Genomic DNA, 141014 nt, shown 5'->3' on the forward strand with positions numbered 1-141014 from the left:
TAGCGCTGCACATGAGCTCAGCAAGCGTCTACAAGGCCAATCTCTCAGTAACACCCCCAGCGGCAAGATTCTAGCCGCAAAACCACGACGTTTATCAACACCCCCAGCGTTTGCAGCTTGAGGAGGAACGATGTGTCCTTATCACATGTCAGAGGACCCCAGTTCTCTGGGTGGAGAGGTAGGAGGGAGGCTCTTGCAGAGGAAGGGGCTGGCCCTGCCTGGCCCGCCTCCTTTCCCGTTGCCCTTCCCTGCGGGAGCGGTGTCTGGTGTGAACGGCGTTGTTGTAGCTGCGGGGTGCTGCCCTTAAACTAACCCAGAGAGCGCTCAAAGTGCGGGGACTGTAGGTGTTTCGAAAGCTAGGTGTGCCTAATAGAGTGTCTATAGTAGCTGTGAAGCTTTTAAAGCACCTTTAGAGCTGCCTTGTATGCACGCAGTCCTGAATTGCTTTAGGGAAAATTCTTAAGCCTGCTTGCCTTAATGAGTAAAAGGTAAGCTCTGGCTCATTTTAGCTGGAAACCACCCAGCCATGTTCCACTTGTATATTGTTTGGTTTTTTAATGTTATGTGAATATTGCTTGCTTATTTTGCTTCTTCATCAATGTGTGTAGGGGATAGCTATGTAGTAGCTGTGACAGTTGTATTTACTTATCATTATAGATCAGTCTGTAACTTTCAGTTCTTTATAGAGTTTAAAGTTTGCAGGGTTGCAGCCTTAAAGATTCTGTGCAGAGCAGGTGCCCAATGGAAAGTTAAATAATTAACTGAACAGGGCAAAATCCTTGCCTCTTGTTCATTCTGGTTGGGATATATGGAAAAAAGACAAAATTACCATGTTCCTTTGTAAGATTGCTCATGCTTCTAAAAGTAAAACATGTCTCTGGTAGGGAGTGAATGTGTAACAAGCTTTAAAATTAAGCTGCAATCTTGTACCAACTTCTGCCTTCAGGAAGAAGTTACTAAAAGCTGTGGTTGGGTTTTGTGGTGCTTTTATTATTTCTATAGTTTTTTGACTTTTTTTTCTTAACTGCACCAGAAGATAATTAAAATAATTATTTAATATGAAACTGCCTGAGCTCTGTGGAAGTAGATGTCTGCCAAAGCAAAGGAAGATGCAGGGTCGCTGCTTCATTCCAGCTCATGCACTTCAGCTGATGTGTAGGGTCTCATGGGCTGAGCTTGGGGAACAGTGTAAAACCTGTGCTTGAGGTAAAGAACACTCTTAGAAATTTTAGTTTCTTTTTTGGTGTGTGTACTGTTTCTTCTTTCAGACAAACTTCCTGTGATCCTGGATTTGATAAAGGTTAATGCTGTTAGATGCAAGTCGGATAGGAGAGGTTCCAATGTAATGTAGGTTGTCTTCCTATTAGAAAGCCAGTGGCAGTTTTACTCGGGCTTGCTCACTCTAACAGAAGGACTGGCTGTGAGGTAAATACCTACACTTGAGCTGTTATAAAACCTGATTTTGGAACAGGCAAGCCTTGAAGTTCTCTTTGGATGTTTCCTGAGTAGAAAGACCAAGAGGCTGAGGTGTGTATGTTTTGTCATCTTGGGGGATATGGGAGTGTGTTTGTATTTGAAAAGTAATAAGTTATTGTGAATGTGAATACTACTTGTTTTCTGCTCTTGCTCAATCCAACTGTTGTGATTATGACCACATTTAAATGAGCAGAAGCTAACCCAAGCTCTTCCTCTGAAGTTGAAGGGGAGGTGACTCTTGAACAGCAAGGCAGCTCACTTTTGCTTTGTAAGAGTGTATTTCTGAAGAGACATGGCACAATCCTGTTAATACACCTTATTCTCCTTTAGATGGCTTTTTACTTTTCTGCTTGCCCTCTTGACTGATGGTGGGTCCAAGAAAGCTTCTGGCCATTACAGTTTTTGGTGATTTGAATTGGCAGTATGTTTGCCTTTTCCCTCTTCTCATCTCTTCCTCTCTGAAACTCGCTTTAGATTTCATACTCTGCAGCTAAGGTCTGTGATTTCTGTGAGGAGGTTCTGAGTTTGTGTGAACATTGTGCTCTTGAAGAATTAGGCTACCAGGGCTGAGACCTGCAGGGACTGAAGGAGTGTTTTCATCACAGGAGGGAGTAACTAGCTGCTCTCCTCTCCTCTTCTGTTAATTAGAGAGTTGTATTGTAAATGATTTTAAGTATACAGTTCTCTCTTTCCCTCCCTGCACCCCAAGAGAGGCATGTTTGAAACCCTGTTAGGATTACATGTGATGATGGAGTTTGTTAGAACAAACTTGTTTTGAAGTTTTCTTTTCTGCCAGTGGGTGTGAGTTTTGTATTATATTGAAGATTAAAGTAGGGAGGGTGAGGAGGGGAATAACAAATTTACAGTCATGTGTCAAACTAATGAGTATTGAAGTATTTTTCCATTCCAAATCAAGGTATGGAACAGCAGTTTGAATAACTGCCTGATACTGTGAAACAGTGTGGTGTGCCCTGGTAGCTCTATCTATAGGATATGGAAAGGACGACTGCATCCGATACTGTCTCTAGTTGTATATAACATTGAAAACTCTGTTTATAGTACAAGACTAAAATCACAATCTATGTGATTGTGTTCTGACTATGGAGTATGCTCTGTAGCACATCTTACGACTTCAGGACATTTAGTGCTGCATGCTACTCTGGTGCAGCTGGCACGCAGGCAGAATAGAGGAAGGAGATGATGGGTACTCTCAGGTCCTTGGTTAACATAAGCATTTCAGTGAAGTCCATTTATATTGGATCAAAGTGCAGAAATCCTTAAACTCCCTGTTGTTCTTCGAGGCAGTTCAAACCATAGTAAGTTAACAAAAATATTGGAGAGCTGCCAGCTGAAAACTGCTTTGGGAATTAGCTTTTATATTTAACATTGTTATCCTTCAGTCCTGAAGTCAGTGATTCCTCTTCCTCTCTAGTACAGGCAACTGGACTCTCTGCTAATTCATAGGCTGTCACCAATGAGTTGTATTTTAAAGGGTTATAAATAAGCCACTACAGCCAAAGCTGCTTAATACAACTTGCAAGCAAAATCTGTCAAGAGGGACAAACCTACAACTTATCATAAGTTCTAGTGGAAACACACAGTGTTTTCAAATGCTGTAGGTAATGGCAGGCTGTTCCACAGCTTACACACCTCAAAACCGGAGTTAACATAGATTCTCATTCTGAATCTTAGCTTTAATGGGAATACTTGGTGATTTAAGGTTCTGTTGCAGTTTGTCATGTTCTTATCTAGAAAAGATGATCTTGCACAGGTCTGCTGATTCATCATGACATTAATCAAACCCCTTTTTGTTCCGGGTTGTACTTCTGGGTGTAGTTGTGAGATTTAGTTGTGTTCTCTGCTTTTCCTACAAAGGTGAATATCAGAAAACAGTGGCATATTCTGCAGTTTAGTGTATGTTCATTTTATTACAAACCTGGATTCTTTTACCTCTGTGTGTAATTCTTAGAATGTTAAAGCTACTTGCTCCTCTAATTCTCAGTAACTGTTCTGCATTGTGGTATCGTATATATAACGTATGTGCTAAATGTCTCAAAACGCAGTCACTCCTGATCACACCACTTGGAGTGAAGTTATGTTATCACGGCTATAGAACTCCAAAGAGAAAAGAGGAAACCATATAATCTTACAGAAGGAGGTGACTGTTTTACATAGGGGTGATTTGCTGCTTGCCAGTGGCTGCCTTTGTGGTGTGTGTTTTTGTTTTCTTGGGGTCTTTTCTTGGTTGGGTTTTTGTTTCTTTTTGTCTGTTTAGCAAAGCAGATGCTCTATTGGCTGAGGATGAATATAAATGCTCTTCAGGCCGAGTACAAAGATACCTTTTGTCCCTTCTCAGAATTGCTTGTTGCTGGTTCATTAGTTTAACTAAAAACCACTTCTTTAAGTGTCTTTTCAAATAATGTTCATTTCTGAAGTCCTAATGCTATCTGCTCAGCATTCTAGACTCACTGTTTCCTTCTGGCCAGCCTGTCACATTCACGAGGCATCGCATACTGTTTCATGCTCCTGTGACAGGTCCTTTCTTAGAGCTAAAGGAGACATATTAACCTGCTATATGAGGAAGTTCTGCACATCTCTTGGATTTCCCCTCTTCTTTCCTTCCTGTGTGTTCTGGTTTTGTCCTTGTTTTCCTTGCTTGTTGTGGTTGGTTTGAGGGTTGTTTTGAAGAGGTCTTGCCTGAAGGCTGAGGGTTTGTGTGCATGTTGTGAAAGTGGTAAGGAGACACAGTGAGATCCTAGGGGCAGCAGATGAGTGGATGCAAACTTCTATTTTTGACTGTTCCAAACAACAATTTTAAATATGAAGTTCTACTGTGTTATAAAAGGGTTTCAATGTGGTATTTGAGTTAAAGTGGAAGTAAGGAATAATTTCTTAAAGCTTGACATTGTCTAGCATGTTGGCTTATTGTACTGCTTTGTTTCCAGTAACGCTTCAGGAGATGTTTTCTTAAAAATACAAAATGAATCTTTAATCACAGAGTGATTGGTGTTATAGGGGGCTTCTCATCTTCCCTCTGTCTCTTTTGCTTTGTAAGTGGAGAACAGAGAGCGCCACGACATATTTCCATATTAAGCGAGGAAAGACTTCCCAAAGCAACTGAATATGTGTTGTTTGAGGAAGGCTAAATTTGAATCTGGAAATTACTATTCTTTACAGGATGTAGCCCTCATTGTTGGAGGTACATAGAGAAGATGGCTCTGATATAGTTAACCCTATTTAAAAAACAAATGTTTCTAAATTCCTCTTCAATACAGTAGTTCCAGATTTTGGCCTTTTTCATTCTTTTCATCTCTGCTTCTTCCTTCTCTTCTGCCATTTTTTGTCAGTTGAGTCTGCCAAAGAGTGTTTCTTGTTTCCTTTCAAATCCCTACCCCATCCTCTGCTACTTAAACTAGAGCACCAACCTACACTCTTCTTCTTGCCTCTGCAGTATGCAGCCTCATCTCTTCTGGCCGCATCTGGGTTTGAAGATTTCACTGGGAGATGTAAAAGCTGTTTTAATTCCACCATTGTACTGAACCACAGTTTTTAGCTCTCTGTTGGCTTCCTGAACAAATCATGTTGATGGAGCCTTGTGGCAGTTTGGGGAAGTATTTGTGCTAGAAGGAAAGGCTTATTTTAACTAGCAGTTAATGATATTATCATGATGTTATCTTGAGTATTTGGGTGGAGGAGTTGAGGTTGGAGCGTGGTTTGTTGTTTGTTTTTTTTTTTTTAGTTCCTGAAATGTGACTGTTCAATCCCTCCTCCCCTCTGATTCTCTTCTGTTTACTGATGTAAAGTTGCTGAGGAACTATTTTGTTGAAGGACAAATTTAGCATTGCCCTGGGTATTGTGGGGTTTTAGCACTGAATGTAGGAGAAGTTTGGAAAAGTTAATATTGATGACTCTTGGACAGTGTGTAAGACTAATGACATGCGTTGTCTTCATCTGTCTGCCTTTTAGGTGTCAACAGTTCAGTCTGGAACACCTCTGTGCCTTTCTTATCTTCATGTCCATGTGTGCTCTGTCAGTAAACTTTGTAACTTGATACTTCTTATCCCTTGGTGCAAAATGGGCCTGGCTCTTCCAGAAGGCAGACATACTTGCCTTGTATATATTCCACTAGAGCTGATAACCTGCTTCTTGTACCTAAGGATGGAGAGGAAGTTTATCTCTGCTCTTCTGGCCTTCTGGATATGCAAACACTTCTTGTTGTTGGTTAAGGTGTTCTGTGAACAATACAACTGTAAACCTTGCATGGTGCTGACTAACAAAATAATTACCACAGTTCTATAGGAAACGGTATTGTGGCAGGGCAAAATATTGTATGATGGATGCTGGGGTTAGTGTTCATATAACTGTTTTAAGCTCTTTGGTCCTACTACCCCACATGTTTTTCATGCATACTGCTCCCTTATTCGGAGTGTTACAAGCAATGGTATTTTTTGTCTAATTGTCTGGAGGGCCACTATCCAAAAGAAAGAAAAGTCTTGTGCATGCCTGTAGCAAATGTACCCATCTGTATAGAATCAGTGGGGTTGGAAAAGACCTTTATTTAAGCTCATCCAGTCCAAGCGCTCCCAGCACTGCCAAGGCCACCACTAACCCATGGCACTGAGGCCTCGTCTCCACGGTGTGTGAACACTTGCAGGGACAGTGACTCCAGCCCTGCCCTGGGCAGCCTGTTCCAACGCCTGAGCACCCTGTGGGGAAGGAATTGTTCCTCAGCTCCATCTAAACCTGCCCTGGTGCAGCTTGAGGCCGTTTCCTCTTGTCCCATCCCTTGTTCCTTGGGAGCAGAGCCCAGCCCCTCCTGGTTCCATCCTCCTGTCAGGCAGTTGTAGGGAGCGATAAGGTCCCCCCTGAGCCTTCTCTTCTCCAGACTGAACCCCCCAGGTCCCTCAGCTGTTCCCCATCACACTTGGCTCCAGGCCCTGCACCAGCTCCATTGCCCTTCTCTGGCCCTGTTCCAGTACCTCAGTGTCTCTTTGTCTAAGTTTTTATACCAAATTCCCACTCTTGCACGTGTAAAATGTACTTCTGGTGTTGACAGCTTTAGTTTCCCTGCAGAAAGAGGAACTTGTTATCCGGGAATTATTTGTCATATATGACGATTAGACATGAGTTGTGGAAACAAAGGGCAGTCTATCATGATGTGTAATTTGGAACTATGATTAATAAAAGAGTGGGCTTGATATCAGCTGTGTAGTTCCTCAGTACTTTGGACATTTATACAGCAATGAAACATTTTAAGATCCATCCGTTCTGTGCAGATATTCAAGGGACTTGGATTATTTTTTGCTTTGAGAGGGAAGAATGGGAGAGGTATAAGCAAAGGAAATTTGAGAAGTTGTGTCAGAATGCATTGAGAGAAATAATTCACCCAGTGGATGGAGGGACCCATCTACTACCTGTACCCTTGATGGCCTGAAACATCCTATCTGTGGGCATCGCTGCAAAGTCTGGCAGTTATCAGAAACACATTAATGTGCAGCTGGGGATGGTGTCTTCTCATGCATGCTTTTTAAAACTTATTTTTAAATTGTAGTGTTCAACTGACTCATTTGAAGGTGAGCAGTGACCTGTAATGTACGTGTGTATTGTATTTAATTGCCTCTAACTCTTTACTTTCTGTAGATGGAGCTGCCTGGCCTTGCTTTTGCTCTTTGGATGCTTATTTGTTTCTATGCATCTGTGGGTGGCTATCCAAATGGAAAAGTTAGAGAAGCCTGCACCAGCATGATACCCTGTCATGGTACCTCTCCACAACTGTCACCTGAGCACACCATTACAGTGAATGGGACTGAATTTAAACCAGGGGACAGCATAGAAGGTATGTGTCAGTTACAGTTGAATAGTTTAACGGACTGTTTCATTGTGTAGCTTGTCTTTACTCAGTTATACTAGATCTGTCTAAGCAGTTGAATCTTGCTTAGGTGATCCATTCAACAGTCATTCAACGCTTGTACTTGTTCAATAGCTTGCTTCTGGTGGTTGAAATATTTCATTCTTTCTCTGGAGAATATTTCTGGTTAATTTTTCTTCGGGTTTCAGTTCATCTGTCTGGACCAGTTTTTGAAGGCTTCTTCATCCAAGCCCGGGATGCAGAGCACCTGGAGAGCCCTGCACTTGGTTCTTTTATGTTAGCTGACCGAAGAGTGTCTCAGCTCCTGACATGTGGCCGTACCAAGGTATGGTTTAATGTTTTGAAGTGGGACATCAGGCACTGAGGTGTTTGTACCAGACCCTGTGCAGTCTTCTTTGAGTTCAGTGACATCCAATTAATGCATTAATCAGTGCTGTTAAGCCATGGAGGTGTCTGGGTTGTGCCCTTTGTGCTCCAAGGACTTAGTTCAGTGCTATGTCTGATCTGTTTATCTTGTGCAAATAACTGTCTGATCCCAAGTCTACTTTTGGGGCTTGTCCTCTAGGATACTAGTTCTGTTCTCTGTACAGTCATTGCACTGTCCCTTTATGCTCTTACTATCAAAACCATGGAACATTATCTTACTGTCAAAAAAATTTAGTGTTATCACACCATTACAGCATAAATGCTGCAGGGTCTCTCATCACAGAATCATAGAATGGTTTGGGTTGGAAAGGGCCTTAAGATCGTCTAGTTCCAGCCCCCTGCCATGGGCAGGGGCACCTGTCACTAGACCAGGTTGCTCCAAGTCCCATCCAGCCTGGCCTTGAACACTGCCACTGAAGTCTTCTGTATTGAAAGACCTCTAGTTGTTCCTTTTAGCCTCACAGTTTATTAGTATGTATAAGTTTCAGTGGCAGACTTAAACTGACTCAAGAGAAGCTGGTTGCAGTGGCTGTATGCAGTGTAACAGTGCAGTGTCAGTTTAGGATTTAGTTATAGCCTGCGAAATCTCCTTCCTGCATATCCACTATGTGTGTCTTGATATGTGTGTGTTTTCAGAATTCAGCTGTCAGTCACACAAGTAAAGCAAAAAAGAAGCACATCAAAGTTTATTGGATTGCTCCTGGCGATGCACCAAAACGGGTACAGTTTCTGTAAGTAAATGTAGTGTTAGTTCTAGCTGATTAAAATGCAAGTAAGTAAACCTGTGCCATTGTTGCGTCAAGTATTGGCCAGTAACTAAGTATCCTTGGACTGATGGCCTGAAAAGTGGACGCATCTTGCTTGCTGCAGAGTCTGCATTAATGCAGAGATTTGTGCTTTAGGGAATACTTGGAAAGGGATTTGGAGACCCATTTCTTTACTATTTCTACTTAACCGCTCATTTCTCATGTCTGTAGCGCACAGCGTTAAGATTTTTTTTTCTGTGCTGGTGCTTAATGAAATGGTATGTACACCGTCCTACTAGGTTTCGGGGAACTAATGGATAAAAGCTATACAACTCTCTCCGAGACTGAAACATTCATGTGTGTGGCAGAGATCACTTATATCTGACAGAGCATGCTGTCGTATATTTTAGTATTATTTTTCCACTGAGATTTCAGATATTTTCCTACCTTAATCCTTAATATGGTAGAGGCCTGCCTAAAGATGGAGGTTTTACAATAAGTTGTACAAACTATAGCTTTTCCTTTTTCCCTTTTTTTTTTTTCTCTAAGTAACAACCAGTTTTTGATGTACACTATGAGCGTGTGTGTGGTTTGTTTTTAAGAGCCACAGTTGTGAAGAAATACAAGACTTTCTGGGTGAAGATTCCTGGTCCCATTGTTTCTCAGCCTAGTGCACTGTCCCCAACAACACCTTTGCATACAATATCAGAGGCTATATCAACTTCACACCCTGTTTCCTACTTATCAAAGCCAGTAAGTAATTATAAACCTAAATAATGCTATTTTTAATGCTTGTGATGAATGTTTAATGTTTGTTTTATGAAACCACTTTGATAAATCCCATTGACAGAAAGGGAGAGGTGATGGATGAGTAACAGGTATCAGAGACTAAGGACATAGACAGCTCTTCTCTTGTGTTAGCGGAGTAGCCTGAACTTGTGTAGGTTAAATGCCATGCCACACAAGGCTCAGAAGGCTGATAGAGCACTTAGAGCTTAATGGTCAGAAAATCCTGTTCATACCTGGGGGGAGAAATGGGAAAGAGGCTTAGTCTGGTTTTGACTAGTAACTTCCTATTTAGTAACTGCAGGCTCAGAAACTTCCTTCTGTGAGTTTAGCTGTGTTACTCGCTTCTGATACGGATTTCCGTTACAGATTCTTGACTGAATTGAGCAAGCATCACTGTTTGATCCAGAATAAATGTGACTTTTAATCCATATGTTTTCTTCTGGTGTATCAGTGGAGTTCCTACTTTAAAAAGGAAACAAAAAGCTGGTCTTCCCTTTGTTTCTCCCTCATCTGCAGCTGCTGTTACCTCTTTAAAAACTAAACTGAAGGAAATTTCCCTTTCTTTTCTTGAGTCAAAGTACAGCTTGGAACCCACCAGTGTTTCACCTAATAGTACTGGGGTAATTTTAGGGGGGGTTAAGAGATTGGTATGTAGACGTAGATGGCATTTTATTGCTATTCCTCATATGCTTTCTTCTAGAATGGTGTAAAAAGGGAAGAAGAAGAGGGGAAACTCTCATTGCTTATGACTTGTTTGTTTAATTATCTAGTTTAATGCATCCGGTTGTGGAAGGACCAAGTTCTGCATTAGGAACCCTTCAAACTGTGATCCTGAAAGTGCTTCCTGTTTTTTTCTATCCTTCCAACAAGAGAGGAGCTCAGTATTTATTGAAATGAGTGGTCCAAGTGAAGGATATTTAGCATTTGCATTGTCCCATGACCAGTGGATGGTGAGTATCCTGTTCTGCTTTAGTTGCTTTTTGTGGTTTCAGTAAAGTTGGAATGGTACTTTAGCAAAACATGCATATAGAAAACTGAAATGCTGCTAGACACAAGAGTGACTTCTCTTTCATAGTGCTGAAGTGCAGGTTGCCTCTTTTGGATGGATGTTCAGTTGTAGCTATCTGAAGTAGAATCTCCCTGTGGAGATCTGTCTTGGCAGAATCCAACCTGTATGACTGCACCATAGCTAACTGGGATTCCTGGTTGGATCAGTGTTTCTTTGTAACCTTGCCAAAACCCCTTACCTGTCAGAAGCTGAGTTGCTATGCTTTCTGAAACCCATTTGCATTTCAGCACTGTTTGTACAGGAGAGATTCCATTCAGTCTTAAACAGTGTTTAGAGATCCTTTTTTATATTTGGTGTTGAAGTCAAGGGATTATGCTTTTGACAAATGCATAGTCCATAAACCAACTGTTGCACAAAGAAGATACTGTTTATATTCATGCCCCTAGTGCAGGAACACTTGGTTCTTAGCTGTAAAGGCAAAACTTTAACTGAAGAGAGTTTTTTAAAGTAGCATCAGTGTCCACCTCTGCCTTGTCTGCTTAATTTAGTGAACTATAAATAATTAAAGTTTTGATAATATGGTTGTTACCCTGGTGTGTGTGGGGAATAAGAGTCTGTATCGTAATGTGCCTGTGTCATCTGTTTGACTTAATATGATTCTTCTTTAAAACTGAAGTGTTTGAAAGCTGGAAGTAGTGGCTTGACAGCTAGAGAAATGTGTCTTGGGTCTTGTTGCATATGTTAAAGAGTTATTTGAGACTGCCAGTAGTTGTTTTTATTGGACTATAAATACCTTTCTCCTTTAATCTCTCCAGGGTGATGATGATGCATATCTGTGTGTTGGTGAGGACCATGGCATTCACACCATCGCTGCCTATTTGAAGGGGAGAAGTCCTCCTGTTTTGGATTCAGAGGTACATTTGGAAACAATTGAGACACTTTCACCAATGTAGGTTTGAAGTAATGAATGATGGGCTGCTGCTTTGTGCTTTTATCTTGTACAGCAGCTATTTATAGTAAAGTGGATCCATAATTCTTTAAGGTGGGATTGGTTGGGCACTTGTTTCCTAGGAAATGTTACCTTTCGAAGTAAAAATAGGTGTGTGTGGGCTTACTCTACTGAGGAACTTTGTGCCTTATTCCTCTGTCCCTTTGCTAAGACTGTAGTTGCAGTTGGTGGTAATTAAGTCCAACACTTATGTTGCTGTTTTGACCTACTGACATACCTTCTGAGTAGGTATGCAAGAGATTTTTACACACACCCCTCCACCGCAATCATTAGTGTTCTTTCTTGGTGCCTTGCTTGTCTTTTGGTTGCTTTTTGAGTCACTTACTCTGACATTCTGAAAAGACCGGGTATTGAATGTCTCCTGTTTCACAGAATGCCCTTGAGGATGTGTCATGGAGGCTTGCAGGTGGTCTTCTTCAATGTTCTTTCAGAAGAAGTATTTGTCTCCCTGCTCACAAAGGGAGGTTCAATCTGAATGCCAGTTACTACATCTTTCTGGCAGATGGAGAAGCTAGTGAAGGTAAATTTGACTTAGGTATGCTTGCCTCTCTTTGAACAGCTATACATGAGTTAGTAACCCTTATGTAAGGTGTGGTGTAGCTGAGAGTTAGTATCTGAAGTAAGGTTTCCAAGTTTGAGGCACTTAGTCCAGTCATCTTTACTGGATCATGGGTTTGCTTTTGGAAGTTACATTAAACTTTTATATATATATATATAATATATATGTTATCTGTCCACTTGATGGCTTCTTGAGCGCTGGCCACATACTGTTAAAATGGAGATTAGCATCTAAAATGGGGACAGCATCAAAGGGAATTATTCTTCATGTGCCTGTAGTGGAGAAAGCTGTTAGCTATAGAGGGGTGAGCTGGTTCTTGTGCATTAAATGTGCAAGACAGCTCAGATGACATCTTCGATTCTTACTGTTTTGTGTGTCAGAAATGTAGTTTGTATGATTATGCTCAGTGGTAACAACAGGACTTGCATTCATAAATAAAGAGTGGGCATGTTTACAAGTGCAGTGGCTTTCATCAGCCATAAATAAACCACTTTATGCTACTACTTAGGTGGAGTAATACACAAACATCATCATCAGCCTCTGATCACCAACGAAATGTACAACGTCACAGGAAGGCCTCAGGATATTGGAGGTTCCCGGTCTCCACGACTTATCAAGGCTCATGGTAAGATGCAACTTCTAGTTTTGTCTTCCAGTTCCAGACTTGCTGAGGCTGGAGAGTTGTTTTCCTCATTATTGCAGAGTAGGTATTTCCTTGTTTTTATGAGACTCATGTTTATCTATACTGTTGGCTGGCAAGATGTGAGGCTGTGAAGACAAAGTTATTAATAGTCTTTCTTTTCAAGAACAGCACTATAAGATTCTTACGGCCCAGGAAAATGAACTTGTATTTGCCTTTTCTCTTAAATTTATAATCTTAGCATCACAGGATCTTTAGTGTTGGCAGGGCCCTCTGGAGATCATGTGGTCTAACACCCTGCCAATGCAAGACCACCCAGAGCAGGGCACACAGAAACATGTCCAGGCAGGTTTGGAATGGCTCCAGAGAGAGAGACTCCACAACCCCCCTGGTCAGCCTGTGCCAGGGCTCTGACACCCCCCGTAAAGAAGTTCTTCCTCATGTTGAGGTGATATTTGGTGTTTGTTAGTTTATAGCCATTGCTCCTTGTCCTGTCACTGGGCACCACTGGGAAGAGTCTGGCACCATCCTCCTGGCACCCTCCTTCGAGCTATTGATCTACGTTGATGAGATCCGCTCTCAGTCAGTCTTCTCTAGGCTAAACTGGCCCAGCTCCCAACTCCTCAGTCTCTCCTCATCAGAGAGATTTCTGTTTACCTTTTTCTCTTTGGTTTATTTTTTCCTAGTTACATTATTGGCTTAATTCATTTGAAATGAAAAACCCCTCAACTGACTGTCCAGAGCCGTCGAAGTTAATGAGAATATTTTGTGTCACAGTACTGGACTTTAAAGCAGACCCATGGGAGAACTGTCACTCATTGCTTGTCAAACAAACTGTAAGATCGTTTGAAAACATTCATTCCCTGATGTCCAAGTTGGTGACAGAACAGGCATCTCTCACCACTATGTACTGACCGTACTGGTGCATACGAAACATGCAATAGCCAGAGCTGCTCTGTTGTGCTGTGTGGGCATAATTTGGTTATCTTCCCTATGGATGTTTCTTCCCTTTAGCAAGATAACTGCTACAAAGCTGTAGTCCGAACCAGGTGATTAAAACTTATTACTTGTAAATTCTCACCATATACGTACAGACTAAACTGTTACACAGTCTTTACAGCTAATTTACTCACCTTTCCCTTGTTTTCCATTTTCAGGAGCACTGATGTTCATTGCTTGGATTACCACAGTTAGTATTGGTGTCATTGTTGCACGATTCTTCAAACCTGTCTGGTCTCATTCATTTCTGTTTGGAAAGGAGATGTGGTTTCAGGTGGGCAAAACCTCCTCCTATCTCTTGCTGTATTTTCTAGCTGTATTTTAAGCAGAACTATAAACCTAGTGGATCCAAGAAATAAATGATTAAACTTGATGTGATTTTTATCTTTTTCTAATCCTACAAAATGGAACAATTACAAAGAAGAAGTTCACCTACTTTACTAATTAAAAGCAAAGTCTACAGAGGCCACTAAGAACATCTTTAACTGTAGATGTTAAGCGTACTTTAATGGTATATTAAGAAAGCTGTAAAGTTTCTAAAAGCTAACTTAACTTTTCTAGGTGCATCGTATGCTTATGTTGACCACAGTCATGCTCACAAGCATTTCTTTTGTGTTACCTTTTATATACCGAGGAGGTTGGAGCCAAGTAAGTGTGTGCTTTTGTTTTGTTTGTTAACTCAAATATAAAGGGTGGACCAAATGAATGAGAAAGAGGTTCACTGATGACTGACGTTACTTGAATTTGGGAGGGGAGAGAGAATGGGATGGCTAACTAACTAACATGGCAAACCTGCTGGGAGTAAGTGTTGTGATGGACTTTATGGCTTGATGTAGCTCTATCCAGTGATTAAGCTTGGTCTGGAAAACTTGATAGAGATTGTGTACCTGTTGCTGGCATCTGTACAATATTTTGTGTGAGGTGATATCAGAAATTGGAAAGCATAGAGAGTATCTGAGTTAAAGGTGCGAGAATGTGGACACAGGTATGAGCTAGAGCTAGTGAAACTGAATACAGTGGTTAGGGTTAAGGTCAGAATGGACAGGGTGAGAGGAGAGATGAGTGGTGGGAGGAATGATGAGATAGGGTTCTCCTGAAGGCACAGGGTTGAGGATCAAGAGCTTGGAGCATAGCTTCTACAGTCATCTTGCTCTCTGCTCTTCAAATGGTAGAAGTTCTCAATACACAACAGTGGAGAAACCCTGGGACAAATGGTAGAACTTCTCAATACACAAAACAGTGGGACAAAGCCAGTGTCTCATGCTGCCAAGGAGTACAATCTCTATCCTGGTGCAGGACACCTTGCTGTGTTCTACACCTCTACCAGTTTAAACACTGTGCTGCTCCACCACTGTAACTTACTAATACTAGCATAAATAAAATGATCAACTTTTTGGTGTGTTCTATATATCTTTATATAGATATGTTATTAAAGACAAGTGTCCTGTGTTTAGCAAGCAGGTTTTCACCCCTATCTCGGCTGTACCGTGATGGCACTGGCAATATTTCAACCGCTTATGGCAGGTTTCAGACCATCTCGTCATGCAGCAAGGTACTCACAACTAGCTCTTTAAGTTACAGCCATAGAAATTAAATGTGCTTGTTTCGTTAAACATCATTTTTACATTGAAAAGATGTCTTTAAAGTCTTTTTACCCCTGCCCCAGCTATGTAATCAATAAACTGCTTTTCATTGCGTTGTAGGAGGCAATTGTTTAACTGGTTTCACTGGAGTACTGGTACAGCAGCTAGAATACTAGCTGGTGAGTAGGAGTAATACTTGTAACTACTTTTTAAGTGATTTAAAGGAATTTTGTTCATTGCCTGGACTGTTGCTCATGTAAAATCCCTACGGACAACCATTCGAGGCATCTCTGAAGATTCCTTTTCTTGCTAGCCGTCTTCTGTGTGAGTTTGAAGTGGCCATCAGGTACAGCTTTAGGGAGAAGTGACTGTAAAACCAAAGAGATTCCAAAAGACTCTGATATCTCTGTAATGAGGACCTGCTCTTGAGTGATTTCTTTTTGCCTTGGAAGACTTGGGGATAGTGTCCTTACGGAAATGTAGTTTAACATTATGTAATGGGAGAAGGGAAACTTGCAGGACCGGAAGCTGAGCTTAATTCTGTTAATAGTGACAAGTTTCCGCAGGTAGTTTAAGCACAAACGTTGTGGTGACTGTAGTCTTGGTAGAGTCATGAATGCTAGTGTTTGTTTAACTGTAATGTGATAGGGCACTGAGCAGGATGAAAAGTATCTTTGCTTTCTCCTTTCCTCCCTGCCTTCCCCCTCACTGCCAGAAAAATAAAAGCTTTTAGATACATGAGTGACATGGATTCCTTTAACATCATTACCCAAGCAGTTTCAGGCAGTTTGTGGGAAATCTGTTGCCAAAGGTGTTGAGAACACAGCATGTTTAGTGTCTCTACCTTGTTTTTACTGCCTAGTGGTGACTATGTTCTTGGGAATGAACCTAACAGCACTTGATCTGCCTGACCCTTGGGACACCTACACAATGATTGCTTTTGTAACTTGGCATGTCGGCATTGAGGTTCTCCTGGAAATACACAGCTACTGTCTCATACGTAAAGGTAAAAACCAAGTGAAACTCCTGGTGTTATCTTGGGTGCTGAGGATTGATTGAATTTCAGATGTTCTTTGGCCTCTAACATGGAAGCTGGAAGGGCATAACCTCAAGTTATGGTGGCATATCTTCTGTATAAACAGATATGGGAGTAAACCAGGTTTCATGACCAAAGTGTTCCAGAAAAGTTAGTTTTGTTCCATTTTAAATAGCAGCCTCTTATTTCTCAAACCACAGCTGATAGGGGCAGACTGAAATGCATAAGTATTTTCCAAGAGTCTATTACTGTTTGCCATGGTTTTGATCCCAGGTGAGTAGCTAAAGTCCAGGTTAGGTCATGCAAATGTGGTTTGTGTTTTATTGTGACAAACTGCTGGTATGAATAGCTCTATTGCATGAGCAAAATTATCAGAAACCTGAGCACAAATGCTTGCAATTTTGAGTGAGCAAGGGAATGAAGGTGAAAACCTGACCCCAATAAACCAGTCTCATGAAGAGACTGAAAGTAACTTCATTGGGAATTCTTAGCTTCAGTGGCTGGTGTCACTAAGAGGAGGTAACTATGCACATGTAAATACCCTGTGTCTTGAACAGGGATGAGACATCTGCAGAACTGAAGAGCATGATTAGTTAAGAGGCTGCGTAAGGTGCCAGGTAGAGGAGGAGTGATTATAAAAGATGTGAATTTAAGTTCAACTGCAGTAATTACTTCCTAGAAATAGAGAAATGAACCTGAAATGTTTGAACATTTGTTTGAAGGTTCTCATGTTGCCTAATAGAAAATACTTCTTAATGAAATCTAGTTGTGTTCAATTGAAAAGGAAAAGGGTTTAGAGCAAACAAGTATCTTGTTCAGCTCAAAACTTGGTGTTTTGATGATTCACTCTAGCAGAAGAGGCAAAATGTTTTGCCATTTCTATGTCCAGAAGTTATTTTTTGTAGGTCAGCTCCAGAACAATTTTTCACTTGTGCTGTGAGCATGATGTTGCAGGTCATGAAATGAAAAATGAGCCCCCTCCTTCCTCTGAAGAGCAAACTTTGTTTTTCTTCCCACTAACAGTTGAAGTGATAGAGTATGACAGAGTGCAGATACTGCAGTCACTCACATCCGCAGAAGCAGAGGTGAGTCACAATTTTATAAATAACTACTACAAAATGGGATTTTTTTTTTGTTGAAAACTATAAAAAGACTGACGCTTCTGTGTTCTGGGTTTCCCTTCTCTTGCAGGGTCGTCTGTTTAAACAGATTGTGTTAACCATCTATGTCTGTGGAAATATAGTATTCCTCATTGCCTTTCTGGCAGCAATCAACCAAATCTGAAAGAAATCATTGAGAATTTTGTGATGAAATCTTGTGCAGTTGAATTTAAACCTGCAAGGAATGCTTTCTGTTATAACTTCTCCCTCAACATCTCCTTGAAGATGCAATTGAAGAGTAACAGCATGTGTGTCATGCTCAGTGTCAGGAAGAACTTGAATTCCAATCTATAGAAGGACGCTGCAGTCCTACAAAGCTGGGTTCTGATGGGACTTTTAATGGGAGGCTTTGCCTGAGTAAGGAATGAAGTCTCTGTTTTTTAAGTGCAGTAACTGAACTTGATTGAAGCTTGTAGGTTAAGACAACTGAGAAGATGCTGAAAATGCTGTTTTGATACAGTTCCCTAAACCTTTTGTGAATATCATTGGGAAAACTGAAAAGATTGATCTGAACTCTGTCATAACTGTTCACTTTACTGTGTACTAATGGCATGTGATGTGGAGGCTTCCTGCTCATGACAGTATTGTGCATTAAAAAACAAACCAACCAAACCACCAGCTTACTGGAAAACTCTCAAATGCAGACGATGCATGAACTAAATGCTGTTGTCTGTCTTTGCAGTAAAATGCAAAGAACATTCTCTCTGCTCTAAGAGCAGCACACTTACACAAGCATATGAGTTTGGGAACTTTAGTCCTTTAGTAGAAGCACCATTTGCCTCATTCAAGATACTGTTTGTCCCATCCTCTCAGTGATTCCAAACCATAAAGAGAAAACGTGCCTGCAGTTTACATGCATCAAACCCAGTTGTGCTTACCCAAAACTCAAACAGTATTAGGCTTCTTCAGGCTAGGGCTGCTAAGCTACCTGGGAATGAAGGTATTGGAATATTGGACAGAACAGTGAGACCTGGAGTAGCATAGCAACATCTCTCTATTACCTGGTGGCCAGCTCTTAAAATATTCATTCTTTGTTTACTAAACTTTTTATTTCTGTCTTCCTCCATCTCCCCACATCCACAGTGTAGCCTGCTGCAGGAATGAGTCCTACTCAGAAAGCTACAAGTTGTTTTGTAGTCGGTGATCTTTTTGGCTGCTTAAGTAACTAGCTGGTTTAACCGTGAGGGCATTTATAGAGCTGGGACTGATCTGTTGGCAGCAGACTGCAGGTGAGTGTGAGTTGAATCGTCTCCCTTCCTCCCGGAAGCTGGCTGTGTGCAGCTTGGGAAAGGGGGATTATGAAGAAACATAGCAAACCCCAGGCTGAAGGACAAAAAGTATATGGCTAATTGTGTGGTTTGTGTCTTCTTTTAATTTGCAGGGAACTCTGATCTCAAAATCTGGGAATCACAGGCCCATCCTGTGCTCAAGTTTGGGGGGACTTTTGTTTTTGTATACTATGAGTTTATAGATGAAAATCTCTCAAACAAGCGTGATTCATAGCTTTTTAATTAAAGGCAATGCTGGATTCTTTGTGTAATACAATACCTGTGCTGCGTGTTGTTTTCATTTGCGTGTGACAATGAGTGTGGGGTTTTTAAAGCATGAATGTAAATATCTTAAAGTTTTTGTCCCTTTCAGTAACGTGAAAAAAACTGTCAAATAGAAACTAGGAAAGAATAATCCTGCCTAGCAGCAAAGTGGATTGTCTGTTTTCTTTAGAGATGTTTTATAAATTAAAGCAATCTAAATACTTCCTGGAAAAACTTGTATTGAAACTGAATGTTCAAGTAGTTTTGCCTTGTAATGCAGAGTTTATCTTCCTCAGGAAGACAAAAAATTCCCTTTACCACATCTAATTCAGCTTTAAAGTTCGCAAAATGGGCGGTTGCTCTGAATAACTTGTTCCTTCCCAGGGCTAGCAATACTGTGTGGTGTTGCAACTAATTTGATGGGAAGACTTGTGTAATGTCTGTTCACAGCACCAGCACTGCCCTCCTCCTGCATGACTACCAAGAGGAAGCAGAGTGTCAGCATATTCTAGTGACTCCCAGACTTTCTGCTATACTCCTTTGGATAAACAAAAAAAAAAGGAAGAAGTCTATGGAAGTGTTTGATATCAGCAGGAACAGGGTGACAGGCCGTTTGGTTCTAGAGATGCTGGTGGCTGCTGTATTTTACTCCATTTTCTCCAATGATACTGTATAAAAGAAATTCCAGTGCCTTGCTTATAAAAGAATCCCGCTGAAGTCAAGAAAATTTCTTCACAAGAAGAGCTGAGAAGGTTTCGGTGTTCTCTCACTCTCACCTTAAACTTGTGATGACAAATCAACATTAGCATGTTTCTCTTTGGGTTCCTCTAGCCAGGCAAACACTCCCAGTCAAGTACAAACTTGCGCTCAGGCTCACAAGTGGTTTACAGTTTTGACTGAGTTGTTAGATGCAGCCTCCAAATACTGGCCATCTAAGCTTGACTTAACTACAAATGATGTTTCTTGCATGTGTTTTGAGTGAAAACGGATGTAAATAGCTCTATTTCAATGGAATTCACTGCTACTTTGACTGACTTAAAATGGTATGTTGCTAGCTGACATGAGGGCTGCAGAAGGACATAAGGTGTGCTTTGTTTCTCCTCCTTACACTGAAATCTACACTGTTCCCTGTTTTTGTCAAAACCCATGGGATAGAGGCTTCATTTTCAGTGTAGTAATGCCTGCGTTTTTGCTTCAGCCAGGTTTAGGACGCCTGGGAGCGATTGCCTGCCTGTTTTCCATCACTGTCTGTGACACTGTGTGGCGCTCTTGGTCAGATAACAGCGTCTGTATTCTGGTTGCTTTCTTTAATCTGGCAGGGAGAGATTGAGACACGTAAAGGATGTCTGAAACAGGAGGTATTCCTGCATGAACTAGTTGGGAAAATTCCGAAGCTTTATTAAGTAACTCAGTCTTTAAATTCAAGCCGGTTCATACAGGTAGATATGATGAAATGGGTGTTTGCTTGATCTCTATGCTTCAGCTTTTGTTTGAGCAGCGTGTCTTCCTTTGTGATGTGTGTAAACTCTGCTCTAAGTGAATACATCCCTTTCCAAAAAGCTAAGACGAATGCCAGTCATTAAGGAAAAACTGCAGGGTTCTGCACTTCAGTACAGAAGTTAACATCTTGGTGAATTTTACACCTTTGGTGCAGGCTGAAGTACAAAAGGCTCCAAGTGAATAGAAGGACGGTTAACAGGAATGATCTGCCAGTAATTCTGAGGAATTCTTTGCTTACATCAGTCTGGTTACAGGGGTATGTGTGAAGGGCAGTGCTGTTGCAATCACTTACCTGAGGAAGTGGCAATGCAGAATGGGCGCAGGAAAAATGCCTCCGAACACCTGCTACCATCAGTTTTTGTTATACCTGAGGTAATTCAACTACTCTATAGCTTCTGGTCATCTTTGCGCTGTGCAAAAGTGACTTCATGTGTTGTAAACCACAAAAGCTGAACGTTTGTATCCCACTGAACCAGGTATCTATGACACTCATCCTGGACAAATGATACTGCCGTAAGAAGGACTCCAGGGTTGGCTTTGTTTCAGACACTTTTGTCTTGCTGGACCATAAAAATCACGTGGCTTTAGTGATGAATTGGAATTTTGCATGGCATCCATAGAGATGTGTTTGGTTGGTTTGCCTTTTTGTAAATCTGTTCTTGTCTTCTAATACAAAGCTTCACAAGCAAGGAAAGCTCTGGGGCTGCAGCACTCAGATGATGAGCATCTCTGCTTCCCAGAAGCACACAGCTCTTGACTGCTCCATTTTGTGTGTCTATTCCTTCAAACGGATGATCTGCTATCCATGCTGCTATGTAGCTGGGGTATTAGTGTGGAACAGCTCGGGTTCGTCTGGCACAAACTGAATAGCTTTAATGTACTTGACATCAGAATTGCCCTTTGGCAAAGCAGGGATCTCCTAAGCCCTATATTGACTCCACCAGTGGTAGGAATGAGTGCTTAGGGCAAGAAATGTAACAAGACTGCAGTGATATTTTCTATTCTCTTCCCAGCCAGGTCTCCTTGCCACTTGCTAGAATCTATGCAAGGATGTCCTACACTAGAAACTACAGCTGGACCGTGAGCTTCTGTGGTGGTTGGATTTTATCTATGAAGTGTGCAATGAATTATTATTAAAAAAACTATTAATGTTTTTTGCCCCCTCCATTGCGAGACAGTGCTTGGGTTTGGTTTAAGCCTGCTTCTTCATATCCTCATTTAATGCTCTCTATATTGTTTTTACCTTCCTGCCTTTATCACGTTTCTCTAGGTGTCTCATGTCTGTGCCTTACTGTCTCTCTCCCTGTATGACTGTTGCTGTATTTAGCCATTTTGCATTTCTGATAATCTTCATTATCCTTCTTTATTTGTCTCTTCAGAGATAGGGTGGCTAAACTCTACTCAAATTGTAAATATGAAGTACTGCCGTTGTGTTTTGATTTGTTTTCCAGGCCTTCCCTAATGAGACCTCTTCATTTTCATGGCTTCTGAGCATGGAGTTGGTATTTTCTGAGGGCTATCTAAAATAATGCCCAGGTACTTTGCTTTCCAGCCAAGGGGTCTGTAGCACCAACTTAATTCCTTGTGCTGTGGAGGGTTTGGGTTGGTTCTGTTTGTTTTACATTACTTTTCATGTATTTTTAGTAAATTTCACCTCTGGATTTACTATGTATTCTCTATTTTTAAGTTTCTCTTCAGTCTCCTCTCTTTTAAGCTACTTTGAATAATACTATGTTGGCAGCAGCAGTTTTGTCCCCTTTGCCAGGTCATTTAAGTTTTATAGCACAGATCACTGGGGAAGGCAGGGGATGAGTATCTATAACCACTGTTACAAAACCTGCTTGTAACTACTTGGTATCAGTCTCCTAGTCTCTCACTTTTGAGTATATGCTGTTAAGAACCTCTTGAGAAGATGTAAACAAAATAACAGAAGAAACATGAGGGAAAATAATTTACTATAACAGAAACCCACCAGGATAGACACAGAGAAAGTGCGATACAGTTATATTTATTTGGTTTATCTACTATTCCACTCTTCAGGTAACCATCTCTGACAAGTCCTAAGATTGAAGATTTTTACCCACTTCAGACTGGGAGCCACCAAGAACTCAGAGGCTACACATCAGCTGATTCCTACCATCCTGCCTCAGTGTGAGGTAGTAGCTTTAGTTTCCTGCTTTGAAACGAGGAAGGCCAGCAAAAAACTTGTGGTCTTTTGGTTTCTTTGCTGGTGCATAATTTGAGTCAGCTATAGTAGAATAACACAACCTGAGCTTTAGCTGTTCAGTGATTCAAACCAGGCTAAGACCTATCATACTGATTTGAGTAGAAGGATGCAGTGCTAGGAGGCACTTTTTCTCACCCCCAAGAACTATGTACTGGAAAAATACAACTTGCATGTATTTTTCTAGGGGTAACTGTACCTTATGGCTGCTTTCAGTGCCCTCGGCTCCTCCCTCACATGGAAAGAATTAACCTGCTCACTGATTGGAGCCTTGAGCTGCAGTGCCTGGCAGTGGCTGTATCTCTAACAGACTTTCTCTTGATGCTGCAGGACAAGCCACTGGCAACTCCAGTGTTTCTGTTGGGATGCCTGCACTGCCTGGCCAGGCACTGTCTGTCTGGAAACCAGTTTCCGGGAAAAGCAGGGGTTTCTAAGCAACCTATAAAGGGAAACAGTGCTTGGAAGGTCAGGCTGTTCATGGTGTTGAAGGGAGCAGGGGCTGAGGATGGCTGTGTGGTCATATGTAAAACAGAAGGATGGCTGGACTGTGGAGATCTAGAAGGCAGCTAAAGATTTAAACTGACTTCTTTATTGGTTTAGTTTCTTTTGGTGTCACTTAAAAAGGAATGCTTTAAATTTTGGCCAAGGTGGCATGCTTGGAAGCCAGGTTTTATATTTCTCCCTGCTCCTATCTCTCATGCTTAGTTTTTTATTAACCAATGCTCTAACCAGCAAAACGGCGTTTTCAATCACAATTGGGTAGATCAAACTTGGAAATGAAACAGTGTCCTGTGAAGTTCTTTGGAGATGGGTGTTTATCTGTTCTATGTGTATAGCAACAGCATATTCCTGACTGTGGGAGCAGGTATGCACATGTCTTCATACTTGGATATATACTGTGTTTATGGTCTTAGGTAACTCTCTACTACTTACAGAGAAATCCAGGGTGTGATTTGTGTCTATGTGGCAGTTGGTCAAATCTAAAAGTCTGTTCAAGTCCATTGGGTTATGCAGAGGGCAAAATAACCCAGGTGCATAAAAGAGAGGAGCAAAGCAAGCATTCTGATCCAAAAAAGGTGTGCTGCAGAAATTCTTCTTAGCTTTATGCTGTTTTGAGTAGCAAACTTTACTTCCATGTCATTACAGCTGTTAAATCACCTTTTTCCCCAGCTTTGCCATTCTCATCCTCAGAGCTGAAAAAAGAAAACAAAGCCATTGCATTTTCAGACTAACTTCTTCTTTCTGACACTAAATCTTCATATAAAGAAATGAAGAATTACACGTACCTCCGGTGATTAATCCAGCAGAATAAGCATTGGTTTAGTATTATAGAAAGAAATCAGTAGAAAGCATTAGTTCTGATAATTTTGCAAGAAAGAGATATATTAAGAAATATTAAGAAATGGCTCCAGTATTACTATTTGAAGATTAGCACAGTTTACCTAACTGTTCCCTTCCCGAATGCATTGCAGACAGCTGGTATTGTCCTTGAACGATTCAAAGGATGCATGATAATTAAACAAACTCTGTGTTTAATCTAAACTCCTCAGTGGGAGCTGTAACTGTTTGGAAGCCTTTTTTCCTTTGTGTTCATGTTCACAGACAACTCTCCTGTCTTCCCGGTGTAGTGAGTCAGTGTTATTCCTATAATTTCAGTCCGACAGAGTGACTTACAATCTGTATGAACATCAGTGTGGCTATTGTCTGTAATGGGGGATAGTGTGGGTTAGTTTGAAAGTGACAGTGGAGGGCAGAAGATTAAATGTTAAGGTTATTTTAAGAACAGCAATAGAAGGCTGCTCTTTGATATGTAAGAGCTCCCCCCACCACGTAGTTGATCTACGAATCCTCTCCAGTCCTCTGACCTCTTAGTTTGAAGAGTCACCCAAAATAGCATCTCTCGTCCCTTCTTCCTGCACATGTCCCTGTACTGAGAGACAGGCATCAAAGCAGCTGTTTACTTGATTTATGCATGTCAGCAAATGCCCAACTGGAGCAATGTTTTGAATGCTGAAGTTATTGCAAATCGTAGAAGCATCTGAGTGTAACTTTATATCGTAGGGCCACTGATGTTAAGCTTAGCTCTTACAAAGACCCTGTGTACTGTTTGCAGACTAGGGAGGTCTGAAGGCTTCAAGTCCTGCTTGTGGTTTGAGAGAACAATCAGTCTGACGCTTTACTGAGAGCCATTAGTCCCTTTTTCCCTTGCTCCATACTTTAAAGAAACATGGTGTGCATGAATCTTCCTCAATGAGAAAGCTTTTTTGTCCGTTATTCTTTGACACAAACATGCGAGTTTGAAGGTTGCACAGCTTACAGTGGTAAGAATTAAAAATAGCTCATCTAGACCCGCCAAAAGCCTTGGACCTTCATGCCCCACGAGAGCTTGTTCCGCACTGTTAGTAGGTTTTACTGCCTGTTCAGCTTCAATTTTTCTTGCCTTATTCATTCCACTATGTCTAGCCTTTGTTTCCTCCAAGGAATTTTAATTTCCTTAATGAATATTTAATCTTCAAAACATTTGCACACTGACTGAAATTTAAAGAGGAAAATAGGCTCTAATAATGCAAACCACTGGTGCCCTAATTATAGCATTGTCATCCTTCTCTCGGTATGGTTTTTCTGAGGGCACGTACTTGGAGATATTGGTCCTGCAACAAGCCTTCAATATGGAAGGAGATATGTCCTAGTTTCTATCAGTTTGGGGGCATGCTTGAAAGCTCCTTGTTTAATCTGACATTTCCTTATATAGATTGGCACATGGAACGATTCATTTGCCTTGTAGTTGTCCTCGGCCATCACTACCTTGTTCAGTGACTTGCTCTGAAGGTTCATTTCTTCGCTAAAGCAAAATTGCTACATAAGGGATCATCTCCCTGACGTGTCCTGTGCTTCCTTCCTTTCCATTCCCTTAATGCCTGTTTAATGTTCAAATGCTGCAATTGTTTCCTGAAGCTTTCATTTCAGAGAGTTATTTTTGCTGTTGTTTTAGTAATGAATGGTGAGGTACCAATCCCAATTTTAACTCCCTCTTTTCACTGGTGGTAGTTAAGGTGAACCTTCTGGGCTGGACTAGTGGCTGCCTTTGAAAACAATTTATTTCCCTAAGAAACAACCCTGTGTAATACATTGTTGTAGATTTCAGAGGCTTTCCTTGTTTTGTTTCCTTTTTAGACGTCGCATTAGGATTGAAGAACTGCTGGGGAAAAACTGAGTCACTTCCTGGCTTTTTTTCACAGAGCAAAATGTCCCAGGGAATGACAATAAATAGGTGGAGAGGTAAAGAGGCATATGGCTTAGTTCCAAATTCTCCTGGGCACTTAAGAACACTCACTTGGAAGCAGTGCTAACTGTTGGGGTGCCTTTTTCAGGCAGTTGCCAAACCTTTTAATTTGCTTTTCATTTAATTGGGACCATTTTTTTCCTAACGGGCTATTTTTCCCATGGTAGAATAGTTGTAATGAAATGGGTAAGACGCAATACAGATTCTCAAATGCCTTTGCTAGATTTACACTTATCTCCATCCCCTGAAAGTCAGTGTTTGTGTTCTATTAACTGCAGAAGAGGGAGAACCCGGATTGTTTAGAGGGTGCCTATGAGGGGCAGGGGAAAATGAAGGTATTTCAGATGCCTCTTTCAGGAGATAAAAATAAGCAAAGATTGTTAGATGTGAATGGGTGAGTGCTGCTTCTCCATTATACACATATACATATATGATGGGGGAATTAGGGGACTATTCCCAAAATATAATTGGCTGGAACAGCTGCTGGAGTGGTTTATCTTGCCTGTGCCGGCTACTCCTGCTTTCAGCTGCTGACAGCAGCCTTTGGTCCTGGCGAACACAGGGAAGTGCACAGATGGCAGAATTGGTGCTTGAGGGAAGCAAAGATCCTCTCAAGTGGTAGAACAGTGCAGTGGCCTCATTGATCAGAAAGGCTGGGAAGCACTACTGGGATATTTCTGGCTGTTGTGTGCATGGTTGCACAAGGCTGATACTCCTCTAAACTGAGAGTGCTCCTTACTGAACAGCTCTTCCTAATCAGTGCATACTGATGTAGAAATTCTTGATACCCCTTAGGTAATGCAGTGACCACCATCCCTCCTGGCTTTACCTGTACTTAAAGAAATGCTGGGCTGCCAAAGGAGCTTTAGGCAGGACCCAAACTTACTTTTCTGCTGCCAAAATGCAAAATAATTCAGAATATAGTCTGGAGAGGAGTAGGGAGAGAATGTAGGTTCAGGACCCCTGATCTTCCTGTAATTCAAGCACAGTTTTCATTCTGTGAAGCAGAATGTGACTATGGTCTGAAATCTGCTGCTCTATAAATGTATTTTAAGTGCTGTTCAGTTGTGTAAGTTGAAGTGCAACATAATCCTAAGGATGAACTTTCTGTGTTTCTGGAAGGTCTTGCTGTTGTTATGTCAAATTTTTATTATAAAACTCTATAGTAAGAAATAGACACCTTCAATATCAATAGAATATAAAAAGTGTTAAAAAAAAAACCAAAAACAAACAAAAGCACTATGGACCATGTGGACTAACCACAAGTAATGAAAACTCTTTCAGAGGCTATAAAAATGCTTAACTCAGATTAACAAAAGATGCTAAAACTTGTATAAACATTGTCAAGGCAAGATTGGGAATGCTGATTCCAGAGAAATGCCATGTAAAACTCATTATTAAACAGTCTTTCTGATTTAAGGAGCAATTTGGGAGCAATTTAAGGAGCAAATATCTCTGAACTGGTTAGAATGCAGATAGGCACAAGAAACATTCCAGTGAGGAGACAGCGTTAAGAAGCAATGCTGCTAGTTACCTGGTAGAAATGAAAACTAATTCTGCTAATTGGAGTAGCATCAATGGAGCTTTTAATTGTCACTTGAAAGAGAACTACTTTGCATCTCTGAAGGTTACAGAAATGGCTTTTCTGAGAGAGTTTAGTTTCCGAATTTTGAGCCGGTAACTAGTGCATTGCTGAAGATGAAATAATTCACCAGTACCAAACTGCACATTGGCATTTGTTAATAAACAAGAGCAAAGAAATGATTAGTAATTGCATATTAGCCCATGGAACGATCAAAATCAAGTGAAACAGTTGCTAGTGGAGAACAGCAGTATCAGTTTGCTACATGAGCGAACAGCAGTGACAAGATTTTCCTTTCCTGTTACCTGTTAGTGAGGGATCTTCGGTGCCGTCTCCGCATCCCTGGCCATGAAGATGAGCATGGTGTGTCGGAGAGCTTAAGCGTTCCTCTTGTTCTCGTAGGGAGATGGAGTTTTTGTGGGGTACCTTGTTCAGACTTGTGCCCAGACTGCTCACAGGGTTCATCTGTGGGACTTCTGTGGGCTTCCTGCTCGGCGGCTGATAAACCTGACTATAGTGGCCTATGGGATGATATGCTGGTTTCTCAGATTTGCTATCCTCTTCGTCATCATCATCAATGATAACTAACTCTGCGCGGATAACCCCATCGTATTGCGATAACTTTTGGTTTGCCTCTGCATCGTCATCATCAATGCGCTGATAACCCATGAAAATCATAGTTACCGGTTCAGAATCATCCACGTAACATGGCACAGCTTGGACAACGCTGTAGCGAGTATCTTCCTCATCTTGGGGTGCAGGGGATGTTTCATTAGGATGGCAGGGACTTAAAAACCTTGTCTCATTATGTCTTTCTCTGGTATTCTGGGAAGGTTTTAATTCCTCATGTGCAGCTTTTCGTCCTTCATTATGTATCATCCTGTTCTCAGGATTAGTGTGCACATTCTTCTCTGAGTGGGGAAGGACTGGAGAGGGTGACTTTGGCTGTATTACCTTTGGAAGATCAAGACCATTCTCTTTATGTTGCTGCATAAAGGGCTCTGGTTTTGAGAAGAATTCTGTCTGATGATTGCTAAATCCATTCATCTCTCTTCTATGAGTGTCTTCCAGTTTTGGTCCAGGAACTAATTTGTCTTTCTGAGGGGTAACTGGCCTGCAAAACTTGTTTGCATACACAGGCTCATGGTACTCTGTGGGAGACTGGGAATTCTTTTCAGTTGCCTGCCGTAGCAGGTCCTCCACCTCAACAGGAGCAAGTTCATCCACCCCATTTTGTGTTGTGCTGCCGTTTGAGGACACTGCATAGACCGACTTCCTGCCATCATCATAGACTTTAATTCCTGTCTCTTTAAACTCCTTTGAGGGAAGAGGTATTGTTGACAACACTGTGTTTTCTCCTGTCTTCATGTCTTTTTCAACTTTAATTTCCATGGCAAACAGTGCTGTGGAAAGAAACAAGTGTTTAAACTGATAATGCAGCAGCTGCACAGTGTATTATAAAGAGTTCTGATAGTGATAGAGAATGAATGTCAGAATTATCAAACACATGAAAGTATCACAAACATAACCAATATATTGGATCCTCATTTTGAATGTCCCCTTTCATCCTGTCAAAACTTGAAGTTGTGAAAAGAAAAACATTTTTGTTTGGATCCAATTCTGTGTGGAAAAACATACTGTTGAGGAGCCAGTTTTCATAACCTGGCTGAGAAAGCCAGGTTTAACAGTGGGCCATGGTGCTGTGCTGGGCAGCAGCAGTTGAAAGAGCTCAATGTGATACAAGACTGAAGAGTCTTGAGTACTTGGAAGGGTTAGGAGCCTTTGTGGGAGGTGGGAAATAACCAGACTACTGCCCAGTAGGTGTAAGTGCGGATAGAAAATGAAAAGTATCTGATATGAAAGGAGGAACTACTGTTTGTAATGTTTATCCTTCCCTTAAATTGTGTTAGATTCAATTGATAGGAATATCCTATGTGAGCAGCAGATAAAAGGAGGTGATCCTGCCTCTCCACTCTGCTCTTGTGAGACCCCACTTGCAGCACTGTGTGCAGCTCTCGTGTCCTCAATATAAGAAGGGCATGGAACTGTGAGAACAAGTCCAGAGGAGGCCATGAGGATGAGCAGGGGCTGGAGCAGCTCCTGTATGGAGACAGGCTGAGAACGTCGGGGCTGTTTGGCCTGGAGAAGCTGTGTGAGACCTCAGAGCAGCTTCCAGTGTCTGAAGGGGCTACAGGGATGCAGCGGAGGGACTCTGCATCAGGGACTGTAGTGATGGGACAAGGGGTGATGGGATCAAACTGAACCAGGGGCAGTTTAGGTTAGATCTAAGGCAGAAGCTCTTCCTTGTGAGGGTGCTGAGGCGCTGGCACAGGGTGCCCAGAGAAGCTGTGGCTGCCCCATCCCTGGCAGTGCTCAAGGAAAGGTTGGATGGAGTCTTGGGTGACATGGTTTAGCGTGAGGTGTCCCTGCCCGTGGCAGGGGTTGGAACAGGATGAGCTTAAGGTCCTTTCCAACCCAAACCATTTTATGATTCTATATTGGCAGCCTTTGAAGTTACTGATAAGCAGTACCTTTCCTCTTCTCTTCGTCATCAGTGGCAGCATGTGCTGGACTTCTCAGTGTGGAGGGCCTGAAATGCTTGGGCAGGTCAGGTATGCTGGCATATATGTAGTCTGCCTCTGAATAAAGGAGATGCACAAAGCATGAGTATGCTTTCACTGACTTCTGCAGGAACCTTTTGGAAATATTTTTTTAGGCTAAACATACCTTTTTCAACTCCTGCTTTTTCAGCCTTCACAGACTAGGAAAGAGAACCATTAACAATAAATGCAATTAGTTAGTTTTAAGATGTTAACTAGATAGTGCATTGCTTTACCTGCTAGTTTTAACTTTCTCTGGGCACAGCTTCATAGTGAGAAGGGCTAAAAGTGGAACCTGCTCTGTGGGAGCATGGCAAGGGAGAAGGGGACATTTTTGAGGCCTCTTTTGCCAGTGTGATTCCAAGTCACACAGGGGAAGGCGGGACATAAAAAACTAGTCACCCAGCCTCACGCTGTGGCCCAAGCTGATTGCCTTCAAAGGTTTCACTTCAAAGTTCTACTTTGGCTTTCCTGTTGTACTTATCTCCCTGCATATCTTTTAGAGAAAGCATCTGTGTGCATGAACAACTGTAGAACTATAAATTTCAGTTTCATCACTATATTATTTGAGATTATTTAAGATGGTTTTTAAATATTGGAATGACATTTTGACAAAGACTAATGACTAATATTAAGTCATGTTTCACTATACCCTCTCTCAGGGACTTGGAGTAAAAAGCATAATGCAGTTTAACCAGCCACATCACCTGGAGGGGTATGAATAGATCAATCTCTGCATTCACTTGGTACCTCTTAAATCTTTCCCTGGCTGAGATGCAAAGTTGCTGGTTGGTGGCAGTGCTATGGATAAGGGATGATAGGAATTGCTCTCCCACCCCCATAAACTAGCAAATGGAGACGTTTGGGCACTTGAACAGTATAATATCTCAACTCCTCTTGTATTTGAACTTCTGTCACTTCAGACAATAGCTCATGACTGCTTGCAGTGCTCATGTCTACTTGCACTACTCATGACTACTAGCAGAACCAGCAAGTTCCACTTTCCCTGGTTATTATGATAAATGAGTAATGAATTCTACTTCTGGAGTAATATGGCACTAACCTTTATTATGTCTTCTGTTGTTTTCTCAACAGACTTAAGTTTCTTTAAAATTGCTTCTTCCTTAGCTGAGACTTCCATTTCTTCTCTTTCCAGGGCCTCAATTTCCTTCTCCAATCTGCAATCACAATTCCTTTTGATTTGATACTAGGCAGAGAACAACATTGCAGATATTATGCACTGTGATTGTGCACATTAGTGGGGCTGATTCTACTTACCCAGTTGGATTCTGCTGGAATATGAGATTGGCTTATCACTTTGCATGCATCAGGAAATGCTGTGAAACTGTATTCTTTTAAAGCAAAAATGAATCTGCCATAGATTCCTTCTGGTTCTACTTTTCCATGAATATGTAGGATTAAGTTCAGATTTAACTCTGAACTGGGACTTGAACTGGATGTCTCGCTATAGAATCATAGAATCAACTGGGTTGGAAAAGACTTTTAAGATCAAGTCCAACCTTTACCCAACTGCTGCTAAGTCCACTACTAAACCATGTCACTACGAGTATAGCACCCACTTATAGGTGCTATATAAGTGAGTTCTGGTTTATCTACCTTTTCCTTTTGGGGATTGTTTTTGGAAGAATTTCTTTTAACTTGAAGGGAAAACCAAGCAAATTTTAAAACCTTCTGCATTGGAGTAAAATACATCTTCCATTGGTTTTGAGTCCGTCAGAAACCAATGGCTGTAGACTTAAGGCAACTGCAGCTGATACCACTGGTTGCCGAGATCAGTCGGAAGAGTTACAAGTAAATGATCTGAGCCAGTTGCAAATAGAGTAATGATGTCCTATAACCCTGATAGAGACAACTGTTTGATGTTTTGACTTATTCTTTATTGTGTTTTAGGATGCACGATATTGCACCAAAGTCAATGGTAAGAATAGAAGCCTGTCATCCTTTTAAGCAGACCAGACAAGTTGAATGCAGGCTGACAGAAACACATTATTTGTTTCTTTGTGTGTGACTGCTTAAGGAGGCTGAATTAACACTGTGGCCCTTGCCTTATTTAAACTCAGATTTGTAGACCTATAATAATAGGATACTACATGGACTGTTATCTGCAGTGAGAATATCCTCTTTTTTGAAACACAAAGATATCACAGACCTCAGAACTGAGATGTGAGGAAAAAAGGCATTAAGGATGAAAGTAAAAGCTAAAAAAAAAAAAAAGGTAAAAATTAAAAGCTGATCCCACTTTGGACCTAAGCTTTGCAAGAAGCTTAGGGTGCCCTTAGGACCCTGCTCAAAGGTACTGGTTATAAGTGCTAAAACTATATGAATACTCTTGGAGGGCTATATAAGTAAACCAATGACCATGTGCCATGTTTCTGCATTTCTTACAGATTAGTATTACCTTAAGACATTGAAATGTTTTTTTACATGAGGCTTGATGGCAGTATTATCATAATATGGAAATTAATCATTGAAAGCTCACAGAAGCATAATGAACTGAAGACTCATCTGCTTTTACTACGGATTTATTTCAGTCTGGACTCTAAACGCTCCTGGTGACAGGTGGAAGAAGAGGAGGAAAAATCCTGGAAATGTTTTAAAGAGGGAGTGGGGAGCGGAAAAAGAGAAGAGACAACCCCAAATAAATCAAAGGTTATAAACCCTATATGGTTATCTGGGAGATCAGGAGAAGTATTATTAAAGTTTATGTATGCTGTCACACCCATACCAACACCCACTGTGTATGGTAATTAACATGACTGATTCACTGCTCAGTGTGCAGTTAGGGAAAAATTCTCATACCCCTGTAATGGGAATTGCATCTACACCTTAAGTATCTGTTTTTGCATTCATACTTGCATATAGACATAGATTTTAGGATTAATTTTCAGAGGATGCTGGGAGTGTGCACATGGGAATTTGTTGAAAGGAGCCTTTTAAAAGATACAATCTGTAGAGCTCAGACTGACTCTGAACCCAGAGCTCTGACTTGGTGCAGTTGAGAAGTTAGGCTGCGATCTTTCTGATGTGTTTAAGTCTTTAGAAACATCCAAATAAATGGCATTTTATGAAGTTACATCACAGTTTGTATATGAATATGAAAGGGTCTAGCAGCTACACTAGCAATGATAAGAAACTATCGATGGTGCTGCTGTGCGTTGTAGAGAAATGGGAGTATGATATAGCTGTTTTATTAAACCCTTTGGAGATTTATCCTCTCCTTGAGTAGTGCTCATTATTTGAGAGGGGAAATAAGTAGTGTGGAGGTGTGGATGGAAGATGGAACTTTAGAAGCTGAGATACTAAATTGGAGGTTTCTCTCCAAAGCAACAGCTGAATGAAGACATTCCGCAGAGTATGCCTGACTGCTGCTGGCCACTAGCTATCTGCTGGGGTTGGCACCACTGCCACCCCAGAAGAAAAATAAACAGCTTAAGGATGAAAAGCAGATAGGAGGATACCACCCTGGCACATACAAGACTGAAAGGAGAAGGCAGTTTAGCAAGTCCTCCCATGTTTTGAGGTGAGTCACAATCTTTAGCAGGTCTTGAGTCTATACAGCCTTAGCCTACCTTCATTTATCACATTAGAAAACACCCATCAGAATCATAGAATGGTTTGGGTTGGGAAGGACCTTAAGATCATCCAGTTCCAACCCTCTGCCATGGGCAGGGACACCTCTCTTAGTTACCATGATGTTGTTTGTGCATTTTTGAGTGCTATTAGCTGAAGATTAAATGAGAAAATGGGGCTCCTCATTCTTCATTCAGCTTGTACCCTAACCAAGGACATTCTCCCTTGGCTCACTAACTTCTAACATGTAAAGGGGGTGAATAGGACAGATAACATAAATGCTATTTTTGGTCTATAACCAGAACATTCAGCTATTTGCCTGCAAGGTGGTTCAAGGCACTTGCTCTTCACTGGTTTGTTGTTGATACAAAGAATGGAGCTCTCTTTTTTTTACCAAAAAATGCTCAAATCCAAACTGATAAGCTCTTTTTGACATCCCAGTAAAGAATATTTTAAAACAGAGGCCCCATTTAGAAGGGTGATGGAAAAGCCCATCCATGCCACTACTGTAAATAATCTGCCTGCAATTGTTATTGTCCTCTCAGCAGAAAGAAACAAAGACTGGTCTAAGGGTATTCAAAAAATCTTTAAAGTGATTCAGATGTTTCAACTAAAGGTAAAAGCCACCCAGAATAATCAGCAGAGTGCAAAGAATTTGTCTGAATCAAGTGAAGTTTAATAGATGCTCAGAAGAAAGAACTCTACTGAGCTTCTCAGTAATATAAGTTACTGCTGCTGCATGACAAGTGTCTACATGATCGGTTTAGCAATCTTTGATTTACAGGGCAGGTTAAAGGTATGACTTCACATCTATGTAGTCAAACAAGCTTTTGTTAGCTTGGGTGATATGTATAGATTAGCAGAAGCACTACGCAAGTACTGTATGGTGCATTTTTTGTGCTTTTCAGTGGACTTCATTCATACTGAGCTCTGTGTTACTGGGTTTCTGTATTGCTGCTGGCAGGTTTGAAACCGGGCTGGGTATGTCTAAACAGAATGTAATGATATTTGGAAGGCAGCATGGATGTTTTTCTAGAGGCCTTTGCTAGACAGCTATTGAAGAAGAGTGGTAAGAAGTATGGTTTATAACAAAAGATGCTCTATGTGAATAAATCTGCTTTAATTCCTAGTTCAGAATGAAGGTCCTACTTGACTCCAAGTATGTTCTTCTGCCTCCATTCTCCATCTGTAAAATCAGGTGTCCTTGTATGAGTCCTCTGTGTATCGTGAAGATAAAAGCTGCTAAAGACATTAAGGTGTGTAGATTGTGTGGTTATGAGAGTATCTCAGTAATGAAAATGTCTTTTGGTATCAAGGCCTTAAAAACCTCTAAGAACTTCATCAGTTTTAAATTAAGTCCTCTTAGTTCAGGGTGGCTCAGAAATGTAAGTAGGAGCATTTCTGTACTGACTTTCATTTCTAGAATGCATTAGACCTGTGAAGTTGTAAGAGTGAAGGCAGTGTCATTTTGTGTTGTATTTTCTTTGTCAGTTCATCTTTTCATCTTATCCTGATGCAATTTGATGCATTTCACTACAAAGAAATCTGAAGTATTTCAGATGTACATCAAGAAATAGGAATCGTTTTAAGGAAGAAACAATTTGGTGGAGCTTCCCAGGAGAAATTCATAGGCAAGAAAAGTTAGTTGGTAACACTAGTGGTAACAACAAATGGCTGTGAAAATACTTATTCTGCCATGAAAAAAGAACAAATTGCCACGAAAAAAGCAGTGCATGTATATATGTATATATATGTGTGTATCTATATATATATATATATACACATAAAATAAGGGGAACTATTTACAGGTTTCATTAAACAAGTGTAGTAAAACAAATTGCCTTATAATCCTGGAAAAAAGTATAGTATATTTTTATAAGAGAAGAAAGTCCAGAAACTACAAACATTTACTGCACTTCTTTCCACTGTAGTGCTTACGGTTTCAAGTAAACTTATTTAATTTCATTATCAGCAGCATTTAAATGGCTGGTTTATGGTCTGAATATCAGCCATCTAGACAGGCAAGCATTACTTGTACTTGTCATTAACTGAATCTATGTGGGAAAAGAATTCCTACCTAACACATTTCTCCTAAGTGCAGGCATATAAAAGGACACTATTGGGAAAGAACCCAAACAAAATAACCCAAACCAAATAAACCCCAACAAAAATCAAAAATGCAAATCACAAACCAGAACCAACACAACAGATGAGACCTCTCATCCCTGCATCCCACCTGCATGGGAAAGGAATTCTAAATTTTTTTTTTTTTTTGTATATGCTGAATGTTAATCAAGTCTCTGGCAAAAAATTCCATTGGGAAGGTTGCAGGCACATGTCTATAGTGAGGCTGTTACAGTCTCAGACATACATCAAGTGTACAAGCTGAGGAGCCTCAGCCCTGTTTGGTGCAATGCTCTTGGTTGTGTGATGTGGTACTAAATGTGCAGTCTTCTCATTCACAATGTGTCTGCATCTGCTCCCTGTAATTACCAAAACTAGAGACAGGCTGAGATGTTACTCCAGGATTCATGTTGTGATTTCAGAAAGCAACTGGGGACAAATGATGGGTTTGGCACCTTAATTTCTCTCTCCTTAAAGCAAAGATCCATTTAGAAATCTTCCTTTAAATGCCTGTGGGTGTCCTTTAAAAGACCTGGAAACTTCTAATTCAGATAAACTTTAAAATTTGTAATCCTTTGTCAGATTTTGGATCCAATCTAGAGTTAAAGCAGAAGGAATATTCCTTTGTGATGCTGATTCACATCCATGAATTAGAGTTCTCCAGGTTTGAAGCTTCAGCTGGATTACTGTTTGATTATTTGAAATAGAAATAAATTCTAGTAACGCTGAAAGGAAAAGTTGATATGGATAGGAGGAGTAAAGCTCACTACATGTGCTCAGTTTTGGTCTCTGAGGAAACAGAAATTAAGGCCACTGACCTGACAACAGATTGGGGACAGTCATTACAAAAACAGTATCAAAAGACTCTACAGCTGTAGATACAAACTCAGGATCCTGGGAGACATGGGAATGAAACAATCAACCCTATTTGTTGAAGTCTCTGAATTGGTATTGTAGGAGGAGTTTTAATTCTTAATCCTGAGTTCTAGGTCTTCCCAGAGATAGGGCAGGAGGGATCTGCTGCCAGCATTACTGTGAGAGCTCAATTACAGTGACTGAGGTGCAAAGAGCCCTGAAAGTGTGTTATGAGGGGACAGACTAGATTTAGATGCTGGAGATGCAGTATGCTTCTTGCTAAAAGATTTTGCTGGTTTTAAGGCAGGCAGGATGTCAGGAGTTCAGTAGCTTTCCTTTTTAGTGGCACAGACATTGACAGATCTCCACTACAAGAGCATTGCTTGTTCTTCGCCTGGATGTTGTCAAAAGAATTTGGAACAGTGTAAATGTAGGTTATGTCAGAACAAAAGCATCCTTCTTCCAACAGCCACACACCAAACCGAGTTTTTGACTTGGTAGCTTTAAAAGCTCAAAGTCAGTAGGAATTTGAAAGTCCAATCTGTCCTCCCAGTGCTTGAAGCGGGGCTGAACTTCCAGGGGGCTGGTGGGGAGCTGCTTCCTCATTGCTCCTGAGCCAGTCACACAGCTTCCCCACACAGCTCTTTCCTAGTGATCACACAGTCATAGGGTGTGCACTCTTCCCTGTCTTCATTATCACAACCTGCTGCGATGTTCTTAGAGCTCCTGCCACTGCAGTCAATTCTACTGATGTGTGTGAAAAGCTGTTTTGTTGAGAAAAGATGCTTTCAAGTAAGAAGTCACCATAATTATAGGAGCAGCTAGCATTGGGATGCTGCCTGTCGGAGAGATGGATTATGGAGGTGGGTTGGAGATAATTAGGCTTTGCCAGGAGAGTGTGTGTGGGAAGATAGTGGAGGAAGAGCATGGAGGAAGTTGCTATTGAACTGAAATAGGGGAAGAAGCCTCAAAAAGTGATGATGAAGCTTTCCAGAATCTAAAGAAACAGGAGCGCTTCACCATTTCTGTAGGTGCTACTTCGTAGTACCAGTCAGTATGCCTGGACCCAGGGAAGGAGCTGATTGCGTATGGAGCCCTGTGGCATTTGAGAAAGGCTAAGTGTAGTAATAAGCACCTAGAATCATGTCCACAGTAAGTAAAGGAGCTGTATATGAGACTGTCTGTGCAGTTTAATGTTAGCCCCATGTGACAGGCAGACCCTAGGCAATGAGATTTGTAGGAACATCTCTAATAAAAGGTAGAAAAAGGCCTTTGCTAGGCTCCCAGGAATGAACTGAGGACAAAACAGCATGGGAAATAAGTGAAAATCAGGCAAAGGATACTGACAGGGCTTGTACTGTTCTGAAGTGTGGTAATGGTAGAAATCAGGTGTTAAAGGCTTTGCAGGACCTAGTAAAACTGAAGAACTTCTAAAACTGCTTACTGTTGTTTTGAAATTCTGGTCCAACCACTGCTAACTCAGAGCAAAACGCAGGGATGGGTGATCTATGATGTGTGAGTATAGCATGGGAGGGATAGCTGGGATTAGAGATACGAGTATTCTTCAAGATACTCATTGTGCGTAAAATTCACAGTATGGGAGTTTGCATTGTGCATTCCCTAATTTTATCAGACTAAAAAATATAACAAAGCTGCTTTCCTTTGTGTATCAAACTGCCTATACTTAGCCTTACTGATGTCTTTTTACAAAATGAAGTAGGACTTTAAGAAGGGACCATTTAAACCAGAGAGAAGGGCTGGGGTATTACCCTACCTGAAGATGTCTCGTTCTAGCTCATGAGTTTGTTGTTGGTCCTCCTGATTCTGCTTTTGCATTTCTTCTTGCTCTTTTGGGGTGATAGAACTAAGGCCATCCAAGAGCCACTTTTCTCGCAAGGCCTTTTTCTGATGGGGAAAAACACAGACAAGTTAATGTACTTGAAAAGTTAGGCTCTTCAAACATTTACTGTATTTGTGTTGACGCCGTAGGTGTGATCTGCATTCCTGTGCTGTATCTAGCAGAAAGCAACTTGACAGCAGTGAGCGCCACTGAAAGAGAAATATTGAGGAACATTTGTGTTTTGAGACTGACTTAAACCCAAACTGGTTAAGAACAGTGTCCCATTAATCCACCCAATAAATACCTAGAGGATGCAACTAATCAGTTAGTACCTGTAACAGATTTATACCTGTTAGTGGATCCAGCGGTGTGCTTGTCCTCAATACAGCAAAACAGTTGTATCAAAGCACACATATGAGACGCATGCAAAAGGCTCCAGTTAGAAGTGTACAGTTCTATTTCAATAGCCCTGATTCCTGGGGTCATGGCATTGTGTAACTTCTGGGAGGAGGTATAAGACGTGAAAATTTCAGTAGGTAAGGCTGTAGGGGGAAGAGATCTCTAGGGAGTGAGTAATGCAGTGGTATCTCTGGAGTTTATAAGGTAACTTATATAGATGGGGATTGGGACTGGACGGAAAGGCAGAGCATGGGTAGCTGATGTCTGGTTCATGTCTCGGCAGATGTGCTACGTGTTTAGAACCCCTCTTGTAGGGGCAATCCAGGGCTTACGTGTTTAAGTTCTGAACCGTTTAGTGCCTGTGGAGTGATGTCTGGGCAGTAGAGGCTTATAACTGGGTGTGTTACATGTGTTCAGGTGAGTAAACCTCTCAGCTGTGCTTTCAGATAGTGAAAAATAAGACTGTATCCACTGGTTTTCTATAGCTGCTTTACAATAGGAAAGGTGGCAGCTGAAAATCAACAGAGGTTTCCAAAGTATTCCTAATGTAAGAAAATATTCATGGAGATGAGTTCCTATTTGCAGTTAGAGGTTGTAAACCATGCAACCTTCATTGTGCTCTTTTTACTCCCTTCAGACTAACTCAGGAATAGAAATTCAGTTGCTGCCTTGGGGAAGAAGTGGGAGTCAGGGCTCCTTAGGAAAACTCTTTCAACAGGGGAGGAAAAGGATGCGTAGAAGGCTTTTCATCAACCATGACTTTTCCATTTGTAATTTAGGTTCCTTGAGCTGCCTGACTTCCATGCATGGGTTTTTGGGTTTGTTTTTTTCCTCTATCTAGTTTGATTAATTGTAGGATGTAGATGAAGGTTAAATTGGATTTTGGCTGCTTTGAGGCAGAGCTGTGCCCAGCGCTGATGAGAAGGCTGCATTAACCTTAGTGCCTGTTGGAAGCCCTGCCTGCATCCTGTGTGTTGAGTCACTTAAACCATTGCTTCCTCCACTTTTCTGTTTACTGTACACTTTACATGATGTTACTATTGACACCCAGCTGATGAGGAGGATGCACGTAGGAGCAGATTGCAGTTAAAGGCTATTTTCAGCTTGCTTCATGGCTGATACACATGATGTGATAGAAACTGTAACTAAAACAGGGATGTTGGGAATTCTGTACCACTCCATGGTACTGGAGTGTTTCCAGTTGTTTTAGCCTTGTGGGATAGTATTCTTTATCTCAGTATTGGATCCTAGGACATCTCTGGGCAACAAGGGCTGCTCCAGACTGATGTCTTGAGCCTTGACCCTGTAGGATCACTTAGCAGCACTTCCTGGCAGTTTTGTCTTAGGGTTAAATGAAATAAATGCAGACTTTAATAGGATGGTTTTACCTGATCTGGTAGGTGAATGTAGGCTGGTGTTGGCACAACTCTTGCTGACCACAAAACCCTGTTTTCTTCAGTTGCAGGGAATAGGGTTCTTAATTCCCTTTTCAATCAAGCTAATGAGATCTTACTGATAAGTAGAGCTCCTAGAAAAGTGGAAGTTTTTTTTGAATTCTGGCTTGAACAGAATTATTGTAGCATTGCTGTCTCCAAAAGTCTCAATTGTAGACCTCAGAAACTGATAACACCCATTGCAATCACCAAAAGTTTCATGTATGTATAGGGTTAGGCCCAAGAAAACAAACTCCTTCAATACCGGCAAAACACAATAGTGTTATTTTTGCCCTTTCCTCCAATAGTTTGGTGCTGCTCCCAACTCAATGCCATGTGATCTTTTAAATTTAATGAGACACTTTTAAAAGAGTGGCACATTGCGCAGTTTGGAAACAGCCTCTGAGCAAGACAGTTTCAGGGCTGCTCCGCTGAGGCATAGGCACAAGCCAGTGCAGGAGCAGTTGCTCTGAGGGGGATGTGGGGCTCTTTCTGCTGCCCAGCATTTCCTTCTGCTGTGAAGTTCAGTACTAGGTGGTGCATGTTACAGGATTACATGAAAGCATTTCATTTTGCATTAGGCTGAGTATGTTAAGGGAAAGGGATACTTCTACACTGATGTGATAAGACCCTGGAATGACAAGGGTGATGTAAAGTCATCACTTTTGTAGTTCACGGTCACATCAGGAGTACTGCCATAATATTCTGCATAGTCTATGAATAATGTCCTACACATGCTCCAGGCACAACTCCACTGTGATCCTTAACAAGGCTAGACTAACAATCCAAGCTTCCTCCTTTGCTAGAAGGCGCAGGTGTGTTGGATTTGTGGGTCTTGCTTTACCATAGTATGGCAGTTCACCTTATGGTATGTTGGGGGAGGCATAAATCATCTTTACAGCTTTTACAGATGATGTAGTTGAGTGCTCTTAACTCCTGGAATAAAAAGGTGTGTAACCAACGCCTACAAGGTAGTAGCCGTGGAGTTCTGGGATGTCAGAAGCCAAAAACTTAATCAGTAAACTAAAAAAGCTCTTGGAAAGCACATGTGAATCAGTGTTGATTATGCTTTTCAAGCAACTCTGGTCCTTTCCCTTGTTGCCTCAGTGAGAAGGATCCCAATTAAGAGGAAGAATTAGTTGTTAGTGCATCTAGAATGACCTGAGGATGAAATTTCCCTTGTACCCTCACCGGTAGCCTCCGTTACTGCTTGCAGTTCCCATGGACCCCTAACCACACAGGTTGCGTGTATTTGCTTGCATGTCCTCTGCTTCATGTGGTTAAAGTGCGCATGTGCGGTATAAATATTCCTTCTCCAGTATAGTTCCACCAGATAAATAAGACCTGTTATGATACCCCAGCTGTCTCTTTCTAGTAAGAATTTAGCCTGGGGACAGCAAAGTCCTTGGGAAGCTGAAGCAGAGATTCCTATTTATGAAAAGGAAGTTTAAATGACCAAACCCTCCCCACCCTCCTCCAAACAACAACCTTTTAATAAACCTGTCACTAAGGGTTATAAATAGGAATAAAGACAAAATGAGGAACAGGATAGTGATATCCCGCGAACAGGAACATCCGTATGACAGTGAGATTTACTAACCTGCAATAGTTTCCTAAGGGACAGGTGTGAGTTAATGTCAAATAGGTCATGGAGCTCTAGATTTCACCATGCACAACTAGTAGGAGTATAAATGAGTGAAGTCAACTGGACTCGCTAGGGAAATGAGCCTCAGAAATAAAATCTACTGAAGTGCCTAAACATTTTAGTGTTCTAAATCCAGTTTAAGGCAATTTCTCCTCTAGATTCTTGTGTTGTTTGACTCCATTGAAATACCTGAGTTAATCTGAAGCATAAATGGGTTTGCTAAAGGACAAGGCTTCTAGGGCATCAACAGCGGATGTTCATATAATAATGTTACATTTGCTATTAGGTGCCTTAGTACTCAGTTGGAAAAAGTAGTCTCCATTTTGGGTTCTTAATCCCTCTTTGCCTAGTGAATCATTTCCTCTATAGATCCTTGATTTGCCTCATGCAATCCGACTGATTTTAATTTAAAAACCTTTCTGTATGATAAGTGTACAATTTTTTTTCATAGAACAAGCAAACAAATCCCATCCTCTGTCCTCTCTCAAAGGAAGAGCATGTCAGTAGTGTTTTTCCAGGGATGTTTTAGCTTCTGCAAAATTCCATGACTGAGTGCAAGGTGGCTTTAGCTTTTTGTTTTCTTAACTTTTTAACTCCATTGTACCTATTAGTGTTGGCTGAAGACATGTAGTAAATCAGTAAGGAAGCTGCCCTAGGGCTTGATCTGTAGTAGCAGTAAGGATTAGCTGGTTGTCTAGAATAGATCAGTTTATCCTTTATAAAAGAAGGGCAAAAGAGTCATTCTGAAGTTACAGGCATGGAAACTTGGAACGTAAATTACAGTGCTCCACGTAACCATGTACTAAGTTGGAGGAAGAGTCACATTTACCGCTCATTAGTTCCAGGACTTGGAAAAGTTATTCTCCTCTTTTAGGTAAGATTACGGTCGCCTTCCAATAAATCCTAAGCATGAGTGACTTTTGCCTTGGCTTTCCTGGCCCAGTGAGCTAGTTGATCACAACTTCTCGTTTTTTTGGCTTGACTCAAAAGAAGAGGGTGGATGAAACCCAGGATTAAGTCCCTATTTCGAAGAGGAGTCTGTTTTAAATATGCTTTTCCCACATTTGCTCAAGTACACGTGCCACATTCCTGGCATCGGATTCAATGTTTCTTTCTTGAAACTGTTTATCCACTCACATGATTAAAAGGGTATGTAAAATACCAAGTCCTGCATATTTCTAGAAGCATAGATTTCTGTCTCATCTCCCTAAATGACATGTAGTGCATGTTGCATTAGACATTTGTGTAAAAATCGCTGCAATTTCAAGGGTCTACAGACATGGATCTTTTGGTTTCTTAGTCATTTGGCCCTTGTAATCCTGAGTTTGCCACCAGGCCATAATATACAAAGGAACATCATTATTTCAGCACAGAGTCATTGCACAAGCTGACAAAACCAAATTAGAATAGGCTATTACAAATAAAAATAGGCTACTAATGGTTGGACTTGATGATCTTAAAGGTCTTTTCCAGCCTGGTGGATTCTGTGATTCTGTATTTCTACTTTTTTGATTTCCCAGGAAAACAAGTGCAATGAGAGCTCATGGCTGTGCTGCACCCTGTACCGAGGGAGGCTGCTGTAGTGGAATTAAGGAATGAACACACCCAGTCTGAAATGGGAGACTTAATTTTCAGCTGTGAGTTATTCCTGGTTATGATCTCATTTTATACCATGAAAGTGATCAAATAACATTAGCTCCTGAGTGTAGGTTTGTTTTTTTTCAAAGAGTGATGCTTATTAAAGTCAAATGGAGTTGTGGCAAGACTCCAGAAAGCTGTGAAAATTTGATAGTAAAAGCACAACTTAAATGCATGAAGATTTGCATTCCCAAATCCCAAACATTTATTCATGCTGCACGACTCGAGGCTATCTTTAGCGACATAAATCCAACACTCACCTTTAAATGTTGGTGTTTCATTTTTTCCTCTTCCACTTTTAGACGTTTCTGCGTAATTTCTTCTTGCAGTTTCCTTTTGTCCTACAGATTAAGGGAACAATAAAACTTTGTTTAGAGAAATTCCTTCTTGTTTAAAAACAACTTGGTGGTGTTCAGCAGGGAGAAATCAATCCATGCAAATAAAGCCTTATTTTAAAGCTTACATGGCACTTGGTGCAGAATTCTTAGCAGCACCAGCTTATGTATCTTACGCAGGTATGGTTTCTATTACTCCTTCTCTGAAGGACATCTAAACATGTTAATGACTGCAAAGCAGTGAGCTGAATTAAAAATCGTTTACTTTTGTCAAGGGTAAGGGAAGAAAATAGGAAGAAATACCCCTTGAACACAATTGTGCATGCAAAATGAAGCTAGAAATGAGTCCAGACCAAAATTCCTAAGGCAGCCCACATGCCATTTAGGAGAGGAAAGAGTCTGCATGGTCTGCATTGTGATACATTGCTAAGTGAAATGGGCTATTAGTGAATCCAGCTCTGATATCTGGCTGATATTGTGGCTGATATCCGAAATAAATAGGGATAAACAAAGACTTAGAAATATATTTCACTAGTCAAATAGTGGTAAAGATGAACACAGAGAAACTTAGTATGCTTCATATATGTTGTTTTCTCTCAAAGATGTTTGTCTTTGCAAAGGCTGCTGAACTAGAGAAGGCAAAACCCAAAATAATATTGATCTATAATAGTGCCACCTTCATCCTTTTTGCTACAGATTATAGGAAAAAGGTGATGGGTGAACAGTCTGAATGCTGGAAACACCTGAGCCTCTTGTGGTTCTGGATAGCTGCTGTCACATGAAGTGTCCCTGTGGCTCCTGTATATGAGGCCAAATGCTGATTTAGTACTTTGTGTCCTCAGCAGCCACTGGGAAAGAAATGATGCCAAAGGAAGATGACTTTTACAAGCTGTATTTATAGGCTCTTGGTCAACCCTAATGCTGCACAATCCTGTTACTGGACATGGCAGCTTTTGGACTTGTTTCTTGGTATGCTTTAGGGAGGTAAATGAAATAGTCTTGTCTTGTGCTGAAGTATTTGCTGACTGGAGGTTAATCCCCCTTTCCTTTCAGTTGGAACAGATTACTGATGGGTTCTGTTCACAGAGTCTGCTTTCAAACAGGTGTGGTTTAGGAAGGAGTTAAGTCACAAACATAGGAAGAGACTTGTTGTTTTGGCCCACCCAAGGAACCAGCAGCGTGTAAGGAGTGTGGAAAGTTGGTAAGGAAGTGTTGGGCATAAGGCTGAGAGTTGTTCTCCACTGTTTCCCTAGGATCTGGGATGTGGAAACAGGAAGAGCTGTAGTGTACATGGCTGAATCACTTCACTGTTACTGGAAATCAGAAATTAGCAGTGGGACCACAGGCTATAGGGATGCTTTGTCAAAGAATAGGAAGGAGAAGAAACCACCTAGCCTTGTAGAGATCGAGGGCAGGACTATAGGCTGTCCAAGCATAACTGATGGTATGCTGGGGTTTGGCAGGTGAATGAGTGTCAGTGATCTCTTCTGTCATGCAGTCTCTAATGGTTAGTAGCCATCTGTAAACACCATCTGTACTTCACAGTTTCAGAGTTAGTCCGCCTCTTTAACACACCAAATGAGGCAAGATACATACTTGCTCTAAGATACATGCTGCCTTCACCCCTGTAGTGGTTCTGAGTTTTGCCAATGTTCTTTAATACATGCTTTAGGATCACTACAATATGTAATTTTTCTGCGCTGTCCCTTTTTGAAGACTCTCCAAGAGCTGCTGTGCTGGAGTTTACTCAACCTGTCCTGAGTTTGGTGACATAGCATCTGGTCTTTGACCTTCACACCTTTCCTTAATTAGGAAATATTCCTGATCTCCTTGTATAAACGGGCTTTAACTAACCCATCATTAGATGAGTGCGACAAGCTTGTGTATGCAGACTGTTACAATTCTGAAGAAACCTGCTTTTTCTCTTTACTAAGGTTCTGGGTAAGATTCTGAGCCAGAGAACGACTTTTACTTGGTATATACTATGAAAAACATTTTAAGTCAATTTAAATATTCCTTTTGCACAAATGGAGATGTATAATGAGAATTTGGGTAGTCTGAAATGAGAAGTGGCACACACAAATACTGCACAAAAGAAATCGGAGTGTAAAGGCACAAATAACTTGATTTGAAGTTAAACGTGTAATAAGGAACCTGTTCAGTAATGAAACTTTTGCCTGTTTCTTTTGTTATGTTTCTTTTGAATCCAGTATTTTTTTCACTTCAAGGTTTCTGCTTATATCCTTTGGTGTTCTAGCATGTTTTAATTTCACTGGTTGGTAATAAACATCCATTATACAATTATCCAGATGTAATAGGTTAAAATAGTTGGTCTTTTATATATTAAAGCTGTAGGTCTAATGCCAGAAGCTAAATTCAAGTGAGATGTATGAGGAGCCTCTTTGAACCTTGTGTTGCCAGCATAACTTCTGAAACCTGTTAGGACGCTTCCTGCAATGTGTTCTGCTGTGCTTTGTCTGTGAATCCTGTCTTGCTGAGCAAAGCTTTGACGGCACATCTGATGGTATCATTTCTTATTCCTAGATAGCTAGCTAAGGGACCTATACTTCTACTAAACTTCATACTCTGCTCCTCTAGGTAATCAGGTTGCTGGCAGAAATCCTCTAATCCTTTCTTACTATGCTCTTGTTAGTGTGGCAAGGTTTGGTTTTTACAAAAGAGCACCTTCATCGGTTCCTCTCTGTGCAATGCAAGGGAAGACTTGAGCCTTGGTGCTAATTTTCATTCCTATTAAAAGATGCAGACATCTTTCCTGGCTTTTGAGCAAAGAACAGTGTTCTAAGCTGGATCTGTCTGAAAGGAAGGGAAATGCATGCATGGAGCAGTGTCTTGCTAGGTATCTTGCCTACCAAGTCCATTATTTTCTGTCAGTGTTCCACAGTGGTACCAATATTGGTCTGCTTGATCCATGGCAGATGCCATGCACTGACAAAGCCAATGGGGCAGCTAATGTTTTAGCTGATGTATTTTTGGTTTCGTATACTTTTCCAAAGGTAATGCTTTGTTATTGAGGGCTCTTGTCTAAAGCTATGAACACTTGAGCCTGATGGCATGAGACTGCAGAAATATTTAATCACAGTTTACATCTTCTATCAGATTTTCTTCTAGAACGGAGGATCTGACGATGAAGGACTAAGCCTAAGGTTCCTCTTTGACTGTTCCACCTCAGTGTTGCCCACAGCAAATGCTAGAGCTGTTGTATTTAAGACACAACAGCCTCTCTAACAAAATGGATGCATATGATTTTTTTCATACTTGTTCTATTGTCCGTATACCACCAGCAGATGGAAGCTACACAACAGAGAAAAATGGTTACTTTCAGAGCTGTGGGAGCACCAAAATAATAAAAGTACCAGTAATAAGGCTTTCCTTTTTTAATTTGCTACATAGAGAAGACATGAAAATTAATTTGAAAGCCCCTAATGGCTCTCTCAGGGCCAGATGCTGTAAAGGAGCCAAGCATTAGATAACAGAAACCAATCAGTTTGTAGTGCAAGTGTAGCTGTTCTAGGTGCCCCTTGCTATCCTCTGTTAGATCCTTTACAACACACATTTGGTAGGTATGAAATTTCAGGTATGTTGTGTGGGACAAACCTTCCCACAGTCACCAAGTAACTTGCAATTGTAATTGCAGTGTGTTGTTTTCTTAGACACCCCTTACTGCAGATTTTTAAACCTGGTGGTAACTTCACCTTATTTAGGCTCCTTAATTTCTGCAGTGCATGACAAATACGCTGAGTGTTGCAATTAAATGCTCTCAAGTGATGAAAGAGGAGAGGAAATAGTTGCTTTACGCAGCAAGTGTAATAAATGAAGTCATAGCCAGAACCCAAATGTGATTTCCTGTAATGCAAGACACTGGAAGCTGTCACAGTTTCTTCAGACAATACTTCTCCACTATTTGTCTGGAGGTGAAGATGCAGCCAGAGGACATCAACCCTAGTATGTTCAAAGGAGCCCTCATCAGCAAGTCTGCTGCCCCATTCCTCCTACTGGATACCAGGAAGTGCAAAACATTACAAGGCCTGGAATTCCCGGGAGTGCCAAAACATTTCTTACCTTTAGAGCCCATACGCTAGAGGCAAAGTCCAGGTTTGCCTCTGGTTCAAACACCACTGCAGTTAAACTCTAAATCATTCCAAACTGTGGGTTTGAGCCAGGTCTCAGATAAAGCCTATTGGCTCTTATCAAGTGTCATAATTAAACCCCAACCTATTCAAGCCCTGCAGATTTTCAGTTCTGCCCTCTCCCATGTATTTGGTTCCAGTAAGGTATTATTCAGGCAGCAGTGTTTGTTTCACAACTAATCTGTCATGCTAAGAGTGTGAGAAATACCTTTGTTCCCATAATTTGTTTTCAAGATTGCCTGTGTCAGTCAGTGATCCTCCTGCAGTTTTCCTTTCCTTCCAAAGGGCCAACTTTTGTTTCAGTTTCATTCTTTTGTAACCGAATAGATTTCAGGGGAGATCAAATCAGAGGAGAATTTGGCTTCAGCCATTTTTGTTGCATTAGCTTGAGTGTCTCCTTTAAAACAGAATAAGTCCTTTGAAGCAGATTTCCCATTAGATGAGAAACAGAATATTTTCCAATATTTCCAGCCCAAACTGCACCTAGTCTTTTTTTTTTTTGTTTGTTTTTCCTTTCCTTTGCGAACTGACAGGTAGGAATTTGCTTAATCCTTTTTTACTTTCCAGACAGCAGTATTTACCACAGATCATCAATAATTCAGAAACTGCATTGAATTCCACAGTGCAAACCTAAAAATCTTTCATGCTGTGACATGGAAAAATTGATTTGTTCTGGAATTCTCTAGCTGCCTTTTGACCTGCTGTCCTTCAGGCAAACATTCACTTGGGATGACGATGATATGGATTTTAAACTGGCCAGCAGTGATTTGCACACATACTTTCACTGCTTTGAGCTGAATTCACAATACAACCTGTAACGAAGTCAGCACAGGCAACTTTGCTGTCTTAAAGCAATAGCTATGCACCAGAATTAACAAGCAACAATTTCAAGCAGTCATAAGTCTCTTCCTGTCCTGGGATAAATCATTCTCAGAAAACAGGCAGTAGCTCATTAACACAATACTCCTTCTAAGCATTTTGATTTTAATACAGTGATTTATAACTGGAAGCACTTACTGTTATGGCCTGGAATCTTTCTTTCAGCAGTTCGGCTTCCTCCATTCTAGAAATCAAAAACAGACAAGCAGTGAAGGAAAACAGGCTGAGACCATAAGCAAAAGCCTCCTGGTGGGGCTATGAAGAAGCTGAGGTGATTTGATCCAATTCCAGAGCTGAGAGCAGGCAGAATTTTTCACTTGTCAGGAGAGTCCCTGCACAGATGAGCAGATCAGACCAGACAGACACATGCAATGAGGGTGTGTAGAAGAGGCAGACGTGGAGAGTGCTGGCATGAGCTGACTGACAAGTTGGAACAGTGGAGCACAAGCCCTTTTCCTTCAGAAGCTGCCAACTCTTTGTTTTAATGTGCTCAGTTAGCGTGCCACTGCTGCTTTAACTGTTACATGCCCAGAATTGAATCTTCCAGCACCACAGTAGAAATAAACTTTTAATTACGTTCCTATTTCTCTTTCTTTCCTTTGTGTATTCTTCTGGTGATTTTCAACTTTTTAAGTACTCCTTTTTCTCATGAAAGTTATTTCACCCTGTGTGTATTAACGTGTTGTAATGTTAGCCCTGTAGATGGCATGGGTTTCATTGAGATGGCAGTTTTAATTCAGTTTCCTAGATGAAGCTGTATTCACAGCTGAAGGAACGTTTTAGAACTGCTAACCTAAAGTAAAATAAGCTCTTAGCAATAAGGTCTGTCATTGAATGCAAGTGTTAATCTGTGCAATTACTGGTCAGCTATCTAGGACTTGGGGGAAGCTTTGCCTAAGTAAGGATTTCGGGATCATCATTTCAGTGTTACCAAGATGCATCTGAAATGCCAGTGGCTCTCCTGCTGAATTTGAATTTCCATTCAGCTGACTTGGAGGGGTTTTTTTGCTGTGGACTTTTGCTGAAATCAGCACTGTGCTCCTTAAGGGCTCGTGTATATTTTGACCTTTCCAATTACATGAGTGGGAGTCAGCCTTCAAAAATCCATCTGGGAAACCTGCAAAACAAGTGGAACTGCCTCTAGTAAAATCCAGTTGTGGAAAAAATTCCAAGTAAGATAAAGCTGAATGCAAATAGCAGAAATATGTAATGTGAATCTGGAATTCCTTTGTGTTACCCTTGGTATCATGTAACTCAAGTCTTTGTAAGGACACCAACAGGATAGTCAGTCAGCATGTTTGGTTTTTCTCCTGCTAATTCATTGAGATGTCTAAACTCAGCAACATTTGGTAAGGGGTGTTACTTTACATGTCATTAGTGACCTAAACCTTGGTGGCAAATCAGGGTCATTACTAGCAAATTCTAAGACACTGCAGAACTTGACATTTGGTGGTGAAGTTCCACCCTCATCATTCAATAGGAATCAATATTTCATTTCAGTTTTCACCTTTGGAACCGGATGACCTTAAGGTCCTTTCCAACCCAAACCATTCTAGGATTCTAGTATGTCATTGTTCATCTGTATACACAAGCAGACTATCCCCCTCCACACTGGGATTAAGGACGCATTAACATTTTGTTCCTACTGTGATCCACCCTGAGGTTTTGTTCAAACTTGCAAAGACCCCATTTTATTTTCCAATGAATATTTATAGTTTAAATACTAATATATGCCTCATTTGGTCAGCACCCAAAATTAAAAGCAATACCACATAAATGCAAATATGAAGTTCAAAGGCAAGGGTACTGAGGTCTATCAAGAAGCTGATTGCATGGGAATTGCAATGTCTTCAGTTTATGGGTTTGAGAATAAGTTCAACCACAGCACTGAATTAAATAAATAGATTCTTGCTGCAGGGAGACAGTCTTTCTGTTTAATATTTTATAAGTCAGTATAGCCTGCCTTATTGCATTTTTGACACACACACACCCCAACCCCCCAAAAACCCCCAAATTTTTTTCATCTTTGTTTTCAGTGAAGTTACTCTTAAAATTTAAGGGTGTCTGTGGACTTCAAAATGCTTAAAAGTACTTAAAGCAGCAAAGGATTACATCAGAAATAAGGAAGTCTGTTTTGGGTCAGAATCTGTCCTCTGGTATATATAGGATTCCATTCTCAATGAGTGAAATGAGATCAGTATTTCAAGTTGAAAATAGAATCAATGGGATTGCATCGCCTTGAATTTTTATGATCTCAAATGTTTTCCTAACTTTGTGCTCCACAGTGATTCAAACGCTTTTACAAACCTTACTGTGGATGTTATATTCTCACAGACCCAAGAAGCAGTTATTGTACCTTTCCCGAACCTAAACCCCCAGACAGTTTCTGCAACGTTGCTTACCTTTTTAAGTGGCCATTATTAAGGAAGGTATTTAAAGCCCATTTTAAATTGTTTAAATCATACATATCCCCTTGCTCGGCAGGATTTGCTGTTCGCTCAGTAGGTTGTTTTGCAGTTCTCTTAATCCTATTTTAAATGGGATTTACGTGCAAGAGAAGAAATGGACCAGCTGTCATTTTGTCTGCCCCTTAAGCATGGAGTATCTGCAGTGTTACGGGTTAGATCAGTGAATCTGAGCAGCTGTGTTTTCAGTCTGCAGGATTCTTAGAACAAGGGTTTCCAGAACTTTATGCCTGGCAGAAATATAACCAGGAAGCTACCTCCCTATTCTGCGAGTTGAAGAAAAAAACCCAAACCTAAAATACTTTTGGGAGAACAAGGTGTTAGCCTGTGTTTCTGTAATGGGCAACTGTGTCTCTTTCGGTAGAACAGATTCTCTGAGTTATGCAGCAGAAACTGTTTGTGGTATCACAAGATGAATCAGACAGGTTGGATTCTTTTTGGCTTCACTTCTTCCTTTGTTCATTTCCATTTTGCACCGGGTGCCTAATGTAGGAGTAATAACGAGAATCTAAAGCACAAGTTGTGTTCTGAACTCTTACAGAAAAGTGGGTGGGAATTCAGAAGAAGGCAATATCCTGAAACAGAACCTAGAAGGAAGACCACAGAAGTGCTTTCACAGCTGGAAATGCAAATCCCTTTGTCCATTTCCAGAGCAAAGTCTTAGTATTGGCATCAAGAACCGTAGGGGCTGTCCCTGGCCCTCCTCTACAAACAGAGCCATCCTCAGTTCTACTCTGACTCATTTCACTGGGATTTCTTTTGAAATAAACCATTAACTTAAGGTAATACATGTACGGTGAGTTAGAGATTGTTGTACTAGCAAACAGTTGCTTCTGAGAAGAAACATCTCATTAAAGGTAAGGAGCATGAAGCTTTCACTTCTCAGAAAAGTGAGTTTGAAGTGGATGGAGTTGGCCAGATTGTGATCAGTTGAAAATATGGCCTATACTTTCTGGAAAGGGTGGTTACCGTGTTCATGAATCACTTCTGTGAGCATCTTAAGTCTGGTTATTTCCCTTTGTGATGAGCTGCCTTCTCTAACTCTGTTTGAATCAGGGGAAGGGTGGTTTGGATTTGGTATCAAAGCAGATCGTATGTTCTTACAGTGAGTAAATGTACTGCCACTGTGCATCTGTCTGCATGTAGCCTTTGAATCTTTGACAGTGGAGGAATGATGAGGAGAGAAATTCTGTTGAAGTCCCCTCACTAACAATGTCTATTGCAGCATCCTGACAATTGAGAGGTCTTATGCCTGGGATACCTCAACTGACTGAGAAATGGTCTCTTCTCCAACCAGAACCGAGGTTTTGAATTTTCAAGAGGAAAAATAAACCAAAAAGAATAGAAATTTGAAGATCTAACTCCTTCTGTTTATTCCAGGTGAAATTCACACAAATAGACAACTAACGCCTTAGGGCAGTTGCTCGCCCAAATTTTTTTGGAGACTTTCTCTTTAGCTGTATGTTATTTCCCCAAAGAAACAAGGTTTGTCTGTCTCAAAGGTTGGTTTCAAAGACCATTCCATCATTAATCTGCAAAGTACTTCCAGCCGTTTCAGTCAACAGTGCATTAATGCTGCTCAATAAGCAGCAAACAGCTTTTGGCTGGGCAAAGAACTCTTCTGGGATTCATCGTGGGGCATTTTTTGGTGTCTTTCCCTAAAAAGCTTCAGACAGTTACACTTCTCAGTGACAGAAAACTTAGCCCTCAGTAAATAGAAGACTTGAAGTCCAGGGGAAGACTAGCAGTCAGAAGCAGCTCCTATCACATGGAATTTGTTTTACTTTGACCTCATTTTTTTCATATTATAACTGACATTTTCATGTATCCATCAAGTCGTAAATTCTAAGCTAAACTGGAAGGTGTTTCACAAAAAATGTATGTTGATAATGGGAGAAAGAGGATTTAAAGTGAGGATAACCTAGAGAGACAAAGTTGAAGCAACTATCCCCAGAATATTATTTTTTATACATAAATATAAAATGTATACAATATTTATACATATGTATAATACCTAATAATATATAATGCAAATATAGATAAAGTTACTAGTAATTAGTAAAGGTATTGGGTGTCTTTGTGGGTACCTGTTCATGTTTAAATATTGCATCTAGGGATACAAGTAGCTACCAGACTAGTTGTGCGTAGCATGTCTTTGGGAGACTTCTGCAGCTTATTTTCCTTCCATGGCTCATACATCTACAGCTGTATAGCCTCTCAGTTTCTGTTGGTCACCAAATCTTTAATCTAATGATGAGAGTCTAATGGCATGTGGGATTGCCTGACCGCTATCAGCTGAATACAATTTGAGATGCTTTCTGTTATAGTTTAGTCAGAGTCCAGATTGTATGAAACCAGTATGCCTAAAGATGAAAAGTCGTAGGGAAAGGAGAAGCCACATGTTCCTCCATCAATTATACAATATTGGAAATTATTAAAAAAAGGTGTATTTTTAGGCTCTTAGAGGAAGTTCCTAACAAAATCCCTGCCACCTCTCAGCTGGGATTCACATTCTGTCTGAAGGCCAGGTCTGGAGAATTAACTTGCTCCTAAGCAGGTCCTTTAACATAATGAATTTACTGTGTCCTGTCACTGAAACAAAACATCCAGGTATCTGTTTTATACAGTTTTATGAAGCTAAATTCTATATTCTTTACTAGTTTGAGTAGAGGCACACCCTGGGAGGAAAAAAAAACTTGGACTATTATGTTTCTGTTGGTACAACTCCCTTCCTGTTGCTATTCATAACCATGAATATATTAAGTCTTCAAAATCAAACTAAAGGAAGAGACATTGGTTGTTGCCTTCAATTGTTCTTAAAACATCATTTTAATAGTATTTTATAATAAATCTAATGGTCAGATATCTTTCAATATTGTAGAAAACCTTCTGTTCCGTGGTAAGTGTGTGTCCTATGTGTACAGTGGAGCTATAAACGCTAAAATGTGCTAAATACAGATCCTCCTGCCCCATCTTCTAAAATTACACAGTGAACTTTGTCAAAGTCTATTGATTATATATATATATCGTGTGTGTATATATATATATATACTAAATATTTTAATCAGTTAAGCATGGCTTTCATAGCCGTTTCCATGTTCTGAGACACTTGTCAGTTCTTGGTCTCGTGTATTTTGGGAATGGTTTGTGAAACCCTGAAAGTGAGAGGCTCCACACAGCAGCTTTAACAACCTGTTGTCTCTCATTTAAACCCCCCCTTCAGTGACTAGTTTAAGTGTAATAACTGTGGTGACACTAAACGTGAGATTCCAAACACAATGTGTTCAGGTGCTGAGAGATGCAATGGGATTTTGTGTGTTTGCTTTACAAAACATAAACTGAAATAAAAGCAACCACAGAGAGCCTGAAGTGCTCAGGCTCAGGGCCTTGAGCGTGTTGTGGAATGCATTGCTTGCAACCTGGCAGTTTCCAACTGCTGCACTACACGCTTCCAAGAATAGTGCAGAGTTAAATCCTACCCAGCCAACTGCATGGGGAATTCTTAGCAGGGCTCTGAGAACCACCTTTAGTTGTTGTGTAGTTTGGTTGTGTTCCAGTAGGTGAATACCCCATGGCCAGGGCCAAATCCTGGGGCACATAACGTGGGTAGTGTGCTGTCCATAGTAAGGTATGCTGTGTGACATGTTCTTCTGATGCTCTTGGAGGACACAAGGAGAACAGTGGTGGCGTGTGGGTCTCATAAGCCTCAGTAGGATTGCAGAGCAAAATTAGGGCCTTGCAGACATATTTCTGTGACCATTTAATGCCAGGAATGGTTTCTCTGAGTACAAGTGCTGCTGGTGGAAGCCTTGAATGTACAGATGATTTAAACTAGAGGACAGAGCTGAAGCAGGAATTCCTTAGGAGAAAGCCTTTCTGCAGGTGGGGCTGGGAGCGTGGTGGTGCAGAAGAGCCAGAGACAAGGATGGAGGTGGTGAAACCGTTCTGCAAGTTTCCCTAATGACTGGCTTCTTGTTTGCAGGCTGAAGGATGGAAGCTGTGTGGGCTACATCAGCTGATTCCCATCTCCTGAGGCATGGGCAGAGCTCCTCTGGGAAGCTGCCTAACCAGCCTGCGCCTGTAGCAAGCTCTACCCTGAGCTCTGGAGCTCAGGTGTTCTGCAAGAAGAGATGAACCTTATCTGATAGCTCTCAGCAGAGCAAAGAGGAGTTCCTGCTTTCTCCTCCCACACTTCCAGCCACATTTCCAGCCATTCTCCTTCCCCTATTTTGTGAACTGATGGAACTCACCCATCTGCCAGGAAAGCAATTAAAAGAAAACCCAAAATGAAACCTAAGCCCCCCAGTCCATGAGTGCCCACTGTGCCAGTGAGCTGAACAGGCTTGATGAGAACAAAGACACTGAGGTGCTGGAGCGGGGCCAGAGAAGGGCAATGGAGCTGGTGCAGGGCCTGGAGCACAAGTGTGATGGGGAACGGCTGAGGGACCTGGGGGGGTCAGTCTGGAGAAGAGAAGACTCAGGGGGAACCTTATTGCTCCCTACAACTGCCTGACAGGAGGATGGAGCCAGGAGGGGCTGGGCTCTGCTGCCAAGGAACAAGGGATGGGACAAGAGGAAACGGCCTCAAGCTGCACCAGGGCAGGTTTAGATGGAGCTGAGGAACAATTCCTTCCCCACAGGGTGCTCAGGTATTGGAACAGGCTGCCCAGGGCAGGGCTGGAGTCACCGTCCCTGCAAGTGTTCACACACTGTGGAGACGAGGCCCTCAGTGCCATGGGTTAGTGGTGGCCTTGGCAGTGCTGGGGAACAGTTGGACTGGATGAGCTTAAAGGTCTTCTCCAACCTGTTTGATTCCATGATTAGGGAGTAAGTAGGAATGGGATTCTGGCTGGGAGAGCAGCAGTGGGAGGAGAAAGCTGATGGAGGAAAAGTGACTCTTCTGGCAGCCATGAGTTGCATGATGAGCTCAGCTATCTTGCAGGCTCAGCCTAACCTTACTACAGTGGTCCAGGGACCATGAGAGATCTTATGCTGACGTGTATTATGAGCATGTGTGCTTAGCTATTTATCTGAAACTTGAAGCTGCTGTGAAAACACGATGACCTCAGACCCTGGCAATCCTTCCTGTGCTCCAGATACTCAGTATCCCGTGCTGTGGGTGGGCAAAAAATATCCCACGTACAATTTGTTTGGCGTAAGCTCTTCCAGCTATTAATGGGAAAAAATAAACAGTGATAAGATTATGCAAAAACTATTGTTAGCAGAGCTGATAAGATTACTTATGGCAGATAACACATGTTGCAAATGAATTTTGTTCAGTGAAGAAGACCTAGTTCTTTTTGTGAGGAGTTTGTTATCTGGAAACAGGGGCTGAGAAAAGCTCTTCACTTGTCGCTCAGGCTGATTTCAGCTGTCCCCTGTTTGTCTGCAGGTCATCTGAATAACACAGGGGCTCTGACTGGCTGACGCCTGCTGTGGGGAGCTCAAAGTGATGCAGCGCAAGCAGCTGAAGCTGAACAGTCATCCAGATGCCTGTGAGAGTAGGTCACCTACTTGTATTTTGCAACAGATTCAAACATTTCAGTTCTGCTTCTCCTAGCAGCATATATTTACTTAACCCCTTACCTTACCTTAGAGGGGTGATAATTAACTAGGAGCAAAAAAAAACAACTCTGGTATAATGTGGTTTCCTTTATTTTTCTTGTAAGGTTTCTTTTGATTGTGAGGATTTCAGGCTTGTTTCATAATATTACCTTTCTGGTGAGAAAATGTAGCTATCTTCCTTCTTTTCACCCAAATCTGAAGCAGATCCTCTGGGTGATAGTAAACTCTTTACTTGGTAGTCACTTAGGGTGATACTGCATGAGAAGTTTATAATGGCTGTGTGGAGCTGAGGAAAAGCATCCTGCCTCCCTCTCTCAGTCCTGTATGTGTATCCCCACAGCTTATTTGGCTGTGTGCTCACTGAATCCACTCACTTAAGGTGTCAGGGAGCTAACCAAGTAACATGGTGGCTGTTGCTGAGCTAATGGGTCAAATCATTGAGGGGTGCTTAAATGTGGTAAAGGAGGAGGGCAGAGGGTGGACCTGTGGCTACTGGAAAGTGCAAAGGAGGAGTAAAGAGCATGAGAAGGGAAGGGAGGAGCAGGAAGAAAGGGAAGTGGTGGAAAACTGTTACATAAACTAAGCTGTCAAAATAAATTTACCTATAGAGGCAGTTTAACATGATGTGGGGAAACTCTTTTCTTCCTCCTGGAGGCTGAAGGGGCCTTTCAAACGCTGCTGGCACATCAAAGGCTCCTATTTTATCATCCTCTGTGGATAGTGCAAAAAGTAATCAGTGAGCCAGGGCAGTGAGGAGACTTGAAGAAGCTGGCTCTTGGGGTTTGGATTAGAAACGTAACCCACATTTCTTGTTTGTCATCGTCACTGGATTGGACACAATGAATTTTGGAGTTTGAAGGAAAAATCAGGAACATTCCAGCAGTTCCAGTTCACCGTTAGCATCCTTTAATTTAGTGGGTCTGTTCTCTTCTTTTGGCCAGTGCAGCTCAGGCTTGTGATGACAGGTTGACATTATCTTATAGCTGCTCAGTGCTTGTATGACAAGTTCCACATCCTCAGTTTCCAGTGGACTGTCAGCAATGGGAGAAGAACCAAGGAATGAGCACCACATACAGTAATCTGTCCCTTCCCTGAAGGAGCACCACATGTCAGCATCTGTGTCAACACTTTTTCACATAGGTTACTCTTCAAACACCAGTAAAGGTTAATAATGAATTAGTTTATATGTATATGTTTTTCTTCTGAGATTCAAGGATGTTCTTTAGGTAAATACCCTTTCTCCAGTTGTATGAAGATGTGTACCATATATCACAATAACACTGGTGCTCCAGCCCTTCATCATCCTCATGGCCTCCTCAGGACTTGCTCCAGTAGCTCCATGTCTTTCTTATGCTGGGGACACCAGCACTGCACACAGTGCTGCAAGTGGGATTAGAAGCAACCCTTCTTCCAAGTTCTCATTCCTTTGACTGCAGCCTTTTGCCTTAAATGTCCTTGCCATTATGAGAGCTACAGCAAAGCTAACAGCAACACCTGAGCTGCTGGCTTGTACTTTCTTCAGCCTGGTAACATCTGCTTTCCAAAAACCCTTGGGTGAGCCTCAGCCTCATGCACCTCCTCCTCCCGCTTCTGCTCACCCTTATCCTAATCCCTGGTCTTTTTCCTATCTTATATTAATCCTATAAACCCTGAGCAAATCTGTCTACCTCTGTGGGTCCATGGTGACAGCTCCCAGGGTGCACAGTCTGCTCTGACAGGCTGCAGGCAAAACTGACCCCCAGTTTGAATCCCTCACCTAAGCAACTATGAAAGCCTCAGAGCAGCTTTAAGCACTTGTAGGACATTCTGGAGACTCCTTTCATACTGATCCCTTAATTTGGGTACAAGGTGCTTGCTGTGTAGGACTGAGTGAAATGTAAATGCCAGTTTTGAAAACAACATGAGCAATATAGATGTGTAGGACAGACTCTGAATATGACTGAAGCAACTGGGGGTTTACTCTGGTGACACAGAGCTTTCCAAGAGGAACGTGAATCAGCAAAACATCTTGGCTCTTGATTCTTCTTTTTTTCTCTTCTAGAAAATGACTCTAAATCCTCTGATTAACCTTTCATTGGAAGGAATGATCCACTTGTGATTTTCTACTTCTTGTAGGGAAAAGCTGTGTGTAGTACAGCTTCTCAGAAACATTTAGTATAAAAGGCACTGCCATGGATCCTCCTGTGCTAAATCAGTATTTTCAGATCAACTTTCTGTCCTGGTTCTCCCCCCCTCCATATACTGTTACGTGCATCCTCTGAATGAATCATACATTTACTAGAGCCTACAATTGATTATTCTAGATTAACCTCTTGGTTGTATTTTTTATCTAGTTTTGCCTTTAATTTACTTACTTAATCTTTGGAGTAATGAGCCAACAAACCTGTCTGATTTAGAGGAACACTCCTAACTAGTGAGAAGGTATCTAATTTAGTTACCTCTGTTATCTAGATACCCTCAGTTTCAGACCTCTAAGTGGGATAAGAATAATCTTAATTCTTTAGTTTGCACATCTTTAATTGTTCAATTACTTTGTCATTTAGTCATTCTAGATAACTGGATCCTCCCAAGTGAGGGAAAGGATTACAATTCATGAACAAGGTGCCTTCTCTTGCCATGTGGAATAAATAAACTCAAGCAGCTGGAGATGTCAGGCATTCTCCTTTATCTGTAGGCTGCAGTAGTAGTCTGCCTGGGTTAATCTCAGCACTTTAGAAGTTTACAAGGGGTCTTTGGTGGCATCTGCCTCCAATCTGCTTAATTGCAAAACAGTTAGATTTGCCTAATCAGGCTTTTTGGTTTTTCCTTGCAAACTCTGGTTTCCAAGCTCATATCAATTACAAAGTGTTATGTAGGAATAGCTGAAGATCTCTATTTTCCTTTGGATTTATATCAGCCCATACAAGGACTCATATCATAAGGGTTCTTCATTAGTACTTCATGTGTGCATTCCTGGTGTCCCAAATGTACGAAGAACATGGAGCTGTTGGAGCAAGTCCAGAGGAGGCCATGAGGATGAGCAGGGGCTGGAGCAGCTCCTGTATGGAGACAGGCTGAGAACATTGGGGCTGTTCAGCCTGGAGAAGAGAAGCTGTGTGGAGACCTCAGAGCAGCTTCCAGTGTCTGAAGGGGGCTACAAGGATGCTGGAGAGGGACTCTGCATCAGGGACTGTAGCGATAGGACAAGGGGTGATGGGCTCAAACTGAAACAGGGGAAGTTCAGGTTAGATCTAAGGCAGAAGCTCTTCCCTATGAGGGTGCTGAGGCACTGGCACAGGGTGCCCAGAGAAGCTGTGGCTGCCCCATCCCTGGCAGTGTTCAAGGCCAGGCTGGATGGAGTCTTTGGTAACATGGTTTAGTGTGAGGTGTCCCTGCCCGTAGCAGGGGCTGGAACTGGATCAGCTTTAAGGTCCCTTCCAACACAAACCAGTCCGGGATTCTGTGATTCTATGATTAGCAGTGTCTCATTTTTCCTCTGACAATAATGCCTCCATGGGGCAAACAGACCCTGGAAGTGACCGTCTGCAGTTCAGAAATCACAGACAGCTCCATGTGTGATTTGTACTGTGAAGAAAGTGATTCTCATTTTCTTTCCTTAAGGCTGACTTGTGTAAGAGCCATGATGTAAATGACAGCAGTAATTCACAATTGTTATAATTCAAAACCGGTACTGCTTAGAGCTAAACCAACCCTACAGTGTTCACAGCAGCTGAGATTTTGATGGGCCGTTTTGCAGTAGGAAGACTGTGATTGTTAAATACGACTGTATGTGGCCTCAGTGTTTTGATCTGTGGCACTCATTTAAAAACAGGAAGTGATTGAAAGTAACTGTATCTAAAACCTAAATCAAAGTCAATGGGTACTGTCTTCCTGGTAGGTATCTCGATCAGTTCTTGCTTGAAGACTAACATATTGGCTGGGCAATGAGGTAATCATTGAAATTCTTTGTTCCTTTACAAATGAGTACAAAAATGCTAGCAACTTACAACTTCTCTTCTTTGCTGTATAAAAACTCTTTGCAGGAGAGATTTGTTATATAGGAGAAGAAATTGATAAAATTCTGAAGACAAGCTGATCACCACAATTAGTTTATTGTGGATTTTCTCACCCCTCAGCACCATGAGGGATCAGAATTAGTGTTCATAGTCCTGCATTAAATGAAAATCAAGCAATGCTACACAGTCAAGAAACAGTTTATATGTGTACACATCATACTGGAATGCGACAGTTCCTAGTGAGTCCTAAGAAGCCATCTGAACTGCTGCGACACTTGAAGGCAGTACTAGCTGCTTCCACAAAGCCTCAAAGCCCTGGCTGTGGTTTCTCTCCTTTGCAAGGTATCATTTTCTCTTCAATGGAGAGGAGTAGTTATTTTCTTAACCATTGTTTAGTACAATCAGCACAAGTGTGGTCTGCCGCAGAAGTTAACTGCTTTAACCTGTAGCACTTACTGCATTTCAAAACTCCTTACAGAAACGTGCATTGCTATTTAAAGATGTAGAAAGAATAACCCAGGTAATTTCTGGCTTGTCACTCTAACATCATCAATTCCAGGCCAAGGGTTGGGTAGGCTTGTACAAGACCTAATAATGCATTAAAGTGAGATAGTGAGTACCAATAGATGGGAAACAAATCCTGTCACTCATCTGATGTTCCTTCTGGGAAAGGCAATAGAGTACCTACATTATTTTCATTGATGCCTTCATTAGGAACCAAACTGACATCAAGCCAAGTCAAGAACAGAGAGGTGAGAGCTAAGAAGTAACTGTATCCAGCCTGTATGCTCATAACCAACATCCATATCAAAAGCAGTCCTCTCTTTAGGAAGGATGAAATTCCTCAAATTAAGGAACTGCCCTGAAACCTCATGGTGCTGAGGAGATCTTGGGAGTCATTCTGGATAGTCGTATCAATATTAACTGATGATAGCAAACCTGTAGCTAAAACGGTTAATGTTCTAACGAGAATGGAAGTTCCTCTGTATTCGGGAATGAGTACAACTGTTGTGGGGAATGCGTTGTCCAATTTTGCTGGCAATGTATCAAGAAAGATGCTAAAATCTGAGTGGAATGTTATGAGAAGAATGATAGAAGGATTTAATAGAAACTCTATTCTGCAAAAGGAGCTTAACTTATTCTGTAGGAAGTTAAGTGGTTCTTCAGGAACACTGTAAGAAACAGCAATTTGACAGTGAAAGGCCTCTTGCTTTAGAAAAATGATAACAAAATTCAGTGACCAGGTGTTGCAAGTGGGAATTTCTGCATACCAGGAGCTTTTTAACATGGATTTTAAGCAGTGACTGTGACAAGGTCTGAGCACAGTCTCCACTGCTGCAGACTAAAACCAGCAGATTCCTTTGGCCTTTTAATGGATGGACAGTAATACTGGAGCAGTGGCAAAAGCAAAATGATGAAACCTATGACAAAAGCTGACAAATTTCTTAGCATCTTCAGGACAAAGTGACAAGTTAGTTAGATGATATTAAAGGGGCTTAATCAAGGCTCAGCCAAATTTATTAGCGCTGGTTTGGGCATTTATGACTATAAAGGCATCAAAAATCCCTGACATAGGGCTGGTATTCCCTTGTCCCAGCCATTCCATCATTCCAGCTATCTGAAACACTCTTTGCTCTCCCACAGTTTTCAGGTTATGAGAACACTCAGACTTTCTCTTCTATCTCGGACAACACTGTCTGGTTTGAATGAGACATTTCCATGTTCTTCTCTGAAGACGAAGTTTCCTGATGATAGCTCACAGACACAATTCAGACTGCTGGTGGGAGTAAGACTCTTCCCTTAAACTAAATACCTTTAATATTTACACCTAAACAATACATTTAACTCTTTACCACTTTTTAAATTAGTGTTAGTAATGGAATCAGTATTAGATGAATGAAGACAAGTAAGGTTATCCAAGAAACAAATGTCTTGTTGAATAACTGAAAACGCTGATTTCAGAACAATGAAGAAATATTCCTTAATGATATTTATTGTCAATTTTCTTCTGACTTTTTACAGTACCTGAAGAAATGTTTGAAACATCGAACCCATGAGAACTTGCTGTTTGTCACAGGTAGGTGGTGGGTTTGGCAGGTAGCTGTTAGTGTTGTATTTCATCTACAGTGCTACTGTACCAGTTACAGAACAGCAGGTTTGTGCTGACAGTTGCTGAATGCACTTGGTTGCAACCTGGTTTTTGGAACTTGGCACATTTTAAGGTGTCTTCTTTAATGCAGAAGCAGTGATTTTTAAATGGGGACTGGATTTACCATTATTTTGGTGGTGTGAGTCATGAAATGTGAGTATAAGGACTGTCTTTTCACTGTGCAATTATGAACCTGGATGAAGTGTGAATGAGTTTGTGCAAATCAGGAAAATCAGTCCTGCTCCACTGTGTATTTCCTGCTTCCCACGTGGCAGATGGGGAGAATGGTGAGAAAGCTCATGGGGAAGGAGAGCAATTGTCGAACATGGACTACTCTTTGCACAGCCATCTAGGTGAGATCTGAATTCAGAATCTGCCTAAAGTGAGGGTTGTCATTTGGTAAAATAAGAGTCGGGGGGAAAAAAACCACCCAAACACTTTCAACAGCCTTTTTGCTTTATAGATGTCCATGCAAAATAACAAGTGCAACCAGCCATAGCAGTAATGGAATATTGCCAAAACCATGCTACCAGAATGCAGCCCAGCCCAGCCCAGAAGAGAACTGAAACACGTCCTTGATTACTGTTGGAAACCCTGGAAGTCAGGAGCAAGTGCTCACTGCGAGGTATGGTTCAAAGGGTGTTTCTGTTCTATTTTATCCTGTTCCAACAGGCTGCTGTGCCTTACTGGTCTCTATAATTTTACCCTTTAACAGATTGGTTTTGGCTGGTGCAGACCCAGAGGCAGACTAATACACCAGAGTTGTCATTAGCGAATGTGATTTGCCCTTGAACAGTCTCTTATGCTAATCATTTTAGGCTCTTAACAACCTTTTCCACGAGTAGCTGTGCTGTTGCTTTGCCAAGGAAAGGTCCTGCCCTGTGATTTAATACCTCAAAAAATGTCTCTGTGTGGGTTGGCTGACTTCTCAATTCTTTGCATGCTGAAACTGTTTGGATATAGCAGGCTGGCTGTATCACAGAGGGCTATAGTTCAGGTCTCATCTTAGTGCCCTGTCTAAATCAACAACCAGGCTGATGTTATGCATTAGCAGATGACAGCACCTGGTTTGGAGATGAGGAGTGGCATTTTTCACCCTGGGAGGCTGGAGGCTGAGCCAGGGGCTGCCATTGAGTTTGTCCAGCAGTCCCTGGCTGCTTTCATATGCAGCAGAAAATGCATCCAGTAAGCAGAGCTTTGAGTAGACCCTGTGTCTCCTTGCATTCAGGGTTTCCTTCTCTGTTATATCATACACTATCGCTGCCTCAGTTCAACCTTTGTGGCAAGGATGTTTGCTGCACTACACATTGCTCTTTACTAGCATGCTGCTGGTGTGACAGGCTCAGCACACTGGGGCAGGTTTTCAAGAGGGCTCAGTGGGTTCTGTGACACTTACAGGCGGCTTTCTGAAGACCTGGGACAGGGAGCTCCAAACAGAGGGAAGCTGTAAAACCTCTGTCTCTGCCAGCAGTGCTGGAAGTATGTTTCCATGTGCAGTGAACTGCTACGCCAGCCCAGGATGGATGCGGTTCTGGGCAGCCTGATCTAGTGAAGATGTCCCTGCTCATTGCAGGGGTTGACCTGGAGGAGCTCTGAAGGTCCCTTCCAACCCAAACCATTCTGTGATCCTATTCATGACCACAAGTTCTCTTGTTTTCAGAAGGGCTTTCATTAGCTCTTGAAAGGAAAAATGTGACTTGTCAATAACCAAGCTTCTGGTTGGTATTGAATTCCATCTGCCTTGATAAGTGGTGGTCAGTGGTGGTAAGTTACGGTGTATGTACAGCGCAAGCTACAGTACTGGGCACGAGGCTTAACAACTCTCTCTACCTGCATGCCCATAAGTGACAAAGTGTGCACCTATGAATGGGAAATCCACAAACCTAGAAGATTCCCCTCCAAATAACCTCTCCTTCATTCAGAGATCTCACCACTCTCTGTGCAGGGGCTTCTACAACCGAAGAAGCATATTGCGCTCCAGACGCACGAGGTGTTTTACCAACACTTGGGCAGGCGATGGTGCCATAGTGAGCTTATAGATTAACTGAGAGAAGCCTTCATAAAAGGTTTGGCTTTGTATTTGTGATGCTTTGTATGTGCTGAATTTTCTGATCATGTTAGAGACCTTATCAGTACCAGGCAAAATGCACTGTTAGAAAACACGTCTTTTTAATGTGCATTAAATAACATGATTCAGTGTTTACCGTGACCAAAGATCATCTACAACTAACAGGACTTGCATAGCATTCCATTCCCTTAACTTTAATGGTAACCAGATAACTTATTTTTTAGCTCAGCTGTCTGTATTTATCCTAGGCAGTAGCCTGGTTTATGGTATTTATACTGGGTTTTCCAACAATACAGTTTGGGAAAGATGCAGAGCATTTCACTGCCTGAAAGGTTACCAAATCTAATGGGAAAGGTAGGGCATAGCAGATCATGGTCCCAGACAGATTATGAGAGTCTTTTGATGAGCAGACATAGGCTATTTGTAGAAGAACATATCTGGTGGTGGGCCATAGTAATAGCAGTAAGTGAGATGAGGGGAAAATGAACCCCAGAAAGGGTATTTAAGACCAGGGGAAAAAACAAACAAGTAGAAAAAGCCAAACAAGTAGAAAAACCTTTGGATACAGGAAGCCCAGTTTTTGCTTTTGATCAGTTTGACTTCATTTTACTTTTGGTACTATTTCATGTCAATGATTAACTTCTGCATGTGCCTTAGCACCTCTGGAAGCATTCAAATAGATGATGCTTGAAATTCTGGAACGGATCTAAACATAATCTCAAGAACAACATAAACCAAGGAAGAAATCATGAGGGTGAGACATCATGAAGAACACTAGGAAAAAGTTAACTAATCCATGAGAAAGTAAGTTGCTGAAGAAGCAGTATTCACCATCTATAATTTGGCCTTTTGTCTGGCCATTGGCAGGTATATAACAACAAAGCTTTGATCGGCAGTTCAGCTCTCACACTGGGAATGGGGCAGGGCTTGCTCAGCTGGTACTTCATCCTGACAAAGAGATGGACTTACAGGATGGGCACAGAGCAGGAGGCGATGTGGCATAGGTAAGAACGGTAACAGAGTAAACCTCTACCAACCACAGTTTGCAGGAGAAGAGCATAGGAAGGTTAACAAACAGCACATCCAGTATTACTTGTTTGGCTGGTGGGAAGGAAGCACTGTCAAAAAGGGGAGCACAGAAACTGGCCTTGCTCCAGGGATGAACCTGCTGGGGCTTGTAGGTCTCATCTGTCTGTAGTGGGTGGGGAGATTCTCCCCGCGTTTTGTCAGATCTTGGCAAGGGCTGCACTGCCCATGGAGAGACTGTGCTGTGTTATGACAGGTAAACACGGGGTGGCACAGCTGCTCGTGTAGAAGCAACACAGCCATCAGACTGCGTGAAACTCAGAGAGCAGAAAGACACTGCTTGAGCTGGAATTCCAACCTAAAAGAGTCCTCCCTCTTCCAAAGCTCTGACATGATAACCCTTTTTCCTGCGGGTACCAGCAATTCCCTTTGCATGGAATCAACAAGGCTGGAAAAGACCTTCATGATCATCAAGCCCAACCTTTACCCCAGCACTGCCAAGGCCACCACTAACCCATGGCACTGAGGGGTTTAAAAATGTTTACATGTGTTTTAAAACACGTGGTTTTGTACTGGATGAAACTAAGGTTGTCAAAGAGGTGTCCATAGGCGCTTGCATACCGTGGCTGTGAGAGCCATGTGAGTATTAGCACACACTTCTTAGTTACTGACTGTGATCTGTCCAGCCTGCAGCATAGGGAAATTAATATTAATACCTTGGTGTGGCTAGGACTTAATGATATGGAACTTGATCCTCAATTTATAGAGCCTGATCCTCTATGTTCACCAGTTTAGATCCAGTTTAAGTACCCCAAATCTGATGTGTAGCCTTGATAGAGTTACTTCAGGTTTCTGTCAATGCTTGTGAGCAGCTCTGGGCACTATCGACCAACATGAGATTCCAAAGAGCTTTGGCTCCCTGAGTTACAGCACAAAGTTTGCTCATGGGAGTGGGGAGATGGGGAAGTAGCTTTAATTATTTATAGAGATCAAATTCATTAAATAAGGCTCTGGCTGCACAATATAATTTCTGTATATAGCATCTGTTGGGATATTGCAAGCTTGGGTTTAAGTAGAGGCCAGCCAAATAACTTAGCATCTCATCTGTGCTGAGGGACCCAGCCAAAAGAACATCACTCTTGTAGTGCTCCAAACTGACTGGAAAGTGAGAAGTCATTTTTAGTGGCATGCATAGGGCAGGCTTGGGCTCATTCATAGACTCCTGGGGGTAGTTTTCTAAACTCACATTTCTTGTGGGTATCTATCTTTCTGAGGATACAGTTTTTATCCCTCTAGCATCAGCTTTGTAAGGAAGATTGAGTATCATCTGTTAGTTTGACAGATGCTGCAGAGTTATGCTAGGAATAATAACCCGCATCTACCCTCTACCTGGAGGCCCTTGAAAAGCTTTGTGTAGATGGGCAATATCACCTCTTACTGCAGCTCAGTTCTCAGAGGTCATTTCTTCACAAGTGCTTATTTTGAAACAAAAATCCTTCAAGTTCAACCAAAAATCCCACTTAGGGAACAAACTGTCCATCTTTATGCTCAGCTTTGCGTGGATCTCAGTGCATGGCCCAAAACAGCAGCCATGCATTATTAGTTTAGGCATCTCTAAAATCTCATTCTGAAGCAAAATAGTATGTTGGTAGATAGATACAGTTCAGCGTTTGTTTATGTACAAGAACATCTTGAAATGCAAGGATTGATTAGAAAAAATTCTTTTCTCATTATAGGGAATTTCTCTTGTGGAATTTGCTGACTCTTTCTGGACTCCACTGAGCAGTCCTAGGGCATGGTGGTCTCTACTGTGCAGGGGCTGAGGAGGTAAAAAACACTTAGAAACGAAGTATTCATCATTCAAAACCTGTAATTACAAGCTCTGTCTGGGCAGATTCAAGGTCAAGCTTCTTGCCTCAAGACAGAGAATCTTTGTGGGAAATGCCAGCTAAGGATCAAGGATGTAGAGGAATGTATTTGCCCCTTGCCCACATACAAGACAAACTGCATTAATGTGCTTCAGTACCTTGATTTACCCTGCAGTGCCATTAGCAGTACCTGCCAAGAAGCTGCTTTGAGAAGCTAAATCTTTGATTTCCAGCAGCAGCACGTGGACAAGGGACAGCGCAGACACGCAGCATCCTGTGTTCTGCAGTCAGCTCTGCACTTGCTGCACCAGGGGAAAAGGAAACAAGATTACCCTGGTGTTTCCTGAGTCTTTTAGCTTTCATTTTTGGCCAGAGAGCCATTGCCAAAGAACCGGGGACAAATTCATTTCTCGGGTATCTTTGAAGTCGAGGAGTTCTGATTGTGCTGAGTCCCACACTTCTTTAGTGGAAAGGCTGGGCTGAATCTTGTGGGAGAATCCACTTTTGAGACATCTTCCCTAATGGAATGCTCTGCTTACTGTGGCTTTTCACTCCCTGTGCATCACCCTCCTGCCTGGGGTTGTGAAGAAGCAGGTTTTGCCTTCTCTGAGATCTCAGTGAAACATGAAAGAAACTCTCTTGAAAACAATGGAGAATCCTGCTTAGGCCCATCAGTAGGTGTGGGTTAATGAGACGGGTCAGGTAGGGGAAAGGCCACTTCAGTGACAATGTCTTGTTTCCATTACTGAATTTAAAGCTCTCTTGATACCCAAAAGACTTCACAGCATTCCTTTTGTCATTACAAAATAGTAACTCTACCTCCACTCTACTCTGCTGTGCTCTGCATGATCCCCACCAGGATGAGCATTATCCATGTTCACATTTTTTTCCACTGGCTGCTTCATATTCCTCGTGATGGCTTTTCCCTTGGAGAATTAAATTAGGTTTTCTGTGCCTGATAATCCCCATGGTAGAAGTGCCTCAATACTCTGCCCTTAGCATCACATTAGGGTTTCAACAGGAGTGACTCACAGCATTTGCAACCTAGAGCAAGTTGCAGCTACTTAGCATTCCAGTCTATGTAGCAGACTAATACCTTTGAGTACTTGCTTTTGGGAGGCCATCACAATGAAACTGTAGTTGATGGACAAACCCAAGCTTGGAGCCAAAGGTTGGTTAACTTTCTCACTTCATTCTCTTTCAGAGAACAGCTGCTCTGTTCTCCGACTGCTGTTTCCTCAGCTAGCATTGCCAGCATGAGCTGTTTCCAGACTAATGGAAAATTTCTTCTGAGAGAAGCAACTTGTGCTGCCATCTCTTTGAAAATGGAAAACACTTGTAATCTTTACATGCAAAGAAATAAGATCTTACCATAAATATAGAAGCAAAGCACTCTTTGTGCCCCAATACATCTCTGAAATAGCTGTGAGCTGGAAAAACATTTGGGAATGTGAAGGAAGATGAGTGCTCTAAACATCTCCTCATGGAATACCAGTTATTCTTTTACTTTGCTGTTTGAGCTCTTTATTGCCCACAGGAGACGGCCTTTTGAGAAAGGAAATGTGGCAAACAGGAAAAGAAGTCATTTAAGGAAGAAGCACAACTGAATTGTTGGCTTGGCCTTACTACATTCTAGATAGAGGAATGGAAGCTGAATGTATTCACACCCAAATTCCACTGCAGTCATCAGCAGAAACTTTAGAACCGGGTGCAGGGGCCATGTGTCCACCTCCATGAGCAGCTGTTAAGGCACAAGGATCTCTGAGCCTGTGTCCTGACGTGTTCTTAGTTGGTTGATCCAGTTCTATAATGGGAGGAGTCAGGTATTATGGCAACCATGGTGACAGAGATGTCTGTTACCTACCGGAGAGCTCTTGTGTAACTCTTGCGACAGGCATTCATGCTCCTGCAAATCTGGCCTTTTTTGTTCTCTAGTCACCATTTTCAGGCCTCCCAAGAGAGCACAACTGCTGCCTCCCTTGGTTTTCTGCAGTCAGCAGCCAGATTGTTGCATGGGTCTTTTGTTCAGGATGTAAAATGCTCATCTTCTGAGCTGCTTCTCAGATTTATCTGCCACATGGAACAACGTTATCGTTTAGGCAGTTTTGCACATTCAGAAAGGCCTCAATTAAATACAATTTAATTAGAAAATAGAATTTAAAATTGAATTGCAGAAATGAAGCTACAAGTAAATGGGCATGTAAAAATATTCCAACTTCCTGTAACAAGCTTTAAACAAACCAGGTTCCATAGTTAAATACAAAGTTATTGTGATCTCCCTGCCTTAAAAACCAGATTAGGAAATAGAAATGGATTGCCAGCTGAATGAATCAATTGTCATTCTGTTTATGTGTGTGTGTAGATAGATAGATAGATAGATATAGATAGACAGATATATCACAGAGGGAGATGTGCTTTGCACATGCCAGAAAAGAGCAAGTGAAGAAACCAGCACAAAGTACTGGTTTGTGTAACTTTGTCTGCATATTTGTATAGATGTAATTGCTAGAAATGCCTGCTTTGTAGGAATGGTGTGTGACAATTCACTTGTCACTTCATATCTCATCCCCCTGCAGATGCTTTAAGAAGTTAAGGAACTCTGTGGTAGCTTCTATATGTTTGCATAAGAATGGTCACTGACAGGGCTGCCAAGATCCCTCCTATCTCTTCTATTTGTTAAATGCCTGCAAATTGCTCTGCTCATCTCATGGATTTTATTACAGGCCAAAGGTAAGTAGAGTGTTATAAAGTAAACCGGGAAAAAATTCACCTCTTCTGCCACGATTTAACTTGCCCAGAGCTCTCTGTTGACTTTGCATTTAATGCGCGGTTTGTCCATTGTAGGATGAATTTGAGAATTAAGCTATCAGGGTAGCACCACTGAGGTTTAGTTCATTTATGCCAGAGTGAATCCATAATCAAAGATTTTTGAACCTGTTTGTACTGCTTGGCACTCTTTAGATGTTAGACTAATGTTATTACCTATTGAGCATGAGACCTGCCTATGCTGGAAATATTCCTTATCAGATCTGGGTAATCTTCCTGTTGAAATATCTCTCAGTCAACAGATGGAGTGGGAATCTCCCTAGGTAACGGCTAATAGATAAGTACTGCTCATTAGTGGTTTTCCTTTCATGCTTACCGCTTGCCATCTAGCCTTTGGGAAAGGAGTGCAGGAATTAAACAGAAGGGAGCTGTGTTTGCTCTAGCATAAGCAAAGGAAACCTTTCCAACATGATAGTAAGTAAAGTTTTGGTGCTACAGGTAGAAACCCCCCTATAATTACACCTTCATAGTGCTTGCTAGGAATCACATTGTCTGCTGGCATGCATGGTACTATGCAGTAGTAGAGAATCTGACACTCTAATTAATTCCATATTGGATTGTGAATTCCCTCTGGAATTCCAAAACTTGAAGCATCTTTAAACACAGGGAACCACCTCTCTTGAGTCTTCAGCCACGTTCTGTACCAGTTCACCCTGATTCAAAGACCTCTAGTTTGTTACAGAAAACACTACCCGGAAGCAGCTGGATTGGTGTTGAGCTGACTGCTGCCATTGAGTCCCGCAGTCAAACAGGCTGTTACTGCTGCCACTCTGAGTCAGTCCATGCTTCCCCCCAGCACCCAGCCCTCCTACCCTCCCCAGAACCCTTCTGCCTTCAGGCCTTCATGACATGAGCTATTGCACCTTTTCTTTGCTGCTTACAAGTACTTAAACTAGTGAAATCACACAGGCTCCTGTTGCTGTGTGTGTAGATACGCTTTGCTATCAGTTACATAGCTGGTTGGTACTGATTTATACAAGTCCCAGCTTGAAGGTGATATGGACAGTGCCAGGCAATCACAGTGCTGCTCTTTGCTATCTGCCTTTTGCTCTACATAGCCGTGTCCTGTGCGCTTCTGACACAGTCCCACCAGCAGCTATTTAGAAACCAGTTTCCTGACACAGGTTGGAAGAGGGGAGGCTGCTGAAACACTGGAAAACCTCGAAATTCATCTCAGTCTTGGGTTTCTGAAAGGAACTTGCCATGACGCTTCAGCCAACAGGAGCACGGGACAACTTTATACATCCTTTCTTCAGGAAAAAGGCTGTAGAAATCAACACCACTTGGTGGGGCTGAAGCTGCCAGAATTTGGCTCCAGCCTTCTCTGTGCCTGAGGTGGGATTTATTCTGCTGTTTAAAATGAGGGACATTCTTAAAACCAGAGTCAGTGAAAACCTTCACTATGTAACAACCTGCATTTGCTTCATGCCTCTCACAGGAAGCTGGCAGAACAGTTCTGTGTTGAGAGAGCCATACTGAGAGTTAACAGATTACACACCAACATTAAGTTAGCTGGAGAATGTTGTTCCACCAATTCCATGTCCATGTCTCAGTATAGATATAGGGTAGGTGTCAGATTCCCACTGTGATCAGCAGAGTGGGGTATCTCCAGGGGGCACTTTGGCCACGTGTAACATAGCTGAATAGCTTTCTGGAAGTGGCTGACTCCCTCTGCTGACTACAGAACCTCTTTCTGCTGTGCTGGTTTTCCTCTCAGCAAAGCAATGTTCTTGAGTCTTTGTACAAAAAATTACCCCACAACAACGCAGGTCAGAACAAGTCTAATGCGTCCACACACTTTGAAAATATATTAAATCAACATTTTAACATGACCAGAAGCATTTATGGTGCATTTTCATTTTAATCTCCATTCTTCATCCCCCTTAATAGGAGCATTCAGGAGAGTTTATTGGACTGTTGGCTACTGTCTATTCTAGGAGAACTGAAGTGCCACCCTGGAAGAGAACCAAGATGCGTCTATGTCTATTATCCCTTTCCCAACACTGCACAGCCTAGTACTGATACAAAGAATAATCAGTCTGTCCTTCCCTTTACCCTCATGGATCCCTTACCTATCTCTGGCAAAATTTGGCTTGAATTTGGAAACATGAAATAACTTTTTTCCAAAGTTGATCTCCGAATTATACTTGAAAATTCTGGAAGTCATTACTTGATCCCTTCCTTAATATTGAATCATGAATTTCAACACCCTCTTGTGGCAACGGGTTCCATAGTTTGACTACACAGTGAGTGTAAAAGGATTATGTTGATTTTCCACCTTTTATGAGGTGCCACCTCCTTTTTGAACAGAGATGGACAGTTTGATCTTCCTTACTGTGCTGCGTTCTGGACTGTACCTAAAATAAGTGATTTTAGTATTCCCTGGTTTTCAGGTATTATTTTTACCCTTCCCAAAGTCTGTTCTAATTCTCAAAAATCCTTTCAATGGATGCAGAAATCACTGCTTATGGTATTCTGGATAAATTTGTGCTAATGCTTTCTAGAAATTCCAACATTCTGTTCTTCACACTTTCAGCCTTTATAAATCTTCTTTGCATTTTTGGCTACTGCTGTGTACACAGTTACCTCTTCACTTACCCAAGATAATGCTGATGTCTGCTTCCTGAGCCATGTAAACACACCTACAGCTAATTCAGAGCCCAGCGAAGTGTCCTAGTAATTCACACCGTGTTCATCAGCTTTGATTGTTCTTTCTCGTCTTTGTGTCCATTCACCAGTTCTCCCTGGATGTACTAATTTCACTTGTTATGTTATGTGCATGATTGTGTTGATTGGGAGTGGAACTGGGATTCTACAGGTAGAAACAATAATCTGTGGCAATCTGCATGGGAACAGTTTGATTTATAACTAAGCACATTAAAAGAAAAACCCCGTAAGTTATGTGTATCATTTAGATGAAAACATGAACACAAACAGTTACAGTTAAATGAGTGAGAAATTAAAAAGCATGGGAAAAACTTGGTAATTTCTAAACCAGTTCTTAATTCATCTGCTTATTTCTCTAAAGCCTCTACCAACACCAGTCCCAAGCTATGGATGTCCAGGGTTGGAATTTACCACAAAGCAGGGAAAAAAGGCTGTGGTTCATTCCCTTCTCTGAGAGTTCAATCTGAAATGAATCTTCTGAGCATCGCTATTAAAACAGGATGTGAGAGAGAGGTAAAGAGCCATGCAGAAAGCAGGCCCCTGCATTCAAAAGAAGCCTCATCTGTGCAGGTGAAGTCTATAGAAAAAGTACGGAGTTGAAAAATGGAACAGGGAACACTGGAAAAATAGAAATTGTTTTCAGCAACTTAAAGTGAAGATTAAGGTGCCAGAGTGTTTGAAAGGTGAAATAACCTATGCTGAGAGTGAGGCAAGCTGAGCAGGAGTTATCATTTAGGGATGTTCAGGACTCAGAAGTTCGGTCAAACATGAGCTTCATGAGAACACAGCTCCGAATATGGAACCATCACATAAACCAGCAGAAAATTCAGTGTGGGGCATGTTTAAGGCAATTAAGTGCTGCACATAGTTCTGGTGTCCAAAGAATCATAGAATCAACCAGGTTGGAAAAGACCTTTGAGATCATCAAGTCCACCCATTACCCCAGGAGGATCCACAGAGCAAGGCAAAAGCTGTCTCTGTTTATACTTCTCAGTGATGGCTCTCCTCACAATGCTTTTTGATGCCTTTCCTGAGCAAACAGAATGGTTTAACCAGATGTGGCTAATTAGATTGTCATTAAAATAGTCCTAGTTCTGGCGGTAAGAGTTGTGGTTTAAATAAAAGCCAAAACACCCAATCTGTATATCTCTATGTGAGCTGTGATTCCTGCTATGCATGGCTGCTTTGCTGTTAGTCAAATCAGCACCCTGACCACAGTGTTTCTTCTGTGTTCAAAATCACTCTCTAACATGTTTTAATGTCACAGAAGAAGGTTTAGGACACTTGGATTAAATTTAACTACATTGCAGCATCCCCTTCTCCTTTTTCCTTGCCCTGTCTTTCTGTCCTGTTTTCCCCGTCTCCCAAGAGCAGCTATAGTCCAGTCACACAGATATTTCAAGATTTGTGTAGTTCTACCTTTGAAATAGATACTCATCCATTGTGAACTTGCATAAATGCATTAAAGGTATGATGGAATAACACACATATTTCTCAGTCCTCTCCTCCCACATCTGAAAGCACAAGACCTCATAATCCAGATCCAGATAACTGGGGAAGCATAAACCAGGATTTTATTTAGTAAGAAAAACAGAATGAAGAGCAGGATCAAAATACTATGGAAAGACAGATTTTGGTAGCCATATTTCTTAAGAAGAGTGGTGTGCAGCCTAAATAGATGTGAAGAAATAGAGATCTTACCTTCTTTGTCTTTGATGTTCAGAAACCAAAGCACGGGACTGCATTTCGATGTCACATTTATCACAATGCCTTTGCAATCGGCGACAAGGTAAAAGGACTGGAAGAAAACCAGTCTGAGATGCTAAATCCTGTTGATGCTGTGCTATTGTGCTTTGGGAATGCACATATCCATCCAGGTGAAGTTTAACTTTCTTTTGGGAGTTCAAGGAAAGCAGATGGAAAAAGATATTTTAGAAACGTTCATGGTGGGGCTAAGAAATACTTGCTACAGGCTTTACCTCTAAGAAATCAGTGGTTGTCTAAGGGACCTAATGTGTTGTTTGCTGGCTATAATCTAGTAAATATTTAACTTGTTAAATAAGGGAATTGGGGCTGTGTGATTTATAAGGGGGTGTAGCACTTGCTTTGGCATTTATTGTGGCCCTTTGTTCTAGAAGTAGCCTAACTGAATTAGTGGGTGAGGTAAAGGTTGTGGTGATTTACTGTAATTTCTGGACAGATAATGCTAGGCAGGTGATAACGTTGCTTTTTACAAAGCATTATAAGCATAAATGTCATGAACTCTTGTAAGTGAAATAGGTCTGTTGAGAGTCTTCAGGAAAAATCACAGCAAATCCATTCTAAAACTGAACTGCTGTGATCAGGAATGCTGAATTTTCTTAGAGATACAATAAGAGTATTACAGAATCACAGAATGTTTTGGGGTGGATGGACATTCAAAGCACATTTAGTCCAACTCTCTGCAATGAGCAGGGACACCTTCAACCAGATCAGGTTGCACAGAACCATAATATGGCCTTGAGTGTCTCCAGAGATGGGGCATCCACCACCTCTCTGGACAACCTGTGACAGCATTTCACCACCCCCACTGTAAAAAATTTCCTCCTCACATCCAGCATTAATCTCCCTCTTTTAGTTTAAACCCATCACCCCTTGTATGTTAGACAATTGAAAGTCTGGAAAAGCTGCTTCTCTAAATAGATGGGTCAGGAGCAGAGAGTTAAGGAAGTAGGGAAATTGTGAACTGGTCAGAAATGTGGAGGACCATTGCCACTTGCAGTGGAAGTTTCAGGGGTTAGAGAATATGGCTGTAAACCTCTGAACTATCCCAGAAAGCCACTGTCTTTTTACTTCTTTCCAGTTTGGTGATGTTGAGGGTGGTGAGGCACTGGAATGGGTTGCGCAAGGAAGGGGTGAATGTTCCATCCCTGGTGGTGTTCAAGGCCAGGTTGGACAAAGCCTTGGGTGACATGGTCTAGTGTGAGGTGTCGCTGCCTGAAGCAGGGGGCTGGAATTGCATGATCTTAAGGTCCTTTCCAACCCCAACCATTTTATGATTCTACGTGGGATCTCTTGGCGATGTGGAAATACTCAAAAGCCAGCTGGGATCTTGTTCTGTGTTTTGTGCTCTAATTAAAGGTAGGTTGTCACAGGCATTGGTTAGCACAGGAATACCAGCTGTGTGGCAAGCTGGGTCCAAGTCCATGGTGCATGTGCTGGCTGATGGGAGCTGCAATCAGCACAGCCCATTTCCCAGAGGTGACTCCTGCTGACAAGATTATGAACTGTAAATAAGGACTACTCTCTGCTGTCCATCCCCCTGGCACCTCTCTCACCATCCCCCTGGCACCCGCCTTTGAGCTATTGATCTGCATTGATGAGACCCCCTCTCAGGCTGCTCTTCTCCAGAATAACCAGGCCCCATAAGAGAGGCGTTCCAGACCCCTGAGCATCCCTGTGGCCTCCACTGGCCCCTCTCAAGCATCTCGTTATCTTTCTCATACTGAGGAGCCCAGCACTGGGCACAGTACTCCAGTTGTGGCCTCACCAGGGTCAGTAGAGGGGGAGGAATCACCTCCCTCTACCTGCTGCTGTACTCCTCCTGATGCACCCCAGGGCACTCTTGTCCCTCCTGGCTCAAGGGCCGGCTCATGGTCAACTCATCATCCACCAATACACCCATGTGTTTCTCAGCTGAACTGCTCTCTAGCACAGATATATGTTAAGGACCACTGACCATTTTGTCTTTACTTTATATTGAGACTTTTGTCTTCATATAGTACCAGTGTTTATAGCTCCATTTCCATTGTGGAAATGTCTCTTAATTATGTTTCCACACATCCAATTGAACTTTCTTTATATTAGGAGGGAAGGAAGAGAGAAATCAGTTCCTTGCCAGAGCCCAGTCTGAGGTTTTATTGAATACGTGGCAGATTGCTCAGTGCTGGGGTTCTATTTTGCCTTAACTGGAGAAGCTGGAATCAACTGTATTTAGGTTATTTATTTAAATAATGTTTCTGGAGGCTTCTGGGACACATTTTCATTTCCATTTTCTTTCCTGCCTTCCCAAAAAATCTCTTTCCCTAAAAGAAGTGATAGAGGCTGACCTTCAGATGCCATGTTTCTTTGTGTGGTATGTATTTTGAGAAAGATTGAAGGTATTGAGACTAAAGGAAAACTAAATGTAAGTAATGATGAATAATGCAGTCCTAATTGAATGCTCCTCGACTGTCTGGGATTTAATGGCATGGCAGTATAGCAAATTTCTGGGTTTAATGAGATAAGCAAAATAACTGCCCAAAATAATGTCATACTTTTAATAGGCTGAACTTGATTAAACTAGACCAGAAACAGCCTGCAGACTGAGGAAGGTATATTGTAGAAATAGTAAGTTCAGCACCAGTGACATGGCAAAGATTTTTAGGCATAAATCACAGGCGCATTACATTTGGAAAGCTCCATACATTAGCAGGCTGAACTTCTTTCCCCCCTTCTCTGAGTTCTCTGTAGGCTACACTGAATTCTGGGACAGAAAGTGCATAAATGTCAAATCTGAGTAGTCTGAGATCAGATCTCGCCAATAAGAGAATATTTGGAGCATATGGGATAGTTCAGAGCAGTTTTGAGGTGATCTTGGTTTTCTGACTTTTACTTGTAATTTTATTCTATGGCCAAAGCTATCAATCACTGATGTATCTGAGATTGATGTGTCTCTAGCACCTAAAAATAGGAAGTGACCTTCCTTAAGATTTTAGGCAATTCTTCTGTGGAATTCAGGTAGTCTGTGGTAAAGTGTCTTCCAGTTAGAAGTTCAATCCAAGCAAACGGCTTGAGCAGAGCTCATAAAATACTTGACGTGCTTTTCAGATGTGAAACATGCTTGTTACTTTTGTTCCTCGCTGGAACACTTAGGCAGGACAGGAGCTTCAAAGTGATGTTAGTGTCACAGGGTGTTACTAACTCTTCTTTGCAGTTGGATGAAGCCTTGAAGAATCTGGGGTAAAAGTGAGCTGTCTTAATGAAACAGCAATTTTGAATGCGTATTATGTCCCAAGCTAATGGCTGCTTCAGGATGTTGCTTCATTAACCAGGGAGCATTAAAAGCTCCAAACCACTGTGAAGGATGCGTTAATCAAAAATATTAATGAAATGTGCTGACCTCCAGATAGATGTTCCCATGCACAAAAAATAAGGGCTCTGTAATTGAGATCCATTAAGCACTGTGGCTGTATTGGCTGAGTTAGCAGCCTCAGGTGCTGCCTGGCATTCAATATTGCCAATTTTTTGCTCTATTAGCTATATAAAAGGGGAGAAAAAAAGAGTCTTAATGGCAGTCCAGTCTTTACTAATGGGAAGGTGCTTAAGATGCAAATGAGAAGTTCTCCTATCCCCTCTTTCAATAGATATAGTAAGTGTATTCAGCCTGTCCTTGCTTCCCCTGTTAAAAAAGAAATGTATTTGAGACTAAGCAGTGCAGGATTCTGTAGCTCAGTGGCTGTGCTATAACACAAGATCAGAGATCTCCTTCCCACCTAAGGACACCTCTTACCTCTTTCTTTTTGTAGCAGAAACTCATTAATTTTAATGCACACCAGTGTAGTAGCTGAGTGGGCTTTGAGGTCGCCTTCGTACAGGCATGTTGTGTTGCTTCTGCACCACTGAGTTCATTATTCTTTTATCAAGAAAGCAAGGAGGAGTACCATGTCTATGGTCCTAATGCTGTCTTGCTCAGATATCACAGGGCATCAGCACTCTCCAGGAACATAAGAAAGCCTGCTTGGAAAATGAAATGAAGCATTCGTTGGTTGGTTTAATCCACAAGAGAGGAACACTCACCACATATTTCTATATGATTTGCTGCTTCTTGCTCTAAAGTTAAGCAGGTCAAGGCTAGGAAAACTGGCTGCATAAGAAATAAATGCCAGTGGTACAATACAGGGCCAATAAAGGACTTGTCTGCATTTCCTCTGCAAACAACTGTATGCAAGGTATTCTCAAGCCTACAATGTTTAACCGTGCTGACATGGGTATTTTTACAGAGGTATGCGTGCGTTTTCGGTGTTGCTTCTATAGGATTGGGATTTCTTTAAAGCCTTGGAAGCCCAGGTCCATTTCTGCTAGTTCCTAAATGGGTCTGGAAGTCTCAGTCCATTTCTGCCAGGATGCATGAGGGAGGCATTCAGCTCGTATTCAGGTCAGTGGAGGTCTTTAGGAGAAGCACAAGACCTGCATGCATTCATTCATATCCAATTCAGATTTGAATTCCCAATGGAGCTTTAATTCAGCTGTCACATCCTCTGTCTTCTTTGTCCCACCTCTGTTCTGTCAATAAAAACTAAGCAGCAAACAGAGGCTCTGTAAACTTCAGCATGCTGTCATTTGCAGTTACTGCTTGGGCAGAATGCATGGTCATTTCTGCATACCCAGTATTAGCCATGGTTTTACTTTAGTCATTAAGGAAGGGTCTCTCTAATTTCAGTTTTGATTCTGCAGATTTTCCAAGGTTGAGCTGTGGGGATTAAATCCAAGCAGCTGCTCTTAAAGTTTCTAAGACCAAGTCTCCCTTCTCCTTCTCGCCCTTTAGGTTTGCCCTTACAGTCCCTGTTTAAATATGCCCTTTTTTCCTGTTTTGCCCCAAGATTTGTCATTTCTAAACTACAGGCCCCAAAGTCTCCCTTGGATGCAGTAGTTCCCTATTGCGAAAAACAGGGACATGTCCAGCAGAGGCTTATCTTACCTACATCTCCTGGGCAATGGTTCAGGAAAAGGAATGAAGGGAAGCATATTGGAATGTCTCCCAGTAACCCCATGCTGTTGTCTCCCTGTGGTGATCAGTTAGTATCCTGTCAAGAAGTGCACACTGATTGATGTGCTCTCTTTGCCTGTTTGCAGTTCCTGTACAACAGAAGTGTTCTGTGTGGTATCTTCTTGTTCTGCACTGGGACTGGGCTGTGGCTGGCCAGCAGAGAGGCAAGCAGCCCTGCTTTCCTGTTCTTCCCACCTACATAACAGGTTAGGTGAATCCTTTGGCAGGGAGACAAAGAAGCTGGGTATGTTTTGCTCAGTCTACTTTAGTCTGGCATGTGCAGAGACCAGAGGGCTCCTGGGAAGAACAGGGAGTAAAGAAAATACCCAATATTTCCCAGAGAAGGGCAATGGAGCTGGTGCAGGGCCTGGAGCACAAATGTGATGGGGAGCAGCTGAGGGACCTAGGGGGTTCAGTCTGGAGGAGAGAAGGCTCAGGGGGGACCTGATCGCTCCCTACAACTGCCTGACAAGAGGATGGAGCCAGGAGGGGCTGGGCTCTGCTCCCAAGGAACAAGGGATGGGACAAGAGGAAACGGCCTCAAGCTGCACCAGGGGAGGTTTAGATGGAGCTGAGGAACAATTCCTTCCCCCTCCTATGACTGGAAAGGCAAAAAAAAATAAAAGACTTTCTTTAGGTGTGCTGCAGCCTAAAGACAATGCCAAGTTTATTGCACGTATCATTCTCCCTCACGTCTGCATTAGCATCACTGCTTTCATGGTTCACCGAGAGCTTTATTAGCCATCAGAAATCCAATTTTTAGGCAGAGCAATGTTTCTGAAGCCTTACACAGTACTCTGGTTGCTAGTCGAATGGGAAGGAGGAGAAGGTTGTATCTCTTGGAAGCAGTGTGGCCTTGGGTCAGTGTAAGCTGGTTGGAAAGATTCTCTCACCTTTTATCACTGCCCTGTCAGGCAGCAGATAGTATTTGCCTCAGAGATCTGTTTGTATTGAAATTAATCCCTGGAAGAGCTGGGAACACCCCTTTTACTGTAGGAAGAAAGGTGTTTCCCATGACCAGGTGTCTGTGTTCCCTAAATTAGGAGGACACGGTCAGGACCCCGGTGGCTTGCATGCTAAAAGTAACTGCCTTGCTAGCAAGGAACCTCTGCTGGATGATTGAGAAGAGCTAGAATCAGACTAGTAGGTTGGAGTGTGAAAAGACACATAAATCAACATCCTCCCTCTGTCCTGAGTGCTCAGTTAGGCAAAGGGAGCTGGATGCCTAGCCAAAAGGGATTGTGGTAGCTAGAGAGAAGCTTGCTGTTTGGACAAGTGCAAATCTTTGCTGTGAAATACCTTCCCAGGAATCACTGAAACTTCCTACCCAGAGGAAAACAGGCCTGGAGGGAGGTAACAGAGATTTGGAAAATGTCAGTTTTTCTGAAAAGAGCCAGATGATGGCAGCATAGAACGTAACAGAAAACTCAAACAATTCCTGCGCTAAGTAGCAAGAGACCTGCCCTTGAAAACTGAGTCAGAGTTTCCTTTCCGTCTCAGCCTCCACTTCAGTTATGGTTCTGAGAAGAAGAAAAGAAAACAGTGATTTGTTCTCTGTACATGTGTTGATCTTTCATAAGCTATGTAATAAATCAGCTCAGAAATCTTTGCTGTGTACCATCAGAGAGAAACAATTCTGCTTCATGCTTTCAGACCCCCAAAATCTCATGGTTTTGCTTCAGCTGTATCAATTCTTCTCTACCAATAATACATACCTAATTCCTGTAATTGACATCTTCCAATCCAAACCATTCTGTGACTCTATCTAGTACGATCTATGATCCTGTCTGCATCTTCTTGGAGCAGTCATTACTAGTACTGGCAAAGGGTAAGATCATAGAATCATAGAATAGTTAAGGGCTGGAAAGGACCTTAATGATCACTGTGCAGCAGCTGTTTCCTCTACATCTACTGATTTGTATTGGTCTTACAAACAGGGGGCTGGGTTTTAACACAACCTATCAGAACCACTTCTGCAGGGGAAGCCATGAAGTCCTTGGGAACCAAGCATGTGGCAGAGCCCTTTCAGGACGTGTACTATTATGCTTCTCACTTTCAGGTTAGACTTGATCTTAAAAGTCTTTCCTGACCTGGTTGATGATGTGATTCTATGAGACAGGGAGAGAAAACAATGAAGCAATACAAGGTTCACAGCTCAGTCATAGCTGCTGTGGATATGCCATGTCTCTATGCTGGTACCATCTGGAAACAGGATTGCATCACTGGGTGATGGTAATCCTTACCTTTGGGAAACATTCCTCAAGCCAAGGTTGTGGTGGTTTTATTTTCATGTTTATTGACAATGTTCCCCTCACAAGCTTATAGAAATCTTCCTGGATAAGCAGAAGATAAATGGCTGTAATGCACTTGGACATTGGACGCTCTTCTGCCTGCAGAATTAATGTACTGAATTCATGCTGGTTACATCTGCAAACTCCTCAGTCTCCTTGGGGTATAATTTGAAATTCCAAGGATGTGGTTTACTTTACACTTCTGAACACATACAGAAAGAGGTGCTGCAAAGAGGAGCCAGGACTGTACCAGCTTCTGAGGTTCTGGGTGGGGTGGGAGCGCAATACATCTGAAGTACAACTGCTTTCTGGCATTGCTGCCTTGACAGGCTCTGGCTCTGCAAATCTCGGTTATTGTACAGTGGTCCCCAGTTTGTAAAGCAGCTCTGACTCTTTTCCCTGCACTTCCTGCTACCTGAAAAGGAGGTGGTTTCCTATAAACAGCAGGAATTGTCACTTTATACAAACTGAGGGCAATAGTATTTATCCTTGTATTTGTGTAAGCACAAATACTGTGCTACTCCCCCTGGTTTCACTAGTTTTGGTAGAAAATAAGGGCGTTGGAGCTAGAAAGAAGGGGATATTTCCTTGTAAAACATACTCATGGCATCTCAGTGTTACGGCAAGAGAACAGGCTTTAGAAGAAAGTTGACTCTCCTTTCCATTCCTGAGAAATCTTAGAAATAATAGATGTCTGATGGGTTCCCCTGGCTGGTAAAAGCAAATTCAAACCATTCAGTAGCATCAGGAAGAGATGTCTGGAATTCCCATGTACAGGGAAGCCAATCTAGCATATGTGTAATAGAACAGGAAGGAGAAAAAACCCTAATGGAGACAGGGGAAAGGGAGGTGGGAAGATACCTGCTGCTACTTGCTGTCCAATGCAAACTAAAATCCTTGGCAACAGGGACAAATTGCTTAATATCCAAACAGCACTTTGAAGATCTAAAGTAAGGTAAGTGCTAGTTTTATTATTATTTTTACTACAGAAGCTCAGATTGCTCTTCTAAGGAGATTTATTGAAGTTTTATCTTTAAGACACTGCATGAAAAAGGGCCTGTGTGAATTTTTTTCTGAAAGGGCATGAATGCTATGGTACATTTATCAACACAATAATAAAGCATTCACAATTAAGCCCTCCGCTTTCTATAGGCTTGGAGGAAAGGAATTTCTGAGTCAGCATGTGGTGCCATTAAACATATTTAAAGGTAGTTTAATAATAGTAATTTCACAGCCTTTTAGTGCCTATGACTCTTACTTTAAAAATGAAAAAAACCAAATTGCTCCTGGGGGTTGAGCACATTGGATTCATCCTGTTCTGCACCTCTGATTGTAAGTACATCAGGAGGCAGAACAAAACACCACCATGGAAATGGGCATCATCATTGTGGAGTAATACTGCTCCTGCACACTTCCCAGGAATGCTTATCAGGTCCATATTGGGGTAAGAGTACAGAACTTCAGTACATGGCTGTGCTGCTCCCCCTTGGACATCTGAGTCAAGGAAACCTTTGGTGTCTTTTCTAATCCATGATTTTCAAGTGTGTCTGCTGTACAACCTCTGCTATTACTCCTTTGGAGTGAGCAGGAATATCCTGATGCTCTGTCTTGTCATAGTCAATTTTAAGGGTTTGAACAGCTCCAAGAAACCCCTTTCCTCCTAACTGGCAGCTAGTTTAATACCCAGAAGTTTTTCAGCTGTCCCATAGCTGTGCTGAAAATGTTGTGCTCTTGGTTATAAAAGTTGCAGTGCTGGGATGAAGATAAGACCTGCTGGTCACTTATTACATGTCTTACTTGTTACCTCATTTATTACAGAGTCAGTAACGTTGTCTTTACACCTTTCTCTTTTCTGGGATAGGAAGGAGCACTGCAGCTAGGTTGCAAGGGTAAACGTGGTGCTAAGACTGCTATGACTGTGTGACCAGGCCTGAGTTACTGTGCATGGACAGGACAGCAATTCTGAGAACAGAAAAGCAAAAGGTAGGAGCTGAACTTTCCAGGTTCTTCAAAAATCCTTGTCTCCAGAGTCTCTTTCCATAAACTACATTTCCAGGTTCATTTGAAGTGCGGTGAAGGATTTTGTAGTTAGTTCTTCTGGGAGCTCTATAAATATAGAACATAAATTAAATCATGGTGTCTGTCTACTTAATATTCATTTCATTTGTTGAGCAGCATTTAGAATTGCCTTCTTACAGCACTTAAACATAATATGAATGTACCTACTGGAGATTAGACAGATTCTGGGCTGAAAGCATCAGTCTGGAAGTGGTAGAATGGTAACCAAAGAAGGGAACATTTTTAAATACTAGACCTCAGTAAAGAAATTTTATGTTGATTTGAAAAGACAGTACTGTTTTCTTTACTGCCTCTGATGCAGATCGCACTTTATCATGTGTTCTTTCTCCTACTGTTCATTTTCCCCAAGATGGATAGAAGGAAAATGTTATTGTATTTTAAACACCTCCTTTTTCTTGGTTATTGAGACTTCTGTAGTGATATTTGTGACAGAATCAGAAACTGCCTAGAGCCTCCTAAACTACCTCCTAGTTACAAGTATAAAAAAACTAGAACAACTTTTCTTGGCCACATTACCTTCTGGGACATTGAGATTAAGGTGATGGATGCACATTTACTGTGCATATGTACAGTAAATGTCTACAGAACTAATAAGAAGTTGCCCACTTGGTCTTGTGTTCCACTTTCAGTGTCTATATTTGCAGATCATTTTAACAGGGTTGCACTTACTAAAAAGGAGATACTAGTTTTAAAAAAGTATTGCTTTGCATATAGGGGGAAACTGTGCCAATTGCAACTGATTTATAGATAGAATTTGTCTGCCCATCTTCCTCTCAGGATTAAGTTTGCTATGGCTTTATTCTTTACAGCAAGTTACTTGTTTCATAGCATTACTGTGTCTATTATGTGTTTGCCAAGTTTTACCCTAAAGGTATGTGCATTTCAGTTCTGAGTGAAATTCTTCCTGAACAGTAGGTGACTTGCAAGGTGCTTTGTGATATTCAGTGCTAAAAGGTGCTATGTAAATTATCTTTACTACCATATGGCCTCTTCCTGTTCCTATGAACCCACTGGGGGAAAAATCTCTTGGTAACATCAACAGCAGCACATCTGGTCCACACACAGTCTATGACAGAGTATTCTTTTGGTTTGATTAGTCCTTCTATGGAAGCTCAAACATCTTCAGCATAAGAAGAAGAAACGAAGCTTCTCAAAACTGAGAACCACTCTACAATGTTTTTAAGATATGCCAAAAACTGTTCTCAGTAGAGACAAGCATAACAGATTTTTTGGGGGTGCTGTTTGATGAAAAATTTAACATGAGCCGGCTTCAGTGTGCGCTCACAGCCAGAAAGCCAACTGTATCCTGGGCTGCATCAAAAGGAGCGTGACCAGCAGGTCGAAGGAGGTGATCCTGCCCCACTGCTCTGCTCTTGTGAGACCTCACCTGGAGTATTGTGTGCAGTTCTGGTGTCCTCAACATAAAAAGGACATGGAACTGTTGGAACAAGTCCAGAGGAGGACACGAGGATGATGAGGGGACTGGAGCACCTCCTGTATGAAGACAGGCTCAGAACATTGGGGCTGTTCAGCCTGGAGAAGAGAAGACTGCGTGGAGACCTCATAGAAGCCTCCCAGTATCTGAAGGGCAGCTATAGGGATGCTGGGGAGGGACTATTCATTAGGGACTGTAGTGAAAGGACAAGGGGTAACGGGTTAAAACTGAAACAGGGGAAGTTTAGATTGGATATAAGGAAGAAAGTCTTTACTGTGAGGGTGGTGAGACACTGGAATGGGTTGCCCAGGGAAGCTGTGAATGCTCCATCCCTGGCAGTGTTCAAGGCCAGCTTGGACAGAGCCTTGGGTGACATGGTTTAGTGTGAGGTGTTCCTGCCCATGGCAGGGGGCTTGGAACTGGATGATCTTAGGGTTCTTTCCAACCCAAACCACTCTATGATTCTATGATTTTAAAGTGGCTTCATCAGACTGGAAACTGCTTGTAAGGGCACTGCTTTCAAATCACCTGGACTTGCAGGTCAGGAGTTTGCTGCAGAAATGCTCCAGACCCTGCATATTATTTGTTCTGTGGAAATTCTGGTAGCTGTGACATGGGTTAGTGGTGGCCTTGGTAACAGTTTGACTTGATGATCTTAAAGGTCTTCTCCATCCTGGCTGATTCAAGCTCAGCATGCTAGATTTCACCAAGTCCGCCTTTTCCCCTGTTGCTGACCACTGATAGGAGAGTGAACGATGGCTCTTGGCGCAGCTATGTTGTGTGCTGCTCTCAGATGAGGGAAACAAATGCTCTTACCCATGGGGGATGCTGACTGTCATGCTGCAATGCAGGCAGTTTCCCTCTGCTGCTCACAGAGAAGCATGCCAAATTCATGTCAGTGATTTTTTTTTTTCCACTGCAGCCTCTTGCAATCTGAAAGCATTTTCAAACTAGAAATGACAATACCAGTGAGAGTGAACTTTGGCAGCAGTACAGTGGAATGGGTGGGAGGGAGCACTCAATCTGCAGGCTTTGGAAGAGAATGTAATTCCACCTCCAGTCCTGCAAGCTGTGGTATTAGACTGAGGACTTTCAGTACAAGTAGCAAGAGTGTGTAGTCTAATTCATGCATGGTGAGAATAATCCCTTCTGGTGCATGTGCATGCAATATTAACACTCCAGGGTTTTCTCCATGTATTGTTTAAAGTGTGACCTCTTAGAGCCAGGAAGTCACTGAAGTTTCATGAATTTACTGTGCCCAGCAAAGTCAGACACTGTTAAGGGGACAGAATCACTGCTGTAGCACAAATAACATTATAGTTTTTCTCTTGGAGAAGTCACAGGAATAATGGTATCACTCCTTGGCATATAAACAACTTCCTAAGAAGATGTATTTTTTATAAGTGAATGCAGGTTTAAAAGTTACCTCATTACTTTAATAAAAGGCCAGGTTTTCACGTAATAGAACTTGCGGAAATGACTGAGGAATGTACCCAACAGCAGCAGCAGAAGAGACATTCCTGGTGGGAAGAAGGCGAGTCCCGCGACGATATTCATGTGGGTCTATGGTGTTCCAGGTGAAATTCTGGCAAGTCACATAGGTGTATTTATGACTGGAGAAAGGGGTGATGGGCTTCCCAGTGCTTCAGGTAAAACGTGGATGGTTGTGGGTTTGGGATAAGTTCTGTGGGTTTCTAAATATAAAATCAGGGGATTTAATGACCCTTTGTGGAGCTTACGTGCTAAATGTATCAAAGATTAAGAAGCAGGTGCACACAAGGAAGGTTCTGTCTCTGTACAGGAACTTCTAGAAGGAAACCGTGTCTGAGCCGCGGCGCGGACACCGGCACACCCGAGCCCCTCGACGTCCATCACCGGCCGTTTGCCGCGGGGAGGCGCTGCGGGCCGGCACCGCCATGACGGGAAGAAGGCGGGAGGGGGGCAGGGCGGTGTGGCAGTTTGCGCGGGAAGGCGCGCGCGCGCTGAGAGCAGGGGCCCAGGGTGAGGTGAGGCGAGGCCGCTGTGGTGGCAGCCGGGCGGAGCTGGGCTGGGCTGGGCAGGGCAGGGCGGCAGCGCGGAGCTCCGAGTGTCCCAGCTGCCTCCGCTCGTCTCTTGAGGTGAGCATGGACCGGGCTGTGCACGCCGTGCCCTGCTGCAGCGGGTTGGTGGGCGGAGGGAGGCAGACGACGCGAAGAGACGCTAGGGAGGCCGAGAGGCGCTGGGCTGGTGGCTGCAGGCCCAAACTGTGCAGAGGCCGCTCGGACAGCAAAGGAGGGGGTTGGGAGCTTGTCACCAAGGAAACGACAAAGAAAAGGAGGAAGAGGCCAGTTAAAAGCAAGGGGCTTCCTCCAAAACCCAGCGTCCCCACCCAGAGCTGCTTGGCAACTCTGCAGGGGCTAGTGGAGGAACAGTTAATAGAGGTAGGTTTGCACAACTGGATTTTGCTTTCCTATTCTTTGTCCAGGCAACTGGTACTCTTTCTTTCACAAGCATACACATACTGATGGATTCTGCTTTCCTTAACACTGCTAAGCAGATTCTTTTCTAGAGACTGTGCTCAAGACACTTGATGGTTATATGGAAGCCATTTAGTGATAATACATACAGAAGTAGTCTCTTCTCTAGAATTCTTCACATGTACAGAATCATAGTGTCGGAAGGGACCTTACAGCTCATCCAGCTCCAACCTCTGCCACAGGCAGGGACACCTTTCACTAGAGCAGGTTGCTCCAAGCCCCTGTGTCCAACCTGGCCTTGAACACTGCCAGGGATGGGGCAGCCACAGCTTCTCTGGGCACCCTGTGCCAGCGCCTCAGCACCCTCACAGGGAAGAGCTTTTGCCTAAGAGCTCATCTTAATCTCCCCTGTTCTGGCAGGTTAAAGTCATTCCCCTTCTCCTGTCCCTGCAGGCCCTTGTCCAAAGCCCCTCTCCAGGTTTCCTGGAGCCCGTTTAGGCACTGCAGCTGCTCTAAGTCTCCCCTGAAGGAGCCTTCTCCAGGCTGAACCACCCCAGCTCTCTCAGCCTGGTTCCAGAGCAGAGCTGATCCAGCCCTTGGAACATCTTCATGGTTTCTTACAAGATTGACAGAATATCTTCCTACTTTAGGTTCACTATCCTCTTCCCCTTATGGGTTGAGGGAAAGAATTTGGGAGGCTATAGAAACTGTCCTTTGTGGTCCTAGTTAACAGGAACAGATACAAGTTTTGCAGGGAATTTGCTGCACACTGCTTAGGGAGGACCATCAACAAAAATTGTCCAGAGCCAAGACACGTGTACTGAAACAAGGGGGCACAAAATCACAAAAGAGAATATAGAAACCTTTAGAATTAGATTTAAGTAATGTTAAGTTTGATGGCTTTGTAACAGTAGCAATGGAAAATTACTGAGGTGCATGATACATAGAGAAAAAAAAATAGAGTACAGCTAGAGAACATACTGAGAATTCTCACAAGATAAATTGTTATAGTTGTGACATAGTTTACGAAAAACAGTCTAGAAGAATAGGACACAGGGATAAGGAGTATCTGGGAACCGCAGGTGTCTAGGATGGGCTACAGTTAAACTAACTGATAAGTAGGAGGATAGGAGGATTATTATGTCTCTGGTGCTAATGAACCAATTAAACTGGTATGAGCATCTACTGCGCATGCTTCAAAGGCTGCCAGAAGTGATGAAGATTGTTGGAAGAAGTAAACGACCCTCAGAGACCACGACCACAATTCTGTACGCATGCGGGGAACTTTTTGGAAAATTATGTAATCCATATGTAGCCTCATGAATATGTATGTATGCCCAGTGGCTATAAAAGGATGGCTTGTGTGGCAGTGGGGAGACACACGTTAGGAGGAGCTATCCCCCATGTCTCCTGGCACCGCAATAAAGAATACCTGCTTGTCAGCTTGAAAACTTTGTTGGCAAGTTTGTTCCTGGAGTTTTCTCCATATCAGTACCAACCAGCCCTATCTGTTAATAGAATTATTTGTCTAATTCTTTAAGTGCTTGGTGAGTATGCAAGATGGATAGGCAGATGTGATGCCTTCTATTTGACAGACCAGCTGGTTGGAAAAACAGTTTTGGGGCACAGAAAAGCCATTAACATCCATGTGTCTTGAAAACCTCTCTTTTTTCCCCTCCTCCCAGCTGTATCTTTTGGTTTGATGAAAGAAGTCTGCTGTCCTGGTGAGCAACCCCAAGAAGTGAAGCAGCACGCCTGGGAGCTATGTCCAAAGCCTTTGCTGCCTCCCTTGGTTGGCTCTAATTCTGTGTTTGGGCATTCAGACAAAACACTGAAACATCACAGCAGGTAAGAAGAGAGGTGTTACACAAGAAGGTCTCGAAAGCCCTAGAGCTTGCTAAGTGGGTATTTCTTTTGTTCTGCAGCTCCTGCAGAACTTAACACTGAGGCTGGTCTCTGAGGGGTCCTTTCTGTGCCTGAGAGGAGGGACTTGTTCTATCCCAATTGCTGGCTTCAGGGACATTGCTCCAAGTCACAGGCTGTTTGGCTGTCAATCTGCCTTTTCCCTGAGCAGGACTGAGGAGCAGTGGCCACAAACTAACACACAAATTTCACCTCAACCTGAGGAAGAGCTGCTTTACGTGAGGGTGTCAGAGCCCTGGCACAGGCTGCCCAGGGGGTTGTGGAGTCTCCCTCTCAAGCCATGCCAAACCCACCATGGACATGTTCCTGTGTGCTCTGCTCTGGGTGGCCCTGCCTTGGCAGGGGATTGAACTGGATGATCTCCAGAGGGCCCTTCCAACACTGAAGGTCCTGGGATTCTGTGTCAGTGAAACTGTTTATGGACTGGATGGCTCAGCCAGCAATGTTAAGCATGGTAGTGTTTTATAATCCAGAATCACAAAAAATAAGATACTTTCTCATTTTGTAAAGCTTCCTATTTATTAATTTATTTACTTATTTCCTGTGTACAGTTAGACTATTAAAATCAGTGGTGGTGTTCACCTGACTGTATCCTGTTTGACACAAGCAAGGACTGCAGAATCACTTCCTCATCTGAACTATTTAGAATTAAGTTTGTATAAATTGAGGGCTAACTCACTTGCAGCCACTGGAGGTGAACCAGAACCCTGTCTGTGTTTCAGTGGCAAAAGGGAGAGAACTTTTTTTTTTAAATTAGACTGTATAGCACCTACTTGTACCCTTGGCAGGTTAACTACACTGAAACCAAACTGGTTTTAATTGTGTAGTGAGAGTGTTATTTAAATAAACCTTCAAATGGCCCTGAAAGCACAATCCTGTGTACCCCAGTATCTGAGGCTCCTAAAGACACATAATCCCTAAATGCCTGAGCACAAGTTAATCTGGGTTGGGTGGGTAAATAGTGAAAAGTTTGTCCTGTGGTAATACCCAGTGATAAGAAACTGTTCTCTAAACATGCTGGTATTAGTTTGCAGGTAGCAGATCGTCATCATCTGCAACCTACCCTTTCTTACCAGGTTTTGGATCTGGCAGGGGCACTGTAAGTCGTGTAGCCTGCAGTGTTTTCACATGCCTGTGTGGGGCGGAACAACCTGATTGCAACTTGTAAATTCACAGTTTAGGCAAATTGTCATGCAGCTGTAGTAAAATGTCTAATTTCCCTTTGCCCAAAGTTGTCACACATGGCTGGATTCCTGGAGAGTGCAAAGCAGTTGAGCTTTGGAGATTACACTGCTCGACACCAGCTGAGAACCCAGGCCACATTGCATATGGAAAACATAAAGCTTCTGCTCTGGTTTCTGATATTTTCTGCTATTTTAGTGTTTTGTTCCTACATATGCCTCTACAAGTTACTTCTTATTTGTGTTGCCTGGGTGAGAACAGGATTGAGCTTTAATCTGCTGGTCATGCTCCTTTTGGTGCACTTCTGTGCACTAGAAAACCAAGGAAAGATATAAAGAATCTGTTTGGGTTTTAGGTGGATGATGAAGGCACCTGAAGAAGGCTCTGGCTGCTGCTAAGACTGTTCTGGTTGATCAAGAGGCCTGTGGTGGTTCCTGGAGCATGGGGAGGTGAGTGTACTCCAATGTCACACCCTGGTGTCACCATTCATGTGGCCATAGTGAGCTTTTGCAAACTTTGTTGCCTCAAAATAACCTAAACATGGCTGAGTATGCTGAAGAGACTAAACTTAGCATTTACCTGTGCTGGTAGTATCTTATTTTGTAACTCTTAGAGGAAATCATTCCTCTAAGTAATGAGGAATAAGTAAGAGTAGAATTGCAGCAGTTAAATGGGTGACAAATCTTAGCCTTTAATTCTGCTTTAGATCTAACAGGTAGGAAGGACCAAACCACCTTTCTAGCTCCTAAGGTGCTACAGCACAGCAGGTCTGTGCTAGCATCTTTGTTGATCCTTCTAGAAACAAAAGAAAGGAATCTGTGACATGTAAATAAATAATCTTTCTCTCATGCTGTAGATGATGCTATATCCTGAGCTCATACTGAAACATTATTCAATAATGAACGTTGTAAGTTTAAATATAAATATATATATATCTTACTATCCATTCTCACTTAATGGTGATCATTAAATACTTATCTGGAATAGAAAGAATGTATATTGCAGCACTGAAAATTCTGCAGATGCTTTGTTAATTTTTAGATAAATCAATAAGAATACTATTGTATTCCCCTTAGTATTTAATAAGATCCTTCCCACATTAAGTGATACACATTCTTTTTCACAAATACCTGTAACAGACGCAGGGCTGTACAAATGTGCCTGTGTGAAAGCAGCAGACCTGTGCACCAGGGGGCAGGATGAGACAAAAATTAAGGAGCATTAAGGGGAAAAAAAAACAACTCTGCTTTTAATCTTACTTTCCCCTTCAGACTCTGCAAAAGCACAACCTCTGCAGCTGTGTGACGTTCTGGGTGAAAGCAAATCTTCTGTTTGGGGTTCTTTGGAGGGCCATTATATAAGCAATGCTTGTCTGCTTTAGTTGATCTCTGTGTATTGCTGCTTCTGAGGTACTTTCTGTCCTCACCAACGAAAGTCCTATGATCTATTTACAGAAGCATTTTTAAACTGTATAAGGCTAGCGAATAAATCTTATATTTCCCATCTTGTAAAAAAAACAGTGTTGTTTCAAATCCCCTCTGCAGCATTTTTTCGGTTTTCTTCAGCACAGTTTAAAGGTAATCCTAGACATTAACTACAATTCAGGACTGTAGCATTATAATGTCTTTTGTGAAGACAAAGTAGTAGGAGCCTGAGGCTTATGCCATGCGCAGTTTCAGGAGCATTCTGATGTCCTAAGTGTTTCTTGTATCTAGGAATAATGCAGAAGGCAGCCTACTTCCTAAGCTATTGCAATGACCCACTTGTGCTATGAAGGAAAGGGACCACTGGCTGGAGCCTGTTTAGCCCAACCATAAGTCAAATAGCTGTGAGGAGAAAAAAACTATTGCAAAACCAAGGTCTGTTCATAAAAGTGGATGTGCTTGTAAGGAAGGCTGTTTATAATTAATTATAGCCTAATCCCAGATGATCTGAGTACTCATCTCTGAGCAAGAAGACTGTGAAAGACATTTCAGTAATTATACCACAGAATTTAATATCTGTAAAAGGAGATGAATTGGCTGAGAATAGAAATGGATCAACTCATTCCCAGGCCACTCCAAATCTGCAGCTGAGGTGTGAGCCTGTAGCTGTTAGGTGTGGGTTGCTCACAGCTGTGATTTCAAATATATTCTGTATATTCACTATATTTCACATATAGTTCTCTGTGAGGGTGCTGAGATGCTGGCATAGGGTGCCCAGAGAAGCTGTGGCTGCCCCATCTCTGGCAGTGTTCGAGGCCAGGTTGGACACAGGGGCTTGGAGCAGCCTGCTGTTAGTGGAAGGTGTCCCTTAAGGTCATCCAGTTCCAACCCTCTATTGTCATAATTGTGTATAATACTTGAAGGTGTATATTGCAGTGACCAAACCTACAGTTTATCCTTCTGAAAACTTATTTTTTCTTGTTTTAAGAAAAACAGTATCTTGTTTCAAAGCTTATGTCAAAATATTAAGCTGTTTAAGCTTACTAGCTATTAATCAGGTATTCAGAAAATTAAACCAAGACTATTATTTCTAATAAGTCTGCAATCTGATGAATCAAATGTCATGATCATAAAGTCTGAGTGTGATTCTGAAAATGCTTTATCTTGCTATACTTTATAAGATATTTTATTAGATAATTGTTACAGACACTAAATGGATGTCACTTGGGAACATTCAGTCACTAACTTTAAATGAAAGGACTGAAAACTGCCAGAGGGAAACCAACTAGTAGAGTTGAATTTCTTTGTTTCTCTTTTACTCTTTCTTAATCCACAAATTCTTAATTTGTTTTTTTTTTTAATGTCTAGACCATATTTTGTAAAATAATTTGTTACTCTGTTTTTAATTCAAAATGATTGACAGGAGAAACCAGGGGCTGAATGTCAAAGTATGTGAGTACTTTTGTGGCAGGAAGATGGGGGTAGATTCAGCATATGTTGGGAATTGCTGTTCCCACTGGAGGGATTCTGATGAGATACCTGGTTTGTGTCAGAAGTTAAGAAACAGTTTTGCTGCTATGCATCTTTTTTGTGTCTAATGTGGCTACTTCCAGCAGTTACAGAGGTGGGAGTTGCTGAGCCCATCTCTTTGCCCAGGGGTGATGGCAAGAGCATGAGCTAACTTCACCTATGTTGCCTAGATGCAGTTGATTAACGTGTGATGGATGCAATGTACGTTTGTTCTGAAAGAAGTTATAGTATGGAATTTTGAATCCTTTCGGATATTTGGCAGCAAATGGCAACCTGTAGGAAAAAATAAAATAGTGAACTGAAAAAAAGAGAATCTGAGAGTAACAGCATGAAATTTCTCCTTTATTTAATTGTGATTATGATGGTGAATTCAAAATTCAAAGCCCTTCATCCATGTACCACTTTTTCATCTGAGAGTCCCAGGAGTGCTACAAACATTAATGAATAATCTTCTTAATCATTCTGAGAAAGAAGATGGGTAATTATTATGAGATACTCGTTTTATAGTGGTAAGATGGCACAGATAAGTAATGTTGATGTTAAATACATGGGTTGTATCTGAAGTAGTTACAGCGTGAATTATAACAGGTAGAGTTGGGATCGGAGAACAATCTGAAAAGAAAAGGCACCTTCAGAATATCTTGAGAGCAAGGAATAATTTTCTAATCTTGGTACTCTTGTTCTTTTAACTGTTGGACCTCAAACCTGTCAAACACAAGTTGAGCAGCACTCTGGATTTCAGTAGCTATAGGAACAGATGTAAATACAAACATCTTGCGACAAATTAGCTTCTAATTGATGTTTTCCTAAACTTTTTGGATGAAAAAATGCCAAGAAAGTCTTGGCTTCTCAGGGATTTTTCTGACATGTCTAATATAAACAGAAGCCTTAAAAGATGGGTATAGCTAATGGCTTATGTACTGATAGGCAACCTTTTCTTAAAGAAGTCTGCTTTAGAGCATTGAGGCTTGAGGAAGCCCAAGTTGTCATTTTTAATGCTAGTGTTGACACTACTATGAACTCTATTTCTGATAGTACTGAATGTACTAAGAGAAGTGTTTTGGATCATAAAATACAGGCAAAAATATAAAGGATGGTGTGGAATCTGCTGTGTTTTAGTGAAGAAAACTCTTAGTGCTCAAAGCTTATGTTAGGGTAAACTAGATCCTACGGGAGGCTCACAGAGGGGAGAAGGAGCTGCAAAAGTTTCTTGTAGTGCAGCTAAGAATAATTACTTAAATAGTAAATTATGCTCAGTGACAACTCTTGTTATACTGAAAAGAAATGAAGCAGTGACTACAGTTGCTGTTCCTTAGGTGCTTTGTGTTTGAGCTTTATTCTGATGCTTTGACTGGCTTCCTTTGTCCCCTGAACTCCAGCCAGGTTGTACAAGCCCAGAAAAGGCAATCTCTGTTTCTCCTCATACCTGTAGAGTGAGTAAGGAAACTCTTAAAACTTTGGACTGGTCATCTGCAGCTTCAGTGGACAATGAAAGCAATACCAGCAGTACAGTTCGCAGAGAGGGCTAAAAGCCATGGTATTCCTAGGGCCAGAAGAAAGAGGGAGTACACCTCCAGTATATATGCACTGTCATTAACTGAGGGATCGTGACAGAACAGGATTTGGTAGATATTCAGATTATCTTTACTACATTGAACATTCTCTTTCCATTGCTGAAGGAGAAGTGGCTGGAAAGCTCATTTTAACTGTATGTTAAATTGACATACAGGCCTGACAAGCTTCAGATTTGGGCTTGGCTAGACTGCAGTGCATTGCCCTGTGTTCATTTCCTCCCTTCATGGTCTGACGAGGCTGTTTCAGAGCCCTTCAGCTTTGATTTCACATGGATCTGCTTCTCTTCTCTGCCTCATCAGGCTGCGAATTAGAACAATCTTCATGAAATACCTTACACAGATGATTACCTGCAGCCCTGATGACTAAGGGAGAATTCTTCCTTGGGTGGAAAATGGTGCAGTGTAGGTGCAATGTCATTTTTCCTTGGGGCAAATGGGAATGGAGGGTGTGAAAATAACCCATAAATAGGTACATACGTATTGTGGAGTAGGAATCTCCTACAGATTTCCCCCTGCTGTATCTTTCATTTCTTTTATAACTTTAGCTGTGTGTGTAAAGCATTTTATAAAATGAATGTATTTAATGTTGGTTTAACTGAGAAAATGGAGAGGGAAAAATAAAAGACATAAATCTAACAGAAAGGCTATAGATATCTTCCTGGCTTGCAGATATCTTCTTCAGGGCTGTTTCCATGGAAATTATTTATAGTGCCTGGAGGGAGTGAAGTGCAGGTCACAGATCTGCAGAGCTACAGTAGGCTCTCAGCCCAGTTAGGCAGCATCTGACAACAACAAATGTTTCTGAATGGAGCTATTCAGCTTTCAGAGGAAAACATCATATCTTATAAAAATGTACCTTTGAAAGAAAACTATTAATCTCTCTGGCAGTTGGGGGTGAAATTCTAAACAAGAGCTGTCAGTTTTCATAATGAAAACCGCTTCAAACCCTTGTCTCTCCATTCCCCTTCCTGCTTGACGTCATTAAGGGTTTCATCACATTTCTCAGAGCAGAAATCTAAGTACCATTTAGGATAATCGCCATGTATTCCAGTCTGGCTAATTATTTTTCCTCTGGAATGTCTGCCTGGGATATGCCGAAAGAGAGCAAAGGAGACAAAGCTGACAGATGCTGTGAGTATTGCCAGTGATCAGGGAGCATATTCTGCATTTTATTTACATCCAGTTCATTGGCTGTTCTCACCCAAGATTCAGTCCCCTTGAGGTGCATGCCGAACTTGGAAATGGCTCTTCTTCTGAGTCAGGTTTCCTTCAGTTAGGCTTGCCCTGTCTCTCCAGAAATAGAAATGGGTTGTGACCCTTGATGATATTTGGGTACAGTGTGCACTGGTGTCTTCTAGGGCCATATACTTTTGTGTCCCTGAGATGCCAGGCCATGTAATGCATCCAGTCCTGTGAAGCTGGTTAGACGTTCCATCTAACTTCCTCCAGCCACAGCGAGAGGCACTGCAGCCACTCCAACCACAGCATCAGGCACTGCAGCCAGTCCAACCACAGCAGCAAGCACTGCAGCCACTCCAACCACAGCAACAGGTACTGCAGGCAATGCAACCTCATCAACAGACACTCTTCTGCAGGGGGAGGATGTGAAAGCCACACCCCACAGGGTACCCTGTGCTTTCACCTGCGAGGCCAGAGACAGGACAGGAGGAAGTGAGATGGAAAACCCACCTCACTCCTAGATTTCCTAGATGGAAAACCCACCCACCTATGGGTCCATGAATTGCAAGGAAGAGCAACCACAAATGGTACTTCCCTTATACTTGGAGAGGCGTCCAGCACACCTGGAACCGACTGCCACAGAGATGGAAACACAGCCCTACCATCTCCCGTGGGCTGATCCACGCTGCACCGGAACAGGGGCAAGCTCCAGAACACCTGTAATACACCGATGACATTGGAGTGGCCGCAGTGCCTGTTTCAGTGGTTGCAGTGGGTGCAGTGCGTGTTGTTGTGGTTGGTGTGGCTGCAGTGCCTGTTGCTGGGATTTCAGTTCTGCAGTTGCTTTTACTGTGGTTGCAGTGTCTGCAGTGCCTGTTGCTGGAGTGGCTGCAATTTCTGTTTCTGTGGTTGGGAGGTGGCACATTGCAGCTCTCCAGTGTGTTGGCAATGGTGCTGAATGCATCGTTTCTCAATTTGACACAAAGACCAGCTGCCGCTGGTCCCAGCGTGTGCATCGATAGGCAGCTCTGAAGGGGCCCTGCAGCCCAGTAAACAACAGTGATGCACAATACAATTGCTCAGTACCCTCAGGTCTATGCCCAGCGTGATTCGAGCAGCGATTGGTACCTTTGGGGTAACTCCCTCCAGGTTAGATTCCGGGCATGACGTGGTGTGGTGTGGAATCCCCCTTTGGCTAGTTTGGGTCAGGTGTCCTGTCTCTGCTCCCTCCTGGCTTTTCTGGCATAAGCAGCCTTCAGCAGGGTCTGGATTGTCTTCTTTCCTTTCTCAAAACCTTCTTGCGCTGTATCGGCCCACATGATAATGTCATCAATGTTTTGCAGGTGTTCTGGAGCTTGCCCCTGTTCCAGTGCGGTGTGTATCAGTCCATGGCAGATGGTAGGGCTGTGTTTCCACTCCTGTGTCAGTCGGCTCTAGGACGCCTCTCCAAGTAAAAGGGAAGTGCCATTTGTGGTTGTTCTTCCTTGCAATTCATGTACTCCTAGGTGGGTGGGTTTTCCATCTCACTTCCTCCTGTCCTGTCTCTGGCCTCGCAGGTAAAAGCACAGGGTACCCTGTGGGGTGTGGCTTCCATATCCTCCCTCTGCTGAGGCAGGAGGCTTCTGTCAGTAGCGGAGATGTTGGCCCGTAGAGGTGGGGATTAGGATCTGTCTTCTTTCTGCTGCTGGAAATCCTGAAACAGTTTCTGCCATCATTCAGGCAGGTTTTCTACAGCCGAGATGAAAGGCCGTCGGGAGGAAGAGAGTTTTCTTGATGCTGCTGGAGTTGGCAAGCGAATTCATTCAGGACTGCTGCCTGTGCGTGTCTCCAGTTCATTCCTGCAGTGAGTTGTCACAGGATGATGGCGAACTTCGTAGCAGTTTGTGCCCCAGGACTCGTGAGTAGTGGCTGCAGTGCCAGATGGTGTGGTTGCAGTGGCTGCAGTGCCTGTTGGTGTGGTTGCAGTGGCTGCAGTGCCTGTTGGTGTGGTTGCAGTGGCTGCAGTGCGAGATGGTGTGGTTGCAGTGTCTCCCTTGCCTGTTGCTGTAGTTGGAGTGGCTGCAGAGCTTGCTGCTGTGGTTGAAGGGGCTGCAGTGCCTTTTGCTGTGGTTGGAGTGGCTGCAGTGCCTTTTGCTGTGGTTGGAGTGGTGGCAGTGCTTGCTGCTGTGGTTGGAGTGGCTGCAGTGCTGCTGCTGTTGTTGGAGTGGCTGCAGTGCTGCTGCTGTGGTTGGAGTGGTGGCAGTGCTGCTGCTGTGGTTGCAGTGGCGGCTGTGCTTGCTGCTGTGGTTGGAGTGGCTGCAGTGTCTTTTGCTGTGGCTGGAGGGGCTGCAGTGCCTTTTGCTGTAGTTGGAGTGGCTGCAGGGCTTGCTGCTGTGGTTGGAGTGGCTGCAGTGCCTTTTGCTGTGGTTGGAGTGGCTGCAGGGCTTGCTGCTGTGGTTGGAGTGGCTGCAGTGCCTTTTCCTGTGGTTGGAGTGGCTGCAGGGCTTGCTGCTGTGGTTGGAGTGGCTGCAGTGCCTTTTGCTGTAGTTGGAGTGGCTGCAGGGCTTGCTGCTGTGGTTGGAGTGGCTGCAGTGCCTTTTGCTGTGGTTAGAGTGGCTGCAGTGCCTTTTGCTGTGATTGGAGTGGCTGTAGTGCTTGCTGCTGTGGTTGGAGTGGCTGCAGTGCCTTTTGCTGTGGTTGGAGAGGCTGCAGTGCTTGCTGCTGTGGGTGGACTGGCTGCAGTGTCTGTTGCTGTTGTTGCAGTGTCTGCACTGCCTATTGCTGTTATTGCAGTTGCTGCAGACATGCTGGGCAATGTTTGGACTTGATGGTCTTGAAAGTCTTTTCCAGCTCTGCTTAGTCTGTGATTCTATGAGCAGAGTCTGAGCATCTTGTGCTGCAAATGGCTGTCTTGGTTTTCTCCCACATTCTAACAAGTGAGCATTGGGGAATCCTTCATCCTCATCTCCTTCTCTTCCAGTGCGTTTCCCACTGATTTCATCTAGCGTCTCCGAGGGGATTTGCCACCTGCCTGTTGGATTTTGCAGGGCAGTGGCTGCCATGGTGCTCTCTTCCAGGTCTTTCAGGGTCATTGGCAGCTCTGTAAGGGTCTCAGTGTGGTGGTCACTGTGTCCTCGGCACCTTCACTCCTTGCCCCAGCGTGTGCAGAGTTGGGAATGGGGTTGAGGAAGCCACCGTGGGGTCTGTGCAGGGTGTCTTCAGGTCTGCCCTTGCAGCTTCCTGCCCTCTGTGTGCTGCTGCTCACTGCGGTGCTGTGCCTGTGTGTGCGCCCATTGCTCAGCGTTTCCTAGTGCTTGCTGAGCTGGGGCAGCACCATCTTCCTCCTTTTCTTTGGTGGGACGCTGCTGTGCTTGGGAGGACTCTTGCTCCGTGGTGGTGTGGGCAGGCTCAGGGCGCTTGGGCGGCCTGAAGCGTGTCAGAAGCACTCTTGGCTGCCTGTGGAGTGCCTCCTGCACCAGTGTGTGTGTGCTTGGTGCATCTTGCAGGGGCGCAGGCGAGGGGCTGGCATATGGGCTCCGCAGTATCATCCGGGTTAGAAGCACCCTGGGCTGCCTGTGGAGTGCCTCCTGCACCAGTGTGTGTGTGCTTGGTGCATCTTGCAGGGGCGCAGGCGAGGGGCTGGCATATGGGCTCCGCAGTGTCATGCGGGTTAGAAGCACCCTGGGCTGCCTGTGGAGTGCTTCCTGCACCAGCTTGTCTGTGATTGATGCATGGTGCAGGGGCGCAGCCAAGGGGTTGGCCTGTGGGCTCTGCTGTGTCAAGGGGCTTAGAAGCACCCTGGGCTGGCAGCAGGGGCTCAGGATCAGATCCTGTGCAGTTGGTGTCAGGGGATCCTTGTGGGGTCTCTGTGCAGCGCCGTCCCCCGCAGCCTCTGCAGCCTGCTTGGAGCTCTGCCCAGAGCTCTCCAGAGAGCTCTCATTGAAGGGATGCGAGAGGCTGAGTTGTGGCCATGGGGGGAGGTCTGGTGCCGCCCTGCCCTGCTCCCCCTGTGTGTCCTGCAAGGGGGAGGCCGGCACCCCCCAGAAGGGGTCAGCATCCCCCAGCATGGGTGACTCCGAGCAGCCCTTGGATCTCATTCTGTGCACCCAATGCTGCATCAGGTCATGGGCTTGAGTGAGGGAATCGGTGCTGTCAGGAGTGTCAGGGCCATCACGGAATGTGTTGTCTCCATCCCCCAGCTCCATAGTGCAGGTGTGCTCTGGCCTGTACAGCGAGAGGTGGGAGAGGTTGTTGAGGGAGCTGGTTGGGAATGGGGACTTTGGGGCCATCGGGGGCTGTGTCCTTGCTGGCCCCAGCCCTGCCACCACCGATGGGTCTTTGGGGTAGCCGTTCCCCCCCCCCCCCCCCCGCCACGTACTTGGAGGGTTATGGGAGCTGTTGGAGGACCTTGGTGGAAGGGCTGGGATCGTCGGTGCTGTGACGTTCTTTGGCCCTTTCCCTTGCCTTTTCCGTGAGTAGTGCAAAGCGCTGCCAGGGAGCAGGGCCATGAAAGGCTGTGGGAGAGCTCTGCCAGGGTCCTGGAGTGCCCCGAGTCCTGTGGGAGGGTTTCTGTTAGAGTTCGAGTGGTGAAAGTGTTTAGGAAAAGGTGCAGTTTTTGATGAAGCTTGGTGTGAAATTTCCCAAGGTGTTTCAGGCCAGGAAATAACCTGAGTAGCAGCGCCTGGGTCAAGTATTTCTTCCTGGTGAAAACATCTTGGTTTGCTCTGAAATGTGAAACTTTCCCACCGAAAGCTTAAGCTTTGTAGGCAGCAAATCTGTGTCAGGAAGATCTTAGCGGTTGGTGATGTGCTGCTGTGCGGTCCCTGTACACCCTTGGAGCAGAACCAGGTTCATTCTGTCATTGTGCATGTACTTGTTGAGCATTATCATCTGCAGTCAGGAGTAACTGAGCCCAGTGTAATGGAGTACCTGAGACACTGGCACAGGGTGCCCAGAGAAGCTGTGGCTGCCCCATCCGTGGCAGTGTTCAAGGGCAGGTTGGACACAGGGGCTTTGAAAAAGCTGACCTCGTGGTTCTCTGATCCATTGTGAGAGAAACGGAAGTGAGAATATTGGCATCAGTGCCAGCATCCCGTTGGTGACAGCAGATAACCCTGTGCTGGCCCTCTCTGTTGCTCGGGGATGGGCCTGTTTGCAGGGAGGTGTGATGTGAGATGGTAGGGAAGTTCATCCCAGGAGCGGACATGCGGTGCAGCTGGTGGCACGCTTTGTTTGCTTCCTCATTTGTAAGCCCTGCGCTGGAGTTCCTCCTTAGGGATGGCAATTTCAGTGACGGCAAGAATTGCAGAACAAGGTCCTTGTTCTGGAGGTGCAGTAAAGTCAGTGAGGGCCCCCAGGTGAGGAGTGTGCCCGGGGATGTCTCCCCCTCTTTCTCAGCATGGAGCTCTCCGTGGAATTTGCCTGGAAAGTTCTGAGTCATTTTTCTTCAGTCTAAAATGATTTGATGTGAAAATTCCCAAAGTGCACCTTGGCTCTGTATCCTGACTGTGCTGCTGTGCTCTGTTCCCATTGCTTCAGGTACAGAAAGGAAGTTGCCTTTGCTTCAGAATTGCGAATGAAGGTGGAGAAAGCAGTTAACAAAGGAGCTCTGCATTTCAGTTTGGAGTTGAAATCTACTTAGACCTGGAGCAGCTGTGACTTGGTAGGTTTTAGTTAGAGCTGCATGCCTGGTTTGTCTCCCAGTGGATTTTAGCTTTCTGCTGGAACTGAAATCCAAAGAGCATCAGATCAGCTTGGCAGCGGTCGTGTTTGGCAGCAGCTGTTTGTGATCGGTCTTGCCCTAAAGAGTTGTTGTTGTCTGGGAGCAGGATTTCTAGTGTGATTTTCAAGCCTTTGGTGAGGTTGGGCACTAAGCTGTGTGGGTGCATCCTTCTGAGATGTCACTTCATGGGGTTTCTGAGCATCTCTGTGAGCAGTTTTCACTGAGAAGTGACCCGAGAGAGCTCTGTGTTTATCTGCTGCTGGACAGAAGAGCTGTGTGAATACCCTCCGGTCTTGCGTGCCTGCTTTCAGCTTGCCCGCTGCCTTGAGTGTCTTGTTTGTGGGCAGAGCTGGCTCGTGACGTGCCAGCCCCTGACTGCTCAGAAGGTTGTGGGTGTCGGTGCCATCCTGCCTCCTCCCTGGCTCGCCATGCTGGCTGTCATGGGCTGCGCTTGAGCAAAGACACTGCTGTCAGTGAGCTGTCTGGAATGAGGAAGAGCACAAGAGAGGCTTAAATGGCAAAGCTGGTTCTGGTCCTCTTGTTTGTGGAGCAAGGGAGTACAAATCCATTGCTGGAGGTGGCACGTTGCAGCTCTCCAGTGTGTTGGCAATGGTGCATCCTTCCTCCAGGTGACACAAAGAGCTGCCGCTGGTCCCAGCGTCTGCATCGATAGGCAGCTCTGAAGGGGCCCTGCAGCAATGTGGGGTCTGTCTCTGTCTCCTCGTGTCTGAAGGATGAGAAGGATCCAGGCCAGCAGCTCTGTGGTTGATGTCCTTGTGCCAGGATCCCATGTGGGGCCATGTGCTGGAGCTGTGGCACGGCCTGTTTTGAAAGTGGCCCGTGTATCTCACTGGGGGAAGTAGCTCCTGCCCAGCAAAGGTGAGCAATGCTGCCAGTTCATGGAGGAGAATGAGGCCGGGCTGCCAGGGACTAGAATGAGAGAGGGGCTGGAGCTCCTGGGTAGCAGTGGGGGCTTTGTCTTTAAGTGGCACTCTGAGGTTGTGGGTCAGAGCTTTGGGGTCCTGTCAGAGGCTGCTCGTGCTGGCTCTCATCCCGTGTAAGGCAGGTGGATGTTCTTTTTATTTCTCCCTAGGGTGGTGGTTGGGAATTCTGTGCGTCCTCAGCTGAGGATTTTCCAGTTCAGTTTCTGAGGAGCTGGCGGGACAGGCACGTAGAACTGTTTTGTGCAGGTGCAGTAGGTACAGCTAATGAAAAGGAAGCCCTGACCCCCTCTGTTCCTTCTTGCATGGTCAAACTCTCTCCAGAATTGGAAGCACCACTGAGGATGGGGTTTGTTTCTGATGGCAATTTCATTGCTTGATCATAAATGTCAAGTTGAGCACTGAGAATGTCTGTGTGCGGCCTTGGAGGGTGGATTGCAGGTTGGACAGGGCTTGGAGCAAGCTGCTCTAGTGTGAGGTGTCCCTGCCCGTGGCAGGGGCTGGGAACTGAATGATCTTCAGGGTCTTTCCTACCCCAACCGTTCTAGGATTCTGTGATTCCTTCAGGCCGTGACAGTCTACTGTTAGCCTCCACCCCACATTAGACTTTTGCAGTGGCTGGATGGAGCCGTTAAAGGGTGAGCAGGTCCTGCTGGTCGCTTCTTGGCTCTGCAGTGGGTGGATCAGCTCATGGATGGGAATCAGGGAGTCTCGTTTGGAGTGGTGTTGCCGCCGGTGCACTGCTGTGGTCCCCACTGGCACTTGTTGTTGTTTGCTCTTCAGGAGCCACGCAAGAGAGAGAGCAGGCAAGGTGGAGAGCTGCTGCATTTCCTCATTCTCTATAGCAGCTATTCCAAAAGGCCATTTTTGTGTCCTAGAAGTACCTTGTCCTGAGATCGTCTGTGCCCAGGATGCATGGAGCCTGTGGGCCAGTGAGAGTGGGATGGTTTTCCCATTGCTTGCGAGTCAGGTTTGCTCCAGTTAGGCTTCCCCTGTCGCTCCAGAAATAGAAATGGGTTGTGACCCTTGATGATATTTAGGTACAGTGTGCACTGGTGTCTTGTAGGGCCATATACTTTTGTGTCCCTGAGATGCCAGGCCATGTAATGCATCCAGTCCTGTGAAGGTGGTTAAACGTTCCATCTAACTTCCTCCAGCCACAGCGAGAGGCACTGCAGCCACTCCAACCACAGCATCAGGCACTGCAGCCAGTCCAACCACAGCAGCAAGCACTGCAGCCACTCCAACCACAGCAACAGGTACTGCAGGCAATGCAACCTCATCAACAGACACTCCTCTGCAGGGGGAGGATGTGGAAGCCACAACCCACAGGGTACCCTGTGCTTTTGCCTGCGAGGCCAGAGACAGGACAGGAGGAAGTGAGATGGAAAACCCACCTCACTCCTAGATTTCCTAGATGGAAAACCCACCCACCTATGGGTCCATGAATTGCAAGGAAGAGCAACCACAAATGGTACTTCCCTTATACTTGGAGAGGCGTCCAGCACACCTGGAACCGACTGCCACAGAGGTGGAAACACAGCCCTACCATCTCCCGTGGGCTGATCCACGCTGCACCGGAACAGGGGCAAGCTCCAGAACACCTGTAATACACCGATGACATTGGAGTGGCCGCAGTGCCTGTTTCAGTGGTTGCAGTGGGTGCAGTGCGTGTTGTTGTGGTTGGTGTGGCTGCAGTGCCTGTTGCTGGGATTTCAGTTCTGCAGTTGCTTTTACTGTGGTTGCAGTGTCTGCAGTGCCTGTTTGTTGCTGGAGTGGCTGCAATTTCTGTTTCTGTGGTTGGGAGGTGGCACATTGCAGCTCTCCAGTGTGTTGGCAATGGTGCTGAATGCATCGTTTCTCAATTTGACACAAAGACCAGCTGCCGCTGGTCCCAGCGTGTGCATCGATAGGCAGCTCTGAAGGGGCCCTGCAGCCCAGTAAACAACAGTGATGCACAATACAATTGCTCAGTACCCTCAGGTCTATGCCCAGCGTGATTCGAGCAGCGATTGGTACCTTTGGGGTAACTCCCTCCAGGTTAGATTCCGGGCATGACGTGGTGTGGTGTGGAATCCCCCTTTGGCTAGTTTGGGTCAGGTGTCCTGTCTCTGCTCCCTCCTGGCTTCCCGTGCCTCTCCCCACAGCAGAGCATGGGAGCCTGAAAAGTCCTTGATGGGGGTGCGTGCCTACTGAGCAACAGCTGAAACCTCCGTGTGTTATCTGCAGTGTCCTGAGACTGAAGCCAAACCACAGCACTGCGCCAGCTGCCAGGAAAAACATCTCTCTATGCCAGCCAAAATCAGGACAGTGTCCATCCACCTCTTACTCCATAGCAGTGACGTCATGGCAGGTCTCACGCTTTCCACCATCACCTTTTCTGTCCTTTGAGAGATATACATATATGTGTATATAAGAGATCTACGTACAAATGTGTATATATATATATATATATATATACACACACACAGAGGTATCATTCCTGTAATCTCTGGACCATCCCTAGAACCGTCTGTTGAGTTCATTCAGTCCGGGACTTGGGGCTCCATCTGTGATGAGTCTCTGCGGCCAAGAAAGGTGGCTGGTGTGTGGTGGTGGATCGTTGCATGCTGAAGCTGATTGGGATTCCGTGAGCGCTGCCCTTGTCCAGTTTGATCAACGGTCCTGCTTCATTAGTGTGGTGATCCCAAGGGATTGAGGTTGAGATGCTCAAATCTGGGGCAGTGGAGAAGGGTGTCAGGAGGCGTCCAGTGCAGTGATGGGTGTGTGGCCGCCATGAAGCGATATTACCCAGTGTAAGCAGCATCATTCCCAAGGCAGGAATAATCACACTGTTTTGCTGGTCAGGTGGATTCTTTGTTAGTTTGTTGTCGAGTGGGGCCTCCTCAGCATGTGTCAGCTCCTCCTCTGGTGACATTCCAAACTCTTTGCCCTCTACGCAGCCCACGATGACTTCCGGGATACCTGGATGACTGGGACTTGCTATTGGAAATGGCTCTTCTTCTGAGTCACGTGCTAGAGAGGGCTTACAGTCAGCCTGTAATTTGGCATATGCATTCTCTAGAAGCCCACAGCACCGAAAAAAGCTTGTGTTTCTTTCTGGTTCGTTGGCAGGGACATTGCAGTTATCTTGTTGATCAGGTGTGTGGGGAAGTGGGGACATGCGTCTTGCCATTTTCTTGCCCAGAGCTGGCTGTCCTGTACAGGTGCCTTGACCGTAGTCCGTTTTCTGGCATAAGCAGCCTTCAGCAGGATCTGGATTATCTTCTTTCCTTTCTCAAAACCTTCTTGCGCTGTATCGGCCCACATGATAATGTCATCAATGTTTTGCAGGTGTTCTGGAGCTTGCCCCTGTTCCAGTGCGGTGTGTATCAGTCCATGGCAGATGGTAGGGCTGTGTTTCCACCCCTGTGTCAGTCGGCTCTAGGACGCCTCTCCAAGTAAAAGGGAAGTGCCATTTGTGGTTGTTCTTCCTTGCAATTCATGTACTCCTAGGTGGGTGGGTTTTCCATCTCACTTCCTCCTGTCCTGTCTCTGGCCTCGCAGGTAAAAGCACAGGGTACCCTGTGGGGTGTGGCTTCCATATCCTCCCTCTGCTGAGGCAGGAGGCTTCTGTCAGTAGCGGAGATGTTGGCCCGTAGAGGTGGGGATTAGGATCTGTCTTCTTTCTGCTGCTGGAAATCCTGAAACAGTTTCTGCCATCATTCAGGCAGGTTTTCTACAGCCGAGATGAAAGGCCGTCGGGAGGAAGAGAGTTTTCTTGATGCTGCTGGAGTTGGCAAGCGAATTCATTCAGGACTGCTGCCTGTGCGTATCTCCAGTTCATTCCTGCAGTGAGTTGTCACAGGATGATGGCAAACTTCGTAGCAGTTTGTGCCCCAGGACTCGTGAATAGTGGCTGCAGTGCCAGATGGTGTGGTTGCAGTGGCTGCAGTGCCTGTTGGTGTGGTTGCAGTGGCTGCAGTGCGAGATGGTGTGGTTGCAGTGTCTGCCTTGCCTGTTGCTGTAGTTGGAGTGGCTGCAGAGCTTGCTGCTGTGGTTGGAGTGGCTGCAGTGCCTGTTGGTGCGGTTGGAGTGGCTGCAGTGCCTTTTGCTGTGATTGGAGTGGCTGCAGTGCTGCTGCTGTGGTTGCAGTGGCGGCTGTGCTTGCTGCTGTGGTTGGAGTGGCTGCAGTGTCTTTTGCTGTGGTTGGAGGGGCTGCAGTGCTTGCTGCTGTGGTTGGAGTGGCTGCAGTGCCTTTTGCTGTGGTTGGAGTGGCTGCAGGGCTTGCTGCTGTGGTTGGAGTGGCTGCAGTGCCTTTTGCTGTAGTTGGAGTGGCTGCAGGGCTTGCTGCTGAGGTTGGAGTGGCTGCAGTGCCTTTTGCTGTGGTTGGAGCGGCTGTCAGGGCTTGCTGCTGTGGTTGGAGTGGCTGCAGTGCCTTTTGCTGTGGTTGGAGTGGCTGCAGGGCTTGCTGCTGTGGTTGGAGAGCCTGCAGTGCCTTTTGCTGTGGTTGGAGGGGCTGCAGTGCTTGCTGCTGTGGGTGGACTGGCTGCAGTGTCTGTTGCTGTTGTTGCAGTGTCTGCACTGCCTATTGCTGTTATTGCAGTTGCTGCAGACATGCTGGGCAATGTTTGGACTTGATGGTCTTGAAAGTCTTTTCCAGCTCTGTTTAGTCTGTGATCCTATGAGCAGAGTCTGAGCATCTTGTGCTGCAAATGGCTGTCTTGGTTTTCTCCCACATTCTAACAAGTGAGCATTGGGGAATCCTTCATCCTCATCTCCTTCTCTTCCAGTGCTTTTCCCACTGATTTCATCTAGCGTCTCCGAGGGGATTTGCCACCTGCCTGTTGGATTTTGCAGGGCAGTGGCTGCCATGGTGCTCTCTTCCAGGTCTTTCAGGGTCATTGGCAGCTCTGTAAGGGTCTCAGTGTGGTGGTCACTGTGTCCTCGGCACCTTCACTCCTTGCCCCAGCGTGTGCAGAGTTGGGAATGGGGTTGAGGAAGCCACCGTGGGGTCTGTGCAGGGTGTCTTCAGGTCTGCCCTTGCAGCTTCCTGCCCTCTGTGTGCTGCTGCTCACTGCGGTGCTGTGCCTGTGCGTGTGCCCATCGCTCAGCATTTCCTAGTGCTTGCTGAGCTGGGGCAGCACCATCTTCCTCCTTTTCTTTGGTGGGACGCTGCTGTGCTGGGAGGACTCTTGCTCCGTGGTGGTGTGGGCAGGCTCAGGGCGCTTGGGCGGCCTGAAGCGTGTCAGAAGCACTCTTGGCTGCCTGTGGAGTGCCTCCTGCACCAGTGTGTGTGTGCTTGGTGCATCTTGCAGGGGCGCAGGCGAGGGGCTGGCGTATGGGCTCCGCAGTGTCATGCGGGTTAGAAGCACCCTGGGCTGCCTGTGGAGTGCTTCCTGCACCAGCTTGTCTGTGATTGATGCATGGTGCAGGGGCGCAGCCGAGGGGTTGGCCTGTGGGCTCTGCTGTGTCATGCGGGTTAGAAGCACCCTGGGCTGCCTGTGGAGTGCTTCCTGCACCAGCTTGTCTGTGATTGATGCATGGTGCAGGGGCGCAGCCGAGGGGTTGGCCTGTGGGCTCTGCTGTGTCATGCGGGTTAGAAGCACCCTGGGCTGCCTGTGGAGTGCTTCCTGCACCAGCTTGTCTGTGAATGATGCATGGTGCAGGGGCGCAGCCAAGGGGTTGGCCTGTGGGCTCTGCTGTGTCAAGGGGCTTAGAAGCACCCTGGGCTGGCAGCAGGGGCTCAGGATCAGATCCTGTGCAGTTGGTGTCAGGGGTTCCTTGTGGGGTCTCTGTGCAGCGCCGTCCCCCGCAGCCTCTGCAGCCTGCTTGGAGCTCTGCCCAGAGCTCTCCAGAGAGCTCTCATTGAAGGGATGCGAGAGGCTGAGTTGTGGCCATGGGGGGAGGTCTGGTGCCGCCCTGCCCTGCTCCCCCTGTGTGTCCTGCAAGGGGGAGGCCGGCACCACCCAGAAGTTGTCAGCATCCCCCAGCATGGGTGACTCCGAGCAGCCCTTGGATCTCATTCTGTGCACCCAATGCTGCATCAGGTCATGGGCTTGGGTGAGGGAATCGGTGCTGTCAGGAGTGTCAGGGCCATCACGGAATGTGTTGTCTCCATCCCCCAGCTCCATAGTGCAGATGTGCTCTGGCCTGTACAGCGAGAGGTGGGAGAGGTTGTTGAGGGAGCTGGTTGGGAATGGGGACTTTGGGGCCATCGGGGGCTGTGTCCTTGCTGGCCCCAGCCCTGCCACCACCGATGGGTCTTTGGGGTTGCAGTTCCCCCTCCCCGCCACGTACTTGGAGGGTTCTGGGAGCTGTTGGAGGACCTTGGTGGTAGGGCTGTGTCCGTCAGCGCTCACGGTGATTTTCTCAGTGTGCGGTGTCTGTGGCAGCACAGCCTGCTCCAGCGGGCAGTCACCGTGTGCCTGGCCCTCCAAGAAGTCAAGGAGCTCCATGAAGAAGTCGGTGATGGTGAGGCTGTTGGTGGAATGGAGACACGAGGGACATCATCCTCAGTGTCCCCTAGCCTCCCCCCCTCCGCCCCCCGGCCTTGCTTCTACCCTGCAGAACGTACTCGGAGAGTTCAGGGAACTCGCAGAGGAATGCAGCCCAGTTGGGGACATCCGGGATGGTGTCACCTCTGTGTGCGGTGTCAGAGCAGGCGAGCTGATGGCTGAAGCTGGTGTCTTCTGCCTGCTTGGGAAGGGCCTCTGGGAAGGCGGCTGTTCCATGCTGGAACACCTGCATGGCCTGTGCCAGAGCTGCTGGGGTGGTCACTGCTGCTGGAAAAGCAAGCAAAGGCAAGGCAGGCGCAGGGCGATGCAGGCTTTGCTCAGCTTGGCTGCCTGTGCTCAGGCTCATCAGCCCCCAAGACTCACCTCTGGGGTTCACGGTGCTGGGTAGAGCCGGGGCAAGCCAGTGGGGCCTAGCAGAGGGGACGGTGTCCTCCGTGGGTGCACGGTCCTTGATGGAGGCCGCGTCCTGCCCATGGGCACAGGGGAGCTGTGCCACGGGGCGAAGTGGCAGCGCAGAGGGGAGCTGCAGCAGCTGCTCCAGGGCCCCGGGGAGTCCTGACCCCCCCTGCGCCAGGTGGCGGTGGCCAGGCAGGTCCTGGGCAGGCCCCAAGGGCAGCAGCATCCCGGGGACTGAAGATAGGTCACGAGTAGAGGCACGTCTCAACATGGCCAGAGCGCTGGGGCTCAGACCAGACACTTGTAATGGCGCTGGCAGGTGGAGGGGAAACCTCTCTGTTGGGAGAAGCAGAGAGAGGTGCTGGGGTGAGAAAGTGGCCGGCAGAGCCGGCCTGGGGTTACCTGTGGGGCAGGGGCAGCGGGAGGAGCAGGAGCTGCTGCTGTACCTGCCATGACCGTTGGTCAGTGTCAGTTGGGCGTGGGCCAACAGCCCCTCTCCAGCAGGACCCACCCAAGGGTCCACCAATGGTGGCTGCTCTGGCAGCCTCGCAGCCAATGGAATCCAACGCTTCCCCTTGCAGTGGTTTCCTGCCCTGTTGATGATTCCCTGTCCTAAGTCATGGTTCCCCAGCCCACGATGGTTTCCCATCCCAATGATGTTTTCTGGGGAGGTGAATTTCATGTGCAAGGGGCAGGGATGGGTCCAGCATCGCTGTCCCTGCGATGCTCACGGGTGTGCTTCCCAATGTTTTGCAGTGGTGGTGGTGGTGGTAAGGTGGCTGGTGGCAGTTTTGGGTTGTTCTTGTCCTCGTCCCTCTGTAGTGTGGGCCAGAGCTCAGTCTGGATCTGGCTGTTGGGGCAGCAAAGCTGTGACGTTCTTTGGCCCTTTCCCTTGCCTTTTCCGTGAGTAGTGCAAAGCGCTGCCAGGGAGCAGGGCCATGAAAGGCTGTGGGAGAGCTCTGCCAGGGTCCTGGAGTGCCCCGAGTCCTGTGGGAGGGTTTCTGTTAGAGTTCGAGTGGTGAAAGTGTTTAGGAAAAGGTGCGGTTTTTGATGAAGCTTGGTGTGAAATTTCCCAAGGTGTTTCAGGCCAGGAAATAACCTGAGTAGCAGCGCCTGGGTCAAGTATTTCTTCCTGGTGAAAACATCTTGGTTTGCTCTGAAATGTGAAACTTTCCCACCGAAAGCTTAAGCTTTGTAGGCAGCAAATCTGTGTCAGGAAGATCTTAGCGGTTGGTGATGTGCTGCTGTGCGGTCCCTGTACACCCTTGGAGCAGAACCAGGTTCATTCTGTCATTGTGCATGTACTTGTTGAGCATTATCATCTGCAGTCAGGAGTAACTGAGCCCAGTGTAATGGAGTACCTGAGACACTGGCACAGGGTGCCCAGAGAAGCTGTGGCTGCCCCATCCGTGGCAGTGTTCAAGGGCAGGTTGGACACAGGGGCTTTGAAAAAGCTGACCTCGTGGTTCTCTGATCCATTGTGAGAGAAGCGGAAGTGAGAATATTGGCATCAGTGCCAGCATCCCGTTGGTGACAGCAGATAACCCTGTGCTGGCCCTCTCTGTTGCTCGGGGATGGGCCTGTTTGCAGGGAGGTGTGATGTGAGATGGTAGGGAAGTTCATCCCAGGAGCGGACATGCGGTGCAGCTGGTGGCACGCTTTGTTTGCTTCCTCATTTGTAAGCCCTGCGCTGGAGTTCCTCCTTAGGGATGGCAATTTCAGTGACGGCAAGAATTGCAGAACAAGGTCCTTGTTCTGGAGGTGCAGTAAAGTCAGTGAGGGCCCCCAGGTGAGGAGTGTGCCCGGGGATGTCTCCCCCTCTTTCTCAGCATGGAGCTCTCCGTGGAATTTGCCTGGAAAGTTCTGAGTCATTTTTCTTCAGTCTAAAATGATTTGATGTGAAAATTCCCAAAGTGCACCTTGGCTCTGTATCCTGACTGTGCTGCTGTGCTCTGTTCCCATTGCTTCAGGTACAGAAAGGAAGTTGCCTTTGCTTCAGAATTGCGAATGAAGGTGGAGAAAGCAGTTAACAAAGGAGCTCTGCATTTCAGTTTGGAGTTGAAATCTACTTAGACCTGGAGCAGCTGTGACTTGGTAGGTTTTAGTTAGAGCTGCATGCCTGGTTTGTCTCCCAGTGGATTTTAGCTTTCTGCTGGAACTGAAATCCAAAGAGCATCAGATCAGCTTGGCAGCGGTCGTGTTTGGCAGCAGCTGTTTGTGATCGGTCTTGCCCTAAAGAGTTGTTGTTGTCTGGGAGCAGGATTTCTAGTGTGATTTTCAAGCCTTTGGTGAGGTTGGGCACTAAGCTGTGTGGGTGCATCCTTCTGAGATGTCACTTCATGGGGTTTCTGAGCATCTCTGTGAGCAGTTTTCACTGAGAAGTGACCCGAGAGAGCTCTGTGTTTATCTGCTGCTGGACAGAAGAGCTGTGTGAATACCCTCCGGTCTTGCGTGCCTGCTTTCAGCTTGCCCGCTGCCTTGAGTGTCTTGTTTGTGGGCAGAGCTGGCTCGTGACGTGCCAGCCCCTGACTGCTCAGAAGGTTGTGGGTGTCGGTGCCATCCTGCCTCCTCCCTGGCTCGCCATGCTGGCTGTCATGGGCTGCGCTTGAGCAAAGACACTGCTGTCAGTGAGCTGTCTGGAATGAGGAAGAGCACAAGAGAGGCTTAAATGGCAAAGCTGGTTCTGGTCCTCTTGTTTGTGGAGCAAGGGAGTACAAATCCATTGCTGGAGGTGGCACGTTGCAGCTCTCCAGTGTGTTGGCAATGGTGCATCCTTCCTCCAGGTGACACAAAGAGCTGCCGCTGGTCCCAGCGTCTGCATCGATAGGCAGCTCTGAAGGGGCCCTGCAGCAATGTGGGGTCTGTCTCTGTCTCCTCGTGTCTGAAGGATGAGAAGGATCCAGGCCAGCAGCTCTGTGGTTGATGTCCTTGTGCCAGGATCCCATGTGGGGCCATGTGCTGGAGCTGTGGCACGGCCTGTTTTGAAAGTGGCCCGTGTATCTCACTGGGGGAAGTAGCTCCTGCCCAGCAAAGGTGAGCAATGCTGCCAGTTCATGGAGGAGAATGAGGCCGGGCTGCCAGGGACTAGAATGAGAGAGGGGCTGGAGCTCCTGGGTAGCAGTGGGGGCTTTGTCTTTAAGTGGCACTCTGAGGTTGTGGGTCAGAGCTTTGGGGTCCTGTCAGAGGCTGCTCGTGCTGGCTCTCATCCCGTGTAAGGCAGGTGGATGTTCTTTTTATTTCTCCCTAGGGTGGTGGTTGGGAATTCTGTGCGTCCTCAGCTGAGGATTTTCCAGTTCAGTTTCTGAGGAGCTGGCGGGACAGGCACGTAGAACTGTTTTGTGCAGGTGCAGTAGGTACAGCTAATGAAAAGGAAGCCCTGACCCCCTCTGTTCCTTCTTGCATGGTCAAACTCTCTCCAGAATTGGAAGCACCACTGAGGATGGGGTTTGTTTCTGATGGCAATTTCATTGCTTGATCATAAATGTCAAGTTGAGCACTGAGAATGTCTGTGTGCGGCCTTGGAGGGTGGATTGCAGGTTGGACAGGGCTTGGAGCAAGCTGCTCTAGTGTGAGGTGTCCCTGCCCGTGGCAGGGGCTGGGAACTGAATGATCTTCAGGGTCTTTCCTACCCCAACCGTTCTAGGATTCTGTGATTCCTTCAGGCCGTGACAGTCTACTGTTAGCCTCCACCCCACATTAGACTTTTGCAGTGGCTGGATGGAGCCGTTAAAGGGTGAGCAGGTCCTGCTGGTCGCTTCTTGGCTCTGCAGTGGGTGGATCAGCTCATGGATGGGAATCAGGGAGTCTCGTTTGGAGTGGTGTTGCCGCCGGTGCACTGCTGTGGTCCCCACTGGCACTTGTTGTTGTTTGCTCTTCAGGAGCCACGCAAGAGAGAGAGCAGGCAAGGTGGAGAGCTGCTGCATTTCCTCATTCTCTATAGCAGCTATTCCAAAAGGCCATTTTTGTGTCCTAGAAGTACCTTGTCCTGAGATCGTCTGTGCCCAGGATGCATGGAGCCTGTGGGCCAGTGAGAGTGGGATGGTTTTCCCACTGCTTGCGAGTCAGGTTTGCTCCAGTTAGGCTTCCCCTGTCGCTCCAGAAATAGAAATGGGTTGTGACCCTTGATGATATTTAGGTACAGTGTGCACTGGTGTCTTGTAGGGCCATATACTTTTGTGTCCCTGAGATGCCAGGCCATGTAATGCATCCAGTCCTGTGAAGGTGGTTAAACGTTCCATCTAACTTCCTCCAGCCACAGCGAGAGGCACTGCAGCCACTCCAACCACAGCATCAGGCACTGCAGCCAGTCCAACCACAGCAGCAAGCACTGCAGCCACTCCAACCACAGCAACAGGTACTGCAGGCAATGCAACCTCATCAACAGACACTCCTCTGCAGGGGGAGGATGTGGAAGCCACAACCCACAGGGTACCCTGTGCTTTTACCTGCGAGGCCAGAGACAGGACAGGAGGAAGTGAGATGGAAAACCCACCTCACTCCTAGATTTCCTAGATGGAAAACCCACCCACCTATGGGTCCATGAATTGCAAGGAAGAGCAACCACAAATGGTACTTCCCTTATACTTGGAGAGGCGTCCAGCACACCTGGAACCGACTGCCACAGAGGTGGAAACACAGCCCTACCATCTCCCGTGGGCTGATCCACGCTGCACCGGAACAGGGGCAAGCTCCAGAACACCTGTAATACACCGATGACATTGGAGTGGCCGCAGTGCCTGTTTCAGTGGTTGCAGTGGGTGCAGTGCGTGTTGTTGTGGTTGGTGTGGCTGCAGTGCCTGTTGCTGGGATTTCAGTTCTGCAGTTGCTTTTACTGTGGTTGCAGTGTCTGCAGTGCCTGTTGCTGTTGCTGGAGTGGCTGCAATTTCTGTTTCTGTGGTTGGGAGGTGGCACATTGCAGCTCTCCAGTGTGTTTGCAATGGTGCTGAATGCATCGTTTCTCAATTTGACACAAAGACCAGCTGCCGCTGGTCCCAGCGTGTGCATCGATAGGCAGCTCTGAAGGGGCCCTGCAGCCCAGTAAACAACAGTGATGCACAATACAATTGCTCAGTACCCTCAGGTCTATGCCCAGCGTGATTCGAGCAGCGATTGGTACCTTTGGGGTAACTCCCTCCAGGTTAGATTCCGGGCATGACGTGGTGTGGTGTGGAATCCCCCTTTGGCTAGTTTGGGTCAGGTGTCCTGTCTCTGCTCCCTCCTGGCTTCCCGTGCCTCTCCCCACAGCAGAGCATGGGAGCCTGAAAAGTCCTTGATGGGGGTGCGTGCCTACTGAGCAACAGCTGAAACCTCCGTGTGTTATCTGCAGTGTCCTGAGACTGAAGCCAAACCACAGCACTGCGCCAGCTGCCAGGAAAAACATCTCTCTATGCCAGCCAAAATCAGGACAGTGTCCATCCACCTCTTACTCCATAGCAGTGACGTCATGGCAGGTCTCACGCTTTCCACCATCACCTTTTCTGTCCTTTGAGAGATATACATATATGTGTATATAAGAGATCTACGTACAAATGTGTATATATATATATATATATATATATACACACACACAGAGATATCATTCCTGTAATCTCTGGACCATCCCTAGAACCGTCTGTTGAGTTCATTCAGTCCGGGACTTGGGGCTCCATCTGTGATGAGTCTCTGCGGCCAAGAAAGGTGGCTGGTGTGTGGTGGTGGATCGTTGCATGCTGAAGCTGATTGGGATTCCGTGAGCGCTGCCCTTGTCCAGTTTGATCAACGGTCCTGCTTCATTAGTGTGGTGATCCCAAGGGATTGAGGTTGAGATGCTCAAATCTGGGGCAGTGGAGAAGGGTGTCAGGAGGCGTCCAGTGCAGTGATGGGTGTGTGGCCGCCATGAAGCGATATTACCCAGTGTAAGCAGCATCATTCCCAAGGCAGGAATAATCACACTGTTTTGCTGGTCAGGTGGATTCTTTGTTAGTTTGTTGTCGAGTGGGGCCTCCTCAGCATGTGTCAGCTCCTCCTCTGGTGACATTCCAAACTCTTTGCCCTCTACGCAGCCCACGATGACTTCCGGGATACCTGGATGACTGGGACTTGCTATTGGAAATGGCTCTTCTTCTGAGTCACGTGCTAGAGAGGGCTTACAGTCAGCCTGTAATTTGGCATATGCATTCTCTAGAAGCCCACAGCACCGAAAAAAGCTTGTGTTTCTTTCTGGTTCGTTGGCAGGGACATTGCAGTTATCTTGTTGATCAGGTGTGTGGGGAAGTGGGGACATGCGTCTTGCCATTTTCTTGCCCAGAGCTGGCTGTCCTGTACAGGTGCCTTGACCGTAGTCCGTTTTCTGGCATAAGCAGCCTTCAGCAGGATCTGGATTATCTTCTTTCCTTTCTCAAAACCTTCTTGCGCTGTATCGGCCCACATGATAATGTCATCAATGTTTTGCAGGTGTTCTGGAGCTTGCCCCTGTTCCAGTGCGGTGTGTATCAGTCCATGGCAGATGGTAGGGCTGTGTTTCCACCCCTGTGTCAGTCGGCTCTAGGACGCCTCTCCAAGTAAAAGGGAAGTGCCATTTGTGGTTGTTCTTCCTTGCAATTCATGTACTCCTAGGTGGGTGGGTTTTCCATCTCACTTCCTCCTGTCCTGTCTCTGGCCTCGCAGGTAAAAGCACAGGGTACCCTGTGGGGTGTGGCTTCCATATCCTCCCTCTGCTGAGGCAGGAGGCTTCTGTCAGTAGCGGAGATGTTGGCCCGTAGAGGTGGGGATTAGGATCTGTCTTCTTTCTGCTGCTGGAAATCCTGAAACAGTTTCTGCCATCATTCAGGCAGGTTTTCTACAGCCGAGATGAAAGGCCGTCGGGAGGAAGAGAGTTTTCTTGATGCTGCTGGAGTTGGCAAGCGAATTCATTCAGGACTGCTGCCTGTGCGTATCTCCAGTTCATTCCTGCAGTGAGTTGTCACAGGATGATGGCAAACTTCGTAGCAGTTTGTGCCCCAGGACTCGTGAATAGTGGCTGCAGTGCCAGATGGTGTGGTTGCAGTGGCTGCAGTGCCTGTTGGTGTGGTTGCAGTGGCTGCAGTGCGAGATGGTGTGGTTGCAGTGTCTGCCTTGCCTGTTGCTGTAGTTGGAGTGGCTGCAGAGCTTGCTGCTGTGGTTGGAGTGGCTGCAGTGCCTGTTGGTGCGGTTGGAGTGGCTGCAGTGCCTTTTGCTGTGATTGGAGTGGCTGCAGTGCTGCTGCTGTGGTTGCAGTGGCGGCTGTGCTTGCTGCTGTGGTTGGAGTGGCTGCAGTGTCTTTTGCTGTGGTTGGAGGGGCTGCAGTGCTTGCTGCTGTGGTTGGAGTGGCTGCAGTGCCTTTTGCTGTGGTTGGAGTGGCTGCAGGGCTTGCTGCTGTGGTTGGAGTGGCTGCAGTGCCTTTTGCTGTAGTTGGAGTGGCTGCAGGGCTTGCTGCTGAGGTTGGAGTGGCTGCAGTGCCTTTTGCTGTGGTTGGAGCGGCTGTCAGGGCTTGCTGCTGTGGTTGGAGTGGCTGCAGTGCCTTTTGCTGTGGTTGGAGTGGCTGCAGGGCTTGCTGCTGTGGTTGGAGAGCCTGCAGTGCCTTTTGCTGTGGTTGGAGGGGCTGCAGTGCTTGCTGCTGTGGGTGGACTGGCTGCAGTGTCTGTTGCTGTTGTTGCAGTGTCTGCACTGCCTATTGCTGTTATTGCAGTTGCTGCAGACATGCTGGGCAATGTTTGGACTTGATGGTCTTGAAAGTCTTTTCCAGCTCTGTTTAGTCTGTGATCCTATGAGCAGAGTCTGAGCATCTTGTGCTGCAAATGGCTGTCTTGGTTTTCTCCCACATTCTAACAAGTGAGCATTGGGGAATCCTTCATCCTCATCTCCTTCTCTTCCAGTGCTTTTCCCACTGATTTCATCTAGCGTCTCCGAGGGGATTTGCCACCTGCCTGTTGGATTTTGCAGGGCAGTGGCTGCCATGGCGCTCTCTTCCAGGTCTTTCAGGGTCATTGGCAGCTCTGTAAGGGTCTCAGTGTGGTGGTCACTGTGTCCTCGGCACCTTCACTCCTTGCCCCAGCGTGTGCAGAGTTGGGAATGGGGTTGAGGAAGCCACCGTGGGGTCTGTGCAGGGTGTCTTCAGGTCTGCCCTTGCAGCTTCCTGCCCTCTGTGTGCTGCTGCTCACTGCGGTGCTGTGCCTGTGCGTGTGCCCATCGCTCAGCATTTCCTAGTGCTTGCTGAGCTGGGGCAGCACCATCTTCCTCCTTTTCTTTGGTGGGACGCTGCTGTGCTGGGAGGACTCTTGCTCCGTGGTGGTGTGGGCAGGCTCAGGGCGCTTGGGCGGCCTGAAGCGTGTCAGAAGCACTCTTGGCTGCCTGTGGAGTGCCTCCTGCACCAGTGTGTGTGTGCTTGGTGCATCTTGCAGGGGCGCAGGCGAGGGGCTGGCGTATGGGCTCCGCAGTGTCATGCGGGTTAGAAGCACCCTGGGCTGCCTGTGGAGTGCTTCCTGCACCAGCTTGTCTGTGATTGATGCATGGTGCAGGGGCGCAGCCGAGGGGTTGGCCTGTGGGCTCTGCTGTGTCATGCGGGTTAGAAGCACCCTGGGCTGCCTGTGGAGTGCTTCCTGCACCAGCTTGTCTGTGATTGATGCATGGTGCAGGGGCGCAGCCGAGGGGTTGGCCTGTGGGCTCTGCTGTGTCATGCGGGTTAGAAGCACCCTGGGCTGCCTGTGGAGTGCTTCCTGCACCAGCTTGTCTGTGAATGATGCATGGTGCAGGGGCGCAGCCAAGGGGTTGGCCTGTGGGCTCTGCTGTGTCAAGGGGCTTAGAAGCACCCTGGGCTGGCAGCAGGGGCTCAGGATCAGATCCTGTGCAGTTGGTGTCAGGGGTTCCTTGTGGGGTCTCTGTGCAGCGCCGTCCCCCGCAGCCTCTGCAGCCTGCTTGGAGCTCTGCCCAGAGCTCTCCAGAGAGCTCTCATTGAAGGGATGCGAGAGGCTGAGTTGTGGCCATGGGGGGAGGTCTGGTGCCGCCCTGCCCTGCTCCCCCTGTGTGTCCTGCAAGGGGGAGGCCGGCACCACCCAGAAGTTGTCAGCATCCCCCAGCATGGGTGACTCCGAGCAGCCCTTGGATCTCATTCTGTGCACCCAATGCTGCATCAGGTCATGGGCTTGGGTGAGGGAATCGGTGCTGTCAGGAGTGTCAGGGCCATCACGGAATGTGTTGTCTCCATCCCCCAGCTCCATAGTGCAGATGTGCTCTGGCCTGTACAGCGAGAGGTGGGAGAGGTTGTTGAGGGAGCTGGTTGGGAATGGGGACTTTGGGGCCATCGGGGGCTGTGTCCTTGCTGGCCCCAGCCCTGCCACCACCGATGGGTCTTTGGGGTTGCAGTTCCCCCTCCCCGCCACGTACTTGGAGGGTTCTGGGAGCTGTTGGAGGACCTTGGTGGTAGGGCTGTGTCCGTCAGCGCTCACGGTGATTTTCTCAGTGTGCGGTGTCTGTGGCAGCACAGCCTGCTCCAGCGGGCAGTCACCGTGTGCCTGGCCCTCCAAGAAGTCAAGGAGCTCCATGAAGAAGTCGGTGATGGTGAGGCTGTTGGTGGAATGGAGACACGAGGGACATCATCCTCAGTGTCCCCTAGCCTCCCCCCCTCCGCCCCCCGGCCTTGCTTCTACCCTGCAGAACGTACTCGGAGAGTTCAGGGAACTCGCAGAGGAATGCAGCCCAGTTGGGGACATCCGGGATGGTGTCACCTCTGTGTGCGGTGTCAGAGCAGGCGAGCTGATGGCTGAAGCTGGTGTCTTCTGCCTGCTTGGGAAGGGCCTCTGGGAAGGCGGCTGTTCCATGCTGGAACACCTGCATGGCCTGTGCCAGAGCTGCTGGGGTGGTCACTGCTGCTGGAAAAGCAAGCAAAGGCAAGGCAGGCGCAGGGCGATGCAGGCTTTGCTCAGCTTGGCTGCCTGTGCTCAGGCTCATCAGCCCCCAAGACTCACCTCTGGGGTTCACGGTGCTGGGTAGAGCCGGGGCAAGCCAGTGGGGCCTAGCAGAGGGGACGGTGTCCTCCGTGGGTGCACGGTCCTTGATGGAGGCCGCGTCCTGCCCATGGGCACAGGGGAGCTGTGCCACGGGGCGAAGTGGCAGCGCAGAGGGGAGCTGCAGCAGCTGCTCCAGGGCCCCGGGGAGTCCTGACCCCCCCTGCGCCAGGTGGCGGTGGCCAGGCAGGTCCTGGGCAGGCCCCAAGGGCAGCAGCATCCCGGGGACTGAAGATAGGTCACGAGTAGAGGCACGTCTCAACATGGCCAGAGCGCTGGGGCTCAGACCAGACACTTGTAATGGCGCTGGCAGGTGGAGGGGAAACCTCTCTGTTGGGAGAAGCAGAGAGAGGTGCTGGGGTGAGAAAGTGGCCGGCAGAGCCGGCCTGGGGTTACCTGTGGGGCAGGGGCAGCGGGAGGAGCAGGAGCTGCTGCTGTACCTGCCATGACCGTTGGTCAGTGTCAGTTGGGCGTGGGCCAACAGCCCCTCTCCAGCAGGACCCACCCAAGGGTCCACCAATGGTGGCTGCTCTGGCAGCCTCGCAGCCAATGGAATCCAACGCTTCCCCTTGCAGTGGTTTCCTGCCCTGTTGATGATTCCCTGTCCTAAGTCATGGTTCCCCAGCCCACGATGGTTTCCCATCCCAATGATGTTTTCTGGGGAGGTGAATTTCATGTGCAAGGGGCAGGGATGGGTCCAGCATCGCTGTCCCTGCGATGCTCACGGGTGTGCTTCCCAATGTTTTGCAGTGGTGGTGGTGGTGGTAAGGTGGCTGGTGGCAGTTTTGGGTTGTTCTTGTCCTCGTCCCTCTGTAGTGTGGGCCAGAGCTCAGTCTGGATCTGGCTGTTGGGGCAGCAAAGCTGTGACGTTCTTTGGCCCTTTCCCTTGCCTTTTCCGTGAGTAGTGCAAAGCGCTGCCAGGGAGCAGGGCCATGAAAGGCTGTGGGAGAGCTCTGCCAGGGTCCTGGAGTGCCCCGAGTCCTGTGGGAGGGTTTCTGTTAGAGTTCGAGTGGTGAAAGTGTTTAGGAAAAGGTGCGGTTTTTGATGAAGCTTGGTATGAAATTTCCCAAGGTGTTTCAGGCCAGGAAATAACCTGAGTAGCAGCGCCTGGGTCAAGTATTTCTTCCTGGTGAAAACATCTTGGTTTGCTCTGAAATGTGAAACTTTCCCACCGAAAGCTTAAGCTTTGTAGGCAGCAAATCTGTGTCAGGAAGATCTTAGCGGTTGGTGATGTGCTGCTGTGCGGTCCCTGTACACCCTTGGAGCAGAACCAGGTTCATTCTGTCATTGTGCATGTACTTGTTGAGCATTATCATCTGCAGTCAGGAGTAACTGAGCCCAGTGTAATGGAGTACCTGAGACACTGGCACAGGGTGCCCAGAGAAGCTGTGGCTGCCCCATCCGTGGCAGTGTTCAAGGGCAGGTTGGACACAGGGGCTTTGAAAAAGCTGACCTCGTGGTTCTCTGATCCATTGTGAGAGAAACGGAAGTGAGAATATTGGCATCAGTGCCAGCATCCCGTTGGTGACAGCAGATAACCCTGTGCTGGCCCTCTCTGTTGCTCGGGGATGGGCCTGTTTGCAGGGAGGTGTGATGTGAGATGGTAGGGAAGTTCATCCCAGGAGCGGACATGCGGTGCAGCTGGTGGCACGCTTTGTTTGCTTCCTCATTTGTAAGCCCTGCGCTGGAGTTCCTCCTTAGGGATGGCAATTTCAGTGACGGCAAGAATTGCAGAACAAGGTCCTTGTTCTGGAGGTGCAGTAAAGTCAGTGAGGGCCCCCAGGTGAGGAGTGTGCCCGGGGATGTCTCCCCCTCTTTCTCAGCATGGAGCTCTCCGTGGAATTTGCCTGGAAAGTTCTGAGTCATTTTTCTTCAGTCTAAAATGATTTGATGTGAAAATTCCCAAAGTGCACCTTGGCTCTGTATCCTGACTGTGCTGCTGTGCTCTGTTCCCATTGCTTCAGGTACAGAAAGGAAGTTGCCTTTGCTTCAGAATTGCGAATGAAGGTGGAGAAAGCAGTTAACAAAGGAGCTCTGCATTTCAGTTTGGAGTTGAAATCTACTTAGACCTGGAGCAGCTGTGACTTGGTAGGTTTTAGTTAGAGCTGCATGCCTGGTTTGTCTCCCAGTGGATTTTAGCTTTCTGCTGGAACTGAAATCCAAAGAGCATCAGATCAGCTTGGCAGCGGTCGTGTTTGGCAGCAGCTGTTTGTGATCGGTCTTGCCCTAAAGAGTTGTTGTTGTCTGGGAGCAGGATTTCTAGTGTGATTTTCAAGCCTTTGGTGAGGTTGGGCACTAAGCTGTGTGGGTGCATCCTTCTGAGATGTCACTTCATGGGGTTTCTGAGCATCTCTGTGAGCAGTTTTCACTGAGAAGTGACCCGAGAGAGCTCTGTGTTTATCTGCTGCTGGACAGAAGAGCTGTGTGAATACCCTCCGGTCTTGCGTGCCTGCTTTCAGCTTGCCCGCTGCCTTGAGTGTCTTGTTTGTGGGCAGAGCTGGCTCGTGACGTGCCAGCCCCTGACTGCTCAGAAGGTTGTGGGTGTCGGTGCCATCCTGCCTCCTCCCTGGCTCGCCATGCTGGCTGTCATGGGCTGCGCTTGAGCAAAGACACTGCTGTCAGTGAGCTGTCTGGAATGAGGAAGAGCACAAGAGAGGCTTAAATGGCAAAGCTGGTTCTGGTCCTCTTGTTTGTGGAGCAAGGGAGTACAAATCCATTGCTGGAGGTGGCACGTTGCAGCTCTCCAGTGTGTTGGCAATGGTGCATCCTTCCTCCAGGTGACACAAAGAGCTGCCGCTGGTCCCAGCGTCTGCATCGATAGGCAGCTCTGAAGGGGCCCTGCAGCAATGTGGGGTCTGTCTCTGTCTCCTCGTGTCTGAAGGATGAGAAGGATCCAGGCCAGCAGCTCTGTGGTTGATGTCCTTGTGCCAGGATCCCATGTGGGGCCATGTGCTGGAGCTGTGGCACGGCCTGTTTTGAAAGTGGCCCGTGTATCTCACTGGGGGAAGTAGCTCCTGCCCAGCAAAGGTGAGCAATGCTGCCAGTTCATGGAGGAGAATGAGGCCGGGCTGCCAGGGACTAGAATGAGAGAGGGGCTGGAGCTCCTGGGTAGCAGTGGGGGCTTTGTCTTTAAGTGGCACTCTGAGGTTGTGGGTCAGAGCTTTGGGGTCCTGTCAGAGGCTGCTCGTGCTGGCTCTCATCCCGTGTAAGGCAGGTGGATGTTCTTTTTATTTCTCCCTAGGGTGGTGGTTGGGAATTCTGTGCGTCCTCAGCTGAGGATTTTCCAGTTCAGTTTCTGAGGAGCTGGCGGGACAGGCACGTAGAACTGTTTTGTGCAGGTGCAGTAGGTACAGCTAATGAAAAGGAAGCCCTGACCCCCTCTGTTCCTTCTTGCATGGTCAAACTCTCTCCAGAATTGGAAGCACCACTGAGGATGGGGTTTGTTTCTGATGGCAATTTCATTGCTTGATCATAAATGTCAAGTTGAGCACTGAGAATGTCTGTGTGCGGCCTTGGAGGGTGGATTGCAGGTTGGACAGGGCTTGGAGCAAGCTGCTCTAGTGTGAGGTGTCCCTGCCCGTGGCAGGGGCTGGGAACTGAATGATCTTCAGGGTCTTTCCTACCCCAACCGTTCTAGGATTCTGTGATTCCTTCAGGCCGTGACAGTCTACTGTTAGCCTCCACCCCACATTAGACTTTTGCAGTGGCTGGATGGAGCCGTTAAAGGGTGAGCAGGTCCTGCTGGTCGCTTCTTGGCTCTGCAGTGGGTGGATCAGCTCATGGATGGGAATCAGGGAGTCTCGTTTGGAGTGGTGTTGCCGCCGGTGCACTGCTGTGGTCCCCACTGGCACTTGTTGTTGTTTGCTCTTCAGGAGCCACGCAAGAGAGAGAGCAGGCAAGGTGGAGAGCTGCTGCATTTCCTCATTCTCTATAGCAGCTATTCCAAAAGGCCATTTTTGTGTCCTAGAAGTACCTTGTCCTGAGATCGTCTGTGCCCAGGATGCATGGAGCCTGTGGGCCAGTGAGAGTGGGATGGTTTTCCCACTGCTTGCGAGTCAGGTTTGCTCCAGTTAGGCTTCCCCTGTCGCTCCAGAAATAGAAATGGGTTGTGACCCTTGATGATATTTAGGTACAGTGTGCACTGGTGTCTTGTAGGGCCATATACTTTTGTGTCCCTGAGATGCCAGGCCATGTAATGCATCCAGTCCTGTGAAGGTGGTTAAACGTTCCATCTAACTTCCTCCAGCCACAGCGAGAGGCACTGCAGCCACTCCAACCACAGCATCAGGCACTGCAGCCAGTCCAACCACAGCAGCAAGCACTGCAGCCACTCCAACCACAGCAACAGGTACTGCAGGCAATGCAACCTCATCAACAGACACTCCTCTGCAGGGGGAGGATGTGGAAGCCACAACCCACAGGGTACCCTGTGCTTTTACCTGCGAGGCCAGAGACAGGACAGGAGGAAGTGAGATGGAAAACCCACCTCACTCCTAGATTTCCTAGATGGAAAACCCACCCACCTATGGGTCCATGAATTGCAAGGAAGAGCAACCACAAATGGTACTTCCCTTATACTTGGAGAGGCGTCCAGCACACCTGGAACCGACTGCCACAGAGGTGGAAACACAGCCCTACCATCTCCCGTGGGCTGATCCACGCTGCACCGGAACAGGGGCAAGCTCCAGAACACCTGTAATACACCGATGACATTGGAGTGGCCGCAGTGCCTGTTTCAGTGGTTGCAGTGGGTGCAGTGCGTGTTGTTGTGGTTGGTGTGGCTGCAGTGCCTGTTGCTGGGATTTCAGTTCTGCAGTTGCTTTTACTGTGGTTGCAGTGTCTGCAGTGCCTGTTGCTGTTGCTGGAGTGGCTGCAATTTCTGTTTCTGTGGTTGGGAGGTGGCACATTGCAGCTCTCCAGTGTGTTGGCAATGGTGCTGAATGCATCGTTTCTCAATTTGACACAAAGACCAGCTGCCGCTGGTCCCAGCGTGTGCATCGATAGGCAGCTCTGAAGGGGCCCTGCAGCCCAGTAAACAACAGTGATGCACAATACAATTGCTCAGTACCCTCAGGTCTATGCCCAGCGTGATTCGAGCAGCGATTGGTACCTTTGGGGTAACTCCCTCCAGGTTAGATTCCGGGCATGACGTGGTGTGGTGTGGAATCCCCCTTTGGCTAGTTTGGGTCAGGTGTCCTGTCTCTGCTCCCTCCTGGCTTCCCGTGCCTCTCCCCACAGCAGAGCATGGGAGCCTGAAAAGTCCTTGATGGGGGTGCGTGCCTACTGAGCAACAGCTGAAACCTCCGTGTGTTATCTGCAGTGTCCTGAGACTGAAGCCAAACCACAGCACTGCGCCAGCTGCCAGGAAAAACATCTCTCTATGCCAGCCAAAATCAGGACAGTGTCCATCCACCTCTTACTCCATAGCAGTGACGTCATGGCAGGTCTCACGCTTTCCACCATCACCTTTTCTGTCCTTTGAGAGATATACATATATGTGTATATAAGAGATCTACGTACAAATGTGTATATATATATATATATATATATACACACACACAGAGATATCATTCCTGTAATCTCTGGACCATCCCTAGAACCGTCTGTTGAGTTCATTCAGTCCGGGACTTGGGGCTCCATCTGTGATGAGTCTCTGCGGCCAAGAAAGGTGGCTGGTGTGTGGTGGTGGATCGTTGCATGCTGAAGCTGATTGGGATTCCGTGAGCGCTGCCCTTGTCCAGTTTGATCAACGGTCCTGCTTCATTAGTGTGGTGATCCCAAGGGATTGAGGTTGAGATGCTCAAATCTGGGGCAGTGGAGAAGGGTGTCAGGAGGCGTCCAGTGCAGTGATGGGTGTGTGGCCGCCATGAAGCGATATTACCCAGTGTAAGCAGCATCATTCCCAAGGCAGGAATAATCACACTGTTTTGCTGGTCAGGTGGATTCTTTGTTAGTTTGTTGTCGAGTGGGGCCTCCTCAGCATGTGTCAGCTCCTCCTCTGGTGACATTCCAAACTCTTTGCCCTCTACGCAGCCCACGATGACTTCCGGGATACCTGGATGACTGGGACTTGCTATTGGAAATGGCTCTTCTTCTGAGTCACGTGCTAGAGAGGGCTTACAGTCAGCCTGTAATTTGGCATATGCATTCTCTAGAAGCCCACAGCACCGAAAAAAGCTTGTGTTTCTTTCTGGTTCGTTGGCAGGGACATTGCAGTTATCTTGTTGATCAGGTGTGTGGGGAAGTGGGGACATGCGTCTTGCCATTTTCTTGCCCAGAGCTGGCTGTCCTGTACAGGTGCCTTGACCGTAGTCCGTTTTCTGGCATAAGCAGCCTTCAGCAGGATCTGGATTATCTTCTTTCCTTTCTCAAAACCTTCTTGCGCTGTATCGGCCCACATGATAATGTCATCAATGTTTTGCAGGTGTTCTGGAGCTTGCCCCTGTTCCAGTGCGGTGTGTATCAGTCCATGGCAGATGGTAGGGCTGTGTTTCCACCCCTGTGTCAGTCGGCTCTAGGACGCCTCTCCAAGTAAAAGGGAAGTGCCATTTGTGGTTGTTCTTCCTTGCAATTCATGTACTCCTAGGTGGGTGGGTTTTCCATCTCACTTCCTCCTGTCCTGTCTCTGGCCTCGCAGGTAAAAGCACAGGGTACCCTGTGGGGTGTGGCTTCCATATCCTCCCTCTGCTGAGGCAGGAGGCTTCTGTCAGTAGCGGAGATGTTGGCCCGTAGAGGTGGGGATTAGGATCTGTCTTCTTTCTGCTGCTGGAAATCCTGAAACAGTTTCTGCCATCATTCAGGCAGGTTTTCTACAGCCGAGATGAAAGGCCGTCGGGAGGAAGAGAGTTTTCTTGATGCTGCTGGAGTTGGCAAGCGAATTCATTCAGGACTGCTGCCTGTGCGTATCTCCAGTTCATTCCTGCAGTGAGTTGTCACAGGATGATGGCAAACTTCGTAGCAGTTTGTGCCCCAGGACTCGTGAATAGTGGCTGCAGTGCCAGATGGTGTGGTTGCAGTGGCTGCAGTGCCTGTTGGTGTGGTTGCAGTGGCTGCAGTGCGAGATGGTGTGGTTGCAGTGTCTGCCTTGCCTGTTGCTGTAGTTGGAGTGGCTGCAGAGCTTGCTGCTGTGGTTGGAGTGGCTGCAGTGCCTGTTGGTGCGGTTGGAGTGGCTGCAGTGCCTTTTGCTGTGATTGGAGTGGCTGCAGTGCTGCTGCTGTGGTTGCAGTGGCGGCTGTGCTTGCTGCTGTGGTTGGAGTGGCTGCAGTGTCTTTTGCTGTGGTTGGAGGGGCTGCAGTGCTTGCTGCTGTGGTTGGAGTGGCTGCAGTGCCTTTTGCTGTGGTTGGAGTGGCTGCAGGGCTTGCTGCTGTGGTTGGAGTGGCTGCAGTGCCTTTTGCTGTAGTTGGAGTGGCTGCAGGGCTTGCTGCTGAGGTTGGAGTGGCTGCAGTGCCTTTTGCTGTGGTTGGAGCGGCTGTCAGGGCTTGCTGCTGTGGTTGGAGTGGCTGCAGTGCCTTTTGCTGTGGTTGGAGTGGCTGCAGGGCTTGCTGCTGTGGTTGGAGAGCCTGCAGTGCCTTTTGCTGTGGTTGGAGGGGCTGCAGTGCTTGCTGCTGTGGGTGGACTGGCTGCAGTGTCTGTTGCTGTTGTTGCAGTGTCTGCACTGCCTATTGCTGTTATTGCAGTTGCTGCAGACATGCTGGGCAATGTTTGGACTTGATGGTCTTGAAAGTCTTTTCCAGCTCTGTTTAGTCTGTGATCCTATGAGCAGAGTCTGAGCATCTTGTGCTGCAAATGGCTGTCTTGGTTTTCTCCCACATTCTAACAAGTGAGCATTGGGGAATCCTTCATCCTCATCTCCTTCTCTTCCAGTGCTTTTCCCACTGATTTCATCTAGCGTCTCCGAGGGGATTTGCCACCTGCCTGTTGGATTTTGCAGGGCAGTGGCTGCCATGGCGCTCTCTTCCAGGTCTTTCAGGGTCATTGGCAGCTCTGTAAGGGTCTCAGTGTGGTGGTCACTGTGTCCTCGGCACCTTCACTCCTTGCCCCAGCGTGTGCAGAGTTGGGAATGGGGTTGAGGAAGCCACCGTGGGGTCTGTGCAGGGTGTCTTCAGGTCTGCCCTTGCAGCTTCCTGCCCTCTGTGTGCTGCTGCTCACTGCGGTGCTGTGCCTGTGCGTGTGCCCATCGCTCAGCATTTCCTAGTGCTTGCTGAGCTGGGGCAGCACCATCTTCCTCCTTTTCTTTGGTGGGACGCTGCTGTGCTGGGAGGACTCTTGCTCCGTGGTGGTGTGGGCAGGCTCAGGGCGCTTGGGCGGCCTGAAGCGTGTCAGAAGCACTCTTGGCTGCCTGTGGAGTGCCTCCTGCACCAGTGTGTGTGTGCTTGGTGCATCTTGCAGGGGCGCAGGCGAGGGGCTGGCATATGGGCTCCGCAGTGTCATGCGGGTTAGAAGCACCCTGGGCTGCCTGTGGAGTGCTTCCTGCACCAGCTTGTCTGTGATTGATGCATGGTGCAGGGGCGCAGCCGAGGGGTTGGCCTGTGGGCTCTGCTGTGTCATGCGGGTTAGAAGCACCCTGGGCTGCCTGTGGAGTGCTTCCTGCACCAGCTTGTCTGTGATTGATGCATGGTGCAGGGGCGCAGCCGAGGGGTTGGCCTGTGGGCTCTGCTGTGTCATGCGGGTTAGAAGCACCCTGGGCTGCCTGTGGAGTGCTTCCTGCACCAGCTTGTCTGTGATTGATGCATGGTGCAGGGGCGCAGCCAAGGGGTTGGCCTGTGGGCTCTGCTGTGTCAAGGGGCTTAGAAGCACCCTGGGCTGGCAGCAGGGGCTCAGGATCAGATCCTGTGCAGTTGGTGTCAGGGGATCCTTGTGGGGTCTCTGTGCAGCGCCGTCCCCCGCAGCCTCTGCAGCCTGCTTGGAGCTCTGCCCAGAGCTCTCCAGAGAGCTCTCATTGAAGGGATGCGAGAGGCTGAGTTGTGGCCATGGGGGGAGGTCTGGTGCTGCCCTGCCCTGCTCCCCCTGTGTGTCCTGCAAGGGGGAGGCCGGCACCCCCCAGAAGGGGTCAGCATCCCCCAGCATGGGTGACTCCGAGCAGCCCTTGGATCTCATTCTGTGCACCCAATGCTGCATCAGGTCATGGGCTTGAGTGAGGGAATCGGTGCTGTCAGGAGTGTCAGGGTCATCACGGAATGTGTTGTCTCCATCCCCCAGCTCCATAGTGCAGGTGTGCTCTGGCCTGTACAGCGAGAGGTGGGAGAGGTTGTTGAGGGAGCTGGTTGGGAATGGGGACTTTGGGGCCATCGGGGGCTGTGTCCTTGCTGGCCCCAGCCCTGCCACCACCGATGGGTCTTTGGGGTAGCCGTTCCCCCCCCCCCCCCCCCGCCACGTACTTGGAGGGTTATGGGAGCTGTTGGAGGACCTTGGTGGAAGGGCTGGGATCGTCGGTGGTGTGACGTTCTTTGGCCCTTTCCCTTGCCTTTTCCGTGAGTAGTGCAAAGCGCTGCCAGGGAGCAGGGCCATGAAAGGCTGTGGGAGAGCTCTGCCAGGGTCCTGGAGTGCCCCGAGTCCTGTGGGAGGGTTTCTGTTAGAGTTCGAGTGGTGAAAGTGTTTAGGAAAAGGTGCAGTTTTTGATGAAGCTTGGTGTGAAATTTCCCAAGGTGTTTCAGGCCAGGAAATAACCTGAGTAGCAGCGCCTGGGTCAAGTATTTCTTCCTGGTGAAAACATCTTGGTTTGCTCTGAAATGTGAAACTTTCCCACCGAAAGCTTAAGCTTTGTAGGCAGCAAATCTGTGTCAGGAAGATCTTAGCGGTTGGTGATGTGCTGCTGTGCGGTCCCTGTACACCCTTGGAGCAGAACCAGGTTCATTCTGTCATTGTGCATGTACTTGTTGAGCATTATCATCTGCAGTCAGGAGTAACTGAGCCCAGTGTAATGGAGTATCTGAGACACTGGCACAGGGTGCCCAGAGAAGCTGTGGCTGCCCCATCCGTGGCAGTGTTCAAGGGCAGGTTGGACACAGGGGCTTTGAAAAAGCTGACCTCGTGGTTCTCTGATCCATTGTGAGAGAAGCGGAAGTGAGAATATTGGCATCAGTGCCAGCATCCCGTTGGTGACAGCAGATAACCCTGTGCTGGCCCTCTCTGTTGCTCGGGGATGGGCCTGTTTGCAGGGAGGTGTGATGTGAGATGGTAGGGAAGTTCATCCCAGGAGCGGACATGCGGTGCAGCTGGTGGCACGCTTTGTTTGCTTCCTCATTTGTAAGCCCTGCGCTGGAGTTCCTCCTTAGGGATGGCAATTTCAGTGACGGCAAGAATTGCAGAACAAGGTCCTTGTTCTGGAGGTGCAGTAAAGTCAGTGAGGGCCCCCAGGTGAGGAGTGTGCCCGGGGATGTCTCCCCCTCTTTCTCAGCATGGAGCTCTCCGTGGAATTTGCCTGGAAAGTTCTGAGTCATTTTTCTTCAGTCTAAAATGATTTGATGTGAAAATTCCCAAAGTGCACCTTGGCTCTGTATCCTGACTGTGCTGCTGTGCTCTGTTCCCATTGCTTCAGGTACAGAAAGGAAGTTGCCTTTGCTTCAGAATTGCGAATGAAGGTGGAGAAAGCAGTTAACAAAGGAGCTCTGCATTTCAGTTTGGAGTTGAAATCTACTTAGACCTGGAGCAGCTGTGACTTGGTAGGTTTTAGTTAGAGCTGCATGCCTGGTTTGTCTCCCAGTGGATTTTAGCTTTCTGCTGGAACTGAAATCCAAAGAGCATCAGATCAGCTTGGCAGCGGTCGTGTTTGGCAGCAGCTGTTTGTGATCGGTCTTGCCCTAAAGAGTTGTTGTTGTCTGGGAGCAGGATTTCTAGTGTGATTTTCAAGCCTTTGGTGAGGTTGGGCACTAAGCTGTGTGGGTGCATCCTTCTGAGATGTCACTTCATGGGGTTTCTGAGCATCTCTGTGAGCAGTTTTCACTGAGAAGTGACCCGAGAGAGCTCTGTGTTTATCTGCTGCTGGACAGAAGAGCTGTGTGAATACCCTCCGGTCTTGCGTGCCTGCTTTCAGCTTGCCCGCTGCCTTGAGTGTCTTGTTTGTGGGCAGAGCTGGCTCGTGACGTGCCAGCCCCTGACTGCTCAGAAGGTTGTGGGTGTCGGTGCCATCCTGCCTCCTCCCTGGCTCGCCATGCTGGCTGTCATGGGCTGCGCTTGAGCAAAGACACTGCTGTCAGTGAGCTGTCTGGAATGAGGAAGAGCACAAGAGAGGCTTAAATGGCAAAGCTGGTTCTGGTCCTCTTGTTTGTGGAGCAAGGGAGTACAAATCCATTGCTGGAGGTGGCACGTTGCAGCTCTCCAGTGTGTTGGCAATGGTGCATCCTTCCTCCAGGTGACACAAAGAGCTGCCGCTGGTCCCAGCGTCTGCATCGATAGGCAGCTCTGAAGGGGCCCTGCAGCAATGTGGGGTCTGTCTCTGTCTCCTCGTGTCTGAAGGATGAGAAGGATCCAGGCCAGCAGCTCTGTGGTTGATGTCCTTGTGCCAGGATCCCATGTGGGGCCATGTGCTGGAGCTGTGGCACGGCCTGTTTTGAAAGTGGCCCGTGTATCTCACTGGGGGAAGTAGCTCCTGCCCAGCAAAGGTGAGCAATGCTGCCAGTTCATGGAGGAGAATGAGGCCGGGCTGCCAGGGACTAGAATGAGAGAGGGGCTGGAGCTCCTGGGTAGCAGTGGGGGCTTTGTCTTTAAGTGGCACTCTGAGGTTGTGGGTCAGAGCTTTGGGGTCCTGTCAGAGGCTGCTCGTGCTGGCTCTCATCCCGTGTAAGGCAGGTGGATGTTCTTTTTATTTCTCCCTAGGGTGGTGGTTGGGAATTCTGTGCGTCCTCAGCTGAGGATTTTCCAGTTCAGTTTCTGAGGAGCTGGCGGGACAGGCACGTAGAACTGTTTTGTGCAGGTGCAGTAGGTACAGCTAATGAAAAGGAAGCCCTGACCCCCTCTGTTCCTTCTTGCATGGTCAAACTCTCTCCAGAATTGGAAGCACCACTGAGGATGGGGTTTGTTTCTGATGGCAATTTCATTGCTTGATCATAAATGTCAAGTTGAGCACTGAGAATGTCTGTGTGCGGCCTTGGAGGGTGGATTGCAGGTTGGACAGGGCTTGGAGCAAGCTGCTCTAGTGTGAGGTGTCCCTGCCCGTGGCAGGGGCTGGGAACTGAATGATCTTCAGGGTCTTTCCTACCCCAACCGTTCTAGGATTCTGTGATTCCTTCAGGCCGTGACAGTCTACTGTTAGCCTCCACCCCACATTAGACTTTTGCAGTGGCTGGATGGAGCCGTTAAAGGGTGAGCAGGTCCTGCTGGTCGCTTCTTGGCTCTGCAGTGGGTGGATCAGCTCATGGATGGGAATCAGGGAGTCTCGTTTGGAGTGGTGTTGCCGCCGGTGCACTGCTGTGGTCCCCACTGGCACTTGTTGTTGTTTGCTCTTCAGGAGCCACGCAAGAGAGAGAGCAGGCAAGGTGGAGAGCTGCTGCATTTCCTCATTCTCTATAGCAGCTATTCCAAAAGGCCATTTTTGTGTCCTAGAAGTACCTTGTCCTGAGATCGTCTGTGCCCAGGATGCATGGAGCCTGTGGGCCAGTGAGAGTGGGATGGTTTTCCCACTGCTTGCGAGTCAGGTTTGCTCCAGTTAGGCTTCCCCTGTCGCTCCAGAAATAGAAATGGGTTGTGACCCTTGATGATATTTAGGTACAGTGTGCACTGGTGTCTTGTAGGGCCATATACTTTTGTGTCCCTGAGATGCCAGGCCATGTAATGCATCCAGTCCTGTGAAGGTGGTTAAACGTTCCATCTAACTTCCTCCAGCCACAGCGAGAGGCACTGCAGCCACTCCAACCACAGCATCAGGCACTGCAGCCAGTCCAACCACAGCAGCAAGCACTGCAGCCACTCCAACCACAGCAACAGGTACTGCAGGCAATGCAACCTCATCAACAGACACTCCTCTGCAGGGGGAGGATGTGGAAGCCACAACCCACAGGGTACCCTGTGCTTTTACCTGCGAGGCCAGAGACAGGACAGGAGGAAGTGAGATGGAAAACCCACCTCACTCCTAGATTTCCTAGATGGAAAACCCACCCACCTATGGGTCCATGAATTGCAAGGAAGAGCAACCACAAATGGTACTTCCCTTATACTTGGAGAGGCGTCCAGCACACCTGGAACCGACTGCCACAGAGGTGGAAACACAGCCCTACCATCTCCCGTGGGCTGATCCACGCTGCACCGGAACAGGGGCAAGCTCCAGAACACCTGTAATACACCGATGACATTGGAGTGGCCGCAGTGCCTGTTTCAGTGGTTGCAGTGGGTGCAGTGCGTGTTGTTGTGGTTGGTGTGGCTGCAGTGCCTGTTGCTGGGATTTCAGTTCTGCAGTTGCTTTTACTGTGGTTGCAGTGTCTGCAGTGCCTGTTGCTGTTGCTGGAGTGGCTGCAATTTCTGTTTCTGTGGTTGGGAGGTGGCACATTGCAGCTCTCCAGTGTGTTTGCAATGGTGCTGAATGCATCGTTTCTCAATTTGACACAAAGACCAGCTGCCGCTGGTCCCAGCGTGTGCATCGATAGGCAGCTCTGAAGGGGCCCTGCAGCCCAGTAAACAACAGTGATGCACAATACAATTGCTCAGTACCCTCAGGTCTATGCCCAGCGTGATTCGAGCAGCGATTGGTACCTTTGGGGTAACTCCCTCCAGGTTAGATTCCGGGCATGACGTGGTGTGGTGTGGAATCCCCCTTTGGCTAGTTTGGGTCAGGTGTCCTGTCTCTGCTCCCTCCTGGCTTCCCGTGCCTCTCCCCACAGCAGAGCATGGGAGCCTGAAAAGTCCTTGATGGGGGTGCGTGCCTACTGAGCAACAGCTGAAACCTCCGTGTGTTATCTGCAGTGTCCTGAGACTGAAGCCAAACCACAGCACTGCGCCAGCTGCCAGGAAAAACATCTCTCTATGCCAGCCAAAATCAGGACAGTGTCCATCCACCTCTTACTCCATAGCAGTGACGTCATGGCAGGTCTCACGCTTTCCACCATCACCTTTTCTGTCCTTTGAGAGATATACATATATGTGTATATAAGAGATCTACGTACAAATGTGTATATATATATATATATATATATATACACACACACAGAGATATCATTCCTGTAATCTCTGGACCATCCCTAGAACCGTCTGTTGAGTTCATTCAGTCCGGGACTTGGGGCTCCATCTGTGATGAGTCTCTGCGGCCAAGAAAGGTGGCTGGTGTGTGGTGGTGGATCGTTGCATGCTGAAGCTGATTGGGATTCCGTGAGCGCTGCCCTTGTCCAGTTTGATCAACGGTCCTGCTTCATTAGTGTGGTGATCCCAAGGGATTGAGGTTGAGATGCTCAAATCTGGGGCAGTGGAGAAGGGTGTCAGGAGGCGTCCAGTGCAGTGATGGGTGTGTGGCCGCCATGAAGCGATATTACCCAGTGTAAGCAGCATCATTCCCAAGGCAGGAATAATCACACTGTTTTGCTGGTCAGGTGGATTCTTTGTTAGTTTGTTGTCGAGTGGGGCCTCCTCAGCATGTGTCAGCTCCTCCTCTGGTGACATTCCAAACTCTTTGCCCTCTACGCAGCCCACGATGACTTCCGGGATACCTGGATGACTGGGACTTGCTATTGGAAATGGCTCTTCTTCTGAGTCACGTGCTAGAGAGGGCTTACAGTCAGCCTGTAATTTGGCATATGCATTCTCTAGAAGCCCACAGCACCGAAAAAAGCTTGTGTTTCTTTCTGGTTCGTTGGCAGGGACATTGCAGTTATCTTGTTGATCAGGTGTGTGGGGAAGTGGGGACATGCGTCTTGCCATTTTCTTGCCCAGAGCTGGCTGTCCTGTACAGGTGCCTTGACCGTACTCCGTTTTCTGGCATAAGCAGCCTTCAGCAGGATCTGGATTATCTTCTTTCCTTTCTCAAAACCTTCTTGCGCTGTATCGGCCCACATGATAATGTCATCAATGTTTTGCAGGTGTTCTGGAGCTTGCCCCTGTTCCAGTGCGGTGTGTATCAGTCCATGGCAGATGGTAGGGCTGTGTTTCCACCCCTGTGTCAGTCGGCTCTAGGACGCCTCTCCAAGTAAAAGGGAAGTGCCATTTGTGGTTGTTCTTCCTTGCAATTCATGTACTCCTAGGTGGGTGGGTTTTCCATCTCACTTCCTCCTGTCCTGTCTCTGGCCTCGCAGGTAAAAGCACAGGGTACCCTGTGGGGTGTGGCTTCCATATCCTCCCTCTGCTGAGGCAGGAGGCTTCTGTCAGTAGCGGAGATGTTGGCCCGTAGAGGTGGGGATTAGGATCTGTCTTCTTTCTGCTGCTGGAAATCCTGAAACAGTTTCTGCCATCATTCAGGCAGGTTTTCTACAGCCGAGATGAAAGGCCGTCGGGAGGAAGAGAGTTTTCTTGATGCTGCTGGAGTTGGCAAGCGAATTCATTCAGGACTGCTGCCTGTGCGTATCTCCAGTTCATTCCTGCAGTGAGTTGTCACAGGATGATGGCAAACTTCGTAGCAGTTTGTGCCCCAGGACTCGTGAATAGTGGCTGCAGTGCCAGATGGTGTGGTTGCAGTGGCTGCAGTGCCTGTTGGTGTGGTTGCAGTGGCTGCAGTGCGAGATGGTGTGGTTGCAGTGTCTGCCTTGCCTGTTGCTGTAGTTGGAGTGGCTGCAGAGCTTGCTGCTGTGGTTGGAGTGGCTGCAGTGCCTGTTGGTGCGGTTGGAGTGGCTGCAGTGCCTTTTGCTGTGATTGGAGTGGCTGCAGTGCTGCTGCTGTGGTTGCAGTGGCGGCTGTGCTTGCTGCTGTGGTTGGAGTGGCTGCAGTGTCTTTTGCTGTGGTTGGAGGGGCTGCAGTGCTTGCTGCTGTGGTTGGAGTGGCTGCAGTGCCTTTTGCTGTGGTTGGAGTGGCTGCAGGGCTTGCTGCTGTGGTTGGAGTGGCTGCAGTGCCTTTTGCTGTAGTTGGAGTGGCTGCAGGGCTTGCTGCTGAGGTTGGAGTGGCTGCAGTGCCTTTTGCTGTGGTTGGAGCGGCTGTCAGGGCTTGCTGCTGTGGTTGGAGTGGCTGCAGTGCCTTTTGCTGTGGTTGGAGTGGCTGCAGGGCTTGCTGCTGTGGTTGGAGAGCCTGCAGTGCCTTTTGCTGTGGTTGGAGGGGCTGCAGTGCTTGCTGCTGTGGGTGGACTGGGTGCAGTGTCTGTTGCTGTTGTTGCAGTGTCTGCACTGCCTATTGCTGTTATTGCAGTTGCTGCAGACATGCTGGGCAATGTTTGGACTTGATGGTCTTGAAAGTCTTTTCCAGCTCTGTTTAGTCTGTGATCCTATGAGCAGAGTCTGAGCATCTTGTGCTGCAAATGGCTGTCTTGGTTTTCTCCCACATTCTAACAAGTGAGCATTGGGGAATCCTTCATCCTCATCTCCTTCTCTTCCAGTGCTTTTCCCACTGATTTCATCTAGCGTCTCCGAGGGGATTTGCCACCTGCCTGTTGGATTTTGCAGGGCAGTGGCTGCCATGGCGCTCTCTTCCAGGTCTTTCAGGGTCATTGGCAGCTCTGTAAGGGTCTCAGTGTGGTGGTCACTGTGTCCTCGGCACCTTCACTCCTTGCCCCAGCGTGTGCAGAGTTGGGAATGGGGTTGAGGAAGCCACCGTGGGGTCTGTGCAGGGTGTCTTCAGGTCTGCCCTTGCAGCTTCCTGCCCTCTGTGTGCTGCTGCTCACTGCGGTGCTGTGCCTGTGCGTGTGCCCATCGCTCAGCATTTCCTAGTGCTTGCTGAGCTGGGGCAGCACCATCTTCCTCCTTTTCTTTGGTGGGACGCTGCTGTGCTGGGAGGACTCTTGCTCCGTGGTGGTGTGGGCAGGCTCAGGGCGCTTGGGCGGCCTGAAGCGTGTCAGAAGCACTCTTGGCTGCCTGTGGAGTGCCTCCTGCACCAGTGTGTGTGTGCTTGGTGCATCTTGCAGGGGCGCAGGCGAGGGGCTGGCGTATGGGCTCCGCAGTGTCATGCGGGTTAGAAGCACCCTGGGCTGCCTGTGGAGTGCTTCCTGCACCAGCTTGTCTGTGATTGATGCATGGTGCAGGGGCGCAGCCGAGGGGTTGGCCTGTGGGCTCTGCTGTGTCATGCGGGTTAGAAGCACCCTGGGCTGCCTGTGGAGTGCTTCCTGCACCAGCTTGTCTGTGATTGATGCATGGTGCAGGGGCGCAGCCGAGGGGTTGGCCTGTGGGCTCTGCTGTGTCATGCGGGTTAGAAGCACCCTGGGCTGCCTGTGGAGTGCTTCCTGCACCAGCTTGTCTGTGATTGATGCATGGTGCAGGGGCGCAGCCAAGGGGTTGGCCTGTGGGCTCTGCTGTGTCAAGGGGCTTAGAAGCACCCTGGGCTGGCAGCAGGGGCTCAGGATCAGATCCTGTGCAGTTGGTGTCAGGGGATCCTTGTGGGGTCTCTGTGCAGCGCCGTCCCCCGCAGCCTCTGCAGCCTGCTTGGAGCTCTGCCCAGAGCTCTCCAGAGAGCTCTCATTGAAGGGATGCGAGAGGCTGAGTTGTGGCCATGGGGGGAGGTCTGGTGCCGCCCTGCCCTGCTCCCCCTGTGTGTCCTGCAAGGGGGAGGCCAGCACCACCCAGAAGTTGTCAGCATCCCCCAGCATGGGTGACTCCGAGCAGCCCTTGGATCTCATTCTGTGCACCCAATGCTGCATCAGGTCATGGGCTTGGGTGAGGGAATCGGTGCTGTCAGGAGTGTCAGGGCCATCACGGAATGTGTTGTCTCCATCCCCCAGCTCCATAGTGCAGATGTGCTCTGGCCTGTACAGCGAGAGGTGGGAGAGGTTGTTGAGGGAGCTGGTTGGGAATGGGGACTTTGGGGCCATCGGGGGCTGTGTCCTTGCTGGCCCCAGCCCTGCCACCACCGATGGGTCTTTGGGGTTGCAGTTCCCCCTCCCCGCCACGTACTTGGAGGGTTCTGGGAGCTGTTGGAGGACCTTGGTGGTAGGGCTGTGTCCGTCAGCGCTCACGGTGATTTTCTCAGTGTGCGGTGTCTGTGGCAGCACAGCCTGCTCCAGCGGGCAGTCACCGTGTGCCTGGCCCTCCAAGAAGTCAAGGAGCTCCATGAAGAAGTCGGTGATGGTGAGGCTGTTGGTGGAATGGAGACACGAGGGACATCATCCTCAGTGTCCCCTAGCCTCCCCCCCTCCGCCCCCCGGCCTTGCTTCTACCCTGCAGAACGTACTCGGAGAGTTCAGGGAACTCGCAGAGGAATGCAGCCCAGTTGGGGACATCCGGGATGGTGTCACCTCTGTGTGCGGTGTCAGAGCAGGCGAGCTGATGGCTGAAGCTGGTGTCTTCTGCCTGCTTGGGAAGGGCCTCTGGGAAGGCGGCTGTTCCATGCTGGAACACCTGCATGGCCTGTGCCAGAGCTGCTGGGGTGGTCACTGCTGCTGGAAAAGCAAGCAAAGGCAAGGCAGGCGCAGGGCGATGCAGGCTTTGCTCAGCTTGGCTGCCTGTGCTCAGGCTCATCAGCCCCCAAGACTCACCTCTGGGGTTCACGGTGCTGGGTAGAGCCGGGGCAAGCCAGTGGGGCCTAGCAGAGGGGACGGTGTCCTCCGTGGGTGCACGGTCCTTGATGGAGGCCGCGTCCTGCCCATGGGCACAGGGGAGCTGTGCCACGGGGCGAAGTGGCAGCGCAGAGGGGAGCTGCAGCAGCTGCTCCAGGGCCCCGGGGAGTCCTGACCCCCCCTGCGCCAGGTGGCGGTGGCCAGGCAGGTCCTGGGCAGGCCCCAAGGGCAGCAGCATCCCGGGGACTGAAGATAGGTCACGAGTAGAGGCACGTCTCAACATGGCCAGAGCGCTGGGGCTCAGACCAGACACTTGTAATGGCGCTGGCAGGTGGAGGGGAAACCTCTCTGTTGGGAGAAGCAGAGAGAGGTGCTGGGGTGAGAAAGTGGCCGGCAGAGCCGGCCTGGGGTTACCTGTGGGGCAGGGGCAGCGGGAGGAGCAGGAGCTGCTGCTGTACCTGCCATGACCGTTGGTCAGTGTCAGTTGGGCGTGGGCCAACAGCCCCTCTCCAGCAGGACCCACCCAAGGGTCCACCAATGGTGGCTGCTCTGGCAGCCTCGCAGCCAATGGAATCCAACGCTTCCCCTTGCAGTGGTTTCCTGCCCTGTTGATGATTCCCTGTCCTAAGTCATGGTTCCCCAGCCCACGATGGTTTCCCATCCCAATGATGTTTTCTGGGGAGGTGAATTTCATGTGCAAGGGGCAGGGATGGGTCCAGCATCGCTGTCCCTGCGATGCTCACGGGTGTGCTTCCCAATGTTTTGCAGTGGTGGTGGTGGTGGTAAGGTGGCTGGTGGCAGTTTTGGGTTGTTCTTGTCCTCGTCCCTCTGTAGTGTGGGCCAGAGCTCAGTCTGGATCTGGCTGTTGGGGCAGCAAAGCTGTGACGTTCTTTGGCCCTTTCCCTTGCCTTTTCCGTGAGTAGTGCAAAGCGCTGCCAGGGAGCAGGGCCATGAAAGGCTGTGGGAGAGCTCTGCCAGGGTCCTGGAGTGCCCCGAGTCCTGTGGGAGGGTTTCTGTTAGAGTTCGAGTGGTGAAAGTGTTTAGGAAAAGGTGCGGTTTTTGATGAAGCTTGGTATGAAATTTCCCAAGGTGTTTCAGGCCAGGAAATAACCTGAGTAGCAGCGCCTGGGTCAAGTATTTCTTCCTGGTGAAAACATCTTGGTTTGCTCTGAAATGTGAAACTTTCCCACCGAAAGCTTAAGCTTTGTAGGCAGCAAATCTGTGTCAGGAAGATCTTAGCGGTTGGTGATGTGCTGCTGTGCGGTCCCTGTACACCCTTGGAGCAGAACCAGGTTCATTCTGTCATTGTGCATGTACTTGTTGAGCATTATCATCTGCAGTCAGGAGTAACTGAGCCCAGTGTAATGGAGTACCTGAGACACTGGCACAGGGTGCCCAGAGAAGCTGTGGCTGCCCCATCCGTGGCAGTGTTCAAGGGCAGGTTGGACACAGGGGCTTTGAAAAAGCTGACCTCGTGGTTCTCTGATCCATTGTGAGAGAAACGGAAGTGAGAATATTGGCATCAGTGCCAGCATC

At 46.0% G+C, this 141014-nt stretch overlaps 2 protein-coding genes and 2 long non-coding RNA genes across 27 annotated transcripts; 3 read left to right on the forward strand and 1 right to left on the reverse strand.

The window, feature by feature from the left end:
- Positions 1-308: 308 nt before the first annotated feature.
- Positions 309-61112, forward strand: FRRS1 (ferric chelate reductase 1). 21 transcript variants are annotated; one of them, XR_009744749.1, is made up of 18 exons: positions 309-488; positions 1269-1527; positions 7117-7312; positions 7534-7670; positions 8408-8502; positions 9120-9270; positions 10077-10256; positions 11131-11229; positions 11697-11844; positions 12392-12508; positions 13681-13796; positions 14084-14170; positions 14977-15074; positions 15226-15284; positions 15968-16111; positions 56767-56875; positions 57967-58047; positions 60817-60916. XR_009744749.1 is itself a non-coding variant. In XM_061461599.1 (17 exons), the coding sequence occupies exons 3-17, from the start codon at positions 7117-7119 to the stop codon at positions 17423-17425; spliced, it is 1782 nt and encodes a 593-aa protein (XP_061317583.1). In that variant the 5' UTR covers positions 309-488; positions 1269-1527; the 3' UTR covers positions 17426-18848. The 21 variants fall into 21 exon arrangements, 17 of the variants coding, with proteins under 17 accessions (XP_061317583.1, XP_061317610.1, XP_061317629.1 ...); XR_009744752.1 differs by lacking the exon at positions 57967-58047 and having other exon boundaries at positions 60817-60900; XM_061461599.1 differs by lacking the exons at positions 56767-56875; positions 57967-58047; positions 60817-60916 and adding exons at positions 17165-17226; positions 17333-18848.
- On the reverse strand, positions 23640-49319 carry PALMD (palmdelphin). The gene is made up of 8 exons (XM_061461758.1): positions 49048-49319; positions 43808-43888; positions 38367-38497; positions 31086-31200; positions 30150-30183; positions 29954-30061; positions 27728-28825; positions 23640-23750 (listed from the first exon to the last, which is right to left on the reverse strand). The coding sequence occupies exons 1-8, from the start codon at positions 49090-49092 to the stop codon at positions 23707-23709; spliced, it is 1656 nt and encodes a 551-aa protein (XP_061317742.1). The 5' UTR covers positions 49093-49319; the 3' UTR covers positions 23640-23706.
- Positions 61113-65710: 4598 nt separating the features above from the next.
- On the forward strand, positions 65711-70692 carry LOC133273296 (uncharacterized). Of its 3 annotated transcripts, XR_009744725.1 has the most exons (4): positions 65711-66018; positions 69583-70399; positions 70434-70509; positions 70622-70691. It is a non-coding gene; the product is annotated as an uncharacterized LOC133273296 (long non-coding RNA). The 3 variants fall into 3 exon arrangements; XR_009744723.1 differs by having other exon boundaries at positions 65713-66018; positions 70434-70692; XR_009744724.1 differs by lacking the exon at positions 70434-70509 and having other exon boundaries at positions 65734-66018; positions 69583-69923; positions 70622-70689.
- Positions 70693-70695: 3 nt separating this feature from the next.
- On the forward strand, positions 70696-92362 carry LOC133273292 (uncharacterized). 2 transcript variants are annotated; one of them, XR_009744722.1, is made up of 5 exons: positions 70696-70775; positions 75262-75415; positions 83524-83571; positions 84478-84599; positions 92047-92362. It is a non-coding gene; the product is annotated as an uncharacterized LOC133273292 (long non-coding RNA). The 2 variants fall into 2 exon arrangements; XR_009744721.1 differs by lacking the exon at positions 83524-83571 and having other exon boundaries at positions 92047-92361.
- The last annotated feature ends 48652 nt before the right edge of the window (positions 92363-141014 follow it).

This window comes from Pezoporus flaviventris, unplaced genomic scaffold, assembly GCF_033815535.1.
Source record: "Pezoporus flaviventris isolate CSIRO_AGI_PZ_B2104156 unplaced genomic scaffold, CSIRO_AGI_Pfla_v1 ptg000001l, whole genome shotgun sequence".
NCBI lineage: Eukaryota > Metazoa > Chordata > Aves > Psittaciformes > Psittacidae > Pezoporus > Pezoporus flaviventris.

Coding starts and splice junctions, on each gene's coding strand:
- FRRS1 (XM_061461746.1), top strand. CDS start 5,551: ATGGGCCTGGCTCTTCCAGAAGGCAGACATACTTGCCTTGTATATATT. Junction 7,671..8,407: donor TGACATGTGGCCGTACCAAG/GTATGGTTTAAT, acceptor GTGTGTTTTCAG/AATTCAGCTGTCAGTCACAC. Junction 17,227..17,332: donor TCACATCCGCAGAAGCAGAG/GTGAGTCACAAT, acceptor CTTCTCTTGCAG/GGTCGTCTGTTTAAACAGAT.
- PALMD (XM_061461758.1), bottom strand. CDS start 49,092: ATGGAGGAAGCCGAACTGCTGAAAGAAAGATTCCAGGCCATAACA. Junction 38,498..43,807: donor TGAAACACCAACATTTAAAG/GTGAGTGTTGGA, acceptor TTTCCCCATCAG/AAAAAGGCCTTGCGAGAAAA. Junction 28,826..29,953: donor TGACGAAGAGAAGAGGAAAG/GTACTGCTTATC, acceptor TTCTTTCCACAG/CACTGTTTGCCATGGAAATT.